We start from the raw sequence: 122,267 nt of genomic DNA, 5'->3' as shown, positions 1-122,267 counted from the left end.
CTTCAAGATTGCTGTCTTAAGAACTACCGCTTCATGAATTTTGAAAGTACCCAAGAAGCACCAAACACATGGGCTATTTAAAAGGCCTTAAGCTCTTATAGGTAAGAGGTTTCTCTGTCTGAAAGATTAACTTCTAAAAGAGGAGTCTTAGGCTGACATTGTCATAAGCTGTGCAAGGGTATTATCTCATTGTGGTTCAAATAATGTGATTATTTTGAATTGTTACATACATAACTATACATCTGTGATTTAAAAACTGATCATCTTAAGTGTTGATTTAAAAACGGTGGCGTGTTTAATGTCTTTTGCTAGTTCCTTCGGATAAGACTTAAACCAGCTCAACGTTTCAATAATAGTGGTGCCAGGATCTTCACGCTAGGTGCGACCTAGTAGCGCTCCAAGCAGCAGCAGTATCAAAACGTTGCTCTCCCATCTTTGCTGAAACGCACTGGCTATTTATACAGGGTATTCGCCCTTTTTACCAAGCCGGCTTCACTTCTAATTTGTACTTGTAATCCTGTTGCTTTCCCTACTCTAGCTTCCATCACTGACACGAGTTGAATGTTTGATGGGGCATGTTTCCTTGATGCTGATTTTGGGCACAGCAGGGGCCCGTCACAGATTTGTTCAGACATCCAAGGTATCAGTTGCAAACACAAAAGGGAATAAACTTTTTTTATCCACATATCGCCTATCATGAGGCTAGAGAAGTTATTTATGTGAATGCTTTTTTTTTTTATATATATAAATCCAATGTTATATTAAACTTTGGAGAACCATCTGCCCCTGTAAACTGGGCAAACCTGTTGTTCTTTAATACAGTATGTATGTACGGTAATTTGAGAGCACTATGTTCACAACGGCAGGGTCATAATAAAAATAAAGCTTAGTGCAGTAAAAAATGGTAATTGCTGCCAGAGGTCTGATTACTTCCTCCCACAAAAGCTAGATGCCACTCTATTAAGAATGCTTGTTCTGTGTTTTCTGCTTCTGTTACTACTTGCGGTATTACTCAGCAGTGAATTAAAACCATGTTTGTTTAGAAGAGGCCATGTTTGCCCTAATTCCTGAATATTTCTTTTAATCACAGAGTTAAAAACTTGCTTTAACCACACTTGTGTCTGCAGAACGGCTAGCTTGGTTGCAGATGGGGGGAGAGGAGAGCTTTTGGGGACCTTTAGAAACAAGGCTTGACTGGGGCTATGAAATCACCCCATGGAAACTTGCCTGGGGGCAGTTCTCATTGTCTGCCTCTGCTGTGTGTGTAGGCAGCGTTAGCCACGTCAATGCTAATTCCCAATCACACTGCTTCTTACAGAAGCTTCCAGTGCCAATACTTGCATCCCTGCAATAGCGAGGTTACGTAGTTGAGCTGCAAAATAAGAAGCGTGTGATTCTTGTTGGGCTTAATTTGCATGGCAAGCTACCACGCGAAGAGCCCTACAAGATTTTTAGTTTTAAACTTTTTATATGTGAAATTGCAGAGATAACAGCAGAAATCATAGTTTATTTGTACCGGTTTTAGCTCTAATTCCCCCTCAAAGTCCAAAACTTTATAAACTGATGAGGTCTTACCCAAGGAAGCAGCCTTTGGACTCCAGGCCTGGTGTCAAAATTGTATTTATGGTCTTCCATAAGCAACACAGCTTGGTCCTGAGAAGAGTTAAAACCACAAAATTAAAAGAGTCCAGGTAATTTTCAGTCACTTTAAGCACTATGGACTCTCATGATTTGACGTGGAAGCTGGTCTGCGGTGGCACGTAGCTTCTCGCAAACTTTCTCCGTGTAAAGCTCATTGCTTCTGCAATGAGTATGGGAGGCCCTTAAATCTCCACACGTCCCCCTTTCTCCTACAAAAAGGGTCTTCATCCTTGTCTGCCCTCCCACTAAAGCTTCAAGTCTCCTTCCTCCTGGACTTACAAGGCTTCGATTTGTGCTTAAATAGTAAATGCAGAACACTTTATTCAAGAACAAATATTTTAATGAAGTTATTAGCCTGAAAAAGTCTGAACTGAGAACTTCAGTGCGGCTTCATTAACTGCAGCCTTTGGCATGAGGAACAGCTGTAACGCTGGAATCGGTGCTGCACCCCTTACCTGCCTTCTACTTAATTGACTTCCAAATTGCATGTCGTATATGCCATGTCAGACACAGCAAATATTCACCTTGGGAGGGGGGGAATCATTTTTACCAAAAGTTTCTTTTGAGATCCGGAAAGTCTGGTTTATTTTCAGTCCAAACAAGTAGAGAACAACAAGTTTCTCTTAGATTACTGGTCTAGCCCAGGAGGTCAAGAGCATTTAAAGCCAACAAGCACTCAATCTCTCACAAAAGGAACAGGAGCATGCTGAATTTCTATAACCAATTTATATGTAATGAATATACAGTACTTAAATAGTGAATATACTAAATTTGTGAGGTTTTTTTAATCATCATAGTACTAAGTGAAAAATGAATTTATTAAATGAGAGGGAGAGAAGAATTTGATGCTTACTTTTGCATTTTGTTTTGAATTCTCAGTTGAGTTTTTTTGCAGAAATTTGTTGCTAAAATAAAAGGCAAAGTAGTAGAGCAAAGAGTTGAAATAAGTCTAGAAATGGAGTGTTCTTCTGTCTCCAATTAAGCATATTTGGTTCTAGGGAGATATGAACTGACAGGTTTCACTTTTGACAAAATAGTCATAAACAGTAAACATTTTATAAAAAGGGTAATATACTGCAAATCATGTTAAGATCAACATAAATATAATCAGCAACGTAAACTGACTTTGTTAGCATTGTAAAATGTCGAATGAGTTTAATAACTGCCTGTAGCAATATATAATACTGTATCTTTATGTGAAATACTCTTCAAACTGTATTTACAGTAGAAATAATTTTAATAGTTCTAATTTGTTCTGCATATGCTATTCACTAAAGTCAAATTATATTAAGGACTTTAAAATCTCAGTATCGGTTAGATTCTCCCCCCCGCCCTGCTGCTTGAGTTTATATTGCACTGAATTATTTGGGGGGGAAGAGAAAATGATAGCAGAATTTACTGGAAAAGAAAAATCTTGTCTTGAAAATGTATAAAATGTATACGTGTGTCTCAGCAAAGGAAAAATCTGATCTGTTTTTAGACAAATGCTGACCTTGATAAAGAGAGAGGAGAAATCTATACCCTTCCCACTTAACTTGAAAACCATTAGAAAGGGCTAACATGGAAGCTAACAGGCAAAAGGCTTTATTGAATGTTGCGCAGGAGTACGTGAGGGTCCAAAGGAGTCATTTGGGAGTATGCAGAAAATATTAGAAATTAGAAAGTATTTCTAATTTCCTGGCTTTTTGGCAAAACAGGAGGTATTGATGCTCCCGTTCCCTCTGCCAAGAGGTTGGGTGTGTCCAGGGAGAAGGCAGAAGACTCACTGGGATGGAATTCCAGAGGGAAGAGGTTGGGATCAGGTTCTGGCACCTCCAGGGCTACGTGCTGGGGTGAGGGTGGCATGCAGAGCTGCCTAACCCCGTGCTCGCCAGGGCTGCTGCTTTGCGATCTGAGCCTGGAGGCCTCGGGTTGGCAGTGCTGAAGAAACACATTTAAAGAGAGAAAAATAGCAATATAACGATTCGCTGGCTTGCAAGTTACAGATTAAACTATGGTGAAAAAATACCAGGCTATCAGAAGAAAAGACGGTTACCCTTTCTTTCCACTCTCCTGTCTATGTAGGACATCCTCAAATCCTTCCACTGTGAACCGTTGCTGTCCCTTACGCGATATTGAGATGGAAATATGAACAGCAGCAAGATTCTGTGAGAAGCTGGCAGGTTACAAGCCCTCAGGTGACATTATGTATTATCCATGTAACATTCATTGGGAGCATAATTTTAACCAGTATCTTAGCTGGTTTGAAATGATAAGCGCTCATGAACAAAGACCTGGCTAACTATATTGGGCACTGGATTTTTTTTAATTAAGATAATAAAAATGGAATTTTTTAAACCAAGAATGGCCAATTTTTTTCCTAGTGCAATTCTGTAATGGCATTAAGCTTACAGAAGAATTTATTTGTAGGGAAAACTGTACTGAACACTTTTATTGCAAATGCAGACAGCCAGAGCCCGAATAATATTTCCCATGCATAGAGCAAAGAAGTAGGATTGCTTAATTTGCAGAGAAAACATAAGAAAACTTTTCAGAGTGGATAAGTAGGACAAATGAAAGCAATTTACAAAAGCACATCCCTCCTTATTCTCTTTAAAATACAAGGGAAATTTCAACAACACTGAAAAGCGATGGAGCTAAACTGGACAGATGATGCTTTACAAAGAATTTTGGATGCATTACACAAGGCACCGGAGCTCACCGCTGCAAGTGAGCTACCACTGGTATCGACAGCTTTTCTTAGGGCAATTCGAGTACCTGCAGTCCCTGGCAGCTCTCCTCCATGCCCCTGGGACCGCTCCGGAGGGTTTTACAGGTGGTTTCCCCCTCTTCCTCCTCCTCCTACCCGTTCTGTCTATGTGTTCTCTCCTTTTAGGAGCAGGCTTTCTGCGTGGTACCTTGTCACCTCTGGTAGCTGCACTAGAGACACCCAGTGTAATGGTTAAAAAGGAATTTCTATTATTTAAGATAATGTGATTGAATTATCCTGTTGGTAACTGAGCCATTTTCCAAGCCTTGTGCTGTATTTCTTTGCAGGAATTCCTCTCTCCAGAGGAACTCTGAAGCACAAGATAACCTGTCCTATCTTGGAGCTGGGAGGTGTTGGCTCTGAGAGGGCTCTGCAGAGGGTGAGACCTGGCCTGGACTTGGTCTTCCCACATTGCAGCTTGGTCTTTCCATAGCTCTGCTGGTTTTTAGGAAGGCTTGGCAATTTTGCTGGCCTATCTTGAAGAAAAAGAAGCGATGCTTTACCGAGATCTGTAGGGTGTTGGAAATGCCGTCCTTCAGCATTGACAGAAATCTTTGCTGCCTCATGCTTTTCAGAGCCACTGCTCATCCCACCTCACGCCATTGAATTTACTGGAGCCAGCCTCAACTCAATTTCCAGAAGAGCCTGTCTGCTTTGGCATGACTTTCCGACAATATAGGAACTTGTAAAACAGTCTCACCAGCTTCTCACCCCATGGAAAATCAGCCTTGGCTCACCTCTGTCATGTGGCAGTGTCTTGTATCCTCACCAGAGGCTGCCAGTGTGCTTCCTCCAAGCCTGGTCCCCAAGAGGCCCCCATCTCCTTAGAAGAGTGATAGTTCACCTCTGAATCTCTTTCAGAGAGTCTTTGAGTAGCTTGCCCTTCCTCACCCCTCTTTGATGGCAACTGGTACTCTCTTACTCCTGAGGACAATAGTAATGGATTTTTCTGGCTGGTCCTCCACCCATAAAGTTCTTCCCCAAGGGTTGAGTCTCATCTTCACTAAAGCACAGGTAGGTTATTTTGTCTTTGAGGTGTCCCTTTCCTGGGGCATGAATATTTGGCCACCAAGAAATCCTCTGCCGTTTTTTGGACAGTGCTCGCCCTTTTGGAGATAGGAAGATTGACACTGCAGAGAAGGAAATGGCTATTCGTGCACAACTTAGAAGATCACCCTGGCTTAAGATCTTCTAAGAAACCAGCAAGTTTATATATCTGATATAAGCTAAATGGCCGTGGAGCTCTGCCCAGACTTTCCAGCCAGCATGGTGCTACGAGAGAGGCATCTAGGAAGGGTGCACAACTGAAGAGAGGGATCCTGGAGTCCTTGTCCTCATTAGAGGCATGAGGCTCCTCCAGAGGGAACTCTTTTGGAGAAGTCCACTTAGGAAGGAAGAAATTGAAGCTCTTCTTCCCAGAAGCATTGTCCTTTGAGCTCTGAACTTTGGGCCATCCAAGATATTGTCTATCCCCACTCTTGTCCATCTCTGTTTCCTCGCTTCTTGGCTGGTTGAGGGATGAGCTCTGCCCATTCCTAACTCCAGGAAAGGCAGGACAGGCCTATCGATACCCTACGGACAGAGTTACGACCAAATGAATCGTAGAATCATAGAATTGTTAAGGTTGGAAAAGACCCTTAAGATCATCGAGTCCAACCGTTAACCCAGCACTGCCAAGTCCACCACTAAACCATGTCCCTAAGCACCGCATCTACACAGCTTTTAAATACCTCCAGGGATGGAGACTCAACCACTTCCCTGGGCAGCCTCTGCCAGTGCCTGACTGCCCTTTCGGTGAAGAAATTTTTCCTAATATCTAATCTAAACCTCCCCTGGCGCAGCCTGAGGCCGTTTCTTCTCGTCCTATCACTTGTTCCTTGGCAGAAGAGACCGACCCCCACCTCGCTACAGCCTCCTTTCAGGTAGCTGTAGAGAGCAATAAGGTCTCCCCTCAGCCTCCTCTTCTCCAGGCTAAACAACCCCAGCTCCCTCAGCCGCTCCTCAGAAGCCTTGTGCTCTAGGCCCTTCCCCAGCTTCGTTGCCCTCCTCTGGACACGCTCCAGCCCCTCCATGTCCTTCTTGGAGTGAGGGGCCCAAAACTGAACACAGCACTCGAGGTGCGGCCTCACCAGTGCCGAATGCACGCACGGCGTTCCCTTAATTGTACTTAGAAGCAAGAAACTTTCTTCTGCTGCCGTAGCTCCCGTTCCCACCGAAACGAAATCTCCTCGGGTGTTTTCGGCCCCGCCGCTCCCCCGCGGCGGCTGAGGAAGGGGGCGATGGCGGGGCGGGGCGGCGGGGCGGGGCTAAGCCCCGCCCCGCCGCCCCGCCCCGCCACCGCCCCCCCCCGCGCCTGGCCGGTGGCTGTCGCCGCCTCTGCCGGCTGCGGGCGGTCCCCATGGCGGCGGCCGGACGGTGACTTGCGGGTAAGGAGCGGGCCCCTGGGTCAGGGAGCGGAGGGGGGGAGCTCGGCCGGCTCTGCCCCCCCCCCCCCCCCGCCCCGGGACGGTAACGGTGGAGCGGGTCCCCGGGGCGCGGGGGTGGGGGCTCCCTCAAAAGTGGAATTTTCCCGGTTAGTTGAGGCGCAGCCCTGAAGTCCTGGCGTGAAGCGGGACGGTGGATGGGGCTGCTTTGTTTTGGTTTTAGAACAGGGTTTAAAAAAAAAAAAAGTGGCTCTTTTTCTCTCTTTCTTCTTTCTCTCTTTTTTTCTTTCTCTTCTTTCTTTCTTTCTCTCGCTTTTTTCTCTTTTTCCTTTTTCTCTTTCCCTCTTTTCCTCTTTTTTCATTCTCTCGCTTTTAAATTTATTTTTATTTCTTTCCTTTTTTCTGTTTCACTTTTCATCTTTTTCTTTTTTTCTTTTTCTCTTTTTCTTTTTTCCTTTTTTTCTTTTTCTTGTTTCCTTTTTCTTTTTTCTTTTCCTCTTTTTTCCCTTTTCCTCTTTCTTTTTCATTCTTTTTCTTTTTTCCTTTTTCTTTTTCCCTTCCTTTCTCTTTTTCCCTTCCTTTCTCTTTTTCCCTTCCTTTCTCTTTTTTCCCTTCCTTTTTCCCTTCCTTTTCCTTTTCCTTTTTTTTTTCTTTTTCTTTTTCTTTTTTTTTTCTTTTTCTTCCTCTCTCCTTTTTTTTATTTTAAAGTAGAAGCAGCGAACAGGAGATGGCTCTGCGTGGGGTACCCAGAGCTTTGAACTGCTGCGGAAATCAGTGGGGTTTGGGTGATGGGCATCCTGCAGAGTCAAGTTCCCATGACTTTTGCCTTGTTAGGGAGGAGACTGGGGCGAGGGAGCAGTTTTTTTATTCAATACTTGAAGTGAAATGCATTCCTGGAGCCTTTCTCATCTTTTCTAGTGGTTCAGCCGATGATGTTAAACTATGCACGTAGGCTCACGGTGTTTGCAATCATTGCCGCAGAAATCCCTCCTGTACGTACAACGGGGCGCAGGGCTTTGGGAAAACAACCGGAGCGGATGCAGAAGGATGTGCCTCGCGGGGCTGAAAGGATTAGCCTGCACTTACCATATACACCCTTAGTGCGAACTCTAGAGATGGTATTTCAAGCATATTGTAGGTGAGAAAGGATCTCAAAAGTTTGCACTTTCTTGTTTTAAATACGTACTCGCTGAAGGGGTGACTTTCAGTAAGTTGTTTTTCTTTGTTTAAAGATGTAGGTCTTCTGATACTTCTGGCAAATAAGAGCTCTTCTGAAATGTGCTAGGGAAAATGCTGACTAGGGTGTTTTGTAGGAGCCCAGCAACAGTTAAGTTACAAAAGTCTACAGTTACCTTCCCCAATAGGGATGTTTTTCCTCTGAGGTGGAGCGCACTAGAAACCTTCACTGATTTCTCTGCAAACAGGACTTAGCTTTTTTTGGGAGGGGGCTAATGACTGTCTGGGGAGGAGGGAACAGAAGTTTTGGAGCCTGAGGCTCTTAAGTATGAACTATTCACTTTGCTATTAACTCACTTTTCCCTATGTGGAGGTTGAGACTCTGCTCCGTCTGTAAGAGAAGAGGAAAAAAAAGATAGCTGAAGACAAAACGTGGAGGTGCCTGGTTTAGTGCACCGAAAGCACACCTGCAGCGAGAAAATGTTACGAGAAAAGATCGGCTGCTTTCTTGACTACACGTATGAGCAGAGGAGAGCTTAGCACTGCACTCTGTAACTGGTCGTAGTTGAGCACAGAAGTAGTTTGTCCAACAGAGAGCGTGGCTGGAGATTATACTTAACCAATGTTGGAGTTGTAAATCACACCACTGGGTAACTCGGCCTGAAGGCAGGTATGAGGTCCTTGTTTCATGCTCAGATTTGATTATTCTCCTCCCCGTCTCCTTCTGCACAGAGAAATAATATTATTTTCTATTACTGTAAAAAATATCGGGATTTGTAAGCTTAATGGCCCAGCTGTTTGGTATCGCTGCCCAAATCCAGATCTCTAAATAGCAAGTGAATGTAAATTTTAAAGTTTTTCTGTGTGTGAATGTTAACTCCAACATGAAATGCACCCAGTTACCTGAATAGTGATGCATTATCACGGACAGTGCTTTACTTCATGCTTTGGTAAACAAGATTCCTCCAGTCCACCACTCCTTTGCTTATGTTTTTGATTGGTATAAATACGAGCTGAAGTCTTTTGCTTCAGAAAGCCAGGCTGCCCACACGTCTACCTTAAAAAGCTTTTGGAGAGGAACCCAAATGAGTTTTTTTTGGGTGACTGCGTTATGAATTATACTTTCTGATGTGACTGTCATCAGTTGCTATTAAAAATACCTCTATCCAAATAAACAACGAAGGATTCAATTGTGACCCTCCTTCTCGTGAGTGCTGGTATTCTTATAAGGCTTTAAGGCAGGGAGAAGGGGAGTATCCCGCAGTCGAGGAGAGAGTTGGTCTTTCAGAAAACATTACTAATAGCTGCCAGGCAGTACTTCTCATGAAGAGCTCTGCAAATCTTACGTCGCGTGTTAGTCTCCAGGAAAGTACTAGCGCTTGTTTACTGGGCACTAAAGCATGAGGAAGATTTGAATGCGGATTTAATAACTGACTCTGAACCAAAAAAAAAAAAAAAAAAAAAAGAGTATACTATGTTGTACAGTGAATATGCTAAATACAGGATTTCCATTAGCTTCCCTACTTTTTATTATTCGCTGCTGAGATTAGTGGCACGAATTTTTGAAGTGTACTTTTGCGTCGTGTATTCTTTGTGGCATTTCATCCATCACTTCCCTTGGACACTGCAAACACTAGCAGAGGACCAGGTTTAATTTGTTTCTGACCACGACCCATTTAATATTTTGATGTGATCTGTGTGCTAAAGTGTTCAGGCCTTTTTTTTTTTTTTTTTCATCCAGAGGGCTGCTCAATCGTAAAACAAAAAAGGCTGTTGATTTTACAGAAGTGGAACAGCCACCCATAACTGCATTTCTGCTGCTTGATGGCATATTATAAATCTCTGCCTCTGCTCAGGGGGAGGAGAGAGGGAGGGGTTTGGGATGTTAACCTCCTTGCCAGAGCCCTCTGCGGCACTGCCGTGACCAGAGTACTTTTGTGGGATGTTTGTGCATTCCTAATAATAACATGTTTCCTAAACATAGTTAAAAATTGCTTCAGTAGATGCAGTAATATTCCATTAACTTAGTGACCTGCAGAAGTACTGTAAATAAAAATAGATTTATTTTCCTGTCTCTTCCAGGCCAGAGCACTGTGCCGAGGGCTTGTTGGCTTTAATTAAAAAAAACCTCAAACCTTCTGTACAGTGGAATGTCAGCTAGTGTCAATAAACAGTTTACATGAGACTCTTCTGCAACTGTCCATTGGCTCTCCGAAATCTGCCTAGGGAGCGTAAGTTATGCGGTCGCTATGGTGATGCTGAAGAGGAGCGCGATTCAGGGAGGATAAAGCAGGACTGGCTGAGTGAACTGAATGGGAGCGGGAACAGAAGCACCTTTCAGGGGTGCACCGGCGCTGCTCCCCGCAGCTCGGCAGCCCAGCAACCTCCGCCTCCTCCCCACCCATCTTCTAACTGGGGGGTTTCATTTGTAGGAAGAAGAAAGGCCCCGTGGAGAGGTGTGTTGTATACATGAGAGAAACATGCATATACACGGTGAAGTGAGTTAAAAATGACTTACACATCTTGTCGAACCAGATAAGAGGAAGAAAGAAAACAAGTGATGTGTCTTAGCACTCTGATATCCAGGGAGGAAGAGAATAAAAACACCGAGTAGTTACTATTGATTTGAGCAGGCTTTTTTATGATGTCTTCTAGGCAAAGAGAGTTTTCTTCTGTTAAAGATGTTCAGTATAACATAGAGAACCATTTTGTGGTTCTTAGGGTTTAATCCTGTTCTCACTTGAGTTAGTAAAAATGCTCCTACTGCCTTTGATAGCAGATTGCGTCCTCTTGAGATTTTTCCTGATCACCCCCTGTTTGCTAGCAAATGGGGCACAAACATGGGTACACCCCGTCCTGCCTTCTCAGTTACCAGCCTGGAGTCCAAAGATGCACAGAAACACGTGCTACCAGATGTATGTCACTTAGACCTGGCATTGTTTTTCACCTTCCGAGATAGGAAATCCACCCCATGAACAGGAAAATGCTGGACGTCTGAGGTGGGACTCTTCTCCGACTCTCTTCTGGAGGAGCCAAGTGAGAAGTTAGAACAGATGGACCCAAGATGCTTAGACTTGTGTCAAGTACTGATGTTTGCCATTCTTGTGGTTAGACCTGATGTTATACCAGAGATAAGTGCCTTTTTTGTCACTTTTGTTACATTTAAAAAAAATAACAGGTTATAAGTGTACCTGTTTCTGGCTCTTATATACCAGAATTATCCAGAGTTGGTGGTGTGATGCTAGATGTGATTGCAACTCCTCAAAGCAAAATAGTTACATGTAGCTGTGGATTCGGAATTTTTTTTCTTTTTTTTAATGTAAGAAAGTGCTCATTGCAAGCCTGTGATCCTTACATGTTTTGTAGCTGGAGATTGACTTTTGATTGACTTCTCTGTGCTGTCGTATTCATTGATTCATGTGTTTTCTAATGTGTCTGCATACTGGCTAAGTCACAGCAAGCAGTATAGGAATTGGTGCAAGTAACTTTATAGTTCCCTTGAGGTGAGCGAGGTGGTCTTAGGGTAAAAGAAGACTAGTGTTGTTTTTTGCAGCTCGGTGCTTGGCTGCGTGCACTGCTGGAGAGACTCTTGAGTAACTTTCAAGAGTGGCTTCAGGTCTCCATTCTGGTATCTTTTCCAATGACACTTAAATTATGTTTCTATTTTAGTTTATTTTATTTACTTTATTTATTTTTAGTTTATTCTATTTAGTTTATTTTATCCCATTCTGAAAGTGACGTTCATGATCATAAACTCTGCAAAAAAGCCTTGAGAGGAATGGTGGTGCAGATCCCAGGTGACTGTGTGGCAGTGATTTATAAAAAGCTCTCGGTTCCTGTAGAAAGCATCTTTGGCATGTCCCCATAAAATCCTACGGGTACTTCCAGTAAAACGTTATCTCTAGGCTTTCCTGCCTCGACATCTATTCCCAACTAAGAAAATACTGAAGGAGCAAGCTGGTCTGACTCACCCGCGGTGGTGTGATCGCTGGAGCGGGGTGAGGGAGGGTGTGGGAATCGCAGCTTACAGTATATGGGGAGGTCGGTTGAAGCCGATCGTGTTACACAGAAGACCGGTCATGCATGCTGTTTTGTTGTCTTTTTGAGGCAGCTTTGAAATGACTTCACATCTGAGTGTTAGGGAAGGACCCCCTAGAATGGATCCAGACATGAAAAGGAGTTTGTTTACAGTGCATAGCAGCTGAGGTTTGGGTGATTATTTCATGGCAAAGATGGGATTTGTTTTGAATAGCCACGCTAGATTTTCATATAAACTGGAAGGTCCTCACCATCTAACCTCATTCTGTTGTGAGCAAGAAGAGGAGCTACTTCTTTGAAGAAGACCCACTTCAACCACAGCCCAGCAGGCTAGAATAGTGATTAGAGATGTGAAGCTGGCAGCACTGCTTCTTTTCTTTTGTTTTCTTTTGAGAGCTTCCCATAGGTTTTCCCTTGTGTGTGAGTCTCGTATCTGTTTACAGCCTTTAAAGGATGAGATGTGACTCTGAGAGGCAGAGGAGCAGGCGTTTCGTCAGGCACCTCTGCGTAGCATCCCTTCTGAGCGCTGGATGCTCTCCTGGCACGCAGAGAGCGTCGGTGCTGTAGCCGTTGGTACTTGCCCTTGTGGTGGTGAGTCCCCCACGTCCCAGACCGTGTGACACCACCCTCTCCAGAGGCTGTTTCAGCCTTTGCTGTATCCTTTTCCCCAGCAAGGAAAGCAGGCATTGTCTCCACTTGGGCGTATACCGTGATATGTTGTGTTGATGCCCTTAAAAACGTTAATTTTTTCATGCTTGCGCGTGCAAATACCAACCACCTTATTTGTAGACTCCCCTTTGACTCAAAGCAGACACAAGTAATAGCGAGAGGCGTTTGCATGAGTTATGCCTGCCTCTGCTCTGGGGACGTGTGCGCTGTCAAAAGCTGAAAGCTTTAATTCCTCCAGCTCTCGGGGCCAGGAGTAAGGAATTCCAAATTAAACAGATTAGCTGCGAGCTCCGAACTTCTCCCAGCTGTGCCTATGCCCCAGAGAGCGAGCAATGTAAATAGAAGTTCACGTTACGCTTTGAAGTCGGTCTCTATTTTTGACTGTTACACCAGTTCCTTATTTTTGAAAAGTAACAAAATGAGTAATGCAGTGGGAGACTTAACCCATGTATATATCCCAAACACAAGCGAAAGCCAAGAAATTCCTATTTCCCACCAGTTGTGCATTTGGCTTATGTTTATTTCAGAGGTATAGGTTGGAGAACTTTTTTTTTTTGGTCTAGGAGACATCGAGCAGAGTTAAATAAAAGTGCAGCCATATGTAGTCTCAAAAAGAAATTTGAGGCAAATCAACATAAATCAAGCATTATTTTACATAGAAGGTATTCAAGTTTTGTTTTTTTTTTTTTTGCATAGTTAAGTACTAAACAAAACGGTGATACAAAGAATATGGCTGTAAAATACAGAGATAAATTTGCCATATTTTACTTGGATATCACAAGGGCTTACAAGCTTTTAGGGTATTTTATATACCATATGTGCTTTATTGCTTAAACTGCAGAGAATTTGTACTCTCCTGTGAGACTATTACACTTTATGGCAAAATGCTTGAAGAGTTGTGTACGTATTTGTACAAGAAACGGTAACAACTCATATGGTATCGTTGTGGGACAGCTTCACCACAGCGTGTGCAGTATGCAGAGTTTTGTCTTCAATTTCTATATAGCCCATGTGCAACGGACAGTGTTGTTCCTGGAAATATAATTGACGTGTAGTAGTGTATGGGGTCCGTAGTCATTCTGGAAGGGTGGAAATATAACGACCAGGCGTTGTCCACAGATGGAGTAGCTCGTGCAAAGAGCTGAGCTTATTTTGAAGGGATTATTTAACTGTTTTGTCACACTGTGTATAGGTAAATCTGCTTTTTTTGAGCTTGAAACAATCTGTGAGGTTGATATTTGCCCAGTAAGACCCCGCCACGGAAGTGGCACACGTAAGATACATGCTCGGGTGTTACAAAGAGAATTTATTCAGAGGATATATAGCTTAATAGTTTTGAAGCCACAATGGCCTTTGCAGCTAACGGCAATAAGGAATGTATTTATAAAACTGTGCTTTTCTGTGTATTTGGGAATGTGAGTACTGTCTATTAAACATTGCATTTACTTGCCTTATGCTTTGCAGAAGGGAGGGGTTTCCCTGCCGCTCTCCATTAGATGACCCCATGCTCCTCCAATATTTAAAAAAAGCACCTTTGTGTTTAAATCCACAGGGATACGCTTGAGGGTTTTAGCTGGTGCCAAGGGTTAGGGAAGACCCTGGGAGTGAGATGCTCAGGGGCTGTGGGTGGGCTTCACTCGTGCACTGTGCTGGTTCAGATGCTGCTGCTTCCCTGCCGTGGAGGGGGCGATGCAAGGCCGCTCCATCAGAGTGATGGGGGACATTGCTGGATGACAAGTCAGCATCCTCAGCTAGCTGAGCACCAAGCCGTATCTGGATGACAAATACCAAAGTCAATACCTTGAATTGCACCTTGGAGCGAGTAGGAAGTTGTTATTACTGTTTCACCATAGGAAGAGATAACAGTATCCCCCCTCAAGGCACAAAAGTTGAGCAGTATTTTTGCTGCAGATTTGATCTGGGATTTTCGAAGCAACAAAGGACCCAGTAATAGCTACAGCCTGTGAAATCTCTCAATAGGATAGGATTTCTCTTCCTTACATCCTCGAGGTATTAAAATGAAGAAATTAAGCCGCAACCACTATTCATTAAATGCTGAGGGACTGGGTTAATCTGATAAATGGGAAGGTGGTTTTCAGACAGAAGAGGATGAATTGAGATGAGCCACAGCTTTTGAGTCCACTGGAATTGATGCATTTAGGATCAACTGTTATTTCAGCCAGCTTTTTTGTTTGCAGTTTCAATATTCTAAATATGGTATTTCCTGCTGCATATCTGAATGAGATACCACACGTGCTTGTAATTTAAATGTTATGGGCTGCATAACATATGTGGTAACAGAGATCAATAGCATCTTGTATCATTTTCCTCTTCCCCAAAACATTTGGGTTACGTTTAAGTGAGTCCCGTGGGAGCTTTTTGGAGTCAAAACACATCTATCCTAAAGCCTGGGTTTACTGCCATTTCGAGGAAGAATGCCCTAATTCTTAAGGAGGTATTTGGAGCACTTTTTAGAACAAAAAAGAACTTGAGAGAAAAGATTAATTTATGGTGTTGTGCAGATGTAAAAGCATCAGAGAACAAGCCACATAATGTAGCATAAGACTCTGAATTTTTTTTTCTTTTAAATACCAGATGAATGGTGCTGCCCATAACACATGCGAGGGTGCATTTCCTTTCATTAGCATGACATTATAAAAACAGCTTTTAAAGATCCATTTGGATGTTTGTCCTCCATTCCTAGTAGTCACTTTTGGGGATCAGTGAGCAATAGTAGGGGAACTGCTATCTATTTCAACACTTACTTCTTGCATGTGTGTTTTTGTTAACATCAGTATAATTTTTTTTGAAAAACACATTTCTGGAAAAGTAATGAAAGGTGAAAGCTACAGCCTCTGACAGGTATGTGAAGGGTATGGCAACTGCAGATGAGAGCTCCATCTGCCAAAGTGGTTTGCTTCATAGACATTTATTGACTGAAGTTAAATATTTGGCAGGTGAATTTCAAGCATCTTTTTGTTTTGTAACAGGGAAAAAAAACTGCCGAATAATCTGTTACATCATGTTTTAAAAAGTGAATAGCAATAGATGTTGGGGAAAAAAAATGAACATCTGGAAATAATAAAGGATGCTGAAAAACTTCATTTCTAATGAGAAAGGGAGACAGGCTGCAGAATGTGTTCTTTACTGTAAACAACATTTGTATTTACTTACCTTCCCATTTTATGTTTTCTTTTTCACTCGCACAGCTCAGTGTTTTGTGATGTGCCCCTTCAGCGTGGCTGCGGTCATACCGAATAGCTGCGCCTTGTCAGGCTGCTGGACTCGCCGTCATTTCCGCTGAGCTTCACGCCGTATCCCTGCATCATCCCCGGAGCCCCTCCGGAGAGAAAGGCTCTCTCTCCCCTCGCTCAGCGTGGTTTTTTCTCTCGCTGGCGGTCCCTTATCTCTTGTAAATGCCGGAGGAGTTTTTAATGGCAGCCTTTGAGGCTGCTTCCCAATGCTCTCTGTTTACCAGTGTGCCCCACAGTCCTGGCTGTTAGAGAAAAAAGCCGTGCTCCGAGTTAGCATCGTGTAAGCTGTTGTTAACAAACGAGGTTTGTTAAGATGAAGGAAGGTCTGAAAACTTTGAAACTTCCCGATCTAGAAATAATCAATAGATACTGCAGAAGGAGCAGTGCCGGCAACCAGAGGGAAAGGAGGAGAAGGGTGTGGAATGGGAGGAAAAAAATGATGACCAAGTCGGAGACCAAATCGCTGTGATTTTTCTTTCCATTGCTATACTTTCTTTTGATGAAGTGATTGTGTGGGTGAAGGATACACTGGTACTTGTGTGCATCTGAGCTATGACAGTTATTTGTAACTTGTTTGCTCCCTTTCTCTCTGTAAGTGGAGAGGAGAGTGCTTATAAAATAACTAGCATAGTGCAAATATTTTTACTGAACAAAAAGGTCGAGAGTTCAAAAAATAATGAAGGACCAGAGTCCTTCTCCATTGCGAGCTCTTGTTTGCTCGGCAGCAGAGTGAGCAGGCTGTGCCACAGCTTATGGTATTTTCTTAAAGACTATAAACTGGCCAAGAAATAATGGGGAAATGGTAAAAATAATGACTCACGGCGTAGGATTTCACTTGGCGAACTTTGGCATCTTTAGAAATGAACTGTTCTCTAAACGCTACAGATAAAGAACGGCTTTTGCGGTTACATGATTTTATGCTGTAGTGTTGTGCAATTAATATACGGCCTAACTATGGCTGTCTGTGCACGAAGGGGAATAGCTTTATGTCATCGTTATCTAACCTTAATTAACCAAGTAACGTATGTGCAGGTGGTTTTGTCTATATGAACTCTGCCTTCCTTGTGCTTTCAGGCAAACGTGAATATGTTCTGACATAACAAGAATAACTTTTTTTCAAATGAACGATGTTTATCTATGCCCTGTGGTGCTTCATTGTACTCGATTCCTCCTCCGTCATTAGCAATTTATTGCTCGCTTCTTCATCAGTCAGGAGCAGTGGGGAGGAAAAACTTTGGGGATGACATATATAAGGATACAGTGAGCATTTACATTTCAGTGTGTGATTTAAAACCATGAAGGCAAGATTAATTATTTACTGGTTGCAGTCCTGCTCTGAGGACATCTAGCTGAGCCCTTTACCAAAGATACTTTGTTTGATGAAGTTTATTAATTGGTTTAAAGACCTGTACTTTTTCCAGGCCACCAGCCAATTCAGTGCTTAGCAGATGTGTATGTTTTTACTTGGCCTTGACTTGTGTTTCACCAGTGTTTTATCTCTGGTGGATGCTTGTAGTCTACCCTTTGACAGGGATGTATCGCTCATCCTTAGGGCTAACTCTTCCTTGTTTATAAGTCTAATGCTTTTCCACCATGCCTCTAACTTCACTCTGACGTGTCCAGTCCCTAAGAGCGTAAGTCAGGGTTGAAGGAACCGACGTGAAGCAATTCCTGCCAAGGTCTGGAAGGCATCTGGGACCTATCTGCACATCCTGCTCCTGGCAGGAGGCACCTCAGATAGCAGCATGGAGCAGGTGATGAGTTGCAGGCCAGTTCTGGTGACTACAATACGCTCCCTGCTGCCTCTCACCTGGGGGTGCTCGCGGAACCGCTCTGTTGCCTGTGCCCATTGCATGAGGGGAATGTCTGCCTTTGGAGGGACCTCAGGAACTGGCCATTCATTGCACATGTTATCTTGGTGGGCTGGTTTTGCCCTGATGGCTGTAGTACGTGTGTGTACCTTTGCCATCAGCACTGAGTTGCTACAGCTTTTCAACAACAAAAAAAATATCCCCCCTCATCCTCCTAATTTTGTTCTTGGAAACAGCTGCACCATTCTTAGTAAAACACTAGTTTGTTTAATGGTGGGATGGAGGGGAAACCTCACCTGGAGCAGAGGCCTAGTATGGAAAATCTCTGTCCATATTACAAGCTACAGATAAGCGGTATAGTAGAAAATATTATGCAAGCGGTCCTGTACAGCTGTGGGACTTTCTGCTCTCTCTGATCTAGAGGCTGCATGCATGAGATACTCTGCAGAGCCCATAAAGCTTAAATCTCCCTTAGATCCCCAGCCTGGGAGAGCAGTGGGAATTCATGGGGAGTTAATCTGTTTCTACACAGATGTCTCAGATTATACATGTAAAACACAACGTACACTGTATTTGTGAACTGCATGCACATTTTAAGCTTTGTGTGGTTTGAATTTTGTAAGGGTTGGGTTTCTTTGTTTTGTCTTTCAAGACAATTTATTTCCGTTCATGTCTGTTGTTTCTTCGTAGATGGTTTGCGGGTAATACGTGTGCAAGTGTCTCAAGTTTCTCCTACAAGATGTGTTCCACAAATCCAGCAAATTGGGTCACCTTCGATGACGAGCCGCTCTTCCAGTCACCTCAGAAATCGGTTGATAATCAGAGTAGTTGTAAAGCAAATGGCCTTAAACTGAATCTGTCTAGTGTGCATGAGGCTTCAAGTAGATCATCTTCTACAGGCAGCACTCCACTCTCATCTCCTGTAGTTGACTTCTACCTAAGTCCTGGACCCCCCAGCAACTCTCCACTTACTACGCCTACCAGAGACTACCCAGGAAGTCCGTGCATCCCAAAGCCTGGGATTCACATCCTTTATCCCATCCCTGAATGGCCATCAAACGTTAATCTTCTTCCATCACCCGGGATTTGCTCATCCCTAATCTCGCAGAAACCAAGCAGCCTTCCTTTGAACACCTCGCCTAATGACCATCCTGTTAAGACTTTGGTCTCCAAATCATCAGACGAAGGAAGCCCTACTCCGCCAGGAAACTGCGATGATTTAGGAGAGTTGTCGTCGGCACCGGGGCGCTTCCCATACTTCCAGAGCGACTGTGCTTTTTCCAGTCCCTTTTGGAAGGAAGGATGCTCGCTCAGCACGTCACCAGCTAATGTTAGCACACACAGGAAGGACAAAGCGCTCAACAGGAGCATCTGTCATCCTAAAGACAAAGAAACTTGCCACGATCAGAAAAGCCTTAACCAGGGCTCCTTCAGCTACATCTGCGAGAGGCTTGAACACCTGCAAGCTGATAGCTGCGATGCCGCAGGAAGCCCGCCCGTCTCCAGCGCTCACGCGTGGCACAAGCTCTCCCCTGCCGTCCCACGCAGCCTTTTCAGGACCCGGAAAGTGGATGGGTGGCCGTTCATGTTGAGGATTCCCGAAAAGAAGAACATGATGTCGTCTCGGCAATGGGGCCCTATATACCTTAGTGTCCTAGCCGGAGGTGTACTGCAGATGTATTATGAAAAGGGCCTGGAGAAACCTTTCAGGGAGTTCCAGCTGCAGCCACACTGTAAGCTGTCCGAACCCAAATTAGAGAGCTATAATGTCTCAGGAAAAATCCATACTGTGAAGATTGAGTGCGTGTCTTACACAGAGAAAAGGAGGTATCATCCTAAAGTAGAAGTGATCCATGAGCCAGAGGTTGAGCAGATGTTAAAGCTGGGCACCACAGATTATAATGACTTCACCGATTTCCTTGTAACGGTCGAGGAAGAACTTATGAAACTTCCTACTGTTTCTAGACAAAAGAGGAATTATGAAGAGCAAGAAATGACTCTGGAAATAGTGGATAACTTTTGGGGGAAAGTCACTAAGGCAGAAGGAAAACTCGTAGAAAGTGCCGTCATCACGCATGTTTACTGCTTGTGTTTTGTCAACGGAAGTACCGACTGCTTTCTAACCCTGAATGACCTGGAGCTCCAGAAGAGGGATGAGCGTTATTTCGAGAAGCAGGAGGAGAATAAGAAATGGATCGATATTCTTGATTGCCATTTCCATAACTGTGTCAAAGCGCAGGAATTCGAGCAATCGCGAATTATTAAGTTTACGCCCCCAGATGCCTGTAGGCTGGAAGTGATGCGTTTCAGGACACGGTATAATGGGCAAGACCTTCCCTTTTCTGTGAAGGCTGCGGTAGTGGTTCAGGGGGCATATGTTGAACTTCAGGCTTTTATAAACATGTCTTCAACTGCTCCGATCCCAACGCGTTTACCCTCTGTGAAATACTGTGAAAACGTTATGATACGCTTTCCCGTTCCCACACAGTGGATCAAAGCACTTTGGACCATGAACCTCCAAAGGCAGAAGTCCCTAAAAGCAAAAATGAATAGGAGAGCGTGCCTTGGCGCTTTACACGAGGTTGAATCTGATCCCGTAATACAAGTCTCGGTTGGAACAGCAAAATACGAGAGTGCCTACAGGGCTGTTGTGTGGAAGATAGACAGACTTCCAGATAAAAACTCAAGTAAATAATTTGCGCTATAGAATGATGGGCTTGGGTGCACGTCTTCACTGTTTTTATGCTTGTGTACCTCCATCAGCTGCCGTAGTTTGGGTTTTTACCTGTGTGGTGGTATTGGTAGAAGCTGGAGTAACCTTTTAGCAAAAAGAGAATATAGCCTTTTTTTTTTTTTTTAAAGGACATTTTCCTAATTTATTTGATGGAGGCAGATATATTACTGTCAGTAAAAATAAGCGTGCAGTATCATGGAAGTGGATCTCATCATTCTGAGTAAACCTCAAGTCTGTAGTAAGAAAGAGGGAAGGGTTTATGCTTCACATATACCAGGTGGGCAATGGTGGGATGGGAAACAAACGCCAGGAGGTAAAATGATGTGCCCACCCAATACCACACGGTTAATAGAAAAGGTGGTATTGTAACTGTTGGGTCTTGGGAAACGGTAGGTATGATACGTAACTGGAAGGCACTGTGGTCAAACTTGCCGTAGGAAGTTGACTGGGCTTTTGCAAAGGCTTATATCTATTACCTCTTTTATGGGTTTGTGCATTAAGATTGTATGTTCATGGCAATAACTGCACCGACAAAAAATGCCTCCCACGTCATTGCTGTTTCTCTCTGGTGGTACCTCACTAAAAACTTGCAGCAATAAAACCAGCTAAGTTTATAGTTGTGCATGTGGAAGTTGTTAATTTTCCACTAGGTAAAATAGTTAATTTACCTTAATTTAATGGAGAAAATATGACTTTTTTGAGAAGGAAAATACAAATATATGGTTTTAAAATTCCAATTTTTAGTCACGTTACCAGGTTAATAGCCCTATAAAAGCCCTACTTTTCTAAAGGCATAAAAATTCTTGAGGGATACAGTATTCTGCTTCAAGTTCTGTAGAATGAAGGCATTTGATCCTTTGCTTAGATATGCATTATGTGTATTTGAGGCTTTGGGAATCTGTGTAAGGCAAGGGCATCTATTAAAGCATTTTGCATAAAATACCTGTAAAATCTGTACTTTTAAGAATGGGGTAAGTGTGTAATATTAACAAGTGGATTGGCCTAGACTTGTAGTATCCTAACTGTCTGGACTAACTACCTCTTTAAAATGTCCAGAAAAGATTTAATCTTCTTAAGTCCTGGTTTCAGGTATGCTAGTACTAAGTTGACGTATCCACTCCCGGGTTCTGACAGCTAGATGTGTGTGCAGGTGAGAGTTAACATTCAAACCTATTAAAAAAAAAAAAAAAGAGTAAAGGCAAAAAAACTTCCGAGGATATTTTTTGTCCTTATTTTTAACTAATAGTAAGTTCTATTTAATCAGACCTGTTGTTTAGGTAATTATGAATTTTATTTTCTTTTATTTTTTTACAGTTTGATATTTAATATTTGAATTCTGATTGATATTTCAGTGACAGAAGTAACAGATCGACAGAAAAACTGAGGCAGGAGCAAATGAAAAGGGAATATTATCCTGAGCCTATATATGAACTCGATTGCTTTTGGTATTAAAACAGCATTTGAAAGCATCCTACATCAACATGCTAATGTGGCAGTTGTGAGAGTATGAATTACTGGATGGCTACTGGCAGATGAGAGCTAGTATTTTTACTAATGATGTTGCATGGAAATACTGGTCCCTTTTGCATGCAGACTGGGTCTTATTTAGGCGACGAGGTCTATCAAACCTTGAGCAACTGTGCCTTTCGATTTCTATTGATGCGCACTGCGGGAGGAACAGCACAAACACCGCTATGGTCAGGTTCAGAAATGATGTCGTGTTAATGCCATCTCTGTTTTCCCCCTTCTTTTGCTTTGGAAGAAGCTGTGGTCGGCTTGGACCTGTGGCTGATGCCATATGGTTCCTCCCGAATTGGCTGAGCCCTCCCTTTTACACGTGGCTCGTTACCTGGGGGTATCACGCTCTGCTCGGAGAGGATGCCGGTGGCTGCCAAGCAATGGGCAGCGGGAGAGCAGAGGAGACGCAGCATCGGCAGATGGGCTAACACAAGGCAGGGAGCCAAGCCAGAATTAATGGTGGGGGGAGAAAAATGAGAGAGGGAAGATGAGGGGAAGCAGTAAGGGAGGGGTTGGGGAGACTGGAAAATGGACAAAGAAGGCAGAGGAGTTGATAGAGAAATGTAGGAGAACCAGTGGGCAGAAGAAGATTCTTCAGAGGTCTTAAAAATCTGTAGATAGGGGTGTCTTGCACTCCAGGCTTCAAGGATTTGCACCATGCTGTGGTGGCCCACGTGTTTTCCCAAGGCTTAAACGGGACTGACTGTTTGGGTAGCTGTTAGTATTCTTTGCTATTTAATGTAGGTTTGCTTCTGCAAAATCAAGTCAGCAATTTAGTCAGGCAATTTTAAAGAAGATTATGTCTTCCAGAGTCTTTAATTCCCCGCAGTTCATTCACCTTAAGATTTGATGTGCACAATTAACTTCAGATTTGTATTATCTGAAAGTAAGAACTGTTTTTTGTGGTATTCTATAGCTTTACATTATTTTCTACCAGTAGCTTAAACTTTTGACATTTGAATAATTCCTCTGGCTGAGATCTGCAAAATCATTTGTAACCTTGAGATGTTCATGCATTTGAAAAAACATTTTGGTAGTAATACTGTCTGGTCAAATTTTAAACCTCTTTATCAAGTTTTCTGTATGCAGTTAAGAGTTTAAAAATAGAGTTGTCCCAAGGCATGCCAAAAATCTGGAGGCAGTCAAACTAATAGAAATATGTAAACTTTCATAATACGTTTACTGCAGGGAGAAAAATATGCCGAGGCTTTTGCTTTCAAAAAGCCTTTGTCCGAGGCTTCTTAAAGAAAAAAAAAAAGGGAAAAGGAAAGGTTGCCTACAGTTATATTGTGACTCCGCTTATAGACATTGAAATATGTTAGTATCCACTGTATTCCACTAAAGTGCTTCCTTGGAAGAGTGCTGGCCAAGCAAAGTCAATGTGAGCTGTGAGATACTCCAGATTTTTAAAAGCTGCCTATGCTTATTCAGATATATAAATGGAGAGTTTGGAGCCCGAGTGTTAGCATTATTTAAAAAAGAAAAAAAAAAAAAGTTAAAAAGCTGTAAACATTGAAGGGTTGATCCAATGACATTTCTGCAAATTGAGTCTACATTTATGAAATTGGGCCATTGTATCAGGAAATGTAGAACATTTTATGATTTCACCACGGTACTGGGGTCAGGCTTTGCATTGGAGAAGCTGTATGCACCTGTGTCACCCAGGGAGCTAGGGAGAGACTAGATGTCGAAACGCTGTGTTTTAAGCTCTTGCTGTGTAAATTTGTGCCCTGTGGTGTTTCCTACTAGGACACCTCCATCCTTGGGCTGTTGTGTAAAGCAACAGTTCTTCAGCTGATTATTTCTTCTTTTCTTCTGCATCATGGAGTCACACTGAGGAAGCAGTGATTAAGCAACACAAAGAAATGGAGCCAGGGGAGCTTGTGGCTGCTGGCAGCCTTTAGCATCTGAGCGTGGACTCAAGTGTGGGAGGCGGTGTGGCTCCCAGCAACCTTCAGCTGCCGCTTTTTTGTTTTCTAAACTGCCTAGGTGGAAATTCCAAGCCATGACTTTGTTAAGTGGGCTCCATCCCTGTCTAGTCACCTCCTTCTGGCATCAGCACCGTTGCAAATTGCTCCTTGGCAGTGGTACCTTCCCACTCCCCTATTTCCTACGCATTTCTCCCAGAAAGTTGGATAAATGCACCCATTTAGACATAGCTGCAGGAACTGTTAACTTCTAACAGTCCTAATGTAAATCTGTTCTTAGTAATTGTTGATGCTTTCATGTTCAAAATAAGACTTTTAGAGCTGGATCTATTTTGGCCAAAATAGAATTCCTACTTAACTAAAATAACCAGCACATTTTTTGGCCTAAATTGCTTGGCTTCCTGAGCCTTTCTTAGATCAAGGTTGCTTGAATGCTACTCATACAGGTTAATAAGGGATAAACAGTGTGAGTAAATGCAGAAAAGTTAGATTATTAATTGTTTGTGAAGTGCTATATGAATGCTAAATGACGGTTTGAATCTAGTTTCATAGTTTTGCTGATCTGTTTGTTTGTTTTGGCTTTTTTGTTGTTATTCTTCACAGAAAGAGAGCAAGAATTTGGAACATTTTTAGGAAATAAGAGACAAATTTTGAGATGTAAGACAGGAAAGGCTTAGGTCTCTGAATTCACAAAAGTCTTAACATGTTGCCTAGACACCTAAACCCCAGGGCTTCTGTCTCCTAAGTTAGCTAGTAAAAGCTCAGTTATCTCCCCAAATTATCTGGTCGCCTTTCAGGAGTGATACAATTCCATCAGTCCAGATGGTCATGTCTCCATGATGCCTGATGGGCCACATTTTGGATAGCTGGGCTCACATCTGAATATGTCATCTTAGCTTCCACTGGGCAACTCTACAGACTTACATCATGCCTACTTCATCCAACTTGTCTTTCCACACGACTACCTCTTCTCTTTTCTGGCCGACATCTTGCTTATTCAGCATTACAGGGTTTTTTGCAAAAGGATCTTGTACATGCAGCCTCTCATTCTTCTTCTAACTCTAGCATAATACAAGGCCTGGGAAACAATAGTTTCACGGAGCAGAGATGACAAGGACTGGCCAGTTTTAGGTGAAAACTAAGGCAATGCTCACCGTCTTCTGAAGTGTTGGTTGTTGTCTGACAGCCGATGGGAAGAAGTTGCTCCAAGCTTCTATCACAGACCAGCAGTGGGCAGAGGAACCTCTCTGCAAGTGAAGTGGTGAGTACCTCCTTCTGACATTGACGTTGGTACAGGAGATGGATGGGCTGGGGGGAATCCTGTGTTTTGGGAGTAGGCAAAAGGGTCCAGAGGAGGCTGCTCCAGAGGACCCAGGACAGTAGCCTTACCCAGATTCCAAAACTAACATCTCTGCCTTTGCAGGTTACCATCTGGGGGAAAGAAAGGACCACAGAACTCGTCGGATCCCAACACCAAAACCAACTCATGGGTGTGGGTTAGCTGGAATATAAGCACAGAGATTTTTTTTCTAAGGGCTATGTAGTACTGAACCACAACTGTGCCATGTCTAACACAGGAGTCTTTAGCAGCAGGCCAAGAGGAATGGCCCATTTATGCCTGGGCTGAAGTGGACATCTACCATCTGACATTTGCCATACCTGTCCAGGAAAATTCCAAGCAGTAGTTATTTCTGGATTCCCTTTCTCAGAAGACAAAATAATTTTCCAGACAATTCCCATTGCTACTTGTTTCTCCATAGGCCTCCTTCCCACAACAGGAAGATGGTGAATTTGATCTCCAAAAGCCCTTAGATCTATACCCTTTTCCTACTACCACAAATGGACTCCAAACAAGATGCTGCTGCTCTTGGACAAACCCTTTCTCCTCAGATCCTTGGTCAGCCATAGGCCCAGAGGCAGAAGGCACTGCTTTCCTGGCCAGGGTATGATGTGCCATCTTAGTGTTGCAACTGCTGCTATGAAGGACCCTTCACTTGTGGCTGACCTTGTGCAGTCTGCGAATCCCAATCCAGCAAACAGCACAAAGACCAGGTTAAGTAAATGTGTTGCCAAGCTGCATCCCAGCACCACCACTGGAGAGTGGAGCAGGTCCTGGGAGCCAAGAGGAGCACAGCTTGGGTGGGTTGTGGTACCACAGATGGGATGACATCTGTCGAGGTTTAACCCCAGCCAGCAACTAAGCACCACACAGCCGCTCGCTCACTTCCCCCCGGTGGGAGGGGGGAGAGAATCGGAAGAGTAAAAGTGAGAAAACTCATGGGTTGAGATAAAGACAGTTTAATGGGTAAAGCAAAAGCCGCGCGCACAAGCAAAGCAAAGCAAGGAATTCATTCGCTACTTCCCATCGGCAGGCAGGTGTTCAGCCATCCTCAGGAAAGCAGGGCTCCATCATGCGTAACGGTTACTTGGGAAGACAAACGCCATCACGCCCAATGTCCCCTCCTTCCTTCTTCTTCCCCCAGCTTATATACTGAGCATGACGTCATATGGTATGGCATAGCCCTTTGGCCAGTCTGGGTCAGCTGTCCTGGCTGTGCTCCCTCCCAGCTTCTTATGCACCTGGCAGAGCACAAGAAGCTGAAAAGTCCTTGACTGGTGTAAACTCTGCTCAGCAAGAACCAAAACATCAGTGCGTTTTACCAAGATTATTCTCATCCTAAATCCAAAACACAGCGCTCTACCAGCTACTAAGAAGAAAACTAACTCTATCCCAGCTGAAACCAGGACACATCTCACAGTTTGGCTGTGGAATGGGGTGCTGCTTCTGGTCTCCTTCACTGCTGGTGTTTCTGTCACCACAGCTGTTGCTGGGATGATGGCAGATTCAAGGATGGAGAGGCCCACCCCAACAGAGCGCTCGTTTCACCATGTCCAGGCAGTCTGGAAGAGGGGCTAATAGACCAAGAGAGTGTTAGTGCAAGAGAAATGGGCTTGGACACAGCAAGAGATGACCAGCAGCAGATCATGGACAAGGCACACATCACAGAGGTGTACAGATCTGCCTGTTACTGTGTGCATGAGTGACGAAGCGCCATCTCCTCCTCACACTTGTTTAGTCCTCCTCCAACTTCCTTCTCAAGGAGCTGGCAGGTGGTTGTAGTATTTGTTTCTGACTTTGTTCCCTCCTCTATTTCTGTAATAAAGTCCCTAATGTTATAGTTTTACCTGTCTCTGTGTATTGTATTATTGTCCTGAGACTTTAGCCACATGCTGTGTGCCCCTGGCATTGCACTCCTTTGCCTGAGACCTTTATGAGCTTGCAAGCTGGGTATCTTTGTGCTTTAGTGCCTCGAAGGACCCTGTCCTGTAGTGTGCTCCGAGGTGTGAGTAATGTCTCGCACATGCCGGTAGCACTGATTTAGCACAAATCACAGTCAGTACCTCCTATTCCACCCCCATACCAGCCTTGCCATATAGCTGCGTGGGTGACTATGAGCCCGATTCATGCGCAAGTGAACTAAGTGGTAGGCTTTTACATAAAAAGGAGGTGACAGTACTGCTGCTTTTGGTCATGGGCCACGGTTTGGGTGGTGGTTATCATTTTTTTAACTGTGTGTGGGTTGTAAAGTGTTGTGTCTTGACTGGTGAAACAGGTAGGTTGCAAAGTCTGCAAGGAGGAGTGAGGTTTTTCCATCTGATCGCTCCAGCCTGTCCTGCTCGGTTAGGTTTCCTTCCCTCTGTGCTGGCTTTGGTGATGGCCATTGCTGGGCACCTACTTCTCCCCACTCACCTTAAAGATGCTATTGTACTAGACATATTTAGGGGAGATTCATTCCCCAAACTCAAGACCTACGGTTCTTTTGTTGCAGTGATCCCTACCAGTCCCTTTTATGGATTTGCCCTTGCTCTTAAGAGTGCAAGTTGTATTACCTCTTCCTACGATTTCTGTAACCAGTTCCTTATAAGCATGTATGAGAGCTGTGCTTTGGTAGAAGGAAGCAGCTAGTCCCATTTGGGGAATGGTTGCTGGCTCTCTATCATGATACACATTTCTTTAAAGACTCCTGGGAGACTTCATGGCCAGTGGCTGATCCTCCTCCATGGTGCAGGACTCTCGTTGGCATGTATATAGCATTATTTTCTGAAATCCAGTTCAGGTTTTCTTTGAACATTACAAGCAGTTATGTAAAAAAGCAGTATTTAGGATAAGGATCGAATGAGATGTACTGCTGGAAGCAAGCCTGCAGGGGATGCTTGTAACTCAGCCATGTACAGAGTGCAGATAGTGAAGGACTGCACTTGTCCAGGACATGCCCCTTGTCCAAAGGGGTGGCTGTAAATGCTGCTGTGTTTCTGTGTGCGTGCCTTTGGGATCAACTGAACAGAGAGAGGAACACTTGCAGTCAGCAAACAGCTTTTTAAGCTACTGATTATTGTTGTTGCTATTAAACATGGAAAAAAGAAGGGGGGAGAAAAAGAGTTGGAAGCCACCCCCATCTGGAGTTTAGGGGCTGATAATCCAAAGGACGCTGCCTATTCCTTTCTCCCCTTCCCTCACCTTTTCTTCCAGGCAGTCAAGTTTTAGCTGTGCTGTTGTGTAACAGCAAGGAAAAGGGAGGGAATTATTAATTATACTAATTATATAATTAGTCAGAAGGAAAACAAAATGTTAAATGATTTAGCGAGTACGATTGAGACAAGCATGAATTTCCTGCTCTTTAAGCCTTGATTTTTGGGGACCCATTGACTTTATGCCAGACTTGGAATGAAATCTGGAGGATGGTTTATTGAATTAGGCTTTGTTCTGGTGAAGTCAGAGACACGTGTGTTTGACAGAACTGCCCATCAAACTGCTCAAATGTAATTTATCTATCTCCTAAAATCAGAACTGGCTTGGGCAGGCTGTGAGGCAGGTTGCAGGGAAAACCTGCAGCACAGACCAGAGGATGCACCCAGCCCCAGGCTCCCAGGAGCAACGGAGATGTAGCTTTTTTATCTATTTTTGCCTTACAAAATGCCCATGAGCCTGTGGATGTGGAGTGTTATAGCGATTTTTCCCATGGGATGGATAAAGCTCAGTGTATGTTAACTCCATCTTCATAATTTCCTTCATTCTGATATGAAATTGATTCCTGCCACTGGAGAAAGTGAGTACATAAAGAACGGGACATTTTTGCCTGAACTTTGAGATGCTGTTCAGTATAATGGATGAAAACCAAATACACACTGCCAGGCTTGCCTTTGACAAAATATGGCCAATCCTTTCTCTGCTTTTTTTTTTGCCTGCAGCCAAACGGTAGTTAGTTGTCTATGCTGATGCTTAAAATCCTGGAGAGGAAAGGAAATGGAGAATTACTGCTTTTTGCCTTGAAGAATTTGGAGAGGCAGCTGCAACATAAATGATTCTTTTCATTATATTATATTATACTGCTTTCATGCACATAGTGAGCCTGCTGACCTCGGTTTCTTTGGAAAGCAGGCTTTCCACCTCAGTGTTCCTCTGTGCCAGGAGGAAGAGAAATGCTTTCCCTTACCATTGCCACATATAAAAAATGCTAAAGCAAGTGATCCCTAGGATCTAAGGCTGGATTAAAGTAATTTAGGATATGCTGCAGTACATGGGCAGTCCTTCAGGACTCTGCTTTATAACGTGACGGTTGCTTTAGTAATACTTTTATTTGGAAGAAACAGAGTATGTTCTTTTCCCATAACAAACCAAGCTAGAAAGGGAATCCAGGTAGCCCTTATCCTGGCAGCTGGAATATATCTTGTTTGAGCAGCACTCTGAGCTGTGCCTTTGTCTTCCTGCCATAGACATACTGTAATAAATGATGTTACACAAGATAGCTGTAGTACTTGAAATAAACACTCCAGTAAAATTTCTACAGCAGAGGGCTCTGGTAAAGGGTGGTTGTTGGACACAGGGAGGCATCTCTGCCTTGGCTAAGCTGTTTTTTATTTTTCTATGAGAGTAAGACATGTATTTTTAAGTGAAAACTGAGGTTCTTCCCTAATAGTCTGAATTTGGCAACCTATCTCTAAGTTTGTAATACTCTTTTCCTAATCAGAAACTGTGAGGATCTGGTAAAGCTTGTGCAAATTACTTTGTAAAACTGCAGTGATTGTGAAAAGTGTGCTGAAGCAGAGAAAAATGAGTAAGGGGCCGCCTTATGCCCAAGTAGCAAAAGATTATCCATAGAATAATCTCATAACAGCTAAGCATTAATAAAAGATAGAGCTGTGCTCTCTTGCTAGCAGATTCACCTTGCACTGTAAACAAAGAAAAGATAATTAACTGATGGTATGGTTTGATTTTTTTTTCTTTTCCAAGGTTCAGATCATCCACACAGCCTGTCTTACAAACTGGAACTCGGATCAGACCAGGAAATCCCATCTGACTGGTATCCATTTGCTACTGTCCAGTTTGTCATTCATGATACCTGTGCCTCAGGAACAGAAGTCAAGTCACTGGGCATAGAGAGCGATGTGCAGCCCCAGAAACATGTGGTTCAGAAAGCTTTTTACAACTGCCAGGTATTTTCAGGGCTATGTTTTAAGTGTTTTCCTCCTCTTCTTCCTCCCCACTCCTCCATACAGTATCTGCAAGGCGAATGTGCTTTGTATTCTAAACATATCTTGCATGCACTTGTGATAATGACTTCGAGCAAAAGAATCATTAAAAAATAATTCCTTGTCTGATCAAAGATGATGCTGAAAAACAGAACTGCAAATGCAGCGTTGTTTTTCCTCAGTTGAGCTATTTTTGGGAGTAGTGGTTTTGAAATCCGTTGGGTCTGGAAATGTTTTGATTCTGTGTCAAAGCTTTTATTCATGCCGTTGCTGCAGTTCACACTTTCAGTGCCCAATTATTTGTTAATTCTACCTGTTTTTTTTTTTGTTTTCTAACTACAGGTTGAAATTGAAAAGAAGTGGATTAGGCTTGATGGAGAAGATCCAGATAAGGCTGGCAACTGCCTAATGCAGTAAAAGAGGACAGGAGGCACCGTCATAGGATATTAGTAGGAATCAATTTACATAGGAAATTCTATTGTTAGAAGAAGCGCAGTGACCTAGTTTAGGATAAACATGGTCATTGAGTTTTTCTTTTTCTTTTTTTTTTAGTGCTTTTGGGTTTGATTCTGCAAATCAGTACTGGTTTGACTGGCCTGCGTTCAAGTAAACTTCCTGTCATGGGAATAGTGGTATGAGTAAGGTCTCCTTGTAAAGAGCTGCAGGATGGGAGCACTTAATTGACTGATTGTAATATATTATTTTCCTGTTGTGTATCTATGACTTGGGAATGATCTCATCCTCCATATTGAAACCTAACGGTACTACTCAAAGAGTTCATGTCACTTGGACATATAATACTCAGCAATAAAAACTGCCAGAGCGCTTACGTGCAGACCAGCATCTGTGTAAGGTCCAGCAGGAGCAATTACATTTTTTAGTGGTGTTTGAAAACCGAAGTCCCCCATGTTTCTACTCCCCTCGATATATGTGAACAGAACAAGTCGTAATATTATTCTCGACAAGAGCCTCAATTAATGAGTTGGAAACCGGGTGATTTCATTGGTAAAATGGGAAAACTTTCTCTGCAATAATATGCTTCATTTTTCTGTGGCTGCAAGGGTTTCCTCCTCAGCACTTTATAGGTTCACTCAAAGTAATCTCTTGGGCAAAAAACCATATGGCAGATGCAATTGAAGTTTCTGTGCCAGCATTAGACAAATCTTTTTCACTACTGCAGCAAGTGAGGCAAGGGGCGGATCCTCAGCAAGCGTAAATCAGTCCAGGCCTGTTTCATTTGATGAAGCTTTGAGAATTTACACCAGCGGAGGGTTTTCCCCACAAACTGAAGAAATGGCTGGTTGCTGCTGTTTGCTGTGGGTCTCCTTTAGGATGCAAGTTCCAGATGTTGGTTTGGAAACTGCAGGAGCTGTTGCTCTGAGTAAGTTTTAAGACAGAGAGCATGTCTTTCCATGTATGGGAAGAGAGATGTTTTCATGCTGCAGGCTCTAAAGGTGCTTTTGTGGGGAAACAATGCAGGAATGGACTATCACAAGAGAAGTGAAGCTGCGATGCTTCAGCAGGCAGCTTGAGCTACTAATCCCGTACCAATGTGTTAACTGTGTTTTGAACAAATGATTGTCATTTAGGGAAAGGTTTTAATGCTTCCCCTCAGCCATTATCCCCTTTGTCATTTTCTGCAGGCTGTAATTCCAGGTCCGAAAAAACCTGATAAATTAAAAAAAATGCTCCTTACAATTTCTTTTTTCTTTGCTGCAGTTTTCCTAAAATTATCCTTACTTCAAACTGAAATTAGTGGAGAACAAAAATATAGTAATGCACTAAGTCTCACTTTATATTTTGTCACAGCTTGTAACTGTTTATATGAACACTGTGTAAAAATACAGATAAATGTTATTCCCCAAAAGTAGAAATATGTGGGATATGCACTGAGAAAATTACCAGTCTGAGGAAACAGAAGGCCATAATAGGAACCTAGTTCATCACGATAAACTTTTCCCCCCATTTGGAAGCTGAGAATGAAATGGGTAATAGATTCTATAGTAAGTCCTGAGGGCAGGTTTTTTATGGGTATTGCATTGCCAAAGCCCCAAAGAGACTATTACGGTATTTTGGCTTCTCTATATATCCCTTTTTATTAGCAGATTATATTATTATAAATCTAAGCGAGCATTTGAGTGTAGTAGTGATCCAAATACCTCTCAGCTGTTGCATCCTCCCTCCATGTTTTGACTTGAGAAGCCATTAGCACCATCAAGTCATGTTGGGTTTGTTTTATTCATACTTAATTTTGGTTTATATACTTCTCAGCTGAACTAAGGGGCACAGTGTGCGCTAGGGTAAAGTGTTTACATTTGGCATCATGGCAGAGCTCTGCAGTTTGCTGAAGTCCATGGTTATACTAGAGCTACAGTAGCTATTAACCTCTTTGCTCGGTAAGGTAGAGGAAGCAAAATACGTGTTGCAGATACCTGCAATAAACTTTTTCTGAGGCTGACTTGTTTTGATTGGCATTAATACAGCTAATTCAGTACAATCTGTTAGCAGTGGTTATTGTCCAAAGCCTATCTTGCCCAGCTGGCCCCTATTTTTCTGTTTTTAAGAAGGAGGGACAGCCAGGCTGTGCTGGGACTCTTTCACCTCAGGGTCCCCATTCGCAGCGCTCATCCCCTGGGCATTTGGTACCTGGTGGTGTTACGGGTCCTGCAGAAGCAATGGCTGCTTTTCTTCTGTCAGATGCCTACTGTATCTCAGGATGTGTTTAAGAAGCCCATGTAGCATTGACCCCTCAAGATATGAGCTACTGTTTTGAATGGCCTAAGTGATGAACAGCCGCATTACAAGTCATCTTTCCTGCTAGTGAGTCTGTATGATATCTGGTATGGTGCAAATGCTCATTCAGCCTTACTGAACTCGTTAACATAAAAAGGTCAAACTACAGCTTTATCTATGTTGCAGACTCTTGGATTTCCGTCTGAGGCCTGCAAGACTCGTCATTAACTTTAAGCGGAATTGGATCAGGATCACAGGGAATTCATTCCACAGGAATATTGCCACACTGAAAGAAAGTTAATGCATGGCTTTCAGTTTAAACCTGACAATTAGTGCAGCCTAAGGCTGAATAATTACCCTGTCCAGTCTCAAACTGATGTTTGTATGCCTTGCTGTCAGAATATTTAAAAATAGGCTGCAGTTTAATGAAAGGAAGTTTGGGTTGCCTGACTTTTTTTTCCCCCCATCAAATTCTAACTTCCTATTCTACTGCAACATGCCAAAGCAGAAACACCCTGGCTTCCCCTTTCTTCTGCATTGTCTGATGTCCTTTGAGTATAACCTACTGAAAAACATTCTCAATGTTTAAGACTCATTTGCTAACATTTTCTATGAAGGTTACAGCAGGTGATAGCAAGTAAGCATACTGGTTCTGATTCTTTAGAAATCTGGGCTATAAACAGTCTAACTGTATTTTGGGAGGGGAACAGAGACGAGGAACAGTTGCTATAAGCTGTTGTGATGCTCAGTGTCCAGTTAGCAGAAGGACTGGAGCTTTAAATAACCATGAGGTGCATTGGCATCGTGCGAGGAACCAGGTTTCACACGTACCTGATCTCTGCTTGCCCACAGCCAGCGCCTGCAGTCACTGAAATGCTTCCAACTGTTTAGGTCGCTTAAGATGCTGACACTTCGCTAACATTTACTACAGGGCAGTATTTAGATATTATCTGTGTTTCCTTCACAAAGGACCAGCAGGGTTTGGGATATTTTATATTTTAAGCAGAAATCAATGAGAACAGCTATTTTTGTAATGTGTTTGCCTTATTTACAAAGTGTCGTATTTGCTGAAACCGACAAACTTCATCTTTGCATTCATCTTTCTCATACTAATTGTATTACTGTAGGTAAATGGTACTTGATGTAATTTTGGATTCAAACACCCATTGAAGTCAATGGAAGCCTTTTAACTGACAAAATGGGATCTGCATCAAAGTCTCTAAGAATAAAGGAGAGGCAAAAAAAAAAAAGAAGAAAGGAATACTGGTAATGGGCAGGAAAAAAAACCCACTGTAAAAGATTCTTGATACTAGTAAGTAAGCAACCTGCAATGCTTGCTTATTCCAACCAGAAAAGAGCACAAAAGAGAGGAAAAGGGGTGTTACTGGGTGTCAAAGCTGAAGCTTTGCAGTGATTGGGAACGATGGTCTGGCTGCCCCTGTGTAGCAGCTCTCGAGAAACGAGGATGATGGTGCACTCCATTGAACATGATGTCGAGCCACTGCTATCCTTACGCCCCTTGCTTTTTTTTCTCCAGATTCCATATTAATTGTCCAAAAGTGCTTTACATCTGAAAACGTGTTTTCACGCGTTGCTTTTAGTTGCATTTATTTTACTTGACGGACTTCTTAGCTGCAGTATTGGTGTCCACACCTCTATTTTACATTTATTTGTCATCTTGTTGGCTAACACAGTAACTAACTGCTGCAGTTACTAGTTCTTAGCTATAATTTTGATAACTCTGAAGCAGTGCTGTTATTCTTAATGGAAAATATAATTTTATTTGGGTCTTTTGTCAGTATAAGTATAAACAGATCATGCTGATAATCTTGTAATAACATTTTGTAGATTGCATATCGATTAAAAAAATAAAGTTGTATTTCAAACTAGCAGTTTCTTGTCCCCTCACTAGAAATTTATCAAGCTTGTTTTACATTTACTGTAATTAACTGGTTGATCTCGTATCATGAGGGATTGCAGTTTATTAGAAAGAGCAGTTCTACTCTGTGTGTGAGTGGGGGACATCACTCCTCGTCTTAGATAAAGCTAGTTGCAGAAGGCTGAACGATGCCCTATATTCCATGAACGATCATTTATGGCAGGCCCTTTTCCTGCCTTATTTGCATAACAATAGTAAGCCAAAGAATACCTTTTTTTTCCTATTGAGTACTTCCTCCAATCTCTCTGGGATATTTGAATATAATGTGGCGACAACTCTTTAAGACTTTCAGAAATCTCAAAGTCTGTTCTTGAAATGAGCTGTTACTAGGGAAATAGTGAAACCTCTGTGGGGAAATATGGGAATAAGGCAAAGGTTTGTGGGGCAGCATTCAAAGAATGGGCTTAAAGTATAAAATAACCGTGCCACTCGTCCTATGCTGCTGTCTCTGTAGCAAATCAGTTGGCTATTCTGGGAAACCCTGGGAAATACAGTTGACACCCATTTTCACTTCATTGATGTGCTGTCTTTCAGTGAGCACCTGCAAGTGAAAAACAGCTGCCTAGCAGAAGTGTAGTCCCCTTCCAGAGCTTAAACAGTTTGCGATGTTTAAAAGTATCAGTGAACAATATGATTCAGGTACATGAAAAAGTGAGATGGTAAATTGCTAGAACAGAAGTAAAAACAGGAAAGCATTTATTTTTTGGACAGTTTCCTAGTATATGCTATGCCTAGTATGTGCTATTTTATAGCCTTGTTCTTTCCTTAGTAAAAACAACCTGTAATTTTTACAATAACAATCATAACATGTTGTGTGATGTTCACGCTCCCTGCTGAAGCCTTATGGATAGAAATAAAAGAAAAAGCATTGGCTCAAATTCTGCTTTTCCATCCCACAAAACGCAGCATGATTAGGGATTTCTGGTTGTGGGTAGGTACAGTCTGGCATTACATTGCATTGTGACGGCCTTTTCGGTTTAATATAGAATAACTTTCACTTCCATTTCCATATTCAACAATAAAAGTCCGAGGGGAAAAAATCAGAAGTGGGGACATGTCGGGAGTGGAAGGGACCCACAATGAGTGACCGGTGGTGGAGGTAAGAGGGAGGAGGCAGGGAGTGAGCAGGGAGTTGGCAGAAGGAAAGGGCAGTGGGCAGAGCTGGTTTGCAAGGGCTAAGGAGAACTGCTGCCTCTTTAAGTCAAGGGGGAAAGTTCACCTGTAAAAGGGACTGAAATAGAAAAGCAGTGAGGAACCCATGCAGATAAGTGCCTTCAAGGGAAGGTATAGAGAACAAAGTTGCGAGTAGCTGCGGGGGGGGGAAATGAACTGAATGCTCTCCCTGGGTGGGGAGAAGAAGGAGTTGGGAGCAGCTGAAGAAGGAGGGACATGGGCAGAGCCACCAGAGACACAGCAAGGTGGCTGTGAGACTGATGGGGCACAGTGAGAGGTGCCCTATCCGAACAAGCTGAGCTGGTGCCTACTTGTGGTGTGCCACAGTTCAGGGCAGCGCCAACGCCGTGCAGCTGGCTCTGCTTTCATAGAGTACGCGCTGCCATTACGTGCCAAGCAGAAGAACTCGCTCAATCTGTCTTGAGCATCCCTGCATCACATCTGTACAGCTGTCGGTAATGGTAACCTATCCTGGACAGGAAGATCCTGCTCATGTAAGGGACTAATGACACAGTCATGCTATAGGAGATGCAACGAAAATATTGAATAAAACCCAGCAGGGGAACAGGGAGGATTTAAAGCAAGAACATAGGTATTACCCTGGTGGGGTAATACCCAGAGGTAAGCTACCACTGTAACCTTGTTGGGCTGCTCTCTAAGGAGGGACCTTCCTCTGTCAAGTCATCTGGAATGTTGAGTAGATTTTACTGTCTAAATATAAGTACGGACACCAGGATTGACATGACAGTTCATCTGAAATGCAGGGAGCCATCTACTGCCTGGAGAGAAAAGGTGAAAGGCTGTTTTAGTCCCCTTCGTGGAAAGCCACACCATGCTAATTGAAACTGTTTCCACAGAGCCATGGGAATAAGTTACTGAATATTGTTGCTGCTAATTGTGTGGTTAATATTGTCAAAAGAGGCATGCAGTAGATCTACTCAAAAGTAGAGTTGGGGAAAAAAAAAAAAAGAAAAGTGAAAAGGTGTGTACAGTCAAGTATTAGGACAGCGAGAGCCCAACTACGTTTGCTCTGAAAGGGAAGCTCAGGAAGATGACCTTGAGCAAATATTGGGGTCCTCAACATAAATACTTCCAAGACCCCATATGGCAATGCAGGTTAGTCTCCATACATCTGAGTCATTCTTTAGTAAACTGGGATCAATTAGGCAGTGTCCTGGTTTCAGCTGGGATAGAGTTAGTTTTCTTCTTAGTAGCTGGTAGAGCGCTGTGTTTTGGATTTAGGATGAGAATAATCTTGGTAAAACGCACTGATGTTTTGGTTCTTGCTGAGCAGAGTTTACACCAGTCAAGGACTTTTCAGCTTCTTGTGCTCTGCCAGGTGCATAAGAAGCTGGGAGGGAGCACAGCCAGGACAGCTGACCCAGACTGGCCAAAGGGCTATGCCATACCATATGACGTCATGCTCAGTATATAAGCTGGGGGAAGAAGAAGGAAGGAGGGGACATTGGGCGTGATGGCGTTTGTCTTCCCAAGTAACCGTTACGCATGATGGAGCCCTGCTTTCCTGAGGATGGCTGAACACCTGCCTGCCGATGGGAAGTAGCGAATGAATTCCTTGCTTTGCTTTGCTTGTGCGCGCGGCTTTTGCTTTACCCATTAAACTGTCTTTATCTCAACCCATGAGTTTTCTCACTTTTACTCTTCCGATTCTCTCCCCCCTCCCACCGGGGGGGAGTGAGCGAGCGGCTGTGTGGTGCTTAGTTGCTGGCTGGGGTTAAACCACGACAGGCAGTAAAAAGGAGAACCTGACTGCTAAGCTATGCTTCAACCTGTCTCTCAAAGTCACTTGCCAGGTGATTTTAGGGGTATGCTTGGTGCAGCAAAATGCACTGCTGGTGAAAGGGGCTCCTGTGGTCGCTCAGCTTTACTCCTCTCCAAATTGCCAAATGCAAAGTTAGACAGAGCAAATTGGCCTCGACCTAAACACGCTGCTCTGCTCCAATTTAACTTCGCACTAAAACTGCTGGACTTCAGCAATCGCCTGCTCGACTATGAACTTCCAGCAGCTAATTCAGCTAAGGAGGAATGATGTTTCTGGCATTTACCCTCTCGCTGCACCCTGCCTCTGTGTGGTTCTGCACGCCCCCATAGCGACTCCCTCTGCACTGCAGCCAGGGAGCCCAGGAGCAGGTTAAGTGGCAATTATAGGCAGGTGAGGAGGGAGTGGGATTTCAGCCACTGATGAAGGGCAGTAAAACAAGATGGCAGGGAAGGGGCTTAGAGAGCAATGAAGGCAAAGGCAGTAGAAAAAAACGGAGGGAGCTGGACTGGGGCTTTTCTTGGGGACACAGGGCAGGAGGTTGAGGTCTCTCTGGGGAAAGAGGGTGCTATAACATCTGTAGGTCATACCCAGGGAAACAAGGCAGACAGCAAAGGAGGTGAGGGAACAGGAGACGAGCACTGAGCTGGGCACCAGCAGGAGTGTGGTAGAAAGCAGGGACAAGAATAAGGACAGTGAAGTGGCTGGTGGCTGCTGTTTCCCTTTGAGGCTTTCTCTCCACATAAGGCATATGTATCAGGGTGAGTATTTAGGAGAGGCTTATTTCATCCTTAATTAGGCTTACTCATACTACACAAGTCTCTGGGCTTATCAAGGAGCTGAGAGATGCAGTACTATTCAGTGTATTCCATCCATCAGGACTGCCATTTTTAGATAGCAGTTTGTACAGGTCAGTGCCTTTCTTATGCCACCTAATGTCCTGAAAATTTGTCAATAAATTGAATTAAGGGACAGGTCTTTCTACAGTTCCTCTGATAAAGTGGTTTAAATCAGGTAAAAAAGGAGAGGCCCTTGAAGAAACAGGAGTCTCGCATGATGAATGAAAGAGGAACAAATCACAGGTCCCAGTGTTATCTGTCTCAGAACTCCGACAGAAATGATGGAGCTTATAACAAAATCACGCTGTTAATAAAATTGGTTATGAGACTGGAGTGCTGTATATCTGAGTCAACAGCTGAGAACAAAGGGAGCTTGTTAGAGAATATCTTTAAAATGAAATTACAGTTCTGCCCGTGTCAAGGCGTCTCCATGAAGACTGCCTGGATTCTGCAACCAGTTCCTCCTGAGAATGATTACTTTTACTTGGAAAGAAGGGCAAGATATTTGTAAAATATGTCTTGAGAAAGAATTCTGCAGTCCTGCGGTTGAGTAGCCGTGTTCCTCTACAGCAGCAATGCTGGATTTAAACAGCAGAGGGCATTCACTACCAAGCATCTGAGTTTGCTGAGGGCTCTCCGTTTCTAGAGGGACGGCATTTGAAAACGGTAATTTTTTTTTTTTAATGATTAATAAAGGTTCATCATCCAAAAATAAATCTTCTCTAGACATCATGTACCAAGAGGAGTATAAATAATTACAAATTAAAACCTGTCCAGTAAACGAATGTTTGAGGTGCCCTTAAGCAGCACTATCCCAAATGCTGACAAAACCCTGAAAAATCAGGAGGTTTGAACAGAATGCTAATCTTTTCGATAGCCTGACTTCTAAAACTCTTGTGAGCTGTTAAAGAGACGGCAACGGGGAAAGCTGGATCGGAAGCTGAACCAAGACTGATGAAACCTGGCTGCTGTTCCCAACTGCCGTTTGTGAGCTTGGGCAAGATTATGTGGTGTGTCTGTGCCTCAGTTTCTTCTCTTAAAAGTGGGGTTAAATGTTAACAAAACCCATAAGCATGAAAATTACTACAGGGTTGTACTTTATACTGCAGGACACTGATATTAGGTTAAGATCACCAATATCAAACCTAGCCAGCCAGTATGAGTAATGCTATTCACAGATATTTTTATATTTTTTTCTTGCTCAGAGATGATTTAATTTTTTCAGTGTATACCAGGCTTTCTCACGCTGTTCAGTGGACACACTGCTCGCAGTGCTTGGATGAAAAGACACCTTCTCTAGGAATTTGTAAAAGACTTCAGGTGAACGTGTAAGTGCCCTGGTTAGCAGGAAGCGCCCTCTGCAAACCTCCCTGTGCAGCCTGGAAAGTTGTATTCCCATTCCCAGTTTTTATTTTCTCCTCAGTGGTAGCTGTGTTCTACCAGTAGGCTTCGTCTGCTGTCCCTTGCATGAAGGGAGCTGACACATTGACCTTGGTGATGGAGCTGTGGTATTCACAGGCAATACAAAGTGTATAATTTACAACACATGGGGTATGCCCACAGTGCCTTGTGCTGGTGGGATATGCTAGATACATGCAAATACAGAGACACGCTGTCAACCTGAAGTGCAAGTGAAGATAATTTGCTTTGGTCTGCAAATCTTCATGTGGATATAGCCAAAGCAACCCGACCGCTATCTGAGACAGCTGAGAAGTCCTTTGGTATCAAGCTCCCCAATCCCTCTTTCTTTTTGAAGTTAGGCATACAAATTGTTCCAATGTCAAGGCACTTTGTAATCCCTCGAGAAACAAAGGGTGGTAGAAAGCAGGGAACTCATTTATATATCTTTCTGCACTTCCACCTTTCTAGGGCTGCTGTAAGGTATGCTGGCAGATAGATGGCTCTGCATCAGGTTTATCTGTCTCATGAATAAGTCGCAGCCAGCTGCAGGATCACCATCTGCAACCTTCAGGGCCTTGTGAGATCCTAAGGGCTGCAACTGCTTCCCGCTATCTCTGCTAAGACGATAGGACTAACCAGACAGGAGAAGAAGAATGATGCTCTTGGTATGCACTATCCCAGACAGTACCAAGTGAGCACTGTGCTTTAAAAAAAAATGGTTTATTATTTAAGTTATTCTATAAGCAAAGCAATATGGCTCGCCTTTTCCTCGTGATGATGCGGGGCATACAGAACAGCTGAATATGCAACTGCTGTTTAATTCAAGACCCAGACAGTGTCATAAAACATATTTTCTTGCAGAGCAAAATTACTTCAATAGCAAATTGCATCTCATGGATGTTGCTTTTTTTTTTGTTGTTGTAGGTGTTAGTCTAGCTATATAATTAAGGGTCTGTCAGTATTTTCATTAAAATCTTTTCATTTTTCAGGAAGTGTAAGTCAGCCTTAAAAATTAAAGCTTAACGGGTGAGTCTTCTCTTCACAAGCCAAATAGCACTGTAACTACATAGCTACCTAAAAATGGAAAAAGGACAAAGAAAGGAAAAAGAGAAGATGATGTTTCTAGGTTCTTAGAATCATCAGGGTAACACCGATCCATGTACGGACAGAAGGTGTATAAAGACCAAAGTATATATTCTCCCACACATAGGAGATTAATGAACATTGTTCCAGATGAGTAACTGCTAAATTGGTAAATCTCTGTATTAACATATGAACAGATTGCTGCAAATGTAAGCAATAATTTGAGTAGTTGTACCAGATTGCTGCTACTTAACTGGTAGCTTCAGCTATCTCCCTGTTTATGAGGTAATAATGAGTTCGGAGTTTATTAGAGCAAAATAATATGCTTTTCTAGCCAGCTTTCTTAGGTATGTTTTTGCACTACAGGGCAACTGTGGTTCTCCAGAGAAAGCCTCCTTTCCCCCACGCTCCCGACCTGAAGTTCAGGCTAGAGCTCAGGGCCCGAACTGCAAACCGGGCCCCTGAGCGGCCTTGCCCTTTGTGCAGGGGCTGGTCCCTCTTTTTGGTCTCAGGAGCTGAAAGAAGAAACACGGGTTTAGTAACCAGCGCTCCGTTACGCCGCAGCGTGTGGCACTGCATGGGGTGTCTCAGGGGTAGGGGGGGAAACAAGGAGCCCACCAGAGGCCCGGGCGGGGCCGATGGCGGGCAGGCCGCGTCGCCATGGCAACGGCGCCTTAAGGCGGGAGGGCGGGCAAATGGCGGCCGCCGCCATGGCTCACGCTAACCCCGTGGTGAGGGGCTGCGGCGGCGAGGCCGGGTTGGGTCCCCACCTCCGCGGCGCGTAGCCGGGCTTGGGGGCTGCTGAACGGCCCGGCGGGGCCTGGCTGCCTCCTCCGCGCCGGAGGGAGGGGATGGGGCCGGGTGAGGGCCGGGGAAATCGCCTGCCCCTTCCCGGGCCCGGCGGCAGGCGGTGCCGCCCCGCGGTGGCCCCGGGGGGATGCCTGGCAGCCGCCGGACGTTCCCTGGCGCGGGAATCCCAGGAGTGACTTCGAAAGCCATTTTTTTTTTTTTTTTGGGGGGGGGGGGGGGGGTGTTTAAAAAAAGCGTTTTGTGAGGAGACGCGTCGTGGCAGGGATTGGTGTGCGGCACCGGGTAGCTCCAGGGTGCGGAGGGACGCTGTGCAAGCTTCGGGGTGCCAGGGAGAAAGGTGGCGGCTCTTACTCCCCTCCGGGTTTCATCTGCTGCCGCCTCTCCTTACGTGGGACTTCAGGTGGTCCTTCCGAGGACAGTAACCCCAGGGCAGCCCTGGAGGCTTCACTTTAAGACATGCTTTTGGCTTTGCTGGAATGGGATGTTGCTCAATGCCTCCCTGTCACCCCGCTGTACACAAAGAAAACCAGGGTTTCTTCGTTCACGGCGCTGGGTGTTCCTGGTACGGATGGGCTGGTTCTGGCAAAGGGGTGCCTGTGTGCAAAGGGATGAAGCTGGAGTACAGTAATGTCTGCGCTGGAACCGGTTTTCTCTAATTTGGAAACGTAGTGCTTGAATTTTACAGTTGCTATGTACAGTTTTTATGTAGCATAATACATATTTGTACTGACTGTAAAACTCTACTTAATGCAATGTAGCTTGGCAATCCTGGGGAGAGGAATAGGCCTGTTGAAATACTTAAATTCAGTTTCTCTTCTGGATTAACAATGAAGGGAAAGCATTTGACATATAGGGTAGACAACATGTTTTAGTGTAGTGGCACAAGGGTAATTTTTTTTTTTTTTTTTTCTCCTCGTCTTCCTAGTATCCTGAAATGTGCTGGGGGAATTCTTGGAGATCTCTAACGTCCCATAAGAAATCATACATGAGTGCGGTTATTTTAAAGTAGTGCTATGTTGTGCTGATAGCTTTTTGCAAAAAGTGTAACTTGTTACTTCTTAATAACTTCTATTTTTTTTTTAAATAAATTGTTTATCGTCTACAGTTTCGCACAACTTTAGACCAGTAATATATTAATTTGATGTTAAATTAGAAAAATGTAAATTAGTATCTCAGAATCTTGACTTCTGAGGTTTCCTAAAAATCTCAGCTTCATCTTTCACCATGAGTAGGCTATTCTGGTGGTAATGATAGTCAAGATGAATAAGCTTTAAATTGCTAAAAGCTTACATTTGCATCTGAATGGATGCATCTTGAAGTTTATGTGTGTCTGTTGTCCAGGTCTGACTGTAGGATTAGGATGTAATCACTGACGTGGGCAGAAGAAGGAATAAAATGTTGTGTTGGAGTCCTTTTGTAATACAAGATGAATGATACGTATTGATAACTGTAGTGTTAAAATTTCTATAGCTAAACTACTATACAGCATCAGGCTATTACCACAAAGAAAAAAAAATCTGTGTTATTTCTTGCAGGTTACTTACATTATGCTTCTGACAGAATTGGCACATCTCATTTTTAGTAGCCTGTATTGTTGGTTGGCCTTTAAGTTAGGGGTGATGATACTAGAATGACACTAAGTGGAAAATGTGAGTTTTAAACTGACATTTTAGACATGCTTGTTTGAAAATACAGGACAGCAATTGTTTTTGTAATATTTCTAGGATTTTCTTAAGCATTTCTGTACCCCACAGAAACCAATAATTAGAGGCTCAAATCCAGTATTTTTCCAGGGTTGTCAGTTCCCAGGGATTTCAGATTTAAAAGAACGCATGCACTTGCAGACCTTTGCACTTGACAGAGTGTTCAATTTATTACACTGATCTCTTCATGCTCTTCAGTTTGTTACAGTAGTTTATGCAGCAAGATTAGACTTTGTGCTATCATTTCAAATGACTTAATGTTCGTCTTAACTTGAAAATGTTTGGTGTTTTTTGTTTTATGTAGCCTAAACTATACAAGTCCATTATCGAAGATGTGATTGAAGGTGTGCGGGAACTCTTTGCAGAAGAGGGTTTAGAGGAACAGGTTCTGAAAGACTTGAAGCAGGTTTGTTGGGTTCCCCTGCATTAATATAAGTTGTGTATTTTTTTTTCTTTTGAGATGATGCACCTGTCTGTTTCTTTGCCTTCCAAAACATGCAAACTTTTGCCCTAACTTAGAGTTACAAGTATCCTGCAAATGATGTATGGGGCTGCTGGAAGTCAAAATTCAGTAGTGATTGTTACCATGTTTATTGGATAGAATCAGTCGGTTTAGTCTTGGAAAAACTAGGAATATGTGATTATCATTTTAGATGTGGTTGATTTTTTAAACTGATATCTGTTAACCTTAATAATCTTTCTGCAGCTTTGGGAAACCAAGGTGATGCAGTCTAAAGCAACAGAAGGCTTCTTCAGACATAGCCACCATTCTCCACAGTTTACCCTGCAGTTGCCGCACAATTTTCACCGTGTTCTGCAGGCTTCAGCAGGTCAGATGTTGTTGAACACAACAGATGCAAGTTAAGAATAGCTCAGGGATTCAAGAATCTTGTTGGAAGACTTGAAGGTGCTGCAGTAATCTTGGTTTGTGATGCTTATGTATATATCTAGCATGATGGGGAACAGTAATTCTTTGAAAGCAGAATTTGACCAATAAAGGATGAATTATAAACTTTGATAAACTAATGCAATTATGTGTACATGCTCTTGATCTGCTGCTTATTTCCAGTAGCAAAACGTGAAGAGAATTTTAGCCTTCTTGCCTGCAGTCCAGAAGTGTAGCCCTTCAATTGCAAATTTACCAGTAGGGTTAAGCTTTCACTTCCCCTTTTAATGTGTGGCATGATGTGTGCTGAGGTTATGTGGCATGTTTCTGCCATGCAGCTCTGCTGTCATGTTGGAGTTTAATCTGGTTTTGCACTTGTTAAAATGTAAGGCCTTGCTCAAACAGAAGAGTGGGAGTTTTTTGGTTTGTCTTTCAGTTAGTTTTCCTAAAAGCAGTATTCCTGTTGCACGGCAGTACTTGACTTTCACACAGACTCTGACATCAGGACCTATTCTTCTCAATTAAATCCAGCTGACCACTGTGGTGATGTTATGGTGGAGTGTAATGCTCAGCTGAGGCCTCTCCCAATGTGAGAGGCCATTAGGACCTTTCCCCACAAAGGACAAAAAACATATGAGATGATTTAATGAAAACCTGTGTTGTAGTGCACTTCAAGGTTGGGCAGGCACTCTTCACCTGTTTTTTTTTTTTACCATTTTGATAGTTGAATGGACTGGTTTTGGAGACAGATGTTTTATTTATTCCATGTAGTTAAGGGGAATATACTTTTGGGTTTGTTTGCTATTGGAGGCTTTATATTTAATGAGCTACTCCTAATCTTTGCAAGGGCAATACTAAGGCAAAACAATCTATTGAAGCCAGTGATTTTTTTTTTTTTTTAAATGGGATTTGAATTGTTCTATGGCTAGGGATTTTCAAACTAGTTAAGGCTACTTAAATTGTTTGCTTCTTGAAGCCTATGAAAGTTTTTGCTTTGGCTTGTCTTCTCCCACTGAATCCCACCCTAGTCTTCGTACTATTAGCACCATTGGATTTGCTTTGGTGCAGAAAGATACTTGCACGTTTTCCTCATGTTGACAAGGCAGTGCATTTTACCTGTGTGTTCTTGGTCATGTTAAAATGATAGCATTGCACATACGTCCTTCTAATTGATGCAATAAATAGAAATGGCATGCTTAATCTTTACAATGCAACTTAAACAGATGAAATAGTTAAATAGAAATATATTTAGAACAAAAAAAAAATCTCCAAGACCAGCTTTTAGCAAAATGTAAGTTTTATAAATTCAGGGTATAACCCCTCCCCCCTGAATACAGCATAAACTTGAAGCAACATAAAGGGAAGCGTATTCAAGAGCCTTATCTAGATGTGTATACTAATGAGTATGAACTGAAGTTAGATTGCTTTAGTTTCAGCAGTGCTTGCTGTAAATTACTGAAAGATCTACTGTGTCTGGGAAATTAATGTTTTTTGTAAAGTGGCTTTTTTTTTTTTTTTTTTTGCACAGCTTCTTTAGTCATCCCAGCTGGCAGAGGTTTTCAGCATTTCACAGCAGCAGACCTGGTATGTAGCTGCAGTGATATTTTATTTCCATTTTGATTATTCTGAATTCTAAATGATTAGGTTTGTCAGTTGTTAATAGGCTTAAGGGGAGGCAAGTATTAAATATTTTCCATGTATAGATGCTTTAGGACAGCATTTAGGGACTAAAAAAAGTAGCATTTCTTATGACAGTTTCATCTGTCCAATATGGTATAGTAGGCAAGGGAGCAGGAGTTCTGCTGAGAGAGAATCAACACCGGAAGAAACTCAACAGCGGAAGAAACTCAGTGTTGTTACTTCTAGCCCCCCCTTTTTTTTTTTTTTTTTTTTTTGTGAAAACCATACAAAAGTTAAGAGTCTGCTGCTTCTGTTTGAGCAGTGAAAAAGGATGGCGATCTAACGGTTGGTTTTGCAAGCAGTGCAGCCGGAAGTGCGTTGGAAGACATGGCTGCACATATTTAGCCCATAGGATGGACTTGTAGTGGAAATGCACATTTTTTTTTTTTTTAATTATTATTACTGAGTATTAAAATAATGCATGGTTAGGAAATGCTAGCGCTAGTGAAACTGGGAGCAGTAGTATCTGCAAGGCATAGAAATCATCCCCAAGAAGGTGTTTTTGGAGTTTACATGTTCTGAACTCTGGGCGTGGCAAAATTTGTTTGGTGAGGGGAGGGGGTATTAATTTTCAGAGCTTGACGAACTTAGGAGTGCCTCCTGAGGCTCAAGCTAACTAGCTTGCCAAGCGGAAATACAATATTGGGAAGGTGTTTGTATAACATGTAGGTTTCCTGATTTAAAATTTGGATTTCCCCGAAACAGCTAGTTTGAAAGGGAGCCTTATATCCAACTCTTTGCTTTCCAGGAGAAAAAGAGAATGTGAAGTGACTTCGTAGGCCTAGGCAAGGAGTCTGTGCTGTGCTGAGTTATACGTAAGCGTAGGTAAAAGTGGCTCTGAGTGGAAAAGTACCTTTCTGGATGGTGTGTACATTGAGGGGATACAGAAAAGTGTTCTGTTAACGAAAAGGGAGTGTGATAACTAGAAAATAGGAAACGCTTAGGGCAAGTCATTATCCTGTCAATACAGAACACTGTCTAAATCTCAAAAGTCTAAAGCAACTCTTCAGTAAAGATGATCACAAAAAGGCCCTCATTCATGTTTCATCTGGATATGTTATGTGTGACATATCTCCCTAGGAGATAAAGTATGCACTATTTCTTAATAAAGCTCTTGTGTATCTAGGGTGCTTCACGAGCGGGTGCAACTCTGACTCTCCCTTCGGGTATTGCTTATCCTATACACGTACCAGCTGGAGTGACGCTACAGACATCATCTGGTAAGATTAAAGAGGAGATGTAAAATGTTACAGTGCATTGACTGTATGTGGATATTGAAAGATGGTCCTGAGTACAGTAGATGAAACAAATGTGAAGTTGAAGTATAGGTGGGTGGAGCCAGTTATCCTCCTCTTCCTTTGTAGTTTTTATTTGTAATTGCTGCATGGGGGAAGTAATTACATTGATTAGTTACTGTGTCAGTTGTGTACACTTGCAAGATCAGTTAACATCGGCTATCAGGTGATGCCATTTTTTGGTTTTGCAACTGCTCACAAATATGTTCGTCAGCCCAGACATCTCCTTCTCCTATATGAGGGACAATCTTCCATGTTTTAAAAAGGTAAAGACATTCTGGTGCTTCAGAATCAAATTGATTTCTTATTCAAATAAAATCCCACCATCCATTAACCTTTTTGCTCACGCTCTTTTGCTGATAAAACAGCCTGTACTGCTTGTACAAAAATGTGCTTGTACTGCTTAGTGTGTGATGAGTGGAAGGCTTCTTTCAGTCATAGATTGACTCTTTCCTCAAACAGCTGTTCTTCTTTGACAACTGATGTCACTAGTTATGTATTCAGGTATAATTCCTAAGGTTTTGAGACCCGTAGACTGGTATCAGTGACTCTGTGTGTGTAAGCATGTGTGTGGGAGAAAAGAATAATTACATGAAATTGGGAACTTAGCTCTGGCATCTTAATTCTAATGCTGATAATAATAACTTCAGGGATCCAGTATTTGGCGTGGTTTTCATACAATGAAAGGATAGATAAACTAGGAGTCTTTTTTTCTTTTTTTAACTAAACTAGGAGTTTTTTTTTAGAGGGGATACTTAAACATACTTAAAGAAGTGAACTGTACCTGTAGCTATGGAATAGTTTACTCTTTCATCTTGTATTCCTTAGTTTCTGAAATGGATGGAAACAAATTTAAAACAGGATTTTCCTTTTTTTTTTTTTTTTTTTTTTTTTTTTTTTAAATCCAAAACCAGAAATGGGTATTAAACATGATGGTCTGGGTGGAAGCTCTGACTCAAAAAGCCTCTGAACGCTTAATTTTCAAAGGCTGAAATTGCGCTTGGGAAAAGTACTGCTTTGTAAAGACCCTGTTTCTCATAGTTTGCCTGAGTATTTGCTGTTGGTTATTAGTGGTAGCAGCACAGTGGCCTGGATGAACCTGTAGTTTAACCTGCTGAAGCAGTTTTTAACTCTTCGCTTTGTAGGGCACCTTTATAAGGTAAATGTGCCTGTTATGGTTACACAGGCCTCAGGAGATGCAAGTATTCTACATCATCCCGTTCAGCAGCTATTTCAGCCCCTTGGGCAACCTTCAGTTCTGCAAGCCAACATTGCCAGTGTTGCACAGGTGAATGCACCTTCTGCCCAGGCAGCTGCTGAAACATTGCAACCCCAGGAGACTGCTGTCCAACAGACCATGGCGTTTCAACCAAATGTCATGGAAAAAACCCACCTGGAGAACTCTGCCAATACGACAGTGGTCCCCCAGGCTTCTGTGAGTCAGCAGCAACTTGCAACTAACGCAGTGTTGAATCAGCATGCAGACTCAACAGAAAAATCCCAGCACAGCAATCTTCATACAGCTGTGTTTACTCCAGAATCCTCTGAAGTGTTTTCTCCTGCTGAATCCTTGGCAAACAACTCAAGCAGTGTACTGCTGGATGTGGAGGGACAGTTAGATGTTGAGCCTCAGGAGTCGGTGCAACAGCAGGTGTCTGATGATATCATTGACCTGATTATCATGGGCAAAAGTTTGGATGATAATGCTGTTCTGAAAGATCAGGACAGCATTGCTGCCTCTGACAAGGTAAGGCCTTTTATTTCTCCGCTGCTGAAAATACATCCGTTGGAGGTGGTTGTTTGAAGTATCTTAAAGGATGTGATCAAACACATCTGTGAGTGACAAGTAGCACCTCTAAATCATAATAATAAATTACCATTTTAAAGTTAATTTTTGAGCTTGTTCTGAATAGCATTAGCTGACTGCTTACTTTTACATTAAGAATTTGTTACAAATATTGCTGAAATACTGGGACCAAAGAGAATGTCAATCCAAAAAGTGCTAAAAGTGTAATGGATAGATATAATGTATTCTTAGACTTATTGACTCTTTTTGGGGATAATAGTTTTCTTTCTTTTTTGCGACTGAGCAGACATGAATGACCCTTTGAGAACCTCCGTGTCATTCTGACACTGAATCTGCAGGTGGATACTGGCCGGTTGTGGGCAAATTGCTTTTGCAGTGTCAGCTGGGATTAGTTTTAACTTGTAATGTGTGAAGAGCATTTAATTTGCATTGAGAATGCATATTGAGTATGAAAAGTCAGATTGGATAAGTGAAAATCTGCTGGAAGGAAATGTATTTCCTTGCGAAAAAATCCTGAACGGTCTAGAATTCATCTAGAGGTGTGTGGAAAACTTGAATGATTTTTAATTAACAAGCCACTTTCCTGACCTCATCTAATTTTTGTTCCAGAAATTATTTGCAGATGTTTTAAGTTCAGGCTGGCTTGCTGACTTGGAGTTGTAGTGCTTATATGAGATTGAGGCAAATTTATTAAATGCAAATTTAATGACAGTAATGACAAATGACTGTAGATAGAAAGCATGTTAGGTTGCTCATCTGAACTTTGATGGCAGGATGGTGAAGACTGTCCATAGTAAGAATGGAAGGTCAAAACAAAGCGTTGTTTTCTTCAACTAGAAAGTGTATGTGGATGTGAATTAAAAGCTACAATAAAGATTTAACGAGAAACCGAAGATGGCTGAAAGCTTAAAGCCCTTTTATGTTCCTGTGAACACTCAGTTTAGGAATCCTAGCACTTTTATGAACAGTAACTTGAAGTACTGAAATATTTACTGTCTCTCTCAGCTTTTTATATCTTATTTAAACAAAGCATTTTGATTGAGCTGAGGGAGAGGGATGAGTTAATCTTGGCTTGTATTTCAAAAATGAAAAATGCTATTTTTGGGGGTGGGGGAGTAGCTTATTTTTTTGGTTTTTTTTTTTGTCTTTGGAGTTTTCTTTGCAATAGAAATTCTAAAAGCCAACTCAATCATCTTTTTCTTAAGAAGTTGTTTGAGTACAATAGTGTTTAAAGAAAAGTCTAAGAGAATGCCTTTCTATATTGCTGAGGAATATTTGGCATGGATTCCATTTAAGGTTAGGTCTAAGAACAAGATATGCAAATGTACTCAGGGTTTACAAGTAGGCCAGGATTTGAAACTCTCATTTTAGTGCCCCAGTCCTGTTGCTTTATTAAACAAAAATCTCAGGCTTTGTACTGAACAATGAAAGCTATGTGGTGTTCATTCACAAGCTGTCTCTGGTCTCTTTTTATTCCTGTCAGATGGAACCTACTGAGCACATGGAATCTAATTTACGATCAGAGAAGGATATCTGCAGTGACATTGAAGGCATAATTCAGCTAGATGGAACTGGTGATGTTTCTCCCAAGGAAGAAATACCACATAAAAAAGATAGGGAAGAGAATGAATTCATTGGCATTATTGAGTCAGAGGATCTAAAAGTTCTGGAGGATGAGGAAGAAGATGATGAAGAATGTGAGAGTATTTCAAACACGGAGTCTAGCAGCAGTGGTGGTGATAATGAAGAGCCCCAAATAGATATAGTTGAGGAGGTAACTTACTTTTAAGCCTTGTGAAGCACATTACAATAGTTTATGTGTCTTGACTATTGAGTGGTTGGACCCAGAACAATTCCTGTTAAGTTTAATGCAGAGAATGCATAGTTAAGTTACATACCTCTTGAGATAGGAGGTACTACTGAGAAATTACTCGAACTCCTTATGAGGAATGTGAACAAATGAAAGAGATGTTGAGAAGTTATTTGTTTATTGGGTGAATTAAAATACTTATTTACCAGAATTGAAGTTCTATGGTGAAACCCTGGCCTCAGTGGAGTGGAGTTCTCTTTTTTTTTTTTTAAGTAAGATCGGGATACAAATCTAGGTTGCTTTTCCTTCTGAAGGACCACAGGGAATTAGAGAAGAAAACAATGTGATACAAGTATGTATGTTTCCTAGGAAAAGGCTTTTCTTAAAGATGTGCAGTTTTGGGTCCTAGAGATTCACAAGAGAATCAACTTGCAGCATCTAGACTTCAAATAAATACCAGTTGATTAGTATTCCAGTTACTGGGGTCAGCTTTGGCAGTTAGCAGTCTTGCTTTTTTACCTGTGTTTTTGTTTAGGGTGTGTTTGTTTTTGAGAATGTAAGCACGTAGAGATGCTTATAAATGGGCTTAGTGCAACATGGTCTTCATGGCCTCTAGGTCTTGATTTTTGCACTGCTGACCTTTATTGTTAGGTGTGTTTAATGTCGAGTATATTCAATGCTATTCTGAAAGAATGTATAAAATACAATTTTAATCTCTAGGATCCTTTAAATTCTGGTGATGATGTCAGTGAACAGGACACTCCAGACCTGTTTGATACCGACAATGTGATAGTTTGTCAGTATGACAAGGTACAGTATATAGTTTTATCTTTGTTCCTTAATTATTCTAAATAATATCTTCAGCAAATCCATGTCTGGTCTACTGTCAGTACCTTTTAAAGAAAATCTAATGCTGTAATAATCGAGTGTTTAAATTACGTGTTTAGCTGACAGTAGTCTGAAGACTTACCTGCTGTTTTCTGAAATGAGGATAATCAGCGGGTTCATAATGGCCTATTAAAGGAAAAGGAAAGTGGACCAAATCTTGCAAAATTAAGATTTGTAAAGCTGCAAAGCTTATGCATTTCCTTAACTTTTAAGTCATGCCAACAGCTCCATGGACATATGTATGGATTTTCAGCCATGAAATAAGACTTTTGAAATGGATAACAGAAACAGGTGTGTGTTGTAATTTCTTTTATATTTTTTGCCTTTGAAGTGCTTCCTGAGAGATTTTCCTACCAGAAGTCGGTTGTGTCTGAAAAGCAAAACAGTTGTTAAGGGTGATTTTGTCCTCCTTCATTTTAATGTTTAAAATTCAACCTTACTTTGAACTCTTAGAGATCAATTTAATTACTTCTAACTCTGGTATGGTTTTGGACACTTACATGTCAGTAGTTTAAAAGCTGACCAAACAAAATGCATATCTTATTTTGAAACAAATATGGAAAAATATGTCTATAGTTTGCTTAAGAATGTGCTTTATTCTTTAAAAAGTGACTAATGATGATTTTTTGTGTGTGTTCAACACATTAAGGCCTGCCTTAATGGTGTCTGTGTTTTAGGAAACAGCTTCTAAGAAAATTGTCTTTACTAAGTGTAACAGATTGAGTGTTTCTGAAACTAGTTATTTTGGAAAATGAAGTTATAGGGATATGTGTCGAAAATGCATCTAAAATTGAGCCACAGTGTCTGTATTGTATTGAAAAGCTACACAAAGTTTTGAAGCTTCATAACTTAGTTTGATGTTACAGATGCTGTAGGTAGTGGATATCGTTATCTATAGCAAGTTTTGTCTGTACTGAGTTGAAAAATTGGTTGAAAATTTTTTAAAACTACTATGATGTTCAGCATTGGACGTATCTGATCTTAGATTTCCTATAGACATTATTAGAAATTACCAGCTACGGAAGTTAGGGGGAGCTGTTGGCAACTTCCCCCTTTCCTGTATAGATTTAATAAAACATAATAGGTCTAGTAGAAAGTAGATGGAAACAGTTATCTATTAAATTACCTTGTTACATATAAAGGAATGCTAAAGACAAAATGACTGTCCTGTTTTGGGTTTTTCCTCCTTTTTCTTTCTGAACTTGAAAATAGACTGATGCTTAAAACCCAAGGAATTTTCTAAAGATGTTTAAAATTCCTTCTTTTAGTATTAAACACAAACTTTCTGCAGTATAGATCGTTTTGCAGGCATTTAAAAAGAAACAGAATATGCAAATTCTTTCTTACTGGTTTGTATGGCAGTATTTGCTTTTGAGCAAAGTTTTCCTGCTTTTCGCCTTGTCCTAATGTCCCTGTGCACGCAATATTGCTTTGCCATGTGTATGGGAAAAGAAAACCACTGCATTTCAGTTAGGCCATACTTGTTTGCAAGGTGCAGTGTAGTTTGGGACTGATACACTAATGAAATTGCTCCATTACTGTCTTGTTTTCCTGCCAGTGTTGAGCTTTCACACAGCTACCTTTGTCTTTGTTTGGTTTTTTTTTTTTTTTGAGGGGGGCGGTGTGTGTGTGTGCACCAAGATTCAGGAGGTTGTTCCCTTGAGAGGGCAGGGAATTCATTATAAACAACTGAAATCTACTGCCTCTATTGATTATTTGTGCTGTGTTCAGTGAAAGCGTTTCACATGTTTTGGGCTATCAGGATTTTAAAAGAAAAAAGTTTTGTAAACCAAGCTGTGCTTAAAAACACTTTTTTTTTAATGGATAGTCTAATATATATTGGGGGGGGGGGGCATTGATTTATTTCTTTTATCAGATACATCGAAGTAAGAACAAATGGAAGTTCTACTTAAAAGATGGAGTGATGTCCTTTGAGGGTAAAGACCATGTTTTTGCAAAAGCCATTGGAGATGCGGAGTGGTGAAATCTCACTGAAGTATGTACTTTAAGACTGTGGCATTATTGCTTTATGAACTTTCTGTGAAACTACTAGACTTTCTATTTTTTGCCATAAAAAAAAAAACCAAAAAAAAACCCCAAACAAAAACCCCAAAACCCAACAACAAAGCTGTGATAAAAATATGCAAAATCTGTTTTGTTAATACATGCAAATTTAAAACATTATTGTATTGTTAGCTATTCAGCTGTTTTTGCTGTTCTTTTCTGATTATTTCATTACTTTTCCACCCGAGAAACATCATTGGAATGAATAGCTTTAAAGACTAAAATGTTGAATCTGTTAGTAATTCAAGAAAGCAATGGAATACTAAGTGACTATGTTTAAGTAAATTTCAGTTCTGTTGGTTTTCTTTCCGCATTTTTAAATAAGAGCTAAAGTATGACTTGAAATATAAAACTACACAGTTGTTGGTGATACTATTTATTTCTTTTCAAAGGCCATGGAGTTTGAAAAAGAAAAAAAAAAAGCAACATCTCTGCAAGTCTGAAACCTGTGGCTGTTTCAGCTGTGTACTTCTCTCTCCTCTTTCCTTGCTTTTTTGTTGTTGCTTTGTGGGTTTTTGGCTTCAGCTCAAAGGCAGGCACTTCAGATATAAGTCAGGAAATGTGAGTGGAAGACCCTTGAGCTCTCAATATATGAGAACTATTATTGTTTATTTTGTACTCTGTATGTCTACTGAGATGCAATGAATAGTGTGATTTAACATTAAAATGTGATTTATTTTCACTGTCAATGTAAAGTCATTTAAGTTTGCTTCTGTACATATCCACTACATTCTAGGACTACAGACCAGTAAGCTGTGAATGATACAAATTGCGCATAATAATAAAATGTCATCTCATATACACTTCTAGCAGAGTTGTTTTTGTGTTCCCTAAATAAAAACTTTGCTTAGAGAAATGTGTACAAGCCATGCATGTGACAGTAGCTCACCCTGCCATGAGAACTGCATTCCCAGCAGTCCCCAACATTAGCTTTTTGTTTGTTCCTCTAGAAATGGAGAGAAAAAAAGTTCTGTGCCCATAGGTTCTGGCTGTAGCCTTTCAGAGGCGCAGCTTTCCCCTGGCTAGCTCCTGTTCCTTGTAGGGCAGTACTGGAAACTGAATGGTAAAGCCTCAGCCAGGCTGACTCAGAACAGGACAATCCTGCTAGAAGGTGCTACGCACACCCCTCCCTGCTGGCTGCCTCCTTTACAGCTGCTGAAAGAAGACATCATGAAACATTTTGGCTATCTCTGCTCCCTGGGAGGATGGAGAGGCCGTGAGAAGAGGAGGAGAATAAAGGGGAGAGTTGGAGAGGAGGAATGTATAGAAGAAATAGGAGGAAAACAACAACCCTTGTTCATAATGGTACAAACCCTTGTGCTGATGCTTCCTTCAGGAGGCAGGTTTTTAACTACTTGAGTGTCTTGCATGCTCTTTTTGACATACCGCTGCTGTCCAGTAATTAAGATGGGATGCTGAACTAAGAGGCCTGACCCAAGCGTGGCATTTCTTTTGTCTCTTGTAGATACTGCTGCTGGGGGGTGAAGAACTGTGTATTCAGAGAGAGTTAAAATACTACAGTGTATGATTTCTTTTTCCCCATTCAGCTGACTTGTAGCTGCACTGATGCTACACTTCAGACCCATAAATGCCCAGGAAATGCAGCTCTCACCACATGACAGAGTGCTGAAATGTAAAAGCATCTCTTGCAGGCTCTGAGGTGTTCATGCTCCATAAATGTGTACATTATGAACTGTGGGACCATCTTCAACTTGGGCAGCATAGCGATGCTTCAGAGAAGACTGGAAGCAGAGGTAGTGCGGCACAGGAATCCATGGGACACGACGATGTGCACCATTCACTAAGCACCATGTCGTCTCTGAATGTTGCTTCTGAGAACAGATCTGGTTTTGCTAGTCACTATAAAACGAAGTGGCTGAAGGGTACCTAATTGTTAGTTTTAAGGATGGGCAGCTTTTTCCTCTTTGCATCTTGCTGCTTGTGGTGTAGACTCCCTCTACATGAAGGTGAGGAGTCAGAGCTCTGAGCATCCTTATGGCTGCCCATCTCCTCTCTCCCTGTCCCTTTTCAGACCTTGTTCCTCTGTGAATGGGTGCTGAGATGTGTGGGATAAAAGTACTAGAGAAGGAATTCCCCCCCCCCATCTCTTCTAAGCTTTACCAATTCATACTTATTACATACCTTCTACCTGTTGGCTTCATCTGCATCTTTATTCCATTCTTGAAACACTTCTTATGCTTTCAAGTTTTGCAAGTTAATTTTTATGACAGCTCACTGCAACCTCTGTGCAGTCCGAGTATGATATTGATACAGACTGCACATCTGGGATTGGAAGTATTTTTTAACACTGGTCTCTTCCCAAACTACTTCTAAGTTTTACGGGTTGGGCATTGGTGATATTTTTCATCCTCTTTTGCTTTTTCACAAATCACGTGTACTATCAGCAATTAAAATCGCAAAGGACTGTTTGCCATCGTTCCTCTGAAGCTGTGCTGACAGTATACATAGCTGGCTGTTACTCCTGGTCAAAGCTGACCTGCATCAGAAGGGATGCTGAACATGGCGTAGGTACGCCATCAAGCATCCCCTGGGTTTTCATTTAGTGGCATTTTCTAACCAGCACCTTCTTCATATGAAGGAACCTTAATGCACGGTCCATCCAGTGCCTTCCTGAGCTATCAAATACAGAAGCTTTAGGGATTAGAGTAGGGTTTTGCTCTCGCTATCTCAACTCTTCCCATATTTGAGAAAATGCTGCTGAATTCATAACGCTGCAGGTCTTCTGGCTCCCTCCAAACTACACTGCAGATACTCCTTGGGAGTGCTTGCAGTGGTTTTCCCAGTCCGGAGCCACGGACTTTCTGTTTAGACTCCTGCAGCAGGACTGACTCATTTTCTTCTGTCCAAGCATACAAGAATTGCCCTGCATTTTGCTTCCAGTGTTCCTGAATGAACGCTGGCAAAGACTTACAGCTTCGAAGAAGACATTTACAACTAAAATTATCTGAAGTCAGGAATTTTTATACTGGAAAAAAATGTTTCTTATTAAAATGTACACTCAGTTAGCTAATTACTGTAGCCTATGACTTGAGCAGTAATTGGATCAGAATGTTTTTGATCTGAACAGTTTACTGTATTAATGCTTTTGATTGGCACTGTTTACACGTTGCTGCAGATGTGATGGGAAGAGGTGTGTAATTCCAGTTATGGCCATTGAAGATACTTCAGTAAATGGCTGTCTAAAACTTTACACCAGAAAGAAGGTAAGTTTACCAAAAATAATAAGATAGAATAAAAAGTGTAACTTGTATGAGAAGTTTTAGCATGATTCTAAATCTTTATTAAAGCGTTGCTTTTACTTATTTGCTCACTTTTGTGTGTAGAAAAATTTGATTTGAAAAATTATTTGTATATAAATTACTTCTGTTGTTTGTAGGTTGTTTTTTCTTGGGTTTTTTTTGGTTTGTTTTTTTTTTTTAAACTAGCAATTATTTTCTACATGGTAGATCTCACTCCATTTACAGCACGTACAAAAAGAAAAATGCCCACAGCTCTCATACTTCGTTGCTGTTACCTAAGCAGCACCGTAAGGCAGGTACTATCAGTTGTCGCTATTTCTACTTCATTTCTCTTGCATGTAGTTTCCTTGTAGTGTTACGTGGTAGGTGGACAGGGTGTGCTTGTGAGCTCTTGTCCTGTTGAAACATCAGGTAAGTAAATCAGTTATTGCCCACTCAAGACGTCGTTTTGCTATGTCCTATATTGTGTGCAGGACTCTTCCGTGGGCTGTCTGAAGAAATGAGTCTCAAAAATCAGTTTTGAGATAGGTGACAGAGAAGCCTTAAGCCAGGTAGGGTTTTTTTTCCACCAGTGTCTTTAGTTTCTGTTATAGTTAAATATCCTATAGTAGTCCTGTTTGCTTATCTGCTAAGCTTAGGAGCTGGTGTGCATAAAGAGGTGCATCATATGGAATTTTTACTGACTGCTAAACCATAGAGTTTTAACAGTCTCCTCTGTTCTCAGTCCTGCTTCGTTCCCCCCGTGTGTGCGGACTGCTCGTGAGTACAGCTATGCTTACATACAGAGCTTTTATACTGATTGAAATCATGGCATTAAGCGGAAGGCAAGAGAGGGTCAGAGATGTTATTTCTAATTAACACAATTATAAGCTAATGATAAACCAGTCACTAGTACAAAGAATCGCTTTCATTAATGTGAAGCAAATTTAATTTGCTGTGCAGTGTTTTGGCAACAAGAGGTCTGCTTTGGAAGGCGGACTTTTACTTTACTGCTGTCACAGACTTGAAAGCAAAGGACTCAGCTGAAAAGGAAAATGTAAGAGGTTTAAAGTGATTGCAATAATACCATTTTCCTATGTATTGGAGTCTGCACTTTCGGTGGCCATCAAGAACTGTTAGGCTGTGACTGTTCTGGAGTAAGCACAGATCTTACAGAGCTGCACTGCTCCACTGACTGCAGGGGAGGTGCGTATTATACCAGCTGAGGATCTGTCTTCAGATACCGTGAGTATCATCTACAGAATGTGATCTAAGATGCTAAAACTTCGACTACAAGGCAAATAAAATGCTTTACCTTCTGTAAACCATAAACTGCCATGTGTAGGTCTCACGCTACCATATTGGTTTGATGAAATGTAAGCACTTACATGTTCCTCCCATCAGAGGCAATGTAACCAACTTGCCAAGAACAAGCAACCTAAGAAGAGACTTGATCTGCAGTCTGCAGCTTTTGCATCTGTTTTTGCCCACAAGACTGTGAACTTTTCAATAACTAAGCCCTTCATTTTCAGAAGACCAGGCAGTGCAGAACGTGGCCTCTTTAGGACGTGCCTGGGGTGGACTCCCGCAGGGATTCTGCCTGCCATTCAAGGCAATCCGCAGCTTGTCACCCAGTACAGATTGTTTGGCCCATACAGTGCAGGTAAGAGCTTACACATCTGAATCTCCAACTTCAATACAGTGCGGTGTTGGCTCACGGCAAATGAACTGCGTAAGGCCGACAGCTTATTTTATGCGGACAGGGTAAATATGCTGCAAAACAAAGGAATGCTCAATTCTTCGTTAAATTAGGAATGCAGCCACAAATCTAGATCTCCTTAGCATTAGGCAGTGCATGGTGAAAGAAAAGATAGATTTTTATGGGAGAACACAGTCGCTAAAAAGTAACTACTCTGCTTCATCAGCTGGGAATGGAGTTGGACTGTGAGTGCTGGGAGTCCCCAGTGCATCCCGAATGCCAGTGGCTCTGGTGATGCCAGAGAGTGGGCAGATGAAAATAATTCACGAGACTGTCCCTGGAGAGAAAACAAGGCAGCACTTATTTGCCTGTGTAGGCAGCAGCTATCCCGCTGCTGAGAGGGAACCTTTACAGCATATGTGATTTGCGTGTGCGCATGTATGATACACAAAATACAGTCCTGCGTGCAGCGGGTGGGGTTTTACAGCTATTGCATCTGTTGCGATTTCCAGATCATACGTGGTTGTGTATGGGTTGATTTTTTTAAGTAAATTACCTACCAGCTCAGGCTGAGATCTAATGTAAACTGTGAAATTGCTAGTAACAAAGGTTCAGCAGGTCAAATTCTCTCCTTGGTGACATCTTTACAACCTACAGCTTGAACACTGTTCTTTAACCGGGTGTAGGTGGCTGTGTAATTGGAAGTTTCTGTTGATGAAATGAAAGGAGGCATCTAGTTTAGTGCCCCTTTCTTTAACCCAACAATGCCAACACAGCTGACAGGAATGGAAAAAGAAGGCATGAAAGGTAGCAGACAAGCTTTAAATTCCCCAGGGAAACAGATCTGGAGAAAAAGGAGCCAGACTGCAGTCACTGCAGTACCTGTTAACTTCAAGAGCACCTTGACTGCTCCTGGGTTCCCCCCAAAGAAGAGTTTTGCCTGATAGTCACCTCCCATACCTATCGTCACAAAAGAAGAAAAGGGAAAATATCACTTTGAACGTCAGAACAGTTATGTTGCATAAGAATTATTGATTGGCATTTTTATTTATTGTGAAATGTTTAAGATATAAAAAATAATCCCTAGTCACTAGAATAATTACAGCTGGCCTTGCAAAGTGCTGCATCTAGTGATACTCTGGTTTAATTTTCATTGCAAGACATCTTGTCTCGTGCTGCAGGATACGGCTTCTCTAACGCCGACAAGAGCAGCAGCGCTTGTGAGGCTTTGCTGGGGCCTGGGGCTGAGCTGCCGTTCTTGCAGTTGGAGGTATAAGCAGAGAAATAGTTCATCCTGTAAAGCTCTGCTCGGCTCTTACAGCAACCAAGCTTGCTCATGAGCAGAAAGAAATCCCTTCGAAATGCTTTGGTGAAAATTGCGTAGAGAAATGGGTTTGCACAGGAGTTGACAGGGTAAAATAAAACTAGCAAGATCTTGGAGTTTGTCACTGTGATGAGAGGTACTTTAAAGGCAGCTGATATGGCAAAAAAGGAGATGGGAGCCATGCAGGTAAAATCCGTGAAGATCAGTATCGCCATTCTCTTGGCGACCTTGGTGTCTTTATTGGCAGCTACCAGCTCTGGATTCTGAACAGCTATGTAAATCTTAATGTAGCAAGCACAAATGACAATGAAGGCAACAACATTTAGCACTAAGATGAGCAGTATGTAGGCTTGGGAAAGACCCGTTTCAATATCCATGGGTAAACAAATGCTGACCTTCATGTAACTGCTGACCCCTAGGAGAGGCAGCACTGCTATTAAAATGGAGAATATCCAGCCACCGAGCATGATCGGCACAGCATGCCTCAGTCGTAGCTTTCGATCCAGCTGCATGGCGTAGGTGATCGTATGCCACCTTTCTATAGTGATCACCGTTAGTGTGTACACTGAGAGCTCGCTTGCAAACACGGTGAAAAAGCCGGCAGTACTGCAGCCGCTGCCTGTTTGCCAGTCTATTGCGTGGTTGTAGTACTGACCGCTTGTCTGGGCGTCAACAGAAGCAATGAGCAGCAGGTAAAGTCCCATGCAAAAATCAGCAAAGGAGAGGTTGCACATGAGGAAGCGAGGAACAGTGAGCTTGTAATGGCTAGTTATGAGAACGAGGAGTACAGTGAAATTGCCAGCAATGGCAAGGATGTTTATAAACCAGATCAGGACTCTGAGAAAGCTGTATCCCAGGATGTCTTCACAGGGATTAAAGGCATCTGGTTCCGGAGTGCATGTGAGTATCTTAGGCTGACAAAAGTCATACTCAAAGTCGAAGCCGGTCATTTCACTGTCATCGAAAATGGCTGAGTAGCTGTAAGGAGAGGTTTCTTCATCTGTTGCAAACAGGTACGTCTTCTTTTCTGCTGACCACAGCGATGTGTTGTAAGAGTCATCTCTGTAGCTGTTAAAAAAACAACACCCCCCGCCCCCAAATAGAAGTGAACTATTTGTTACATGCCGCTTGCACTCTTTTGTAAAATTCAACAGATAACAGTTGTTTTAAAAGTTACTTCCTAGATGTGTTTCTACAGGGTGTTTACATACAATTGGAGCCTTGTAAGGATGCCTTTTGTTTGGGTAGCAGCCTCGGAGAGCAGCAGAGGTCATAGTCACATCCACAGGAATGCTTTCTTATACAGCTTACTTACTGTAAGTACTTTATCTTGATTGCTTTCTAAGCGAGACATCTTTCTCATGCTGACAGTAGACTGCAGTTCAAACTACAGTAACACGCGAATTGATGGATTATAGGTTTGATGCATGTAGGTTTATCAGACAGTTATAGAAGCCAAACTAAAATAACCTAAGGATTTGAACTGTGCACCCTTACCTCCCTTAGGAAACGCACTTACCAAACAAAGTCCTGAGACCACGTATGACTTGGGAAGTGCTGAGGAATTTGATGTCAGCAGTATTATAAAGCGAGGAGTAGAAGTGCATGGCTAACTAGATAATGTTGATAGCTAGAAATATATTAAGTTTCGAGTGGACCCAATGCCTAATTATAAATATTTCTAGATGTTTAAAATAGATCTCTCTAATCTCCAGGCCATCAATAGTGTGGGGATAAACCTACCAAAGAAGAAACATTTTAAAAACAATCACTGTCCCTTCTGATTCCCTGCCAGAACAGATGCCTATTGCACAACTATCCCGTCATCCCAACTGTGAGTGTTTGGTGGGCAAACACCCCATCTGCGGTGTGAGACCTGGAAAGCACCTGTATTGAGGACAACTCTTCAGAAAATTGGTAGCTTTGGGATAACTTAAATACATCCTTAAACTTCCCCATCTACTGAAGCATGTACATTAAACTATTTTTCTGCAGCAGGGTCTTAACTGGCAAATGAAGCTGAGCTGCTTTTCGGCTATTCCTGTTGAGCAAATAACTTCCCAGTCTTGCTATCCTAACTCTTCTCTCCTTACATGAAAAACTGCCCAATGTCTTGCTTTTACTTGCCTGGCTTAAACTGGAGGAGCAGGGAATATGTTTGACTGTATTTATTAATAAAAAATGATGGTGATTTTCTGAGATGCCACGTAAACATGCTGCCATGTGCAAGCTGTTTTTTTTTGTCTAATACGAGCTTGGGACTTTCAGACGATCTCTGCTGTGGTTCCCAAACTTTTCAACTTGCAGCCTTTCAGCCTGTGAATCAGGACCTTACTTCCATTTGCTTGATATAATGTCTCCTCAGAGAATTGCTGGGATTGGGACTTACCAAAGCAAAAAGCTTCAGGAGCCAGTAGACTGAGCAGACTATTTAATACACAGTAGGAGTGCAACAGATACTATTCCGAAGCAGGGGGATTACTCTGGTGTAGGCACTGGTGCTTTGTGTGATCATATTCCTCACTGGGGTGTCACTTCACTTGCCTTTATAATGTGATCTAATGCTCTGTGTTTACCTCCTTGCCTCACCTTGCTTCTCCCCAAAGCCTCCCCTGATAGAGGCAGTATATTCTTGGTCTCGTTGACTGCCTGGACTTTGTCTTTTTGTAGTCCTGAAGTGCTTCAGTTTTGCAGTTAGGAGTGGAGTGGACAGAACTGACTGAGTGAGGCACTCAAAGGTGCTGCAGGCAGGCAGCAAATGAGAAGCGGTGAGAAGGGAATCAAGGCAGCTGTTGCTTTACAAAAGGCTGAATAAAACCAAATGGCAAGTGTACGAGGCCTCACCAACCAGCAAATGAGATAATGTCCAAAGAAGTCAGTATCCCAATGAATCAATTACGTTTCAGCTGTATTTAGTTGTTGGAATTTTGTGACCATAACCTTCTAGACTTTACAATGCTCTGACCCCATGTCAGGGCTGATGAGAAGTCCCAAGGTCTCCCATTTAGCTGTAGGGGGATGGATAGTAGCAAATCCTTAAACTCCTCCATTAAATACTGGATTAGAGCCTGTGTCATCCAGCATGGCCAACCCAACAGTTTTGACGTTAGCCTTTCTCATTGTCCCACTGAACACTCAAACAGAACCGTGATGATATGGAAAGACACATTTAGAAGACGAAAACCAATTGCATGGGTTCATCAAACTTCTAAATCAGGGACTCTATTTCTACCATGGAAAACTACTGACATACAGACTTGTAGTTATCCTTTCTATAGGCAAAAAAATATTAACAGTAGCAGCTCTTCTTTGAATCGCACAAACAACTGCAATTATCTCAGGGCATGAAAAGTCTCCATGCAGGCCATTAACTTTCTTAAATATTTCATCACTGTTTTGAAAGTCTTTCAAGAGTTCAGAAGAGAAGCTGGAGTGAGTAAAGCTCATAAAATTATGGGTTTTTTTCCTTTCCTTTTGAACATCAAAATCGCAAATCTTGGTTTAATGATAGTAAAATTACCACTGTGCAACTTGTAAGGGTGACTGAATCAGCAGCAAAAGACATGCTGTTCTAGGAAAAAACACATGAACAGCAGGAGGGGGAGGTCTGTATTTGCTACTCCCAGCATCTGTATGCAGAGAGGTACTTACAATATTTCCTTAGTTGGTTTCCTCATGGTGCTTTCACACTCCTTGGAGAAGTTGTCAAAAATGGAAAGCAAGGAATTTTGTCTGAAAGAAGGATGAAAAGAAAATTGAGTTTCAGTCTGGATTTCGGCCAAATTCTCATCTTCTCTGCAAGTGATCTTCGCAGATGTGTAAGGTAAGCTAGAGTTGGCCTCACGGCAGTGTGAACATTCACGTAGGCCTCTGGAAGCGGGAAGGAGAAGGCTTCAAATATTGCGACAGTAGGCAGTACCTCATGGGGGGTATAAGGATGGTCTTTCAGCTCGGTTATTGTTTATGATGTATTTTTTTTATAGTGAAGTAACTTGAGCTGGAATTAAAAGGTATGCTTTGCGTTATGAAATATTGTATTGAAGTGGGCCAGGTTGTCCACCGGTATGAATGGTAGCAGTTATTCTGCCTTTTAGAGAAGTGCATGTTAACAAATGCTGGGAAGCTGGCCTGATACTCTATTTTAAAACCTGTTTGGGATCTGGAGGTAGACTTTACGTGCTGGAAGTAAAGCAATTGGAACAGTACAAGTTGAAGGATGACATATTTGGCAAAATCTCTGGTTTTGAGGCTTTGCAAGTATGGGCCAGGTACTCTACCAGCGTGAATGGAAATGGCTTTGTCTGACCTCATTGCTGCGACAGTAGAAAGAGGTGGGAAAAAGGCTAAGCATTTTTGTGAACTCTTAAGAGAATCAGACACCTGAAAGCTTATAGAAAGTTTTATGTGTAATGAGAGAAATAAGATAGCAGTCTAAGCCCCTATGTGATGCTTATAAATAATGGTATTGCAACGGAAGTTGTTTTTTCTTGTAATTTTTTGAAGATGTGGTACAACCTGCTTTTTTTTCCCCCCACCACATTCAGGCCAGTGGAAGAAAGTCTAGGGAACTGAATGCTACCTTCCAGCTCTCTGATATGGCTCAGGGAATGAGCACACCAGAATTGTACCCCAGAAATCTCAAGAATATTTCGTTTGAGGAATGTATTTCCCTAATGTCTGTGGTGCTGACTTAAGTGAACCTGCTTGCCTGGTCAGATGTATGGAAGACCTTGTCACTATATCTCACTGATCAGTGAGTGCAGTCCATAGGTGCTAAGGAAGGGGATATGGGGCAGGGGTAGTAAAAACTGGGTGGGATGACCGTATGTAGAGTACAGGGCAACAGAAGGGGGTAGAAGGAGACAGAAACAGGCTGCAGCTGCGTGACCATGAGAATTCGTAACCACACGAAGACTCTTCCCTGGGTAACCAGGGAAGGTCTTGGGAGGTGTCAGTCTTGTGGTCTTCTGCTGTCATCAGTAGATGACAAAGAAAACAGACAGAGATCTCTCTCTCATTCCTTTGTAGCACCTGCTCACATAGAAGATAACAGCCTGTTGCTTATACAGGTTTTTCCCATGGCCAGGGCTGTGCAGATAGGTAATGCAGCTGCACTGCTCTGAGCCCTCCTGATGTCCCAGTTAGGAGGGAAGTCTACTTTCCTGATTTGCAGGGTTTCATTCTCCCAATTTATTAAGAAAACATTCACTAAATATAAGAAAGTGAGTTACTAAAGCACCTCTGTTTTTATAGAGCACGATCATGTTACAAAGTCAAACACCTGAAAATATAATATCAGAAACACAGTTATCTTCATCAGCATGAATAATCTTTTTTTTTTTTTTTTGTCCCAGAGTTGCTTCTGCATTTAATACACTCAGAGACTTGATCTGGGACTGAATCAGAATTCGGTACAGTAGCGGTGGAAACCCTTGACTGTAGGATCTTTGCTCTACTCTTGCAGAAGCAGGAACCACTTAGTAAAATGAGGTAGGCAGAGAAAGCGTAGCATCACCCCTAATTTTACCCTAAAGAATTGGATTCTACTCCTGCCTTTGCAGTGCAGTCCTGATGCAATGGCGTGCGAGTCACACAGATCAGGCTTCCCACAAATGACTGCTCAGTATGTCTTTTCTGTAGCCTTCATTTGAGACAGACGAGAAGTGTGGCATCCTCACAGCTTCAACTAAACTCATTTAGAGTTGCTTTGGCTGCCTAAAGCCAACTGAGAGTTGATCTCTTTAAAAGAAAAATGCTGAAAAATTAGCTCCAGTTGTCTCAGAGTGGCTGCCCCAAATTAGCGGATGTGAAGCTCTGCACCATGGTTTCCAGTTCTAGGGAGAACAATACTATTATTATCTGAAAACACTGAGTAACCTCTTTCTGTAGACTTGTGTCAGGTCCTTATTTCGGTGGGTAATTGAAAGCCTACCTTTTCTACAAGGTCATCATATCACCTGCATTAAATAAGCTATATTGCTAAAGGCTACAGGTTTTTTTTGTTTTTTTTTTTTTTTAGGACAATGTGCTATTGATGGACATATATCTTCCATGTACCAGTAGGCTTTTTCATTGAGATACCAAGAAAAATATAAGCTTTAAGCAAACTTAGAATAGTGTTCCTGCTGGCAGATCCTGGGCACAGGATGAGATCCATTTCTGTTCTAAAATAAATGGAAATAATTTTCCTGGCTTTAGCAGAGATGTGGTGCTTTGTGCGAGGGCTTGCTAAGTACCACAGCTTCCTTGTAACCAGAATAAGGATAATCAAACCTTGTGAGCTGAATAAAGCAGAATTGCCATGTTGGAGCTTCTGAAGCACTGAAATACAATAACGTGCTATTTGGACTTACTTTTCTGTCCTTAGATTTCGAAAAGCACAGCAGTGGCTGGGATATGTTAGAACCGCTTCCAGAAGACTGCTGAATTTATCCAGCGGTGGCAGTCTCTTTAACGAGTAAGATGACGTTGCATTTAAGACTTGAATGGCCTCGAGCCCGTAACTAGGCAGGGACTCCAGTGCCGTCGAAGAAATATCCCTGCAAAATAAAGAGAGCATTCTCTTTTCTTTTCATATAGATATAAAAATACCACCAAAGCATGACGGCAGCTAACAGCAACTCAATTTTTCACGAAGGTCTAAATCTGCAAAGCCACTTCAACACCTGATACCCAGCTCAGAAACGTGTTCTGTGAAACTACAGAGCAGCAGGCTAAGAGCAGCGGGATAAGAGCATCCCCGTGGCCCAGGAACCCCAGTGTGGCAAGAAGCTTGCTTTGTCCTGGAGAAATCAAAACCCACTGCGCCAGGCGTTGTGCTCTGGCCTCTCTGTTTGAAAGCCACTGTGCACGAAGCAAGTGATGGATCTTTAGGTCAGGGAAAGGGAGATAAAAGTGGGTGAACGTGACTCCAGCCGGCTTAACAGGTAGGACACCCTCCTGGCTCTCTTCTTGGCCAGGAATCTTTTAATTAATGGTTATTAATTAAAACACATAAATGAATCCATCATTCTTGCCAAGACAAACTTAAGCAGTTTGGCTTAGAGTAACTTCAGGGGGGCTGCTTGTTGGAGGAAAGGCCATCAACATGACCAAGGATTTTCAGAGTGAGGCCATTAAACAGGGGGAAAAAAGGCTACAATTGTGAAAGTGATATTAGTAATGCCACGTACTGTAAAGCACCAATAAAAGGACTGAAATGGCACGTGTGGCACAGAGTGCTATTTACAGAGTGACCCACTGTGTTTTATTGCATGGAGTTATAGCCAGTGCAGCCCTCCAGTGAGTACTTGATTAATGAAGCATGAGGATGATAATAATGTGTTTTATTCAGCACAGGCTTATATAGCATGCAATCAGCTAGTTCACTTTTATAATGAAATTCTAAAATTATATATTGTAAAAACATAGTCATCCTACCAAAAGACAAGTTACTTGGTAATGTCAGAATATAAGGCACAGGGGTAGGATCAGGAGGATCTGACACAAATAAAGCAAAGGACGAAGTATCTAAGGGGCAGAGGTCAATGCCAACGCTAGAACTGGCTGATAGGCATTTGTCACAGTGCAAACTGAGCCTTCTGCCCTATAATTTCATGGCATCGCGTTGACGTGTTTCCATTTTACAAGCAGAGGGTAAGAGATCAAGTCTCCTTCCAGACTCAAAGCCCATGTTTGCCGAGATGACGCAGCCCACGTAGCACAGCGCGGTTCCCGTGGGACACCTATAAACCCAGGTAATGGAGCGGCGGATACTTACAGGACGTCTGGCCCTGTGGCCCCTCTCAGGGCATCGTTGTGTATCCACCTGAGGTTCTTGTTGTCCTTCAGGATTCTGTGGAATCAAACATTAACTCTTTACATCTCTATTTTACAATAGCCCTTTTTTGGTTTCCTCTTCCCATCTATTTCCTCTTGATCCTCTCTCCCACCACAGCAGTTGCTTTTGTAATATCTGGCCTGAGAGTGCTCATACGTCTCATGTGACTTTTCCCTCCACTGATGCCATCAGACCGTTATCATCTATACTTAATTCTTATAATTTCCAATTTCTTCTGACTTAAACCAGGACCAGCCAGTCTGATTCCTTCACTGCAGCAGCAGTGTACAAAAATGCAGCAGAAGTTTTGCTCAAACCGAGTCTAGTCCCAGAGCGTGTGAGAGCGATTTAAAAACTATTGATGTTTCCAGATGTAAAACGTAGGTTCCTCAGTTTGGGCTACGGTTTCAAGCTTTCCACTATTGCTGCTAAGTTTAAGAATTTATTAGATTTTATTAAGAATTGTGAGCTTTTCTCATGAAAACTGCCGTGTTCTAAGGGATGGTGTTTGAGGAAAAGCAGGAAGTGCTGCAGGATGAACAACTGAGTCGCAAGGACACTGAAACACACAGTTTTCTAATGGGTATCAGGGGAAATGCAAGACACAGCCAGTTAAGCTGAAGGAAGAGCCTTTGCTTGTATTTGAACTATTATTTACATTAAAAAAAAACACGGAAGAGGGGAAACATACTCACAATTGATTCAGCTTTGTCCCATTGAAGGCATGGCTGTGGATATCTTCAAATCCATTTTTATATAATTTGCTGGGGATTAAAAAACCGAAAAAACGTGTAGGGGAAAAAGATTGGAAAAGACAAGAGTATGTTAGGTACTACAGGTTTCAAGTCTTAATGCTTTATTCATTTTAATGATTAGAGGGTCTAGCTTATAAAGAACATAAGTAACTATCGCATGACTTAGGTTAACTCTGAAATTAAGATAAAATTGCAGCTTGAATTCCCTAAGCACCTTCCTGTTTAGCTGTTGAAGAGAACTTCTGCTTACGTACAGATCCTCCCTCTGAGGGGCTCACCTGTGCCTACCTTCAGCTGAGATCCAGAAAAGACGACATTATTCCAGGTAAGCTCCTGGCACGCAGACAACAACCTGGAGGCAGAAGACCTGGATTTTGTGGTATCAGCATGTGTAAATGGAAGACTGCAAGGGCTAGAGAAGAGGAAAGCAACTCTGAAGCCCAGAGGGTGCTGCTAGATTGCAGATCCTCTGCTGATGGACAAATCTTCCAGCAGCCCAAGAGACAGCTTTGCAGAGAGGCAGGGGTGAGACGTGCATCATCCAGTGGTCAGTGAGCTATCAGCTCCTCCAAAGCACTGCTGCTGGGCTTGATTTGTGCCGTGGAAGCCTCACTGTCCCCTGTGCTGCACAGGGATGCTTGGTGCCACCCTGGGTTCTCGATTCCTCACTCTGGGGCCAGATAGCTAAAGGCTGGGCTCTGCTGCACCTGAAGTCCAGCTCTTTTCCTTCATTAGGAGATCAAACTTATGGGTCTGATTTCACTGAGAAAAATCCATTTGTGATATTATTAAGTTCATGTTTCCAATATCATGTCAATGTAATATTGTATTTTTCCTTTAATATTAAGCCCTAATAGAAATTTGGTGCAGTTTGTAAGTTAAACAAAACTTCTGTTGTTGCTTTTCCACTTGTTTTTGGGAGAGCAGAAACTGGGGCTATGGAACCTGCTCCCAAGAAAAGCTGGAAGTGTGGGGAGCGCCTGACTACAATTGATACGAGACGGGATCTGTCTCAGCACAATGCTGAAATTAGTGATTTCCTTAAAAACCACAACAATATGTAGGATCAATTTCCCCATCCACATGAAACACTAACTGTTGGAAAGACTGAATTAGCTATTTGTAGTGCAAAGCGTTACTGCAGGCTGACTTTACGCCTTCGCAGATTACTTGTGTTTCACCATGCTGCAACAATTGGAATTACTTCAGATAATTACAGTTAACTGCATGGGGTGGAGTTAACGTGTAGCTCTACAATTAGGAAGCTGCTGATAAGGTAATTCTTTTCTTCTTGAGGTGAGCTCCCTGTCACGAAAGAATGGGAGAAAAATGATCGTTGGCTGTTTCCTGACTGAGTTAGAATCCCTCCAATTTTAACCCACTTTGGGGTTACAGTTAAAATTGTGAGCGCCTTTCTCCATCCCTTGTATGTTCATTTTCTTGCATCATTAACAGAATCATAATTTTGCTGAAGTTATTTTGAGAACTTGCTGGGAGGAAAGAGGCTCATAAGATGAAATGATGCCCTGATCTAAGCAATTGCTCCTCTTTAACGTCGCATAGGAGCAGTCTTCAGTCACATTTATGCTCAGTTCCTCTAATGGTTTCAGAAGGTATTGGTCAATACATAAAATCCGTGTCGAAATTGCTGTCATGCTGGCACATCAGCCTGATGAAGGGCCCAATCCAGTCAACTGCAGTACTTGCTCATGTGCACAGCTCATTTGTGGGTGCAAATAGGCGTGGAGTTTTGTGCGAGGGTTTTGGTACACACTTGTCTCATCCCATTTGGATGTGTACTGCCTTTTAATATAAGTCTGGTCCACAAAGGCTGGCTTTACTAGCATCCAAATTGGTGTTTGTGGCTACAACACAAAGTAGGTGGCCTGCTGCTGCCCTCTGTTGCTCAGCTGGTCCTTCCTGGGAAGACCTCAGTTTCAGCCATGTCCTGCAGAGAGGCTCAGTCTGTGATTTTTCCTATTCCAGGACTTCTTTGCGGAAGTTTTTGTGAGGACAAAGGTGCTGCAAAATCCATATATGGTTCTTGCTGTGCTGGCAGATGACACCTCACCTTGGCTTTCTGCTGCTTTTTGTGTTCCTTGGGTGGGGCAACTCACTTAGCATCAAGCCCACCCGTCTCACAGGTGGCTGTAGCAATGAATCCACAGTTCATTAAAGGGAAAGTCTTGGTGTGGAGACTTGTGGGAATCAACGTAAGTTGAGTCAAGAGGAATCAGGGTAAGAACAAGCATTGGTACTTCGTACCAATTTGTTCTCTCCCTTCCTCTTCTTCAGAGGGACCCGTTGCAGCTGAAGATCAGCAGCGTTAGATCAGCCTGGATGGTCCCTGAAAGCACTACTTCAAGAAACCTCATCCCTGAGGGAGAGAGAGAGACTCTGGCCTCCAGTGCAGCTTTTGGAGTTTATGTCCTGTTGATGGTATTTTTAAAAACAATGTTGCATGGAAGATGAGGATTTGGATTCCTCCTCCTATTTTCTTTCCTAAGTGAAGTTAGCTTCTGGATAAAACCCTGCTCTTCAGCTTGAAAAACACCCCTCTGTTTCCTAAGCATTTCAAATTTAACTTGCAATACAGACATATATTGTATGGGGTTTCATTTCAAGATTTTTATAAAGTCAACCTGCTTTCCTCAAGCAGAAGTGTTATCCTCACAGAAGGAACTGGAACTAGGATTATTTTACTCACAGCGTCAGTGATTCATTGTTCATCCCCTGGAAAGCGTTTTGTGGTATAGTTGTCATACGCAAGTTATCACAGAGTTCCCTTTGGGAGGGGAAAAAAAAAAAAGGGTATTTTTGTCAGTGATCCAGGAAAAACATGGAGAAGACTCACAGCTGGGTTAGGTTGGGTCTCTACTTACAAAATAAAATGAGCTTCTAATGAGAAGATCTGTGTCAGATCTGGAAATTTTCTTATTCCAGTGTTACAAATGCTCCTAGAGAAAAGCATAATTCCTATTTACAGGAGAAAAGATTACCAGAGTGGATGCAACAAGAAGCCAACTCAGTAGGTATGAGTTTAACAATGTATTAAAAGGTGAGAGACAAATATAATAATTTTTAATTAGGCTCCAATTGTGTTTGTAAGCCTTATAAAAATTAAGTTTTGTAGCATCCTCAAGTAGTGTCCTGGAGAAGCAGTGTATGTTCTCTCTACATTAAGCACGAGGAACAGATTTTAGTTACTACTTTTGCATAGTCCCTTGTCTATCTGAAAGCTTTATTTGAGAAATAAGCACTTAGCAGAACTAATTTGCAGACTTTACTACTGTTTGTCCATTACTGCCCTGCCCTGGGTTACTTTATTTTCTTGCCTGTTGGAAGACCACACTGTTGGTTAACTGCACATTAAAGCTATCGTACTTTTAGTGTACCATAATGCATGAAAAACTTCTTTTTTCCTTATACTCCTTTCTGTAATTTGTCCACCCCTTTAGAGGGGGGAGAAAAAAGGCAAGCAGAAAAGAAACAGAACTCTCTCTTACAAGTATTTCAGCCTTGGAAGGTTTCTGAACGCTCCGTCCTCGATGTGCAACAGATTTTTCGTGTTCAGGATTAATCTGTAATGAGGGAAAAATATCTCAGTATTATAACTGTTATACATTTGGAAGGGTCCTGAATTTTGCTAGTGATTGGTCTTGTCAGAAAACAGTCAAGTGCAGAATATGGCAGAAGGCTCTCCTGCTGTGAACAAACTTTCTAAAAATACACCACGAGTGTATTTCGAAGTACTATTGGTAATAAAAATGGCCTGTGATTGTTAGGCAGCTGACAAAAGATAACAGCTCCTGAATTCTCACAGTTCACTGAGCTGAGATGATCTGGTTTGGATATCCTGGTCACTGGTGGGAGTTAGCATTTTGCCGTCGTCTGCTGGTTCTTTGGGATACGCGTTCTGGGCTCGTGGAGTGCGTAACGCACTGAGCTTCTGCTTTACTGCAGGGGCTCCGAGGCACAAGCAGGCTACCGTCGCGATGACTGTGCCTCCACCGAGTGGTCTTGGAGGTCAGGCTGAGCAAGGAGGCTGAGCTCCGCACGTGTGTGCGCATGCCCTGCGATCAGATCCCTTTGTGTCATCCCTTGTTTCCATCGTATTACTGATGCTCTGCCTAGCCAGGAAAGGCAGTTCCACAAATGGTTTAACCTCTTAGAGCACCATGGTCTTTATTAGAGCAGTGGCGAGCAGCACCAGATGCCTGCTTAGATCTGCAGAAACTGGGAGATGGAGGTAAGTGTGTGAGAAATACTGTTTGCTAGTGGTCAGTCAAAAAATGGGACAGACCCTCTCAATCAAGGAGTACTTTCTGCAGCTATACTCCCTGGGAAACCTGTATGTTTGCATAAAAGCCCAATAGCTCTAGCCCAGCTCCCTCTCAATGCATCATTTACAAAATTAAAAGGTTTTAGCATATGAAATTGCATCAAGAGTTCAAATCAAAGAACTACATTGAACCCACCCACCCTGATCATCCATTGAAAGTGGCTGTGAGTGCAGCTTGGGACATCATGCAATGTGAGACATGTAGAGCATTCAGGATTCAAACAGGTTTTCTTGCTAGCCTCCTATAGCTCTTTAATGGTCTTGCTTAGCTTTTTGGTTTCGGCAAATGACGAGCTATCCATAATCAAATCTTTTATTCCTTCCCTAAACCCACCATTGAGTCTAGTGGCAGTTGGACGCAATCAGAGGTAGATAACTCTGTATCTCTTGCTTGTGTGAACAAGTAACTGGCTTCAATGGAGTTCACATAAAAGGAAAAAAAAAGAAAGACTTATTTGTCCTCATTCAGTTGCACCATTTTTAAGCCACTTGCTGATCATGCTGTGTGAAAAAGGCAGTAATGAGATATTGAATCAGATTTACAGTTTCCAATTTCACTAAATATTTCAGAGCATTCTCCTAGTCATTGCTTTAACTCACTTTCTCTCTCAGATGCCTGTGCTATGCAGGTCAAGTTTAAAATCAGTACATGTTCTGTTTGAGTAATATTTTAGCGCTCAAAAGAAGAGCTGTGCATACTAAGCAGCTGTATTCAAATACTGTAGGGCTTTGAAAACTGCATCTTCAAAAAGGAAGATTTTTCTCATCTGTTGTCATCTCAGATTATTTCCCTGCTTAGAAAGCTTGACAGTGCCGGGAGAAGTAGACGCAGAGCTCCACTCCTGTCATTGAGCTCACTGAAAGCAGTGGGAGTTTCTATGCATGGATGTCTTTGCATGATTTAGATCTCCAAGGCGAGACCTTACAGAGTGCTCACTATTTTATATGGTACTTTGGAGAGAAATGTTTCTTGTCATAGATCTAATCCAAAGCAAGCCAAAGTAACAGAGGAAGATTTGGTCCAAGAATACTTCTCTGCAGACTGTTTACTCCTTAATGATCCTAAATCACGACATGGATGCCTTTTTTTAATTGATGCTTACATTTCAGACAGAGTGGGAAGGCTGTCAAATGCACTTGCTTCTATTCTCTCCAGGGAGTCGCTCTGAGAGATTTCACTATAATGAAAAAGGCAGACACAAAGCAATACGTTAATGGAAAAGATACAGAAATCAGCTTTCCACTTTGTATTTCCTTCTTCTATACATAGTTGTTCAACCACCGAACCAATTCTTGTTTGGCAGCAGTGTCTATGCTTCACCTTAGACATCTTGAGAGCGGGTGCCAGTAGGGTTTGAGAGAGACCAGCCTTTTGCTGTCTTGGTGAAGGAGTATATGCCAGCCCTTTGGAATAAGTATCTCCGTAACATCCAATCTCCATTTTCACAGTAAATTGTAGGTAAGGTACTGACTCAGGGCCACAACTAATGGAAACAGAGTGAGCTCAAGCCTGCGAGCCTTTTGCTCCTATCGTCGGTCCCACTTAGTGAATTTATTTGCATGGGCAAGGATGTAGGTAACGTTCACGGTGCTTCATACACTATTATTAAGTCAGGGTGATGGTCATCTAGTCCACAGATGCAGAAATACACAAATACACATTCAGTGCACTTTATGAATAATTTTTGGATTTAAATGCTATTTTCATTACACACATTCAAACTGGAAGGAAGTGGCTCTTTCTTATCATTACACCGACCAACATGACTGTTTTCGTAGGCATTGTCAGATTTCGATGTACTGCTGCTCCTGTTCCACGCATGTAGTTAATAATAACCAATGCTGAATATAGAGGAAAAGAAATCCACTTTTTTGATGCTTGCTAAATGCCTGCTAGATTAAGATTTATGGGGTTACACAAAATTGACTCCTGAAAGTAAATAGTACCTATTGATGCATATATAGGGGAAAGATCTTCAAAAGAGTGTTTTCTCTCAACAGAATTGACTGGAAGGGCACACAAACTAAACCTAAGATTATACACTGACAAGAAAAAAATATTTTCTAAACAACTGGAACACATCTACAAAATCAGAGTCAGTATCGTCACAGTCCTGAGAGTTATCTTATTTCAATTATAATTATGAGAAAACAATTCCTGTTGGTGTTGATATAAAAACCCTTAGACCAGAATGAATTGTTTTTTTCATTTGTGGTGGCAAAGGGGGATGCACACCAGGAATCATATATTAAACATGTATGTATTTCTTACAGAAATATTGTTTTCTCCATAATCAGAATTCAGTGAGATTGTTATTTCTGGTATTGCACTAGTTACTCATAAATGAAAGATGGATGCAGAACAAGCAGCCTGCTGGGCGCCTGATCCTCAGAGATTCATGGGCTGGGAGGGATCAGTGCCTGCTCACAGAACTTAAAGACTCCTTCAGGTCTGGGGTCTGAAACATGGTCCTTCCATGAGATCCCTCCTGTCTGCCACTGGCTTACATTTACATATGTTGGAATGACTTACGGCAGTGAGAATAATTTATCATCTGATTTGCAGATGGTGATGAGTTGTAAAATAGATGATATTGAGATTTATAATTTAAAAATATGCATTTTTCAAAGTAACACTAAATCTCAATAAAATTACAAAGTGTTCTGTAGATTTACTTCAGACAAATACATCAATTTCTACGCTGTTAATTTGGAGAGACACATTAAAAGGACTCAAAGAAATCAATTAAATTCTCTTTATGAAAGGGAAAATGTCAATGAACAAAACATTCTCTGTGAAGAATAGGATATGCATACAATTTGGGAAAGTTTAGCCTCAAGTCATACAGGTAGGAGAAACGTTGTAGATTTAAGTCACTCTCCCATCTGAAAATGCTATGTTCTCATTAATCATTCAGATGCAAGTGAACGCAAGAATACAGCGCCATTGGATACTTTATTGCAGTGGAATACAAGCAGCAGAGTTTAGCTTATTTTTCTACTTGCTAGAGCTACAGGAACACAGAACTTTATAATTTGGCCAAAATTGTTTAACCAATGAGCACTAAAAGCTAAACTAGTCCAGTTGAGTCTATTCAGGCATTTGCATTGCCTGACTCCTTCAAGTCTTTGCCTTCAAGAATGCACCACAAAAGGGTTTCCTACTCTCTCTTTTTGTTTCCTTGAAAATAAATTATGTAACATCTCATATATATTTTAATATCTGATGCACTATGTGCTTCTCATAGGTGAAGAGAAGGATAAAAAGTGCATCTTGAAAAGAAAGTGGCATCATTTGTGCTGCTGCTTAAGGTCAGGTCATTCCCCTGTTCTGCATTGCACTGGTGTGTCATCAACTTTGTCCTTTAGAGACCACTCAATGCAGATAAAATAAAAAATAATAAATAATGGAGACTCAAGCCTGCCATCTTTCAGCTGGAATAACAACAGAAATAAGGACAGGAGTGGTCAGACGAGCCTTATGGTCTGAGTCCTTGATAGAAAATAGGTACGAAGCCAAGGGAGGGGAAGCAACACAGATCCAGTGTGCAAAATTACAGCACTTGTAAACTGAAAGATCCAAGAAAGGGTTCAGTCCCGCTGATCCCCTGCCAAGCTTATCTCTTGGTGCAAAGCACCGAAGAAATATCTTCTTTGGGTACTACATAAATGTATAATCACAGAATGCCATAGCTATCATGGGAGTGATAACATTTTATGATAGAAATCTATCTCTGCCAATCAAAAGCACCTACCATCAGTTATTAAGCTGTATCCAGTTCCCTCCAACATGATTAATATTTCATTATGATGTGATCTGTTAAACAACTGTTGAAAATCATACCTTTTCAAAGAATCTTTTATATACTGCTTATAAGAAAAGAAATGCTATATTTATCCTTCCCCAGTGTTTTTTTTTTCACCAATAGTATGTTTTAGCAACACATTTTCACATTATTACAAAAAGATGTTATTTGGGATGGAGGTTTCTGGTAGAATTTCTAGCAAGAAATTAAGGAAATGGAAAATGTTGTCAACTTACATGATGAAGGCATCTCTAAGTCCTTCAAACGCGTGTGATGGGATTACTTTTACAGGCAGGTGAGTAAATGATCTGAAAAAAGAAGAGAGGGAGGGAAGGATTGTAAGGCCTGGGGTTTCCTTGTTCACAGACTGTACCATTACAGCGGGCAGAAAAACAATAAAGCATAAAGCCACTTTATTTTGCCTGCAGTTCTCTGTACTCCTGGGGCCTGATCCATTTACCATTGATCTCAGCTAAATGGAATTCAAAGGATATTGGGTCAGCTCCTCAACAGCATAAATTTGAGAGTAATCACCATCAAATCAATAATAATCATAACCTATTAAGTAAATTAATAGCCTGATGGAAGTGGTCTGCTACATTCACAGTCAAAGGAAGCTATAGGCTATTTAAAGTTAGTTCCCCAGAAAAAGTGGCTTTCATGTAAAGCTTTTTCTCTATAAAACAGTATCTTCGCTTTCTGTGGACCATGTTCTTCTCTCAGCAGTATCCCTGTAATGTTGCAGCGTGGCACCCTGAATTCACTGGCAATGCTCTGGCTGTGTACAAGTGTAGAAGAGATCCAAATCAGGCCTGATGTGGCGGATTTTTGGTTGTTTAGTGTTTTGGGTTTTTTAATACATTGCATCAGTGTGGTTAGTTGATTAAAAGCAAGTGTATATTCTCCTTTTTAATTTTTTAGTTACTCTGACTGAGAAGTTAACAATGATGTGGCAGACAGATCTGCATTTTGCCATTCTACTCCACATCTGAATCACAGTACTTTTACCAGCCAATTTATCTAGCCATGACCACACTCTCCCTGATAATGTCCATAGGAAAATATTTAACATATTTCAAGACATTATCTCTGTGCAAACAGATAATTGCTCCATTTTGCTTTATAATTACAAATATCTAGCCAGAGACATTTGTTTCCCATCCTTAAACTGCCTCCCTCAAGGTTTTTTGACTGAAATGTTTTCATGCTATTTGTATAACCTGATTTTTTTTCTGTGTTGTCATAATCCTCTACATGAAGACAACTAAAATATTTATCAACTTTTATATATATATGTGTGTTTTATATATATACACATCATGCCCACACAATATAATGGCAGGCTATCACACATAGGTATGTCTTGGGGTTACAAATCTAGATGTACTAAGGAGCCTGGCAGTCAATTCCTAGCTACGTTCCAAATAGTCTGTATGATTTGGGGCAAATAACTTAGTTTTCTTGCACTCTGACTCCCTGTCAGTAAACTGGGAATAACAATGCTTCCCTACCTAATAGGGACGTTGTAAGGATATATATGTTTTTGACGCCACTGTGGTTGGGTCATACTTGTCTCTAGATGGATGCTAGCATGTTGTGTTGTGTGTGAGGTTTGGTTAAATCAGAAAGGAAACTAAAAGTCATGTGTCTTGAAAAATGTATTTGCCCTGAGGGGACAGACAGGTAGAGATAAGCCTGCAGTAGGGCCTGATACTCTGAGCCAAAAGGAAAACAACTTCAGGAAGAAGTAAAAAGTAGAAGCTGAGAAATTACTGCTCTGTAACCCTGGCAGCAGGAACCTCTTTGTAACTGCACCATCAGCCGGGGCTGCTTGCAAAATAAAACATACCTTTCGTGAAACTGTTTGCAAAAAAATGTTGTCATTTACGAAAGAAACAGAAATCTGACTGAAAGCGCAAAAAATAAAACCAGGTCTTGGCCCTTAATTACATCAAAATCTTCAGCCCAAGAGCCTCCTACCTCCCTGCGACGTGCCGGTGAGCAGCGAGGTGGTTGTAAAGCAGCGAGGTGGTTGTAAATTCCTGTAATGCGTGGCTCGGAGTGACCTACTCCCCCTGCCTGCAGAAAGCCTTTGGCAACGGTGCTCCGAGCTTAGCCACCTCGGCTATGCTATTAAATTTAAGTGGGATGACCCCGCACTTTTAATACGTACTGTAGTTAAACTGCATGACGGCACTTAATCCATTCTGTATTTCAACTTCATTGGTTTTTGGTTTTTAATTCTCGCGAGTTCACCTTGATAGCTGGAACTGTGAACTCATCTGCATTGACATTACCTCGTCCCATTAAGCATCTCACAAAACAGCAAGAACAAAGGAAAAAGGCAGTTCATAATCAGCCTTCTCTCTTAATCCTCGAAATACTGGTGTAGCACGCATAGACACTTCCACATCAATAAAGATATCTTAAATTCACCAAAAAGGTGAATCTTCCCATCCCTGTTCTTGTCCACTTCACCTTGGTGGTTTCTATCTCAAACCCTGCCTGTGTTAAAGGGCAACACGTTCATTTAAATGTCTTTCTATACTCACAACATTCTGAAGAAGATCCTTTAGCTTGCTGGGCGCAAACTAGCCTGTGTATATGTATAAGCATTTAGGTTAATAGTTTTGAACTGCTTGTTGCAGGCTTAATTCTTTCCAAAGCACAGAGTAAAGCGAGGCCTTATCTCATGTGTTGAAGTCTCTGCTATTGAACATGACTGATGTCTTTGATAGCGCACAATGAAACTCAAGCAGGTACCGGCAAGAATTAAATATTGATTTCTTTCTGATAGCACTCAGATTGTGACACTCAGATGTGGCCAGTTATTCATCTCTCAGAGCTGAGGAAGCTTTTGACAAAAAAAAGAAAGAACAAACTGGGTTTTACAAAACTACAAAGCTTTTATACATCTAACTTGCCCATGCTACTAGCCTGACTTCTATAGCTTATGAAAGGAGGGACGCATCCATCTTTAATACAAGTTACCAACACCAGTTTCAAAGAGTGGTGTTAGTTAAAGGATGAACTTTTGCACTTTTAAGAAAAACTGTAATGTTTCTTTCATAGTTAATACATCACAACTTGTATGCTTGTACTTACTCCTGCCATTCAGCAGCTGACAATACTGCGGCTCCACGTAATTACAGGACTTTTCAACCTTGGAGAACGGATTGACAGAAAGGAGTGGGGAGCGAGCCAGCCTTCTTGGCATTCACCAGCCCTTAGCAGTTCTGTAAATCAAGCTTGGTTTTCAAGGTATGTCATTCTAGGCAGTAAGGTTTGAAATGGCCAAGCCAAATATGTGTAAGACTATCCAAGAACATCGGGAGAGACACGAACAGCACCTAGATTGATCAAATCCTGTCCTTGCCTGGTAGCTAAAATACTGTCTTCTCTTCAGCTACCATTAGTTTCCTGTATTTTTGTTTTGAAATCATAATTTTAGAGTGTATTTTTCACAGGGATGGTTATCTTCCTGTTACTAGGAATACTGGGGCCAGTAGGGATCATGAGAGCAAACCGCCTTCTGCTTCCCCTGCTGGGAATGTATAGATGGAGCAGTAAAAGCTCTTCAGGAAATGTTCATGGGGCAGTCCATCCCAAGGATACAGTGGCATAAAACCACTATCGTCCTTTTTTTGCTTCTGGGATATAGCAGAGGCAACTTGACTCAACTTGACAATTTTTATCTGGTAAAAGATAAGCTTCTGCTCCTGCGCTACCACACAGACTCAAGCTCCAAGAGAAGCTTTTGAGAGGTCTAGATGACCAAAGACCTCAGGACCACTTGCAGTCCTGTTGATGAGGAATCAAAGCCCAAGCCCATTCACACCGCTGGAGAAAATCTCTGTATTACAGAATTTGCCTTTCGCAAAAAGTGATTAGTTGAACTGAATAAATAAACAAAAAAACCACAGGCCCTATAGCAATAGGTATGAATGTGTTACTGTAGCTGGGTTGGCCGTTATATTTTAGTGTCTCTATTTTATACGATTACTCATATTTCTAATGCCCAAAAGGTGAATGCATAAGGTAGACTCTTGTTGGGAGCGGCAAACATTTTATTTTGTGGTGTCCTTGGACTTAACTCAGAAGGATTGGGAACATTGATTGAAACTAAGACTGAAAACCCATCATTTTCCCAGGATTTTTATCAGCTTCTGGGGGCAATGTAAAGTGTTGGCATTGATTTTTAAAGCCCTGTATATCGGGCATTATCTACCCAAAATGCGAACTATGATGCTAGATATATCACACAAGCGGCCAAAGAGTACTTTCCGCTAGGTGATGATAGGTGATACATTATCTCCTATGAAAGACACTTTGGCCCTGAAACGGAATTCCTCTGTCAATTCAAAAGAGCCAAATATGCCCTTAGTAAAGACATGGTAGAACTGTCTACTTGTTTAGGCTTTTGCCACAAAGTTTTGGATTTGGTGCCTGGTAATTTGGTGCCTAATCACGTGCCACTCACCCTACTGCAGAAGCCCTTCATACAGGGGTACGTGCTGAGGCACAGCAAGGTGAACCTCGCTATGAAATGAGGTTTTTGAAGGGGCAGAAAGGGATAGGTATCCAGTGCCCATTACTGTACAGCCGCAGTTGGGTGCCTATCCATTTAGACTTTGCTAAAAAACCCAAAAGTACATACAAGACTTCAAAAGAAGGAAAATCATGTTTTGTTTCAAAATATAGTGGTGTATTAAATGTTATTTTTCTGTTGAGACTAAGAAGACGCACAGCTGCTATAGCCAAAATGGCATACAAAGGTGTCTGGATAATGGCATTTCTGTAGTGTTTGTGCAATGTCCAAATTAAAAACAGAAGCCTGAGAAAAATATGGTCAATTCAGGACTGTATAAAACACATCATTCTGCAACCTGCTGGAAGTCTAATCATTTTGAAACCTCTTGCAGCAATACCATGACATGGCAAGAATAACTTGTGTAAAGAAAAATGGCTGAAATTTCCCTGCAGGATACATACTTGGAATGTAACAAATAATCAAAAGTACATTTGGAAGCACAGCTCATTACAGCATCAGGGCTTGAATTACTCAGGTATAGCTGGAGTTACATATTGGTGTTTATTTTCTTGACTGACCATACTACTAAGAAGGACTTTTCTAAGGTCTGGTTTGTGTGTTATAGTGGCACCAATGGAAGGACGTGGGCACCCCAGGAACTGTGTTGGAACAGCCTGGAGAAGCATTTTTTTCCCAAATTATTAGTGCACTTGCAAGCACTACACAGCAATTCCCCTGGTGCACACAGACGCAGACGTGACTATGAGGGGACAAAAGTAACTTTGTCTTGCTTTGTCTCTCATACGGAGAGCTGTGCAGGGGGAGAGGAGAGCTAAAAAGATTGGTAAAGTATGGAAAGAGAGGGAGTCAGTAATAACAAAGCTGGAAAAGCCACATGAGTAAGAGAGAGGGGAAAGAGTAAGAGAGAGAGGAAGACAATAGCTAAGCGTATAAGAAGTCACTAGTATGAAAATCAAGGGAAGAGGTGAAAGCAAAGTAAAACACGTTGAATAAGAAGTAAAAAAAAAAGAGCAAGAATACATGTACACCTGTAGGGTTAGAGACTACATTCACCGGTACAGCTTCGCAATTGTATGATGAATGTAAGCTTTCTATTAAAAAAAACAAAACAAAACAAAATAAAAAATATAAAGAAATGGAAATTTAATAGTATAGTTCCAGGTTCAATATAAATCAGGTTGGATGTGGCCTGGAAGTAGAAGGAGCTGGACCCATCTGCAAACGTAGATTGAAAGACAGGGGTTTTTTTGACATCTAAGTGTAAATATTTTCTCTGTAGGAGTATGGAGCAGAATCTTGGTAGAACTTTTTTCTGACTGTAAAGTTGGTTTCTACAGCCAGCCTAATAGCTGGCCTTTGTGTACAATCATAAAGATTAAATGCTGTTTTAAAGGTAGAAGGGAAAAATTCTTCTCTTATTTTTGCCCATCACCTAGCCCTGTTGATCTGAGTGAAGCATAGCTGGCAGCAGATGTAAGCCCATTATCTGTCTTAACCTGATCACTGAGGTTGGGATGTGGTTTCTTCTTGGGGTGATAGATGGAAAAAGGAAAAATAAAAGAGTAAACCAAAAAAGAAAGAAAAAAATCACGTAAGTTTAGAGCTTCTGATAACCTCTCTGGGCTGTGATGTGCATCGTCCTAATAACCATGTTAGATCCCCTCAAAAACTAACGTCCCCTTTTGTTTCTGCTGCTGCAGGGATTCTTGACATGACCAATCCACTGCCTGCTCTGCATGTGGTACGAACACCAGGGAAGAAATGTGCCTGTGGCAATAACTATGGAGAGTCTCTCCAGCATCCACGGGCTCTGCTTTCTCTGACACTAAGGTAACACAGGGACATGGGGAGGAAAAAAATTCAGGACAGAGATTTTTCTAAAAACTGACTTTGGAGGAATGATTCACGTGGCTCTAGATTAGTACAAATTAGCATTTCTTGCTCCTATCAGTTCTTGAGCTAGGGAGAAAGGAAAGAGGAGATCAGGGATAGTATCATCCCTGGGGAATTTCAAGAGCATGTTAAATTTACAAACAAAGCAGATGAAAATGGAACACACAGGCTTTGTTACCGAAAGGAGCATAATAAGAAAACCCCAGCTCAACTCATGCACAGATAACCAAGGGACCCTAGAAATGGCAACGATGCTATCTGTTGGTCATCTGATCCCATATTTTGACGCCATGACTGTTTAGATCCATGTTGTAATTGAGCCTGTAAACAACACAACAACCCTTGAATACCTAGGTATATCAAGTAGTTATTTGGTCTGGTCTACTAGATCATGAGCTGGGAGTACAATGTGGGAGTGGGGTAAGGGTATGCCTGTGATTCCCTGTTGGTATAATTTAATCCTCATTCCCAGAGGAGCATTAGGCAGAAAGATATGATGGACCACCCTACAGAGATCCAAACAGCGGTCAAAACTCACAGCAGCTTTTTTTACTACCAGAGAGGAAAAAAAAGATTAGCCACTAACTTGGCAATGAGGCAATGAGCACTGCGAGGAGGATTTTGATGCTTTAGTAAAGGGGGCATTAAATTGCACAAGCTTTGGGGGAAGAGGTTGTGAGAAGTCAGTCAGATATGTGAAAGAAAAAACAAACAAACCCCAGCACTGACAGAAGGTTTAAGACCAAATATCAGCCTTTTAACTGGGTTTCTTTAAAGTTATCTAGGCCACTACAAGGTGCTGTTTTTGGAATAGGAAAGGCAGCTTTTGACTCCTGCCACAGTAGGAGCATACAGAAAGTTCGGACAACTGTACCACTTCTCTCTGTCATTGAGGCTGGTGGCATACAGCATGTGGTTTTGAGAGTGCGACATTTTGCTCACTGAGAAAACGTCCCGAAAGGATGTGCATCTTCTTCCCAAGGAGAGACCCTCTGCCTCCGGGTTCTTGCCAGGCTTTCACCACTCAGGCAGCGCACGGCAGGCTTCAAAACCTACGTCAAACCTCAGCCCCAAGCACACCACCCAATCTTCTCACCTCCGCGGGACGGGCGACGCTCCAAAACCCGCGCCGCGCCGGGAGAGCGCACAGCCGGCGCTGCAGGGGCGGTGGGAAAGGCACCGCCGCTCCGCGCTGCGCGGACCCCTCCCGACCCGCGGAGCAGGGGCTCACCCCGCCGCGGGGATCCCCGGCCGCCCCCCCGCCCTCCATGTCCCAGCCCCCCGCCCCGCTCCGCGCTGCCTAACGCGCCCCGCGGTACTTACGCGCGGGCGGGCGCGGGGAGCGCCCCCGGCGGCGGCGGCGGGCAGCGCAGGGCGCCCTGGCTGCAGGCGCAGCGGGGCGGGCAGCGGCCTCCCGCCGCGGCGGGCAGGAGCGGCGGCAGCAGCAGGAGGGGCAGCAGCGCGGGCACCATGGCCGGCGCCGCCTCGCCTCCCTTCGCCCCTCGCCTCCCGTCGCCTCCCGTCGCCTCTCGCCTCTGCCCGCCCGCAGCCCGCGGGACGCGGCCGGCGCCCCCGGGCTCCTCCCGCCCCCGCCCCGGGGCGGGCTCGCCGCCCTCCGCCCTCCACCGCATCCCGGCCCCCAGGGCTTTCCCGAGGAAGAGCCTTCCTCAGCGTGCTGTTACTGGTGAAGTTGGATGCAAAGCCTACAGGTGGCAAACGGAAGCTTTCCTTTGATTTTCATGACTTCTGTAACCAGCTCCGTGCCCGCAGTCCCCTCGTGGGGACCGTGATGCTCACAAGCGATGCTCTCCGTTCCTGGAGGTGATACGTGTCCACTGGCGTCGGTGCAATCCACGCACTCAGCTCTGCATCAGACTGCATTGTGTGAAAGCTGAGATGGTGGAGGTGTGGGCCCTGGAAACTCCCATTTGTCTGGCCATTAACTGCTTGGAGAGTTTGTGTCTGGGGAAAAATATGTCGCATTTCCCTTAACAGAGTAAATGCTTATTGTGCAGATACAGCAGCCTCGTTAGTGGATGGGAATGGTTGGGATACAAATGTCCCTGTCAAATGCTCTCTTATGGCTCCACGCACAGTTGCTGTATCGCTGATGAAGGATTGTAATTTGCCTGCTGACTGATCAGAGAGAGGCATTTCAGGGTGCGTGACTTGTTACTTTATGATCAATTGTAGCCTTTGTGTGGAAGAAGTAATCACGTTCTCAAGACTACTTATCTTCACAAAGGTCCATTCGTTTTGTAAGGGACTGTTTTCCACATAACTATCATTATTGCTGTTGCTGTTATTATTATTCATTACTACAACTATAGCTTCTAGAAGCTATAGTTAGAAATCAGGACCCTATTTATGGCGAGTGACGGAGCAAACCACCAAAAAAGACAATTGCTCCCCAGAGTAGCGTTTGCAAACTAAGTGTAAGGGTATGGGTACGTCATCAAAAGCTACCTCTGTCTTCAAGTGTATCCAGAAAAAAGTCAAAGAGTAAAGGAGGGAATGACCCAGCACAATATGGGTTTTGCCTGGAACGATTCTTCTGGTTGTTGCTTTAAAATCATGGAATCAAATGGTAAAGCCTTTTACAGGTTTCGGTGTTTAGGACTAAAATGTGAGACAGGAATGAGGCATGTGAGATGCACAGGGTCCAGGGGCATCCCTGTATTCTCAGTGGGGGCTTGGAGGTGGAGATAGCAAGCGTTAAGCAACTCCTGTCGTCTGGCATCAACAGCATGACCTGCGTCCGTCCGGATCGGGAACTGGAACCAAATCTTGCACAGGAGGGTAAGGTGGCAAAGCCCTGCATCGTTGTCTCTCCTGAGAGCACTACCATCCACTCAACCTTCTTCCTTCAGCATCATCCGCTCCACTTTAACTGATAGTGATGTTAGCTTTTGTTCTGACCTTGCAATGGTTATGAGGTGCACTCCATCACTTTATTCTGCTATGCGTGGCATACCCTTTTTCTCCACCACTACAGCAGGGTTATTCTGATGGATGGTCTGCCTAATTCTAGCTAGCATGTACCTTTATATTGATCTGTCCTCCTGCCCCCAACCTCCCCATCACCTTTGAAATCAAGGAAAGTGGTGGGGTTATGAAAGCGAGGGACCGACTGAACCGTGCCAGCTGACAAAGGCAGGATAACATTGTGCCTTTGGGAGGACCTGCTCATGTGAAGTGCAGTTTCCTTGAGCTCTGTCCGTATGGTACTGCTGACGCTTTCCCAGTGTCATGAGCAGTAGCAGGTGTCCGGGGTCCTGCAGCTTGGTTTCCTACAGGAGGAGCAATCGGTGAGGAAAAATCTGGCTATATTCTTGTGTTATTTACATGTGCTCATATACATTGATTTGGGAAGGAGAAGGCCAGAGGGCAAGCAAGAAAGTCCTTTCTCGAGACTCCTCCTGCCAAGCCCATGGTTCCCGAGGAGCAGTTTGGTTCCTGAAGCGGCTGCATGCAGACTTTACGTCAGGAAGCAAACTCCCTGCTGCCAGATAGCTTGTCTGGCCACAGAGCTGCCTATACTCTCAAAGTCAGGCAAAAGAGTGCATCTTTAAAAAACAAACTTGTTTGACAAGCCATCTTGGAAGAGCATGGGGAGCAGCACTGCCGGTTGACACCTGCTGTCACTCTTTGCCTGGCAGGTGCCGTGGGCTGGCCGCGTTATCTGCAACATTTGGTAGTTTGCAGGATTTCGCTGATGCTCAGATGCCTTCGAGGATATTATTAACAAGGGTGTTAGAGCAGCATTTGGTGTTTGAGGACATGACTACTCTTCTCAGTGCCATGTCTGCCAGGAGCGCCAGAGCGGTGGCACTGCTGTGCCTGTGACACGCACAAGTGGCTGGTCACGCCTGGGGGCTGAAATAGGTGCTGCAGTTGTCGTACTGGAGCCAATATACCACAGGCTGTAGGGGCAATTTTCTTTCCTTACCGTCAGTATTTTGTCCTCAAAGTACCAGTGGCCGTGAGGTGTTTTGTGACTTAAGGCTCACCGCGGGCTAGATTTGTGCTGATAACAAGACATATCAGGTCTCTGAGCCTTCCCTTCCCCCTTTCAGCAAGTTTGTCAGAGGACAGGAAGGCATCACACTTAGCCATGTAATTATAAAGCAGTTTGTTATTTATGCATCTTTATGCCCATGTGTGTACAGAGTATCTATCTTGCAATCAACTGCAAAAGCCATTTAATAATCTGGGACAATCATACATCCTTAATTGCATTCAGCCCACTGATCTGCATTCAGCCCACTAATTCACCTAAGCTGTCACAGGGAATCTTGTACATGTTGTAAGGTAAAGCAAATTTACACCCCCCAAGTGTACCTATCCTTGAAACTCCCTCCCCAGAAACTATCATTAAGAGATGTTAGCCATATGTGTACAAAGGTTTTGATGCCCTATTATTATTAACATACTTAAATTAGAATTGTAAGCAAAAAGCTTTATTTCTGATGGAAAGACATGGTCATTAGGAAGCCTTGCACATCGGGTTGAGAGTTAATATCTGTCCAAAATGAAGTCGTAATTATGCATAAGTATAGGCATATATGCACACGGTGTTAACCTAAAATCACATATGCAGGAGTAACAGCAGTTCATATATGGAGGAGCCTTATATGGCTCTGTAACTACATGTACAAATAGTTTTACACCTACATTCATACATGACTATATAATAATAATGAGTGGCGCTACATGTATTTTACAGTTCAGGGAACCATCTTTATTCCGGCAGCACTTAAGCAGGAGCTTAACTTTGATGTGTTGAAGTTTGACTGAAGTCGCAGGGAATTAAAGATACGCCTGATGTTATTCTTCTGCTCAAGCGCTGGCATACGCGGGGGTTGCTTTACACATGTTGGAGCGCTTTCCTGAATCCTTGCCTCAAGGCTGCTGTGCAGGAGTGTACGTGAGCCCTTCTGCACACAGAAATTGCAGGAGTGATAAGAGCCGCCAGGGCTGCAGCTGTAGGTTGTAGGTTTGTTCTGCACGGGTGAAAAATGTAAACAGGAAAACCCCACAGTCCTTACTCCGTCGGATCTCCCACTGATCTGAAATGTGGGGTTGACGGAGCAAGGACTGAGAGATTTGGCTCAGAGGAGCTGGTGCAAGGTTTCTCACTTTGACATTTAACAGCAGGGCTGGAACCTGCTGGCCCACTTTGCTCTGGAGCAACCCATCACTTGCACTCATGGTGGACCCAGGGTAGGCCAATTATTCTAATTTACTATCTTTCCCTCTCTTCCTCCATTTGTTAACCTTAACATGCCTCTTTACAGTTCCTCGGAGAAATACTGCCAGTGGAATACTCACGTGTAGAAAAAATTGCTTTTGAGATACAGAACACAGCTAATTACGGTGTTACAATTAGCTGAATGCCCTTAACAGAGTCCGAGGGGGGGAAATCATAGTGCAGCATCTGCTATACCATATGCTTTTCTAGTTTCCAGAAGATAACAGTGGGCCTGTATGCTGCCATGGATTGTGCTTTCTGCCTGAAGAGCAGAGCAGCCTGCAGATGCTCCAGTATTTCTTCCACCCAAACTCCGTTAGAAATGCCTGATGCTGCATACATCTGTCATGATGAATTATGCTTTCTTGGCTTCAGACTCCTCCGTGCAGACAGACTTATAATGATGCAAGGGTAATTCATATCCCATCGTTCCTGAGTGCACACTTCATCCTAAGGGTAGGTGTTGTACCAAGAATGGTGTAGAGACAACAGGCGGTATGGCGTTGCATGAGTTTGCGCTCAGCTCTGAGATGCTTCTCATTGTGGACTGAATTACCATATAAAACAGATGAACTGCTTCTTTCTGCGTGTTTTTTTTTTGTTTTTTTTTTTTTTTCCCCTGTGGTATTGGAAAGCTGAAGTGCTCTTCTGTGTACTGTTTAGTGAACTAAACCTAAAATGGATCATTATTTTCTATCCTATAGATTAACTTTGCCTTGTCCAAAACATCCCAGAATAGTTGTTGTAGTCCTGCTAATATACTGCTCAACGTGCTGAACTATGGTAATTACAGCTGAATTAGAGCTGACAATGATTGAGCCAGCTTAGTCAGATACTGCTTCAAATTTAACACAAACCGTCTGCTCCTTGCTATTGCTTTATTTTTTATCATATTTGTAATGTTTCACTGTCTTTTGCCTTAACCAGGCCCAGAACTCCAGTAAGAAATGTGTTTGTAAAGACATTATTAAAAAAATATGTCACTATAGTCACAAAGCAGCAAGTAGTAACTAACTTTGGACCACATCCATCCTCCTAAGTACTGATTAATAGGAGAGTTTGTTTATAGAAAGCAGGTCTCTGTTATTTAGCCAATTACTTAATTATCGATTCTCTCTTCCCAGTTTGTTTGGCAGTCTTGTGCTATGATCTGTGGCAGCTCCTGACACAAAAAAATTGTTGGATTTTTGGAAAAGGATTTGGCCAGGGCATATAAACCTGTGATTTACCTCCAGTAAAGTCCAAAGGAAGGATGCAGAAAGAAGCCCATGGCTCCTCCATAAGCAGATGGAAAAGAGTTTGGCTCTGGTGGGGTGTTTATACGAGTGTAACTCTGCCCCAGCTCTTTACTGGGCGTGCTTTCAACATAGTGCTAGAGCTGTCAGTTCTTCACGAATATGATGTCATATGGTTAGTGCACACATCTTTATGAATGAGAGGAGTGTGATGGGGAGTTCACCTGGGGTCTCAGCGGTGAGACCAGAGCTGCCATGGAGGCTAAAAGCAAATTAGGGAAGTTGAGGGAGTGGGGATTTTTCTCACTTGGGCCGTAGTACTAGTTCTCTGACTGATGCATCAGTTAAGTCTTCATTATTTATAACTGTACGTGAGCATACACTTGCAGGTGTTAAATGAGGCTAGTGGGGCTCCTTGTTTGCAAGAATGTCTGAGTGCCTGGAAGGGGCACTGAGCTGAAAAGGCAGGCTGTGAATTTATGCAAGTACACATTATACAGTAAAAGCCTAAAGGCTGCAGAAGTTTTGAAGTAGGATGAGTTGTAAACTTTATTCATGAGATGACAAAACCTGTGGTCTTTGATCCAGTAATCCGCATGGCAGTTGGATCATAAATCCAATAATTAAGTACAGTGTAGTTTTTCAGTCCCTCTTCTGAAGACTTTCTTTCACATTCTTATTTATCTTTTGTCTGTTGTCTCAAAATGTCAAAAGAGGGTGGTACAGCCATTTGCAATCAGGTCTGAGCCTGATTCCTCTGCCACTTTTAGCATGTATTTTGCGCTGATTTAGAAACTATTTTAAAATACATTAAAGCCATCATGAGAAATGAAGGAAGCCCTGCACTTCTGAGTGTGTGTTTGATGCTTACCTCGTTGAATTCAGGAAGAAGGGATTATTAAAGACATAAAAGCTGTCTTTTTATCAGGAGCTTAAAAAATACTCCAAGGGAAACCAAATCTGTTGTGCTTAGCTGCTGTAATTTAAGAGCCAAATTCTGCTCTCGTTTATAACGGCATAAATTTGAATTTGATTGAACTCTGGATTAACATTGCTGCAAATGAGATCAAAATGTGACGTCAGAAGTTCATAAGGTAAGAAGCAGTTTTGCACCCGACCTTGTTCATTTTATCTATGTGTATGCTCTTACAGACTGTTCTTCGGCACATTACCCTGGAAAAAAAATATCTATGGCACATTTGACTCTTTTTCATGGTCCTAGTCAGAATAGGTATTTCTGATTCTAACGCTAGATGTGGCCAGATTGGTAAAAGTCCACTGGGGTTTCTACACTTGGTCATTCCTATGATATATGAATACTGCGTGAAAAAAATAATGGCATGCTGCCTAGATCCTGAGATTTTGGTTCAAGTATTTCATGGACTTTCAGGTTCAAAAGGGCTGCGATTACATCGAGTTTCACTTGCTACATAACGCAGGCCAGCTTGTGTGATTCTGACAATGCAGAGGTGGATAGGAGAGAGTCTAAAAAGACTGCAGTAATTTCAATAATTAAATATTGGTTTAATGGTTAATACGAATTCATTATATAAAAATGATAGCTCACAATCTGTTGATAAAAAATCAGAACGGCCCATACTATATTGATTAAAAAAATACTATTTTTTTGGTAAACATTATGAATTGGATTGGAAAGCAGTTAGTACATTTTTTTCTGGGAGTTCATTACAGTAAAAGTTCTTGAATTAGACAAATATATGTAGACTTACAAGGGAAAAATAATTCCAAGTCTTAGTGTTCATTTCAAAAAGGAATAGTGTTAGCCATCCTCAGCTTGTTCACTTTCTTACATCTTCCACTGACATCCAGTACGGTTACATTATTTCAAGGTCAGTATTTCCAAGGGTGATTCTCTCCAAGGGTGCAGGACGTTGTGTAATTGGCCATCGGTCAGAAAATGCTTTAATACTGATAAAACATGTAGGAATGTTTTCTATTTGTCCTTATATGACTTACAAAGTATACAGCTTTTTTTTTTTCCCAACTCAACGTCAAATTAATGGAGTTTGTCAGCTGTTTAGGTAATGAGCTAGAGCAGACATTATGTTTTTTGAGGAGATGTGCGTGTGTGGCATTGTGAAGCCAAAATCCAGAAAGATGAATGTTTTCAACCATCTTGACAACCAGACTACCTCCCTGAATATACAGTGCCTAGTAGCCTTAAAGAAAGATTCTTTTGTAAAACCTTTTAATGATTACTGGCAGAAATACAAGAAAAACGAAAGACATTTTGATTTACACTAACATGAAGTGAGATTGGAATCAAGTTCTAAATGACAGGCGCTGTCACTTTATTTGTGATTAACCTCATACTTCTCTTTTTTTTTTTCAGCAGTGCTTCACTGGTGTGGATAAGGAGTTAGCGTAATGCTTGGGAACGGGTCCAGAAGGTGACTGACCCCAATTCTTCCATGTCTTACCTGGGGTCAGCTGTGATTTGTTTTTGCAAAAGTCAGTGGTATCACCTGAGGGTGAAGAGCTTGAGCCGATACAAAACTTCTCTGCTGAGCTTTTACCTACCTGACCTCCACGGCGGCATCTATCTCCAAAGTTTGGTGTGTAAGCTTCTTGTAACACTCATGGAAGGAATTACACACCCCAGAAGAAGCTATCCCAAGTTATGCAAACTGTATAAAGAGCCATCCGGGGAGCTCTGGGCAGTGGCATGAATATGAAGCCTAGCTCTCACTAGAGTGGGGTTGCTGGAGGCAAACAGCTGCATCCATTCAGGATCCAGAGCTGCAAATGCCTACATCTATCATCTGGGAGGAAGTAACCCTTGCAAGCTTGTTCTTGTTTTTTAAAGAGTTTCCACAGGGGGAAGAAGTACTGCTGCCTATAAGGGGGAGGAAGCCTGGGTTTGGCCCCTTTCCTGCTCTAAGGGGATTTTGGATTTGTGTCTCCCACCTTCCAGATGACTGGTGCAGCTCTTAGTTGGGGCTTGAACACCCATAAGCTGCTGCTTTTCAGAAAGGAAGGTAAGAGGCGATTTTTCTTCTGTGGTTTAAGTCACTATAACTTCTGGCTGCTTTTATTTTTCTCTATAATTTCTGACTCAGATTAGCTGAGGAGTCCTATTCCCTGTATTTATTATTGCTAATGTCCTTCTAAGATGTGTATTCACCCAGTTATGCCTGGAACACAAATTTTTTGTGTGGCTGAAATGGGAATTCTAGATATTTGTTGATTTAAGGATGAAAAAAGCTTCCACTTAAATCCTTGCACGCTCTTCTCTAGTTGACTTCGCTGTTTCTTTTAATTTCTCAGTCTGCACACTTGGAAGTCAGGACTTCTGGTATGGACCTTCTTTCCTTCTTCTGGGTTAGTGCCAAAGGAGAGCTTGATCACTTGCTCCAGGGCTATGTTCTGTGAACGGCCCTCACGTAATTGCCTTCCCTAACTAGCAGGGAGATGGTGTGCCGGGTGGGTGCTGCGTGCACATCAAAGGGTTTAGATTCTCAACCCTGTGGAAGGCATTGGCAAAATTTTCCTGGTACAAGCTTGCGATAGCCGTAGAGTAATATGGTTACAGCTCCTTAATTAGCTCTTTACTGACATTGGTACTATTCCCAAAATATTTGTGTTTACTAGATATCTGTTAGAAAGCTAGGGTAAATGCTTGGTGTTGGTGTTTGAAGGGGGTGGTGGGGAGTGCCGGGCTGGAAGGGCAGTAGGTGCCACTAGAGAGTGCTAGGGCCGTGGGAGTCACCACCCCACTCCCCAGCACAGCAGATGCCACACTGTCACAAGGTGCTTGACTACTTATTTTCTCATCAGGCTATACTTACTTGTTCTTCCACTAAGTTTAGCCTACTGTGGATGAAAGGAAGTTTTTTACAGGCCCATCAGGGCCAGAGTCTTCTTTGAATACCAGCTGGAAAGAGGATAAGAGTGAGTCCTTGGGTAATGGCTCACATCACCAAAGCCCAATGAAGTGGGGAAGGGCCACAGATGACACCTTGGTGCAGCATTTCTGATTATTTATTTATTTATTTGATTGTTTGTATTTGGCCTCATTGTCTACTTTTATATATTAATTTGGGATGTCCCACTACCCTTCTTGATATCTCTTCTCCCATGTACAACCTCTCACGTGTGCCTTCTCTGATGTGCCCCAGATCCTGTCCCTTCACTTCCTCTGAGTGTAAGAAGTTACTGTTCCCCTCCAAAGACAATCTTTGCATTTGTGCCAGCAAAGCTTGCCTTGGCATGCTTCATCTCAGTCCAGTCCTGTTGCTCCTCCCCTGGCCCTGCCAGCCCAAGATGCCCCAAAGAGCAGGTCTTTGAGGCCAGTGGGGCTCTCCCAGTACGCTCACTGCCTGGCCGACTGCAAGCAGGCACTGCTATCCTACATCCCTCACATCCATAGGTGTTTTTTTTCTCGCTGTTTCCAGGCCCTGCACGGCCTCTGTTCTTACTCCTTTCAGTGCTAGCTTCCTCTGCCCATGCTCACCTACCTTCCTCTACCTTCACACGCAAGCCCAAGAAGCCAGAGGCAGCACCAGCTGTAGGTCTGATGCAGTCCTGCCGTGCCTCTTGCTGGCTCACCCTTGCACGGATGAAGCATGTGTGGGTGTGAAGGGGAACTGGAAAGAGCTCTGGCTTAGCCAGCCAGCAGTTGCTGCATGCCCAGATCACACAGCAAGCGCCCTTTGGCTCAACTCTCCCATCTCTGCCTCATTCCTTTTGGCTCAGAATAAGTGTTGGACTGTACGTGTAGCTGTCAGAGAGGAGAGCATTTTCCAGATAAAAAAAAATGAAGCAGAAGAATATGGATGAGAGAAATATCAGAAAGACATTTCATGGAGCTTCCCCTTCTTTCCTTTGTCTCCTCACTTTCTCAGGGGTACTATGCCCCCTCCAAAGGGCAGGCTGGCCACAGGATCCTAATCTTTCTTTGCTGTCATGAGGGCACTTCTTGGTGGATGCTGAATATGGGGCCAGGTGATATCGGTGTGGGATGCCAGTTGGTTTAAGCCTATACTTTGGCAGCTTTGGGTTAAAATAAACAGGAACAGGGTGCACTGCTTGTGAGTTCATACATAATTGCTGCAGCCCCGCAGGTGAAATTCATTCAACACATCTCTTGTTTGTGAAAAATGTAGAGGTCAAGATAGTCCATTTCCACACCTTTCCTCATTATTTTTGAGTTATGTGTTGTTTAGATGAGTAACTGAGAAACTGGGAGCAGGGGGGAGGAAGTGAATAGTCTCTTAAAAAAAAAAAAGCTTTGATCTTTATTTAATAAATAAATAATTGAATGATTGACCAAATCCTAAAAGAAGGAGAAGATATTCGATACTCCTTATTTATCCATGAGCCCTTTGTACAGATTTATATTCTGCTAAAGTGAGTATAGGGCTCAGAATGAAAATAAATGCGAATATTTTAATTTGTGATGAATAAAAACTAAAGGAGAGGAGTGATTTCAATTCTAAACTATTTAAATTTATGAGTATTTGCTAAGAGAGGACTACTGTAACAACAAGAAGTGATTGCCTTTTTTATTCAGCCCTGATGTCTGGGATGTCTTTCAGTTATTGAAATTGCATGGATATGAGCAATCTCACCTAAAAACAAGTTGAGCGCTCTCATAGGACTGAAGTTAGTTGTATGTATTAATCTCACTGGATTTAAAGGCACAAATGGTGCAAGTACAGCTACTTGTGTGTCTGTGGATCTATGGAGTAATAGCTCCTGTTTTGCAAAGATCTGCTAAAGAAGTAAATAGTTACTGAAGCTGCTACACGAGATGGGTTCATCTTTCATCTTCTGTCCCTTGCTTCTCCCCAGATGAAGCAGTCATATCCAAGGTTTATAACCCAGTCCATTTCTCTAAGTTCAGTTACTCCAAGTTCATGTAGCGGTGGCAAGGTGGAACTTGTCCCAGGTAATAGTCATACATCACTCCTTAGATGTGATTTTACTACTGTATAATAACTGGTGCAATTTAGGTGTGCAAAAGAAACCTGTTTGAATTGTGGGTGGTCAAGGAAACTTCCTTTTGAGCATTTACTTTTTCAGAGACCACTGGTTTAACAAGGTTGGTGCCAACCCACATCTAACCAAATTGTCCTTGTGCCAAAAACATGCCAAAGTCAAGGCAGATGGCTTGTGAGAAACAGCTTGCAGGAGTGGAAAAGAACAGCAGGAAGTTTTCACTGGTTTGGAAAGGCTCAGTCTTGCTTCAGAAACTGTGTTCCAGAAGAGCAGCACAAGTTGCTTTGGAAGAGGAAGATAGGTTTGAGGGTGTCCCATCCACTCTGCCTAATGCCTTGGACGTCATGGGAGAGCTGCACCTCAACACAGGGGACCCAAATGTGGTGTTATTTCACTTGTTCCACATACCAAAGGTGCAAAGGGAAGACCCCTCTGTCATCCCTCAAATTCAGGTAACATGGACCTAACCTGATCCATTTCCCAAAGGACCATTTCCCAAAGGACCATTTCATGCTTCGTTAGTGGAGATGACAAGTAATTACAGATGGCAGTATGGTCAAATCTGTGGGCTGACCGGAGGATGTAACTCCTTGTACATCCAGTCATGGTCTGACTGTGGTGAATGCTGAGAGGCACCTGAAAAAATGCCAAGCACAGTTCATTCTTGCTGAAATCAACAGCACTTGATAGCCCAAGATACAGGTTTATCTGAAATGGAAGAATTTTTTTAAGTCCCATGACAGTTATAGTACATCCAAATGAAAATTGGGTCTAAATTCAATACCTAACTTCCTCTGTCCTTTCTCTGCTCATCAAAACTGAAGTTGTACAATAAGGTACAAACTCTGTGGCTTGGGGCCAGTCTTTAGATATGTTTGGCTTTTCAAAGAGTGAGAAATGCACAGGGCAGAAATGTGAAGACATGATGTAACATATGAATAACTAAGTTCTAATAACTTGCACCATTCACTGTCTCTGAATTATATTTGTGATCCTGTTGCCATTCAAATCAGCGGTCACAGGACTAACAGTAAGGATCCCATTTCCATAGCTAGAACAGCAAGGTGTTCCTGAAAACGGATCTTCCAAATGTGGATCTACTGTTTCCACAATGCTATTGGGATAAGTCCAACATCACTGATGCCTAGATGGAAAAACAATAGCAAACTTTTACATAGTGCTTTTACATTTAGCACTTCTAGTGCTTTCCAGTCTTTGAAGCATCCCTCTTCATAGAACAGTGTTACTGAAAATGAAGAGCCGAGGCGTCTAGAAGCAGTCACTCATCAAAGGCACATAGGGAGTTCAAGTTATGATGATTTAATCACTGGTCCATCCTTCTTTTACAGAAGTAAATAGTGATTTCTTGGTGACCTGGTACTTTGCGTGCTCAGCTCTCCACCTGCAGGCCCATATGTAATGCGACAAGGAGCATGTCAACAGCTGAATCTACTGTAGTCCTTTCAAGTCTTCAGAATAGCCCATTGATCCATCTGGTTCTCGCGTACTCAACTTCGCAGTTTGCTTTTTGGATTAAGAACCTGGTGTTTAGATAATCTCTAATAATTTGCTGCCCAGCAGGCCAGGTTCTTAAATCCCTACTCAACGACATGGATATCTGTGTTTTGTACAGGCAAGACATCCACTGACGCAAAGGAAACGTGCCCAAATAAGTTTAAAGGAGCGGCCAACTCTGAATATTTGTCTACAGTAGTAATTTCTTGCAAACTATCTTCTGTCTGTACATCTGCGTATCCTGTAAGGAATAATTCTGCACCTTAGCATCCTCAGCTCTCTTGAATGAGTTTGCTTCACACTTTCAACTGAAATACTTTGGAGTTAAGGCACAAGTGAGATCACGCTTATACGCTATGCCGTAGTGTTACTACTCTTGCAGTAAGAAAAACTCAACACAGTGATCTTGTAAGACAACGTTTATGATGTATCTAAATTTAAATACATCTAAATCCATTCTAAATTCTGCTAAGCGGGAAGCTGTGATTTCTTGTGTCTCCTTGACTTGGTTTTTTTTGTTTCGCCTTCAGATCTTGTCATAATATGAAAGTTGCAGATGAAGGCACAAGTTTAACGGTTTTGTCTTTTTAGGTTTTTTTGCATAGAGACCTCACAGTGTAATATACCTTAATTAACGGAAAGCAAGAATGGATTGCATAAACTCCCGATGAATATTGTCTTAGCAAATTAAATCTGATTTAATGCTTTAAGCCAAAGAAATATTTGCATAGCTAATGAAACTGATTAACTTAGAATTAATTTGCAATGTTTAGTCATACAGCTTAAAACTAAAGTGATGTTAGTAATGTGTTGATTATTATTAGTACTCAAGATAATCAGGCTTGCTAGATGATTAAATGTAAATACATAGTAAAAAAAAATTGGTTCAGGTTAATAAACAATTTCAAATAGGAAATGCCCATGATGATAAAGTGAAATCAAGGAGTGTTAATTGTACAAGTAGAAGTTAAGAAGTGTGGGGAAAGCACAAGTTCCCTTTTGTCTGCTGAAAGGGGTGAACAGCTGCTTCTTTTTAACTTCCCTTTGATTTGCTAATGATTCCTTTGTGATCTCTGTTACACTTGTGCCTGGGAACAGTCAGTATGGGCCACAGACCCAGCATAGCCAAGTGCAGTACAAACAGATCTTGGTGAGCTCATGGAAGTGTGGATGGGAACTAATGGGTAGAGGCATCATTGGGCAGGGAAGAGGAGATTGTGGGTCAGCGCCTGTGTGCATGGACAGCACGTTCACCAGCAGCTCAACTGTAACTGTGACTTTTTTTTTTTTTTTTTTTTAGTTCTGCAAGCCTTGAAGCAAAGTTTTAGGATGGGGTTGCAAGGAGGATCATGTAGTGACTTTTGGAGATGTATAGGAAACTTCCCTTTAAGATAGGGGCTCTATCAGTGAAAGCATGAAAGCACCTGCTGAAAAATGAAGTGGTTGTGGTGCTGAGAGCTGGTATCACTCACTTGTAATGATGCAGAGCTTGCAGGTCAGTAACCTAAAAGAGGTAGTAGATATATAACCTTGACATAGGAAACAAAGGGCCTGGAAAGCAAAGACAAGTAGTTAGCATTTGATAGGAGAGCGAGGTACCTAATAAAGTACCTGTTCTTATCCCGTTATCTGGAGGCTCAAACAGTCTCTAGAATAACTGAGGACAGCTAAGGGATCATTCACGTTATATCATTTTTCTGTGTTTTCATGGGGTTTCTCTGAAGTTTGGAGCACCGCAGCTCTGTGGTCGTGTTCTAGGCCCAGCCAGCGCATCCCGCTGGATGGCGCTGGGGATGGCGGGGCACAGCTACCTGTCCTAGCACAATCCAGGGACTCCCTGGGCCATGCGTACCCTCCTGCCCCAGTGTGGCAGGCTGGCCCATGTCTGTGGGCACAGGGTAAGGGGGGCAAAGGTGGAAGGAAGAGTCTGGCCCTTAGGTTTCTGCGTGTCTGAGTTTAACTTCAACCTGTAAATCTGATTTATTTTATCTCCAAATAAATAGGTTTCATGGCAAGTAGAAAGGGTAAAATTCTGGCTGTAAATCACTTTATAGTGCTGTTTATTGTGTAAAATTGCCTATTTAAATGGGTTTTTTTTCTGCTTTGAATTTTCATAGTGTGAGAGTCAGATCAGAGTTGACTAGGCAATTTCTTCACTCGGTTACACTAATGTGAATACCAATTAAATGAATGTACAAATTTGTTTTCATAGAGCTGTGAGCAGAATTTGACCCAGAGAATCATCAGTTGACTCCACGTTGGCACGCTTTTATGTTTTGTCTATGAATTAGGAAAAGAAGTATAAATCAAATCAACTTTTTATCCATCAAAAAGAGGTCTGGGATTGTGTTGTTTGAAGCCTTGTAAGTAGGAGTTTCTTTTCTGTGAGTTTTCTCAGACTGTTTCTCAGGGTGGAGAGTCCACAGAGCTTATAAATAAGAAAGACAACGTTGGGGGAAGGCAGATGTCCCCTTCTGGGTCTGATAAAGATGCTGGCTTTGGCCAGCTGACTGCTGTGGCCAATGTGCTGGAGTCTACAGCTCATGCTGGTCAGACAGTGTGAAAAATCATGTGAACTTTCCTCATCCAGTTCATTGTGAGGTCTGTAGTAAGCTTTACTTACATGGCCAAAGAAAAACCAATGGTCATATGATCTCTTTTTGCAGGCTATGCTTCAGAAGGTGAGGTGGAAACCTGCAGCAGAAGGGTAGCAACAAGCATGTGGTGATACGAACATGGTAGTCATTTGCACTGTCCATATGTTTCTCTGCTGCTAAACTATCTGCTTCGTGTACTGTTACATCTCCTTATTGTGTCGTCTTAATGCTTTAGTGGCTGGGTTTCATCCATCCATGACTCTTGCTTTCCTGCTGTCTGAAGATGTGTGTGGTGTGGATGTTTTTTTTCTTTTTTTTTTTTCTTTCCTCCCTTCATATCACTGGATTTTGCTTCAGATCATTTTGACCTAATTCTCTCCTTTGACTCCTTAACACAAAGTTTTGCAATGCCTGTGAGTTATAATCCTATCTCTGTTATGGCTGGTGAAGTCTCTTGATAGCCACAAGAAAAAGGCTAAATTTAACTAAACTCTGAGCAACCGTTCTTGCACAATACTGCAGTGCACTGCCACTCCTGATATCTCAGGAGCCCTTCCCTATAGGATAGCATCCCTATTTCCCCATAATTCACTGGGATCCATGGCTGCCAGTAGGTAAACAGCATAAACATGGGTTTTCTAGACTAAACAGTAATGTTATGCAGCTCTGTCATCTCTGTAACTTAGCAGGCGCTCTGGGCCCTTCCATATCATATAGATACGCTTCTTGCTCCATACATCATCTTTTAGAGGTGACAGCGCTATCTTCCCAGATAATGTGAATGCATTCATGGGATGTTTCAGGATCTGATGTTTCTGTTTGCTGTGGTTTTTTTTATGTAAGTGAAGAGTGACTTGTAGCTGAATAAGGAGAAGGAGGTGCATCCTGGTGTGAAGGCAGATGACCCAGATTGCTTGGGCATGTTGCGTGGCTCTGCCAGGTACTTCGGTGTGGTCATCTTTGAATCTGTCATCTGAATTCTTCCTCTTCGTCAAACGAGGGTAATACCTTTTCCTTTGTACCATCCGTTTCAGGATTTTTATATCATGTTTTTAAAGCAGCTATCGTGATGCCACCCTGGCCTCCGCTTGGATATTCTAGGTGCTGCTGTAATAAAATAACGTGGCTTTTGTACATGATGTCACAAGTCCCACCAGGGGGACTCTTTGTCCAGGGGCTTAGCTGAGGGCTATGGGGAGGGCTGGGGGGAAAGAGGCACCAGGCAGGCACCTGTGAGCCCTGGAGGGGTACCACGTGGGGTAATCCTGCTCTGTGGAAGGATAGCATATTCGTAATATCATCCAAATGTGACCACGATATATAATCCACATGTACTCACATGTACTTAGCTTCCAAGGGATATTCAAGTTTTACTTGTTTCAGTAAAAATCAAGAGGAACCATAATGAAATCTGTTTAATTCAGGGCAGAATCAAGCCCACTGCCAGGTTCAAGATATTGTCATATTAAGGATAACTCTATATACTGATAATGTTATTGCAAAAAACCCCGTCCATTGCCTCCGTTACTGTCTAAAAGATCCAACCTTATATTGTGTTTAATGCAAGAGAACAATGTTTATAACATGAGAATTTCCTGCTTATAATGTAATAGTATTCTTGGTCAGCATCTCTCGATGTTTTACAACCAAATTGTAAGTCCATTTAAATGATGTATTACACCACAGCCTGGATAGTAAGCACAGGTAAACAGGTTCTCTGGGAAGATTTAAACTGGGAGGACAGTCGCTATAAAGTCTAACAGAAATTCATTGTACTTCACAGATGGAACAGATAAAAAAAAAAGCCTGTAACTACAGACAGCAGAGACAGAAAATCCTAAATTATCAAGATGCAATGAAATCCTGTTGCAGGGTGCCATACAAATATCTTGGAAAAAAATTTAATTGATTCTTTAAAAGAATAGAAGAAAACTGGGCTTGATGACCAGGTATTTTAAAAAGCTTCCCAGACTACATATCCCCAGTGGGCCAGCTTAGGAAGCCGGTGTGGTTACGTTTGGGTGGACAGTGAATGGGGACTGACTGTAATGGCGTTTTTTGCTGCCAAAACCTGAAACAGGTTTGCAGATTGAGGAGCATGTTTTCTGATAGTCCCAAGCAGTTAAAAGTCACATGATGCTTTCCTGCAAATCTCCTCACCATGAAAAGGAGTAAATGTCAGGATTTTTAATTTTTTTTCCTATTCTTTAGCTTTTAGGGTTTTCTTTCTCCCTGTTCTCCTGACTCCTCTCTGTGACCATGAGGACTAGAGGCTTATTTTGTAAACAACGAGTTGAAAAACCACGTCAGCTATTGAAAGATTTGCCATTTAGTCAATCAAGATGACAACACTAAATTGAAAAGGAAAAATAACAACAAAAGTCACTGGCAACGCACATGGACTAGGAAATTTAGAGCAAGTGGTAGTTTTCAGAGCTCTGATATGCCAACAAAGTACAGAAAAGCAGGGCAGAGCCAGCAGGGAGGCTCGGAGCTGGAGGGAAGGAGCATCTGTGAAATGGCTGTCAAACCCAGAACTTTTCAAAAGAAATTTTTGGAAGTCTGGAGAGAGTTACAGTCAGTAAAGCTGTGCCAGTTAATGATGGCTCAAGATCTTAGCTGTACTCCTTAATTAGGAGTCCCTTTGCTAAATGAGGAGCTCTTCTTAGAGGCTGGCTAAACTGAAGCAGTGAACTTGCTCTTGGTGCAAGTTTATTGTGGTAGCCTGGAGTAACTCACTGGAGTCAATGAGTTGGTGTCTAAAATCAGTGCCGTATCTGACTCTCAGCTGTTGGCTTCATCCTCTGGTTTTGTTGCAAGACAGATTTTGAGGGACAGGGAAGTGGAACAAGATGCTTAACATAAGATTAAAAAAAACCCCAAATTTTTCTTTTTAATAATGAAAAATTTGTGTTTTTACTATTTTGCCTATTAAGCACTGAAGCCACCCCAATAGCGTTGTTCTTGCAGGAAATTTGCAATAGCCTGCCTAGATGTATTATGTTTAAAGGAGAAACTTTGCTTCACAGGCAGAATTTAAGTTACCTTCCAGCTTTGATTTTGCCCTGGGAATATAGGAACTGAAGTGCCACCTGCTATCAGTTTTCCCTAATCCTTTATACAAGCCCACATCGAGTCCTTCCTTTGTAAAGGCTGGTCCCTAACTTAGTAACCGCTTATGCAGGGAGGAAATGAGAAGCTGAAATCTTTTCTTGCTTCATGATCCCATCACTTGCCTAAAAAGAAAGAAAAATGGTTTGGTGTCTCTCTTTCATCCTTCTTGCAATACCCAGACAATAGATGAGCATGTTTTATTGAATTCTGGACAGATTACCCACTGTGAAAATGTATATAACGCTCAAAGAGATCACATAAACAACTATACTGACAGCTGTGTTAAATGGTGCCTGAATTCTGACTGTCAGCTGGTTGCGTATTGACTTTGTGTAAATAAACAGAAGGCTCTTTCCAAAATCTGCCTATCAGTTGCCCATAGAGCATAGTTCCCTCTGCTGCAGGGGCCATTACATGGACATCCATTGCACGTGCTGCGTAAGAATCCAGACTAGATATGCCTATTGCATTTGTTTTCCATATTTATTTGAAGGTATATAACTGATTCTGTGTTAGGAGTGAGTTGCCTGTGCACCAGAACAGATCAGAGGTGGCCTTTACGTTAGCTGGTAGCATACCTGCACTCAGAAAACAAGCAAAAAATAGCATGGCAACAATGTGGAAGCAGAAATGTTAATAGCTATAATTTTACTCCCTGGTTTGCTTTTGGCTATTTGGTGCATCTGCAGCTTACTTGCAAGTCAAGTGTATCATCAAAATGGGGACAGGCGGAGGTCTACCTTAAAACTTGACTCCTTATATCCAAGTCATAAAAGACCTCTTAAGAAGTGTAGCTGTCGCTCACAGTAAAGTCATTTTATGTTGCGAAAGGTAAAGAGATCTTTGAAGTGACTGACAGTTTGTGTTTGTATGATATGTGCAAAAAAAGGCCTTGAGCACAGAATAGGTAATGATAAATAATAATTAAAAATTGCAATCTATAGAAAGTTTGTAATTTTCAGTTAAAAATCAATTGGATTTTCATTTTGGATGTTTATTATTCGTAATGAAATAGATAGATTTATGCCCTCACTAAAGATCCATATACCAATCATGAACCCCCTGCTAATAACCACTACCTGAAGACCATGGCACATCAAAACAGCACATCATTTTGAAGTCTGCAGTAGGCATGTGCATTTTCTTGGCTGTGCTTGCTTCTAAGGGAATGTGCTTCAGGGACAGATGAGAAAGTTCTGGTTTTACTGCTGCAGGCAAATACGATTTGCAAAGGGCACAAAAATTAACTGGCAAAGCAGGCTGAGACACTATTTTCTTTCCCTACTGAATGGGGGACTGTAAAATTTCATGCTTGTGTTTGTATGCTTTGTGGATGTGGAGGTTTTGCTGAAATTCAAGAAAGATAAGACAGTAGTTGAGAGCTGATGTGGTTGGATCTTGTTTCTACAAAGTTGCTGATTTTCTTAATGCAGTTAAAGTTATGTTATCATCCCATAGTTGTTCATTTTTGGTAGTCCAGATCTTTGGCATCGTGGAGGTTAGATGGTTTTCAGCAAGGGAAGGTGACTAATGACTGCAGGGGCTGGTCAGATAGGACTTTAAATGGTCGATAAAAATATTCCTCACCACACGAGCAGGGTGCTTGCCCATGCTGGCTTCACAGTGCCCCCAGCTTCTGCCCAAGGACTGCAGCCTGTACCCCTCCTTCCCCTCCATTTGGTAGGACGAAGCATGGCAGGCCTATTTTCTTCCTGGATGGTAGTTTTGGTAAAGACATGGAGAGCATCTGTTTCCAAGCTGCTTTCTGCCTTACTTTCACCATTTCCTTCCCATTCACCACCCTTTTCTTCCAGGGTGGCATACATGGAGCTGTGCTTTGTAAAAATGGCCTCACATGTACAGGACTTACATATTTCGTCCTTCTTGGGCAGCTGAAGCACACAGGGGTGAGGTTTACTTACCACTTGCTGTACAGAAAACATGTGGAATTCACTGCTGCAGGAATTGCCTGAAGTCAGATGTAAGAAAAAGAATAAATCCTGAATATTTGATGTCCGTAATGTGATGTTCATTTCCATGTGCTGGAATTGGATTGGGAGGGTAACAGTTCATATTTCAACCTGTAAAGTGATGGGCTCTGGAAGCAAAACTAGGTGAGTGGAATACACGGTTGATGTACTACATCAGGTTTATGCCTATTTCATGCCAGTGTCCCTTTGAGGATATCCAGAGCACAGTTCTTGTTCAATAACAAAGGGAGTAGCAAGAGAACCTGGTCCTTTACAAGTGGTATTCGCTTCTGAGCATTTTACCATTTCTACTGCTAAGGGCAGGACAGTGGAGGAAAGAGTTCAGCAAACCCTATTTTTCATTGGTATCTTTTCTAAGTAATCATAGCATTTCAGTTTGATTTACTGTAATTTTTTTTTTTTCTGAAAAGATTCTAAACTAGAGAGCATATTGACTGGAAGAAAATAGCTGCTAATCTTCTGAAACTAATGTTTAATCAGTGATGGAAAGAAAGAAAGTAACTAAAAAGCTTCATCTAGCTAATTAAATAAAGCTGGTTATTCTGCTGGAAACAGTTAATGAACCTTAAGTAATATAATTATTTTCAGAATATTAAAGCAGGAAAAAAGTGATTACTTATTTAAGACTAAATAATTACAATGTATTCTTCACTATAATAGGTTATAGATGCCAAAGACTAAATAACCACTATGCTTCTGATTCTCCATAAAAGGGTATTTTGCATGAGTTATTACATTTGATATCTAGCTTGTACTGAATTTTCTTCTTTAAGATAATCTCCAATGGCCTCTAAGGGAATTTGGCTCCCTTGGTATCTCTTATTGTTCTCATTTTTAGGGACTTGCAGTATTTGATTGCCCTTAAAATCAGCCGTGATTGTATTAACTGTGCAGAAGGGATGAAGCGCAATGATTCTGATCACGGCAGTAACAACTCTGCAGTCTGCTCCCTTGCTGAAATGCTGCTGGGGCAAAGGAGTTTGGCTTCATGAGCAGAAATCCTTCCTTTTGGCTGGAGTTCAGCTTGTCTCTGAAATGTTTCCCATCTCTTCTATTTTGAGATTATGGATAAAGGAGGAATTTCTCTAAGAAAAGGCTGTAGCCTGATTACCCCTGCAAGTGCTGGGAGCTTCCATTTTGGGAGCAGAGTTGGCTTAATGCTGGGCATTTTGGAAAATCCTACCCGGCTCTGTCCTAATAATGACTGTAATTTTTTTCCTCTTAGCATCTGAAAGCTAGCATGTGAGATCGTTAAAAAAACGAAAACACAAAAACCCCTGAGCTGGGAGGGAAGCTCATGCAGAGCTGCTCTTCCAGCCAGCCCCAGATAAATGACTTTTATTTACGAGGCATATCCCGGAGGAAGGGGCAGAGCAGAACAGCCTGTCCTAGGAGGCATCCCTGAAGGAAAGTGTTAAGTGTGCCTGCTCTTGGTCCCCTGCTAACGCTGGCATTGCTGCACCAGTTGCTGTCCTCCTTGCTGATTTAAGAGCCACCGCTGCTCCCTGCCTGGAGGCAGGTAGAGCTCCGTCCCTGCACCACCCTAGTGATGCCTTTCACCGTCTTGTAAAAGCTCTTTGGTGAGGTGGGAAGGCTCCCTGCTCCTCCAGCTCCCCACTGTTCATGTCTGCAGGGATCAGGCTCGGTTTGGGGGGGAAAACCCCAAAAAGCTGTGTCTGTTGGGAGGGAAAGGAACCGGGTTTCCACCTGCCTCCCTGAACCTGAGAACTGCGAAGAGCAAAACACATCCTCTTCTTTTCACTTCTTTCACTTATCTGAGTTATATTCAGCGCCCCATGCCACACATGCTCTCACCGAATAGTCCTTTAACTTTGCCAAGAGCAACCGTCCTAAATGTGGATCCGACTCGTATGATCATTGAAATAAAGATCTCGGCCATTTAAAATTATATCTTACACTTGAGAGAGACATGCTGAGGACACAGAGAAACAATAGATTTAATTAGGCTTTTAAAATGTGACACATCTATTATATGTTCCATTACTGCTTCAAAAAAATTCTGTGTTTCTGTATAATAAATCTTGCTATAGTACTACTGTTTAATTAAATGGGTGTCAGCACTGGGAACAATTAAAATAAGTTTATGCACTTTCAGGGAAACCCTATAGCAAGATGTGCAAAATAGCATACAATAAAAAGAAAAATTAAACCCTTAGTGGGTTTGAGCTGCTGCATATAAGAAATTTGATAAAAAGCATTTCAAGAAAGTAGACAATTTTACAGTGGAGCAAGTAGTTTTTCTGCCTCAAAGGTACCAGCCCATGTCCCCTGGATTTTTGCCACCAGCAAAAGACCCCACATGCATGTATGTGTTAATACTAATAAATGCAACTCATCCCTGAGAAAAATAGCCTTCTTTAAAGCCCCAAATAGGAGTGAATCTTACCTAGCAGAAAATAAGCATAAATAGGGGAAAATCTCTCTGTATTCTGCATAGTCGCTGAGCAGTCTCAATCAAGGATCTCTCTGCTTGTGGGATTTAGTGTCTGATATCTGAAGTCCAATTTGATTTTAGGATATATTTTGTGTAGTAACATATGTAAGCAAACAGTTATGCTTCCTTAACTAGAACATGGTATATACGTTTCATTGCATATTAAAACCCATTTCAACATTGAATTCAACACAGAGTTTTTACTGTGTTTCTCCTGCTCTGCCTCAGTATAAATAAGCAGCCTTGAAACGAACATCAGAACTAAATGGCATTGAATATAATGAAATAACATTGAGTCTAATGAAGCAGAATTGCTATGTAAACAGGGATGCTTTTATCTCATTGGAATTTTTATGTCCTTGCATGTGTCTCGGCTACATTTTTGTAACCTGATTCTTAAGAAATGTCTGATATCTCTTTATGATTGTTAACAGAGACCAAGACAGAGCTGTAACGTGTGCTTAACGGAGTGGTGTGAAAGTAATATCGAGTTTGCTGTTTTAGAAGCAAAATGTTCATCGTCCTCACCTTATTACAGGGGTATGGCTGTAAAACTTGGTAACCTTGAAATGCCAATACTTTTTATTATCACCTTCTTTTGACTCTATACTTGTAAGTCAAACACTTATATATATTTGGCTTGCGCCTGAACATCATCATCTGCTTCCTCACAGACACACTCTTAGCCCTTTCGGACAACAGCTCAAAATTTAGCCTTTCAAGTTAATTTGAGCTATTTCTGATAGTACACTGATGGGCCCTTTCAAATTCTCCACAGCCCACTTGAACTTAAAGACAGGTGATGGCAAGGTAAATTAATTTTTTCTTTTTGTCTGAAATGCAAGGAAACTACTGTGATATCTATTGCCTTAAACTGTCCTGTTGTCCTAGTAGCTTTTTTATTTAAAATACCATCAGAGCTGCAAATCTTGCAGTTGTGGTACTGTTCTTAAACCTCTTGCTCCTGGAAGTGTGTGTATATATATATATATATATATTTTTTTTAATGATAATTTCTGTTTCACTAAAAATTCTTTCTAGACACCCTGACCTGTTACTTCTCTTTGTGTGCCGCCTTTTAACGGGGATGGTGTATGGAAGAGCTGCGGCATGAGATTTCCTGTATCTATATGTTTATTAAGGCTGAGGACTCAGACCTGGGTCTTAAAATGCATTCCTCAGCAGCCAGGTATCGCATCAGCTCTGTGTAAGAAATATGCATTGATTAGCTGGGCTTTCTATTCCTCTCCCATGGGCTGTTGAGCCTGTAATCAGAAATTTAGAGGAATGGCTAGCTGGCCCAACTTCCAAATATTGAAAAACCTCTAAGTAATGTAGCACATAACTGAAATCACATAAAGTTTGGGTATGAGGAATGAAGCTTCTGACACCTCATGTTCATTACGAAGATGGTAACAAGAATGGAAAATGTCACGAGAATAATTCACTTATGTTCGGTCTTTTGGACTATAATTATCTAGTCCTTCTCGCTTTGGGCTCCCCTTTTCCTACATAACTTTTGGGACAAGGTGGGTTTGGCTTTTAATGGTCTAATAAATACAAGTAATAGCTTGTGATTTGTTTAATATTTTGAACTGAAAGGTCAAGGGTAGGAAGATTAAAAAGTCATCGGGGGAAATGCTCTCAGTAAAAGCCATCTCTTGCTGGAAGTAACACAGTTTCTTAAGTAAGCATAAAATCAGTTTAAGAAGGCTCCAAGCCCAAATTAAAGCAGAAAGGAGAATAATGTTAGTGCATAGATACCACCAGCTATAGAAGGGTAAGTGAAATGAAAACCAGGCAGGGAAATCATATCCAGGATTTCCCACAGGGGCTCTGCAGCACTGATTATGGCTTTTTTCTTATTTTCTTTTGAACACATATGGAAAATCTGTCTGAAAATCAGTAGGACTGAAGTAATGATTGAAGTGCTCTTGAGCCTACTCTTTCCAGTTTGGCTTTTGCTAATTAAATTAGAGCTTTTCATGACCTTTCCAGGTAAATGATTGCCTATGCAGTAAGTAAATGGCACCCCTCTTTGGTGTATGGACCCTGAGACAGGGAATTTGGCTCAGATAACCCCATTCTGAGCAAATACCCCACTACAGCAAAGTGTGTCAAGCTTACTGCAAAGTTAGCCCTCTGTGGGGGCAACATAGTAGTGTGTTTAAAGGTATATAGATGTGTGCGATGATTTGTGTGTGTGCTGAAGGTCTGTCAGCAAGCACCACTGTCTTCTCATCTGTGTGCCAAAAGTCGTCTTCCTACGGCATGTGTTACAGCATCCCAAAAAGGGCTGAAGTTTGCATGGCCAACCAAAAAGATGTGCGGCTGAGATCATCTGTCCCAGCTTTAAAAGAGAATGTGTTATGAGATTTACTTCTCCCCTCCTTTCATGCATGGGGATGTCTGTGCACGCGTTGTATTTTCTTAGTCTGCACTCTGACCCTTGAACGCTTCTCTCCCCCTCCTCAATGCCTGCACCACGTGCAAGGAAATTATAGTATCACCAGCTCATCTCTGGCTGGACCTCTGTTTGCAGAGCCCCAGATGAGACTGAATAGTGGAGTATTTTATGAAAAGCTGCATGCTGCCAAACAACAGTCTTAAATTCCAGCATCTGCCTGCGTCCCATCTCCTCTCCCAGCTCTGAGGACCCCCTTGCCTTCCACTTTGCGTGGGAGGGAGATGGTGGAGAAGTTCAAGGGCTCTTCGTCCCAACCTTTTTCCCTGATCTGAAGGTGCTCAGTTATGGAGGGCTCTGCCTTGCCCCTCTTCTCTCCTTGGAAATGCTGCAGTATTGGTGAGGGAGAAATCATTCAAGGCTGCTTGCAAGAGTGGCTAAAATCAGGTTATTTGTGCACTGTGGCAGCTGGAGACCTGAGAGAGATGGGTCCTTCCCTTCTCTCAGGGACAGTCTGTAGAGTTTGCACGTTTCCCTGGGGTCCCGGACAAGTGCTCTGTTTGCTTTCCTCTGAAGTAGGCTCTTTCCATCACAGAAAATGGAATCGTGTCTGCAAAGAGCTTGAAATACGCTGGGTTTTTTTGTGTATTTGTTCTGAATGACAATATGGGAGCCATTCCTCTAAAATGTCTTCTGTTTTTTTTCAAGCAAACAAACTTAGCAGACATACGATGGGGGCTTCGAGCTGTGTATTTAGTAAGCAGAAAGAAGGCTTTCTAGCATTTTGGTGAAAGGATGCGAGTGTGAGGAGTACCATCTGGAATGTAATTAACAGTTTATTGTGCATTTGAGGTTATCTACATTTTTACAAGATCAACCTCTTGTAGCTCTGGTGAACCTGGAAGCACAACCTGGCTGTACAGGGCTGAGGGCTCAGGAGAAGAGCTGTCTTCACCACTGCCGCAGGTCAGGTGGAGACACTGTGCCCCATCAGCTGGTGCCATGGATGGCTGAAGGGCACCGATAGCTACGTGTGACTGTTTGGTACTGAAGGTGTGATTAATATCAAGTGTGGTATTTTCTCTCAGTATTAAAGGTGGAAATGTATTGCACCTCTAATCATCGTCGTCTAAGTTAAAAATGTTACCGCAACAGTGCTAGGTCGTTCTGACCTTCTGTGATGGAAAAAGAAAAAGCTATTTAGTACTTCTTTTATAGTTTCTTAATAGCATCTTTTTTTTCCCTGGGATGTTCTGAGCAGTTAAACAAGCCCTCCCACAGAGCAGGATCATGCTCTTCTTATTTAGTTGCAGAAAACATTTACCATATACTATGGTAAATCACACAATCAATCTTCATGCTAATCATTCTCTGCTGGAAGCTATTTACTACAAAAACTTCTGAAATTTTCTTACTAGCTGGAGAGCAGAGAGTCACAGCCAAAAGAGTGATTCACTTATGTTTTAAAAAAATAAAACCAAAACTGAATACTTGGAAAAAGGTTGGAGTGTTTCAGATTAGATGGGTAGAGGCTGAACAAAGAGACACTTAGAAATTGTCTTCTTCAGTGGGGCTTCTCCTTTAATCCCCCCAGATCTAATTCTACCTGAAGTCACTTGCCTCAGCCTTTATTTGCTCCTGTGCTGCCATCTAAATTATGGACATCTGATGATTTACATTCATCAAGTGTCTGTTGCAGCAGTTTCATTAGCGTTTGCTCTGATTTGCACCAACATCCATGGTTGTGCCTAGGGTGTGCAGCTCCCTTTGTGCCGAGAGCAGAGTCTCCAAAGAAGGTTTCGATATCGTGCTGCCCATAAGCACTGTGGTAAATTTTGCCCCTCTTGCACTGCACAGCTACAGAGCTACCAGCTGGTTACATGTTTTAGAAATTATAAAGTTCTGCTGAGTCCTAGAAACCTGCTATTTCAGGTTGCATTTTGTATGAAATACACTATTTTTTTTTCTATGTTGCTAAATTCAGCTCTAACAAGCAAAGAGTAAATGCTTAGATTCCTGCTTCTGATTGCAGCACATAGTCTTCTTCTAGAATATTCCTCCTCCTGATAAAAGAGGAGAGCTTTGATTTAGCTACAAAATGCCTGGCGCCTGTCTCTGATGCTTCCCCAGAACATTGCAGTCTGCACATGGGGGGAAAAAAGATAACCCCCAAAATCTTTGTTGGGATCCAGCATGGTTAAATGTGCTACAGATTTGCAGAGCCAATTAATACCACCTGCAACATACCCACATGCCTACACCCTACGGCATGATGGCAAAGGGACTGATGGAGTGGGATACATCAGCACCTAACTTGCAGAAAACCTGCTGTGTATCCAAAAGGTCTCGGGGACCAAGTGAGGTTTTGTGCTCCTTTGCAGCACCGAGGAGGAACACCTCTGGATGTGTGAGAGCCTTAGACCTCTCATTGTGCTCTGTGGCTGTTCTGACTATGCTTATGCAGCAGTCATAGAAAGTGTATAGAGATTCAGGTCAGTTTGGTTTTGAGGGAGTTTGAAGAAAGTAGCAGTGATTAAAAAAAAAAAAGAAAGAAAGAAATAGAAGGCAAGTGGAGCTATTGGATGTCTAGAGTTTGCGGTAGTTTTTCTCTTCAGAAAGGAAATGGGCAGATACAACACAACTGAACAGGGTTTGGGTTGTTCTGGAAAGGAAACATAGACATTTGCTTTTAAATATATATCTGGTATAGAGCTACAGTATGCCTCACCCTCTGCTGCACTGTATATTTGATTTGCTTTCCAAAATCAAACAGCTTAAGGTTTGAGTCACCCTCCATTAAGTTGAACAAAATGAAAATGCCAACACTTTTGGAACATGTTGGCGTGGGCCCTAAATTGGAAAACAAACATAGCATCGAGCTGCCCTTCTCAGTGCAAACGGAGAGAAAGAAACTACTTAGTAAAGTGGGGAATTTGGAGGACTGGGTCTTTTGCATTGCTCTCTGTGTTGGGGAAAAGCACCGGACAACAGAAAACTTCAGTCTCTGAGTGAGATCTGCTTCTTGACTTCTTTCTGATGTTACCATTATCACCTTTTTCTTATTTATCTTGTTCAGTGCTCAAAAGCTGATTCATAGGAGGAGGTCTGATAACTTAAAGCAGAATTATCTGGGACATCAGCGAGTGCAATGCAGCCCCCAATGAGGGGGTGTGGGTTTCAGCTTCTCTTACCGTCTGAGTACAGCCTGTCTGGTGGGAGATGGAAGAACGGTGAGAGAGGGTTTGTCATGAAGTATTACAGAGTGCAGCCAGGGGTGGGGAACTGCTATGGCAGGTGCTACGCCTGCAGTCTCACCGTTACCTGTTATTGGATTCCCTCCTCCTCATCCCCTCCACAGATCGCTGCAGGAGAGCATGCAGGCGGTAGGAGGTCTGGCCATCAAAAGGCATCTGGGAGGCTAAGGCTACAGGAAAATGATATTAAATTGTGAATCTGAAGGCACGTGCTCAGAAAAGCACCAGAGGCTACGTGTGAGCCCAGAGCTATGTGGGGAAAGAGTGGGGTGCAGCAGGAGCATGCAGCGCTGGGGTTTGCGAATGGCATGAGGTACCCCACATAATCCTTAGTGCAAAACATGCTTGATACTGTTTCAGCAGGGTTGTGATTTCCAGTTTAATGGATTTAAGTCCTATGATGATTAGCTCTGAAGGTAGCTATCAAATCTCTCCTGTGCAAAAAACAGTACAGGCAGTGCCTGGGTTGCAACATGGTCACACTCAGTGTACCTTCCTGAATACACCCCGTGATGACCAGAGCACCTTATAGGTACGACATGACAATGTTTGCTTTGAATGGTGGTACGAGGCAGGAGCTCCTGTAGCTCTCAGAGGGATGCTAATTGGATGAATCAGCCCACCCTGGGTTCAGACAGGCCTCTTCTCAGATGAGGTGGGCAAGCAGCTCATACTTTGTTTCTTGTGGCCACAAGAAGTGGAGGAGCTATGACTAAGGTTGTCAGGAGAAGCAAAATATGAGAGCAACAGGCCTTATATGCTCAGTATTTCAACCAACAGGAAGGTGGTTATCTTCTGATACAAGCCACCCAGGATGCCACACCATATGGACCCCCTTGACTGCGCTGCCATAAGAGCAAGGTCCTATTACATTTCCAGGCAGGTGGAGGGTGCCCTGCAGGCAGGTGTTGTGGGGGCTGTTGCTGTGTGGTAGCACAGCGACAAAACTTAGAGCACGCTGGCTGCAGAGGCTCCTTTGAATGTCTTCTCCCACTTGTGATACTCATCACCAAAGAGGATGGTGGCACAGGGATGTGCCCCATCGGTGCACATGTTACCTGATCCCCACGGTGACAGGTTACTCCCCCACATGGTGACAAAGGCATAGAGATAAATAGGTAGATTATCCATTTAAACTAAATACTGGATCCTGTCTTTATTTCTGCAACGTAAAGAGGAACAGTGATGGGAAGTCACTGCAGCCTGATGGAGTCATGGCCACAAGAGTAGACCTCCACTCTGATTAATGATTTCTATCACTAAAAAAAGGGCATTTAAATGTTTTAAATACCTGTTTCATAATGATCAGAGTTTTCAGGTTGTACAATAGAGCTGATTAATGTGCACCTCAGGTGTGCTGGAGGCTCACGTTTATTACACACACTGCGCACCCATTAATTGGCAGTGAGACATGGTCTGTCATGCCGTATTGCTTAATTACGTTGTCTCCCCTCACCCAGGGCTTATGTGTAGTGTGCAAAGCCATAAGTACTCCAAGAGCCCCATTTCCACTGAAATCAATAGGAGTTTTGCCATTGTACTGGGATGAGAGCAGGACTTTGCTGTAAAAGTAAAATAAGGCAGATGTAGCTAACAGGGACTTTCAAGTGGGAAGAGGGGCAGCAAAGGACATGTGAATTATGAAAGATCAAACTCAAAGGAGATCTGAAAAGATTACAGAATAAACTGGAAAATGTTAAAGGAGGCATACGAGTAGCAAAGCTAGAAGGTAAAATGAAAATTGGAGAAGAGGTAAAAATAAATAAGAGACTTCAAGTGGATAAAGAATAAGAAGTGAATGAGGCAACGGGGGTTCTGCAAAATGGAAAGGGTAATTTTGTAACAGAAGCAGCAGACACTGTTGAATAAATAAATGAATTATGTGTCTGTTTTCACAGAGGAGAATGGGAGAAATGCAATACATCAGAAATAAGAACGTTTCTGGGGCAGGGCAAGGGACATCGATGTGGAGCAAGGGGAGGGAAGCACAGGAGTAAGCCTACCACTGAGGCACAAGTGCTGGACCTGTGGCTCCCTTTCTGGTTCTCCTGGGGATTTGCTCTGTGATAGGTAACTGATCTGCTTATCTCTCTGTGCTTTAGCCAGGGTGGTGGCAGTCTCCTGGGACAAGGTTTGTCCTTTTTGTCCAGCGGTTTGGTGGGAGGCAGGACCTGCCTGAGGACCTGTTCTGCTTCTGCAGGACTACAGTAGCTCTTCACCGCCTATAAACTGCCAGATAACTATCATTCCTGCACTGCAAGAATAACAGAAAGGGCAGGAAATTTAGACAGAAACAAAAAAAAAAATTAACAGCCATACCTTTTGCTTTTATCCTGTAGAATAACTTGCCACAATAGATGTTTGACAGTGTTTGAGTCAGTCCAGCCCTAGATGTCTGTCAACTGTCCATCACAGGAATCTGATTGTATAATAGCAAAAGAAAGGTCTGCTGAGAATTGCTTTAGTGGGCTAAATTAGCACTTGGTCAGTTTATGAACACAGTGGCTGGCAGGATTCGGAAATATATTGGTCATTTGGCTTTCTCTTGTTATGAATACATGTTAAGTGCAGCAGAATAAAGAAGGACACATCAGGTCTGAGTGGGTAAAACAAATTCAAAGAGGCTGTAATTCTAAACTTTAAGGCGTGCTATTTTGTATCAGTCAAAGACTGCTAAACGTGGTCCTTCTCCTTTTTGCCACCTAGTTAAAACCAGGAAGAAATGCTAAAGCATGAGGCATCTTTAAAGAATGTAACTAAGAACAATATGGTGTAATAGCTGCAGAATTCAAATATTCATATCTAGATTAAAGAATTAAAAATATCCCTAACGCTTATAGGTTAATATAGCAAGTTCCAAAAATTAATTTGACGAGTGTACAAACTGAATATCTCTGATTCCATATAAATCAAAGGTAAATAACTAGGCAGGCAATCCTGGAAATGTTTCAAGAGAATAAATGAGCATTTGTTGGGAGGGAACAAAAACAAAGAGAAAAAAGAAAAAACCCCAAACATAAAAGGAAAAATCCAAACCTTACAGGCTCCTGCTTATAGCTGGAGGGAAAACACGGTGGATGGATCTTAATGGAAGATGAGCCCAGGAACTGTTCAGCTTTAAAGCCTTGTTGCCAGAATATTTTAGGACCACATTACCATCTGTCTTTCACCTCTGTTAAAATAAGTTTGACTTACAAGCCAACCCTGTCTCACAGCGGCTGAATAGGAAGCAGTTCTGGCTCAAACTGGGGAAGCAAGGCATGCCGAGTGTAATATGCCCAAGATGCTGTGGCTCCCATTAGATGGGGTGGGATTGAGCCCCGCAGGGGGGCTTGTCTGACTGTGGGGATGGGGACGCTGCTGGACAGAGACATCAGTGCCGGAGATGGCAAAGCACTCGATGTGAGATAAAAGGATGAAAGGAGCCTGTACCACCACATCACTGCAGGCTGAATTTGGGTACATAAATACAAGCCTGGTTTGATCACCTTTTACTGCCACGTTAAAAGCTTCATGCCTTCCTAAGGGAGGCAATTTTAAATGCCAGTGCTGATTTTAGCCTAAATTTTGTGTTTTAATCTTGTGTGGTTACTAACGGCACTGTCTGTAATCCAACTTTGGGTAAAAATGAACCCGAGAAAAAAGGCAGCCACCTCTTGCAGTTTATTTGCTTTGTGTTTAATTCAGCTGCTGCCATCTCAGTGCTTACAATCCCCCCCCCCCCGCCCCCCCCCGCCCCCGAAACAAACCATGACAAACAGTAAAAAAGCTAGGGAAATTCAACTTAAGAGTCTATGTTGTAATTAAAGTGCTTGTCAATTTAGGGTAAAGTTTTATCTTGCTTACTAAGATGTAATTAAGAAGTACAGAGAGGGGCATTTATGTGAGTTTATAACCTGGGACTCTGATTCAATCAGGCATGTTAAGCTCTATCCGTCTGTCCATTTGAAATGTGCCTTCCAAATACAGGCAGACCCAAGCCCCACATGAAGCTCTGGACCTGCAGTCCGCTTCTGCAGCTGACACAGACAGCAGTTCTGGCTGCAGGGCCACAGGAGGTAACTGCGATTGGGATGAAATGCTTGTCTGGCCCTGGTAGCACTCCTCCAGTTCATCCCACTGAGAAAATGAGCATCAGCCTCAGCAAGTGCTCAGGTTGCCTTGCACGTATCTACACTCCACTGCCGCTTGGGTGATGGGGGGAACCCACCTGTGTCTTGGCCACCAGAGCTTTTTCCTTCATGGGCAGCACTGCAGCTTCATGTCTTAAGGTGAAAGTCAAAGGTGAGCAGCAAGCAGAAGGTCCTCCAGGCCCTGCGGATGCCGGAGAGCAAGCGGCACACGTAACCCTAGTATGCTGATAAGGCTATTACCATTTTTCTCCACCGAGTTATTCCTTCACTGTGGATGAAGAAGTATTAGACCAAAGCATATCATTTATCTGTTTGAGAAAGCTATTTTGACAAAGACCTGCTTACAGCACTAGGAGTACATGTTCTTTTTTTTTTTTCCCCCAATAATAAATCTTTCATAAAATTAAGGCATTGACATTACATCTCTGTTAGGGTAGTTTACTCCCCACAGTAATTTTGACTGAGTTTGTTCTACATGGAGTGATATTTTAATCATCCTTTCAGGGCTTATTGATGAGGGTTTGCTGCAAAAGATGAGATTAGTTTAAAATTATCCCTTGTGAATTTAAAACAATAACAAGGAAGTGAACACAGTCTAAAACAAATTAAGAAATGTAATAGACTTAATAAAAGGCTGATATTTTATTCGATGTACAAAATGACTGCAAGACTCACTGTGGCAGAGCTGCGCATACTCTTATCAAACTATGGTTTTTTGTTTTTTTTTTTTTTTTTTTTAAATTGAACAGGCACAAATCTTCCCCTTTCTAAAGGTAAATGATAAATGAGATAAATGGTTTGTATTTTATCCAATAATAAAATGCGTTACCGTGACTCAAGCACCATATAAAAACTGTGCCGTGTTCCTATACCCATCACCTAGAAATAATTTGCATTGCCTCACCTCCAGGAGGTCCCTGGTTTCAAAGCTTTCCTCTCATCAACTCGTGGCTCTTCCTCAGAGTGTGAGGGGGTAGCTTTCTTCAAAGATTAATTAACTGTCAGGTCAGAAGGAGTGGAGTATCTTCCTTGGACACCAGGATCCCTGCAATCCTGCAAGGATATAAAAGGGCATCCTTGAAGGCTGAAATTACAGCTTCAGACAACCAACAACCTGTTTTTTTGACTAAACATGACACAGTCTCCGCCACTAGCATTTATGTTAAGTGTAATCAGCCAGACAAAAAAAAATTGCAGTGCCAAAGTCCTTGGATGGCTGAACTGTCTCAGAGGTTTGAGACCTTATCCAGCCTCCACTCAGTGAGAAACCTGGTAATCACATACTAAAAAAAAAAAAATCACAGAGCATTTTTGCTAGTCATTCCCAGGCACTGAAGAAAATATGTATTTTAGGAAAATATTTCAGCTAAAAAGCTTTTTCTAAGATGGAAACTGAATAGTTGCATTCAACTTATCCTTCAAGAGTGCTGGTGACAGAAGAAGCTGAGGTTTTGAGTGTGCCTGCTCTGAGGAGCAGAAGAGAGCTAGGCAGGGTGGCCAGATCATGTGAGTTGTCCCTAAATCCCTGGGTGGGGATGGGGGTTTTGTGTGGGTTTGTTCTACTCTTTTTGTCTTAAACTGCAGCTGCATATTGCAGCGTCTTGCTAAACAGCAGCTGAATGTAGTTCATACATGTGCATGCACCTATACATATCTAAATGCATATAAACTTGGCATTAACTGTTCTGGGTCTGCTGGTTTCACTCTTGCTTTGTCAAGTTACAAAGGATGGGCACTTTGGCCCGCTGCACAGTTTGTGAGGTTTGCTAAATTCTTCAGTACTGCTTGGGATTTAAGGCCCTATTTGAGTGTAAAATGTGATTATTTACAGTGAAGTGACTTTTTATCTGGCTGATACACCTTTCTTTTCATTTAGTTGATAAATGTGCAGCATTAGCCAGGTCACAGGCATTTCACTTGTGATCTGAGAAACGCAGATGGTGGGACTTTTGATGGTGATATAAAATGATGCGCTCTTTCCGCTATCTGTTGGCCACGCGGTTGCTGTTTTATACTGAACATGGATGCAGCGACGCATGGTCTCCGGACAGTGTGAGTGGTTAGAGGTGTCAGTCCTCATGCTCACAACACCATCTGGACGTTTTGGCCAGGGAAGGACGGTTGTCAGCGGAGGAGTGGGAGCTGGGAGGAGCGGCGGCATCTTCGGTGCTCCTCATTCCATCTGCAGGAGAAAACATTTAGCCGTGCCCTTTGTGTCTGGGTTCGAGTATGAAGCTTTGCGTTGGTTTAATTATATCTATTTACTTTGTGTGGGCACTGCAAAGCTTAATTAAATGTTTATGTATATGCTTTGAAAGGCTTGTATGGAAAGCAGTGCAGAAGAGCTACATGTTAATCCTTCTGTTTATTCACAGTATCATGCCCTGGTATGATTAGATTAATCATTTGAGGGCTCAAAGCCCATTCCATTTAATTGAAAGACAATGCTGGTGCTTGTTAGATGGCCAAAGAGCACACAACTCTAACGTCCAGCAATCTTGGTCTCTGTGGGCTGCAAAATACAGTATTGCAGTTCCCCAAAGGTTTCCTTCCATTAGCTTTTCTGTAGTAATACATAACAAGAAAATATTTGCCAGACATTCTGTGCTACTTGAATTTAATTATTTCTTCTCTGATTTGAACAGAAGGCGTATAAAGTGTGCTTGTGTATTTCCGTGGAAGTCTTAAACTGAAAGAATCGGTTTTGTCTTATTTGCATAGCCTGCCGAGGACGGACCTCAGCGTACATATGTTGACGGCAATAAGACGATCGTTATCCAGCCAATGCCTCCTATACAGGTAGAGAGGTATGTCTGGATCAGCTGTGCTACTGCTGGGATGCCCCCAGGGTTTAATTCCCAAACTTTCATTTCCTCGCTCTATTTTCAACTGCTATTAACTTTAAAAGCGTTTTTTTGCATGAGGAAGGATTATGCATGGCACTGACACCTTATTACTTGGCTGGGTTCGCCGATTGGCTGAAACTCAAAAGTCTTTACTAGTTAGGCTAAAACATTAAAAATGTCTTTTGATAAATGATCTGAAAGGAAAATCAAGCAGATGGCTTTTAGGCCCATCTCATGGTGCAGCTTTGCAGAGAAATAATAGTTTCAGTAATGAGTGATAGAATTTTATTTAAATCACTATAGTATTTAGTGGAAAGTGGTAAACCCGTTAGGGTTGTTTTTTTTTTTTTCCCTTCTTTTTTTTTCAGACTTCTCTCCTTGAAATGAACCAAAGTACACTTTGAAGTGCTGGGAAGTTATTCTTCCCTCACTTTTTGTAGTTGGTCCTTCAGTTTGCTGCTGCTGTCTCTGGTTTTGTATGCTGGTGATAGCCTCTGACTTCCCACAGCCTGTTTCATGATGGACTCATTTACTTTGTGTGTTGTAGGGGCGGTACTTATGTGCCTCAACCTGCTGCCTATAGCTAGAGATCTTGTCTATTGTAATGGGTTTATAGGGTGAATTACAGCTTCTGGGAGGCTTTGTGGAAAATCGCAGGGAAGTTAGAATAAGTGTTTTTAACTGGCTCATTTGGCCTTCAGGACGGATGAGGTAGACACAGGCTGGGATGGGCAGCTCCTCTGTGTGCATGCTGAGACGACAGGGGACCAAGGGGACCCCTCCTGCAGAGCACAAAAGTGGCCAATGTTTGTGTGTAGGCATAAACACCAACACAGATTTTCAAATCTAAAGGCAGAGATGCATGTAACTGGGAATTTGTGGTTATTGTATGAGAGACAGAGCCCAAGCTTTTGGAAGGGCGGGAGCTGATTTTTGGAGCGCAGGTAAAGAGCTGTGTTAGAGGATCAGTGGTTTTGGCATGTTTTATTACCCAGTCTCTAAGGAGCAAAGCCCTTTAACCTGTCTCCAACCAAGCATTCAAGAAATCAAATGTGAAAGTTTCTTAGTTACTTCTGAACATCAAAGCCAAAGAAATGGTGGACTTGTAGGCATGCTCATTTTCTTAGTGATAACCCCTTCCTCCTTGAAACATGGACTCAATCCTGCACTCTTCATTAGATATTAGCAAAATCTTTGAAATAAATATTGTATGTGATTGTCCAGATGCTCTCATTTCTGCTTTTAGCAGAAAATTGTGGCACATTTAATATAGGCATTTTTTTTTTTTATTCAAGTGAAAAAATGAGAAGGAAAGGTGTGTTTACTCCAGCACAGTACTGATTCAGTATGGGCTAGAAGACAGATATCAGGTATGCCCCATGCTCCAGCACAGTAAATGCTTGGGATGATGTCTTTGTTGTTGTCTTTTCATAAATCGATGCAGCATCATGTCATGAGCTGGATGTGGAAAACACTAAAGTGGCTTCCCCTGGGTAAGAGAGCTGGGTCTGTAGTGTCTCGAAGAGTCTGAAATCAGAAAGATGAGAAACAGCAGCTCCAATCTACTGGCAATTTGGTGTGTTGCAGGTGCTGGCTCTTCTGCAGACCCCTTGTCTCAGATGGGGGCACAGCTTCTCGTGGGAGCCGGTCCTGCATCTGCTGGACCACAGTGTCTCTCTCCAGCTGCCTTGGCGGAGACGGATGGATCTGTGCTAAATT

The 122,267-nt window shown here is 42.3% G+C and overlaps 3 protein-coding genes across 15 annotated transcripts; 2 read left to right on the top strand and 1 right to left on the bottom strand.

Annotated features, from left to right (window-relative positions):
• The first annotated feature begins 4,726 nt into the window (after positions 1–4,726).
• Positions 4,727–35,097, top strand: STON1 (stonin 1). Of its 9 annotated transcripts, XM_087776981.1 has the most exons (6): positions 6,748–6,816; positions 7,732–7,951; positions 18,452–20,448; positions 30,234–30,436; positions 30,815–30,921; positions 31,025–35,097. In XM_087776981.1, the coding sequence occupies exons 2-5, from the start codon at positions 7,743–7,745 to the stop codon at positions 30,887–30,889; spliced, it is 2,484 nt and encodes an 827-aa protein (XP_087633107.1). In that variant the 5' UTR covers positions 6,748–6,816; positions 7,732–7,742; the 3' UTR covers positions 30,890–30,921; positions 31,025–35,097. The 9 variants fall into 9 exon arrangements, 7 of the variants coding, with proteins under 7 accessions (XP_087633112.1, XP_087633109.1, XP_087633107.1 ...); XR_015708832.1 differs by lacking the exons at positions 30,234–30,436; positions 30,815–30,921; positions 31,025–35,097 and adding exons at positions 24,739–25,202; positions 25,365–27,187; XR_015708833.1 differs by lacking the exons at positions 30,234–30,436; positions 30,815–30,921; positions 31,025–35,097 and adding exons at positions 25,007–25,202; positions 25,365–27,186.
• Positions 35,098–37,500: 2,403 nt separating this feature from the next.
• Positions 37,501–54,873, top strand: GTF2A1L (general transcription factor IIA subunit 1 like). Of its 4 annotated transcripts, XM_087776994.1 has the most exons (10): positions 41,376–42,151; positions 44,238–44,339; positions 44,640–44,763; positions 46,348–46,403; positions 47,626–47,719; positions 48,940–49,541; positions 51,085–51,375; positions 52,132–52,221; positions 54,176–54,295; positions 54,756–54,873. In XM_087776994.1, exons 1-9 carry the CDS (start codon positions 42,059–42,061, stop codon positions 54,281–54,283), a joined length of 1,560 nt encoding a protein of 519 aa, XP_087633120.1. In that variant the 5' UTR covers positions 41,376–42,058; the 3' UTR covers positions 54,284–54,295; positions 54,756–54,873. The 4 variants fall into 4 exon arrangements, with proteins under 4 accessions (XP_087633122.1, XP_087633120.1, XP_009469491.2 ...); XM_087776996.1 differs by lacking the exon at positions 41,376–42,151 and adding an exon at positions 37,501–37,877 and having other exon boundaries at positions 54,176–54,873; XM_009471216.2 differs by having other exon boundaries at positions 54,176–54,873.
• A 144-nt stretch (positions 54,874–55,017) lies between these two features.
• Positions 55,018–85,279, bottom strand: LOC104018120 (lutropin-choriogonadotropic hormone receptor). 2 transcript variants are annotated; one of them, XR_015708834.1, is made up of 12 exons: positions 85,116–85,279; positions 77,584–77,655; positions 74,645–74,719; positions 72,706–72,780; positions 72,082–72,156; positions 71,907–71,984; positions 69,140–69,208; positions 68,385–68,459; positions 66,979–67,164; positions 64,277–64,357; positions 60,184–61,693; positions 55,018–58,019 (listed from the first exon to the last, which is right to left on the bottom strand). XR_015708834.1 is itself a non-coding variant. In XM_087776993.1 (11 exons), exons 1-11 carry the CDS (start codon positions 85,262–85,264, stop codon positions 60,445–60,447), a joined length of 2,184 nt encoding a protein of 727 aa, XP_087633119.1. In that variant the 5' UTR covers positions 85,265–85,279; the 3' UTR covers positions 55,018–60,444. The 2 variants fall into 2 exon arrangements, 1 of the variants encoding a protein (XP_087633119.1); XM_087776993.1 differs by having other exon boundaries at positions 55,018–61,693.
• Positions 85,280–122,267: the final 36,988 nt, after the last annotated feature.

The sequence above is a fragment of the Nipponia nippon genome, unplaced genomic scaffold (genome assembly GCF_047370975.1).
Source record: "Nipponia nippon isolate SJK-2023a ecotype South Korea unplaced genomic scaffold, ASM4737097v1 scaffold_4, whole genome shotgun sequence".
Taxonomy (NCBI): domain Eukaryota; kingdom Metazoa; phylum Chordata; class Aves; order Pelecaniformes; family Threskiornithidae; genus Nipponia; species Nipponia nippon.
Note: the sequence above shows the minus strand (reverse complement) of the source record. Positions and strands in the feature narration are given on the sequence as shown.

Coding starts and splice junctions, on each gene's coding strand:
- STON1 (XM_087776981.1), top strand. CDS start 7,743: ATGATGTTAAACTATGCACGTAGGCTCACGGTGTTTGCAATCATTGCC. Junction 7,952..18,451: donor GTATTTCAAGCATATTGTAG/GTGAGAAAGGAT, acceptor GTTTCTTCGTAG/ATGGTTTGCGGGTAATACGT. Junction 30,437..30,814: donor AAGCTTTTTACAACTGCCAG/GTATTTTCAGGG, acceptor TTCTAACTACAG/GTTGAAATTGAAAAGAAGTG.
- GTF2A1L (XM_087776994.1), top strand. CDS start 42,059: ATGGCGGGCAGGCCGCGTCGCCATGGCAACGGCGCCTTAAGGCGGGAG. Junction 46,404..47,625: donor ATTTCACAGCAGCAGACCTG/GTATGTAGCTGC, acceptor TTGTGTATCTAG/GGTGCTTCACGAGCGGGTGC. Junction 52,222..54,175: donor TAGTTTGTCAGTATGACAAG/GTACAGTATATA, acceptor TTCTTTTATCAG/ATACATCGAAGTAAGAACAA.
- LOC104018120 (XM_087776993.1), bottom strand. CDS start 85,264: ATGGTGCCCGCGCTGCTGCCCCTCCTGCTGCTGCCGCCGCTCCTGCCC. Junction 72,157..72,705: donor CTTCCAAGGCTGAAATACTT/GTAAGAGAGAGT, acceptor GCTTTTCTCTAG/GAGCATTTGTAACACTGGAA. Junction 71,985..72,081: donor TTAGAAGCTCATTTTATTTT/GTAAGTAGAGAC, acceptor CCCCTCCCAAAG/GGAACTCTGTGATAACTTGC.